This window comes from Miniopterus natalensis, chromosome 7 (assembly GCF_054644295.1).
Source record: "Miniopterus natalensis isolate mMinNat1 chromosome 7, mMinNat1.hap1, whole genome shotgun sequence".
Taxonomy (NCBI): Eukaryota; Metazoa; Chordata; class Mammalia; order Chiroptera; family Miniopteridae; genus Miniopterus; species Miniopterus natalensis.
Genome location: NC_142087.1, coordinates 5,760,583 through 5,880,110, shown reverse-complemented (window position 1 = coordinate 5,880,110; position 119,528 = coordinate 5,760,583). Strand labels below are relative to the sequence as shown.

At 45.4% G+C, this 119,528-nt stretch overlaps 4 protein-coding genes across 5 annotated transcripts; 2 read left to right on the top strand and 2 right to left on the bottom strand.

Annotated features, from left to right (window-relative positions):
- The first annotated feature begins 385 nt into the window (after nucleotides 1–385).
- Nucleotides 386–15,414, top strand: TTPAL (alpha tocopherol transfer protein like). Of its 2 annotated transcripts, none has more exons than XM_016219389.2 (5): nucleotides 386–645; nucleotides 4,324–4,783; nucleotides 7,686–7,879; nucleotides 9,241–9,351; nucleotides 11,225–15,414. In XM_016219389.2, the coding sequence occupies exons 2-5, from the start codon at nucleotides 4,339–4,341 to the stop codon at nucleotides 11,498–11,500; spliced, it is 1,026 nt and encodes a 341-aa protein (XP_016074875.1). In that variant the 5' UTR covers nucleotides 386–645; nucleotides 4,324–4,338; the 3' UTR covers nucleotides 11,501–15,414. The 2 variants fall into 2 exon arrangements, with proteins under 2 accessions (XP_016074875.1, XP_016074876.1); XM_016219390.2 differs by having other exon boundaries at nucleotides 389–468.
- Nucleotides 15,415–19,578: 4,164 nt separating this feature from the next.
- On the bottom strand, nucleotides 19,579–36,790 carry SERINC3 (serine incorporator 3). The gene is made up of 10 exons (XM_016219374.2): nucleotides 36,679–36,790; nucleotides 33,083–33,244; nucleotides 32,319–32,512; nucleotides 31,179–31,258; nucleotides 30,372–30,509; nucleotides 27,537–27,706; nucleotides 26,656–26,746; nucleotides 25,649–25,829; nucleotides 21,504–21,731; nucleotides 19,579–20,850 (listed from the first exon to the last, which is right to left on the bottom strand). Exons 1-10 carry the CDS (start codon nucleotides 36,715–36,717, stop codon nucleotides 20,712–20,714), a joined length of 1,422 nt encoding a protein of 473 aa, XP_016074860.2. The 5' UTR covers nucleotides 36,718–36,790; the 3' UTR covers nucleotides 19,579–20,711.
- A 29,268-nt stretch (nucleotides 36,791–66,058) lies between these two features.
- On the top strand, nucleotides 66,059–94,085 carry PKIG (cAMP-dependent protein kinase inhibitor gamma). Its single transcript, XM_016219377.2, has 4 exons — nucleotides 66,059–66,302; nucleotides 76,427–76,496; nucleotides 90,343–90,516; nucleotides 93,358–94,085. Exons 3-4 carry the CDS (start codon nucleotides 90,366–90,368, stop codon nucleotides 93,435–93,437), a joined length of 231 nt encoding a protein of 76 aa, XP_016074863.1. The 5' UTR covers nucleotides 66,059–66,302; nucleotides 76,427–76,496; nucleotides 90,343–90,365; the 3' UTR covers nucleotides 93,438–94,085.
- Nucleotides 94,086–94,634: 549 nt separating this feature from the next.
- On the bottom strand, nucleotides 94,635–118,759 carry ADA (adenosine deaminase). The gene is made up of 12 exons (XM_016219378.2): nucleotides 118,647–118,759; nucleotides 109,859–109,920; nucleotides 105,261–105,383; nucleotides 100,928–101,071; nucleotides 100,009–100,124; nucleotides 98,569–98,696; nucleotides 98,063–98,134; nucleotides 97,872–97,973; nucleotides 97,581–97,645; nucleotides 96,050–96,179; nucleotides 95,356–95,458; nucleotides 94,635–94,883 (listed from the first exon to the last, which is right to left on the bottom strand). Exons 1-12 carry the CDS (start codon nucleotides 118,677–118,679, stop codon nucleotides 94,870–94,872), a joined length of 1,092 nt encoding a protein of 363 aa, XP_016074864.2. The 5' UTR covers nucleotides 118,680–118,759; the 3' UTR covers nucleotides 94,635–94,869.
- Between the last annotated feature and the right edge of the window lie 769 nt (nucleotides 118,760–119,528).

Below are 119,528 nucleotides of genomic sequence, written 5' to 3'. Positions count from 1 at the left end.
GAGACAAAAGACAGAGACGGCGGCGAGGTACCGCACATGCGCACTCCGGGCGGTGCCTGTCCGTGCGCGCCCTGCCTACGTCACTTCCGGCGCGAGGGGCCGGACCGGGCCGGCCGGGCGGGGCGTGCGGGTCGTTCTGCGCGCGCTGCCGGACCAGGCGCCCGCCGCCCATTGACCCGCGCTCCGCCCCGTAGCCGGGCCGGTGAGTGCCCGCGAGCCCGTCCGTGCGTCCAGGGGGCCGGGGAAAGGGACCCCTGAGAGGGAGGGGTAACCGGAAGTGGGGGACTCGAGGAGAGAGACCCCAGGAAATGGGGGACACCTGGGGAAGGGGTGACAGCCGGAAGTGGGGGCCGCAAAGGGCTGCCGACGGGACGTCTAGTCTCGGGCTCCGGGGGCTCTGGCAGCCTGACCTCCCCTTGTTTGGGTGGCGTGGGGAGAAGGTGCCGCTCACAGAATGACGGACTCCAGGTGAGGAGGGTTCCCGGCTGCACCCTGACGAACGGTGCCTGCACCCCTCCCTCCCCCGACCCGTCGGTCGGTTCGCCCGGCGGTGACTGAGCCCGGCCCTGCTCGACCCCGCGAGCCCCTGGGGAGTCAACGGGAAGCTCCGGTGTGGGCCGCGCGCATCCTGCCCTGCCTCACGAGGTGTGTACCCCGGCACGTCGCTCAGCCTCACGTCACCCGCCCGTCGCTGCCGAGCACCGTCATGTGCCAGGCCCGGGGTAGCCGTGAACATGCCAGGCAAATTGTCTGCCCCCGTGGGATTTACATTCTAGTGGGCGCTTTCCTCCTTTGTAAATGGGAACAGTCATAGAGCTGTGACCAGAGATTGTGAGGATTAAATGAGAGAGAGATGTAAAGTGCTTATCACCGTGCTTGATACATGGTAAAATGCTCAAGTACATGTTATCTCTTCATTATTGCACTGTGAGTTAAACTTCCTAAGGCAGAGAATTATATTGTTCCCCGTTGTATGCTCAGTGCCTATGAGCGCAGTGCCTGACACCTATGGTAGGTGATCAGTAATTATTTGGTAATGAATGGATAGTGAAACTGACTCTGAGGAGTGTTCATGTAAATACCCATCACACTGGAATGCCATTTCTGAAAGAAATAGCTGCTGTGGAAAACGAGGGAGTCACCCCGGGGGAATCGGGGAGGTGACATTGAAGCTGGGTCTGTAAGGTGATGAGTTGTCTGGTTGGGAACAAACAAGGAGAGGAAATTCCAGGCAGAGGTGTCATAACTGCAAGAGGCGTTCTGAGAATGGTGGGTCAGTAGTTTGCTTCGACTGGCATTTAATGTGCATTGAGAGGTGGGAAACTAGGAGAGAGGCTGGAAAGGACTTTGAGGCTAGGAGAGGGATGTGGGACATAGAGTATTTCTCCTGGGTAAGTACTGAATTGGGATTACAGGCATCTGTTGGTAACGCCCTGGAAACAGAGCCCAGGGTGGGTCCTATCAATCTATGATTGTTCCATTCCTTGTTCAGCATACCTCTGCCACGCAGATTAAACTCATTCAACAAATATTTATGGAGCTCAGACTGTGTGCCTGGCACCCTGTTAGGTGCTGGGTTTAAGGTGATGAGAAAGACAGAAGACAGATGTGAACATTGCCCACAAATTGCCTACAGACAATTACTGTGGAATGGGAGAAGTGCTACGTCAAAGAGCTCCTGTGGGGAAGGCTTCTAACCTGACCTGGAGACGGGCAAGCTGCCTCCTGTTCAAGCACCATCATCTCGCTTGGATCATTGCAGCAGCCTCTGAATGATCTCTTCATTTATGTCTCCATCCCCGTTAGTTCATTCGTAAGACAGCCAGGTAATCCTTTTAAAATATAAATGGTCATGTTACTCTACTGAAAACCCTCCATGGCTCCCACCAAACTCAAAGTCTAACTTTTTATTGGCCTGCAAAGCTCTGTACCAATGGGTACCTCTCTAAATCCATCAGCTAATACTCCCTCCCTTGCTCATTTGGCTCTAGCCACACTGGCCTTCTCTTCCTTCCTCAAAAAAGCCAGGCATGTCCCTGCCTCTGGCTTTGCACTTGTCCCCCCAGATACCTACACAGCTTGCTCCGTCATCTCTTTTGTCTTTGCTTCATTGTTACTTGGGTGAGGCCTTCCCTGACCACCCTATTTACAGTTGCAACTCCTATCCCTAGATACATTCAACCTCTTTCCCTGCTTTATCTCTCTCCATAGTACTTATGTTCTAGCAGACTGTATAGTTTATTTTGTTTATAGTGCCCCCACCCCCACTAGTATCTAAGCTCAATGAAGGCTGGAGTTTTTTATTCACTGCTGTATCCCCAGTGCCTGGAAGTGGGCCTGGTACATAGTAAGTGCTCAATATTTGTTGAATGAATGAAGTGGCATCTAATTGGAACTTAAGGGTGAATCAGTCAGGTGATAAACTGGAGGAAGAGCATGTTAGTTGGAGGGAACAGGATGTGCACAAGACAAGAAAACACCTCTGGGAAGAAGTGAAAGAAGCTGGGTGGCACTGGAGGTTAGAATGCAAGGAATGGAGTGGGCAGACCTAAGACTTAGGGGAAGTGACCTAGTCACAGTGACTGCCGTGCAATTGCGGGTGACTGGCTATGTGCAGAGACCCCTAAGAGGTCCCTGCCTTCCTTGTTGAGCTCCGTGCAATTGCGGGTGACTGGCCATGTGCAGAGACCCCTAAGAGGTCCCTTCCTTCCTTGTTGAGCTCCAAGTGGGAGTTCAGTGACAGCCATGGGCAAGAGCTCGGGATTTGGAACTAGACAGCCCTGCTGCTAGCTTATTCCTGGAATATCTAAGGCTGCTGTTTTTGTTTTTCATTCGATAAGTGTGCTGGTTTCGGTCTTCTAGGAAGCAGACACCAGGATGAGATTAGACATGAGAGAAATCTATTGGTGGCAACGCCCATGAAGCATAAAGGGAGGGGAGCTGGCCCCTGTGAAGGAGATTTGGGCAGGAAGTCTTGGACTGCAATGCAGGTCCATGAAAGGTTTGTCTGGCCAGGCTGATAGGTAGTCCTCACGGCAGAGTTGCCTCTTAGAGGAGTCCCATGTCTCAGTCATTGGCTGCGGGCAGTCTGTGGAGAGTGACAACCACTGAATGGTGGATCTAGAGGGACATTAGCTAGGCCCATCCATCAATTATATTTCACCCCAGCAGGAGATCTGATGACTTCAGTATCATGGCCACCATGTTAAGTTATATTGTATATGGTAAACAAAATTCAAACAGTACAGTAAAGTCTCTCCCACATTAAATATCTGGTTCTTTAGTTCTGTTCCCTGAGAACCACTGGCAACAGTTTCTTATATCTCCTTTCAGAAATGTTAGGTGCATTCACAAATGTATATATGTATATATTTTTAAAACATAAACACAATTATTTTATGTATGCTGTTCTACAACCTGCTTCTTTTCCCTTATAAAAATTTTATAAAGTTCTACCTGATTTTCATGACTGAATAGTATTCCATTCATATGGTGATATTATTTAACCAGTCTCCAACTGATATGTAGTTAAAGTGTTTCCAGTCTTTTGCCATTATAATCAATTCTTGTGATGGTCATCCTTCTGTGCATACATTTTCCACACATATAAGTGTATGTACTGGAAATGGAATCCGGAGCAAAGGGTATGTGGTTTTAATGTTTTAACTTTTTATTTATTTTTACCTGAAAATATGTTTATTGATTAGAGAGAGAGAGAGAAACCTTACGTGAGAGAGAAATACTGATTGGTTGCCTCCTGTACACACCCCTGACCAGGGATCAAACCCACAACCTAGGTATGTGCCCTGACTGGAAATTGAACCCACAACCTTTTGGTGTACAGAATGATGCTCCAATCAATTGAGCCACCTGGCCAGGGTTAAATTTTGATAGATGTTGACAAACTGACATCTAAAGAGGCTATATAATTTATTCTCCCAACAGCAAGCATATCAGAGTACCCATTTTACATTTTTCCAATCTGAATTTCAGAGTTGTTTTAATTCACATTTCTTTAATTATGAGTAAGGTCAAGCACCCATTCATACATCTGCGAGCAAGGCCATGATGTTTGATGAGGAATGTGTTTCCTGCTGTAGGCCTGGGTGCCTCTGGAGCTTCTAGCTTCGTTATCTGGGGTTGGACTTGGGCACATGGTTCAGATCCAGTTTGCCCCTACCCACCCAGTTGAGACCACTGCTCTGAGGTTACTTGGCTTAACAAAAATGTTCCTGTCCCCCTACATCAGCTGCCCTGGGGTTTGAATGACCAGTTAATAATGCTGCACTTTATTAATTTTGCTTGGGGCTTCTGTTTTAACAGGGATTCTAGTACCTAATGTCAGAAGAAAGTGACTCTCTGAGAACCAGCCCTTCTGCGGCCTCACTTTCCGAAAATGAGCTGCCACCAGCACCGGAGCCTCCTGGCTATGTGTGCTCACTGACGGAAGAACTGGTCACCAAGGCCAGGGAAGAGCTGCAGGAGAAGCCAGAATGGAGACTGCGAGATGTCCAGGCCCTCCGTGACATGGTGCGGAAAGAGTACCCAAACCTGCGCACCTCTCTGGATGATGCCTTCCTGCTGCGCTTCCTCCGAGCCCGCAAGTTTGATTATGACCGGGCCCTGCAGCTCCTGATCAACTACCACAGCTGCAGGAGAAGCTGGCCCGAAGTCTTCAATAACCTGAAGCCTTCGGCCTTAAAAGATGTCCTCGCTTCAGGATTCCTCACCGTGCTGCCCCACACTGACCCCCGGGGATGTCATATCCTCTGCATCCGCCCAGGTATTGCCATAGGCTGTTGCTGGGTGTGTGTGTATATACAGCCTCTTTTGGGGATATGTCTGTCTAGCACCTTCTCTTCCTTTCCTTTTGCCTTTTGTCCCCTCCCTGTTTTAGTCAAGGCTCTTTTAATGGCAGATGACAAAGCCCTGCTCAACCTGGCTTAAGAAAAAAAGGAGGGCCCTAGCCAATTTGGCTCAGTGGTCCCAAGTTCAGTTCCAGCCAAGGGTACGTATCTTGGTTGCAGGCTTAATCCCGGCCCCTGTTGTGGTGCATGCGGGAGGCAACCAATTGATGTGTCGCTTTCACATCAATGTTTCTCTTTCTCTCTCTCCCTCTTCCACTCTCTCTCTTAAAAGCATTGGAAAAAATATCCTTGGGTGAGGAGACAGGAGCATCTTATAGAACCACTTTGCTGAAGGTGCAGCAGCTGTCACTAGGCCCTGGAACCCAGAACCAGAAACAGAATCCAGTTCATTCCTCCTTCAGAAACTAAGCAAGCCGTTCTCCCTGCCTCTGCCTTTCTGTCAGTCTGTGTCTCTCTCTGGGCCACACATTTCTGATGCCCTTTGCATACTTCACTCTTCTGTCTGTGGCCTGGCTTTTTGCTGCCTCTGTACACATGGCTAGATCTGGCATACCTAGTTGGTTTACCTGGCCACCCAACTAAGTTCCTTCAATGCAAATTCCAGATTTCCAGGGTTGGGTATCTGGTGGGCTGAGAAAGCTGCCCTGGTTATCAGGTACAAGCAGGGCTGCCAGGACCCCTGGCCCCATCCCTCCTTTGTGAGTAGGTGAGGTACAGATATCTGTGTGGGATGGGCAATGCCTGGGAAGGTGTCAATCTACCACATGCCTCCACCCCGCCCCCAGCTGTAACATTTACCATCAGACCAGTGCTGAGACAAAATTTGAAATTCAGATTACAGTGTTCTTCCCGACAAGCCAGGGAAGGGAGGACTTGCTGGCAGCTCTCTTTGCTCATGCATACAAATGCCTCCTGAAGGGACTTCTGATGGGGAGTGGAACCCTTCCTGCACTTTCCTCTGCCTTTAAGCCCCACGTCACCATTTCCGTTAGTCATTTACCAAACCCTCTTTGGAGACCAAACCATTTTCTTGAGCCTTTATTGTGTTCCAGGCACAGTGTTAACTGCTTTACCTGCTATTTTAGGCACTTTCCAAAATGAGGGGTGTTTATTTTTAAATAAGCAATACAGTGGCGATTTCTGGGCACCAGGATACCTAGAAACTCAGTCATGGGTTTTCCTGCTGCTCCTTTACTCAGCCCATAAGACTATTATGAAACAGTCAGATATTACCACACTGATTTCACCTCTTTGTGTGGCTTCAACCCCTTGCTTGTGAGATGAATTTTCCCCCCATATGTCTGAAGTGGATCTAGACCTCCTCCCCACTGACTCAGCCTTTTAGAAAGCGGCGTACACAGAAGGTTTTGTTCTCAACTGGGGATTGGCTTTGCCTTTTTTAGAAGCTCTTTTGAGACATCTGTGGTTGAAAAGGATGGTAGACAGTTATTTAGAAGCAGGTTTAATTGGCAGCAATATCAAACAGCAAGCTGGCACAATTTTTGGACAAAGATATCTTCATAGGAATTTTGTGCATTTTACACATTCTGTTGGTGGTGATCACATGGAGTTTTATCTTTCTAAGAAAGGGTCCCACAGGTTTTGGTGGGATTTTCTTTTTTTTATGCGTTCATTGGTTGTTTCTTGTATGTGCCCTGACCTGGGATCGAACCCAAAACCTTGGTATATCGGGATGATGCTCTAACCAACTGAGCTAGCCTGCCAGGGCCTTGGTGGGATTTTCTTGAGAATAGTGGTTAATAGTCAGAAGTTGTCACTTTCATCTTTATACCAAAGAAAGACTCCCTAAGTATGTGAGAAGTATTAAAGGAGCATCCAGCCTGGAAAGGGGAATTTGCTCAAACTACGGCATTAGAAAGTTGTCTCCATTGCCGCTGTCCTAGGCATGGGCTTCCTTCTCAGACCAGCTCTTGTCTCATGGGGCCCCTGAGTCTCAGCCTCCCATCCTCACCATTCCAAGAGGAAAGAGAGATCTTCTCTTTCCAAAGTCCCCTTGGCACACTTGACCTGGCTTGAATCACACACTGTGGCCAGGGGCAAATAAGACCCAGATTGGCCAAGCCCACACCTGGAGCCAGGAGTCAATTCAGTTGTCCCCAAACTGCATAGCTACCATGGGAAGAGATGGTTCCCCAAAGAAAATCAGGGTGATGTTCTGAAGATAAAGTAACCCATCTGATGGCAGAAGGCATACATGTCCATAAGGTAAGTACTATTGTCCTATTGGCCAGTACTATTGGCCAGTGTTCAGTGGTTAGAGCGTCGGTCTGAGTATCGAAGGGTTGCGAGTTTGATCCCTGGTCAAGGGCACGTACCTAGGTTGTGGGTTGATGCCCTGCCCTGGTCCAGGCATATGCGGGAGGCAACCAATTGATGTGTCTCTCTCATATCGATGTTTCTCTCTCTCTTTCTCTTTATTTCCCCCCTCTCCCACTCTCTCTAAAAATCAATAGAAAAAATATCCTCAGGTGAGGATTAACAAAAAAATTATTATTATTATCCCATTATACTTAGGAGGCAGTGTAGGCTCAGAATAAGGAAGTAACTTGCCCATGGTGTAACTTCAGAGTTCACACTTTGGACTTCAACACTTAACTGCATTTCCATTTCAGGAATTAAGAAATATCAGCTGCTGCTGAAGGTGTCTGATTTCCTAACCTAAATAGAGCCATGCTGGTAGAATATCATTTTGCTTTTCCATTTTTAAATGACAGTTTTAGCATGGAGATAAATCTTAGCCTGTCCAATTGTTTGTATTTATTTATGTAACGTACTGATCATCTCTTATAACATTAGACAGATGGATACCGAGCAACTATCCAATTACTGAAAACATCCGAGCCATATACTTGACATTAGAAAAACTCATTCAGTCTGAAGAAACCCAAGTGAATGGAATTGTAATTCTTGCAGACTACAAAGGAGTGAGCTTATCAAAAGCATCTCACTTTGGCCCTTTTATAGCCAAAAAAGTGATTGGCATCCTTCAGGTATGGCCCCCATTTGTCGTGTGCCTGTTCTGTGGTTGTTTTGGGCCCTGTCCATTTACCCATATGATACACACACCCCACTTCCCACTCCTACAATCAGAAAAATACAAAAGCATTATGGGAAATGTAAAAATTCTGTGTACCACTCATTCCCATGAGGGTCTCTAGTAGTTTCTGAGGTACCTTCAATCTAGACAAGACCAGCTTTTGAACAAGAGTCCAAAAGCCAGGAAAATTCTTTTTCCTTTTTTTTTTTTTTTTTGTCAAGAAAGTGAGGAGAAATTCTCCTAACAAATGAAACAGAGCTTGTGCTTCTGCCCAAGGTAATAGAGCCTGTCCTGCTGCCTGTGGGACCCGGGCACATGGAGCACTGTTGGACTGTTTTGGCCAGGTGCTTTCATCCCTCAAGGTCTGTGTCTCAGAACAAAAGTCACTGAGAACCATCAGGTTCTTATATATCTTCACAGTGTAATGGTTTACAAAGCACTTTTCAGTCATCATAGCCCATTAAGTGCTTCTAGGAATCCTCTTAGACGAGTCAAGAATTATTTTTCCTTTTTAGTAGATGGGGAAACTGAGACCTAGAGGATATAGTCTGGCCCATGTCTTTAACAGGCTTGACTCCTAGTTCATTCTGACCCAGCCTGCAGGGGTGCTGCCTCTTGTGAACTGTAGGGCACCAGATACAAAACAGTTCTCAATGTGTTTAAGGTCCTACTGTGCCCCAGGCTGATTATTTAAATATCAGTGTTACATTTGGTTGTTATCAGAAGTTTGAATTCTGGCTTCAAGGCAGTGCTCTGGCTTTCCTTAGCTTCCACTCTTCTTTTGATGCCTCCTGCTAAATTCCATGTAGATTCAAGGGTTGATATAATGAGTTTGGATCATTGTTTCCTGTAAGAGGATCTGGGAGACAAAATTCCAGGGTTAAATAAGTTTGGGAAATATGGTAAAGCAAGCCCCTTCCTTGTGAATGTCACTGTAAACATTTGCATTTAAAGCTCTGAACAGTCCTGCAGTTAAGAAAGTCTGTTTGACCATATTTAGTCTACTGCTTCTCAAACTTACCTACCGTGGAACCGTTTTTTGCATCACACCTTGTAACATCCTGAGAAATGTACTTTGGGCAGTACTGATTCAGAAGGTGTGTTACTTACTAGATCCATCCACATAGTCTCAGATAATTTTTTACCTTCCTGCTTAGCCCCTTCTTGGATTTCTTTGAGGAGAACATGAGAATCAGACCAGACTGATGTTGGGGACTAAAAATGAAGACGATTTCACTGGGGGAGGCAGGCTGTAGTAACAGACAATTTGCAAATACTCCATATGTTCTAACATCCCCTTCCCTTCCCCCACAGGATGGTTTCCCCATTCGGATAAAAGCAGTCCATGTAGTGAACGAACCTCGAATATTTAAAGGCATTTTTGCCATAATAAAACCATTTCTGAAGGAGAAAATAGCAAACAGAGTAAGTGATGATCCTATTGACTTACGATACTTTTTTTTTGCTTCCTTATTTGTAGCATCTATAAGTTTAATTGTGACATCAATAAACTTATCTTAGTTTATTATTTTTGCCTGGGGACTATTAATTTGGAAAGTACAATGAACAGGCCTTTCTGTGAAGGGAAGATGAAATTAATAAGAATATAATATTTGACAGTAGAAAGAGCAGAGCCAGGATTATTATCCTAAGAGCTTCCCTGCTCTGTAATCATTTAGACTTGTTAATATGCTGGGCTGGGCATTGTGAACCAACATCATATTTTACATGTAAAAGGACACGGAAAAGGGTAGTCCAGGCAAGTGGTTAAGAAGAGTTATGGAGATTTCTTACTATAGCTCCTTGGGTTTCAAAATGCCATCTAAGCCTTTCCATTTACCTAATTTGTTGCCTCGCTGTATTATAAAGTTTGTGGAATGATTCAAGGTTTATGAAATATGTGAGTTTTTAGCTTAATTCTTTTTAAAGAAAGGATAGATGACACTTTAAAAGGGGGAAGAGCCACTTCTCTTAGCCTTTCCCAGCACCATGATTGAAATGTGAAGGGTGGTAGTTTTCTCCTTCTCTAGGCCTAGGAACACTGTGATCACTCCAAAGACTGGGTCTTGAATTTTATTTTTCAGAGGAAGCACAGATAGAAAATCTCAGGATTACAAGGGAGGGAACTTAAAATCCAGATCCCCTGGCCTTTTCCCTGAAGGTTTTAATGAATCCATCACCTCAGGGGTGGAGCCCAAGAATCTGTGATTTTAAAATTTCTTAGGTGATTCTGATGCACAGTTAGGTTTGAGAACCACTAACTCAGTGGCTTTCATGCCTGGGTTTGAGCATATGTTGCTTTCTGGAGATCCTATTTGCAATCGGCTTTTCCCAAAGCAGCTTTTGGGCCAGGTTCTTTGGGGGTTTTTTACATCTGTGAAATGACTTTATTTGTCACCCACAATCTTGTTCCTTTGGTCCTTCATATGTTCATTCATTCACTCAAAAAATATTGATCAACTATTACATGCAAGTGTGTTCTAGAAGAATAAAATAGAGCAAAGTCTCTGCCCCTAGGAAGCTTACATTTTAGGGAGACACAGACAGTGTATTATGTATGTTATCTAGTATTAGAATGTGATAAGTGCAATAGAGAAAAATAAAGCAGCAAAAGGGGACAGTGAGTGTGGGAAGAGGGAGAGGGTTGTAATATTCAATAGGGTGCTTAGAGGTAGCATCATTGAGAAGTTGGCATTTGAGTAAAGACTTGAAAGAGGTGAGGGAGTGAACCTTACAGATATCTGGGACCAGTGTCAGCCCTACCCTGAGGTGGGAGCATATCCGGCATGCTGGAGAAGTAGCAGAGGTGAAGTGGGAGGAGAGGAAGGCAGAGAAGTAACAGGGGTCAGATTGTGACAGGCCCCGTGGGCCATCATATGGACTTTGGCATTTAGTCTGTGAGATGAGAGCACTGGAGAGTTGTACAGAGGAGTGACGTGATCTGACATCCACTGAAAAGAGCTTAGACTGTGGTGGCACAAGGGTGCGATCAGGGAGACCAGGAAGGAGGCTGTTGTGGGAATCCAGGTGAGAAACTATGGCGGCATGGTTCCATTAGGGTGGCAGCAAAGTGGTTGGATTCTGGGTATATTTTGAAGGACCAGCCAACAGGGCCTGGAGTATAAAGAAAAGAGAATTAAAGATCCTCAAGCTTTTCGAGGAACTGGAAGGGTAGAGTTGCCATCAACTGTTCCTTTATTCATTCAACAGATGCTTATTTGAGCACATACCATGAAGAAGGTTACTGAATTACTGATTAACCTAAGGCCATGTATGTTTTTATTTCCTTTCCCTCTAGTTTTTCCTCCACGGATCTGACCTGAACTCTCTCCACACAAACCTTCCAAAAAGCATTCTCCCCAAGGAATATGGGGGCATGGCTGGTGAGCTGGACATCACTGCCTGGAACACAGTGCTGCTGGCCTCGGAGGAGGACTTTGTGAGAGAGTTCTGCCAACCTGTGCCTGCCTGCGACAGCATCCTGGGCCGGGCCCTGCTGCCTGAGGGGCTGACCTCGGATGCGCAGTGTGATGACTCCATGCGGGCTGTGAAATCACAGCTGTACTGCTATTAGCCACTCCCTTGTGAGTGTCACCATCTTTAAATCCTTTCGTTTTTTTCCTCTGGGGAGGCACAAGGATTCATTCTTGCTCCTTGTACTTAAGCTGCAGCGTGGAGGAAAAGCCTGTTGTGCTCCGAGGGTGAGCCGAGGGGTTCGCCCTTGGTTACTTGAATTAGTCCGTAGAAGACACGGAAGATGTTCCCAATGAGTCCCAAATGTTTGGAGTCCCAGTTTGCAGCCATTAATCCGGAAGCTGTATCTGGTTCTTACGCATCTCAAAGCAGGAAAGATCAGGACCAAAGTCACTTTGCTCCCACGTTCCAGGAGGAAACAGCCCAATTGGCCAGTCAGCACACTCCTATGAAACACTTTGGTCAAGCCTGCAAGGTGTCCACATGTGAGACTTTGGGAGTTTGTGGCTTTCACGTGAACCCTAACTCCAGACTTCTGTTACTCATCAGGAATCTACAAGTTTGTGGGCCAGGCCCTTGTTGCCATTATGGGTTTGGAAAGCACTTTATCTGAATCAGGCATGCGTTGGGACATCAGCAGCACTTCCTGATCAAATTTGGGATCCAGAGACTTCAAGCACCTGTGGGATTCATTGATTGAATCTTGCAGTAGAAACTTGTTTTCCCAAATCCACAAAGCCTTAGCCCTGGTTCTCAATAGAATCATGCAAGGTCCTAGAAGTATGTAATTTTACCCAGCCTGAAATACTGGAGGCCAGACCTGTGTAGCTAAAAGAATTCTGGCCTAAGAATTAAGAGACCTGAGATCCAGTCTCAGATGTGTGGCCATGGAAAAGACCTGGGCCTTTGTGAGCTTCAGTCTCCTCATCTGTAAAATGAGGCTAAATGAAATGACACTGAGGGCCCTTTGGGCTGCTGAGGTTCTGGGGTTTGATTTAGTTACTGAACGTTAGACATCGCTTTTCTGGCTAGAAAGATGACTCTCTAGCTGCAAGTGGCTGGATCCTGTTTTTTTGTGGTACACCTGGCCCTTTCCAAGAGGGATGTGTCAGTCGCTAGTTGGCCCTGCCTTTAAAGAAACAAGTATGTATATTCCTGGGACTCAGCGATACCAACTGCCTTTTTGAAGTAAGGGTTGAACTTGAAAAGAATGGTTCTTGTGAGAGCAGGCAGGTGAGATGACTAGGATCTTGTATGACTTCCTCCCATCCCTGTGAATCTGGTGGTATATTGTAAAGCTGGCAGCAGGGAATGGTTCAATTACTTGGGATTCTGAAATGCTGGTCTCTGGAAATGAATACAAAGGCAGGTTATTGCTGGGTCACTTCTGGGGCCCCTGCCCTCCCAAACCCACTTGAGTATGTCTCTCTGGTGTGGGTGGGCACACTTAAATCTGTCCAGCCAGACTGAATGTTCTGCATTTCAACACGTTAGACCCTTCCTGTCAAGAATTCAGCCTTTGCCCAAGCATCAAACGAGGTGGTTCATCTCGTGGCTTTTGACCTATTTCCTTTCCTATTCATTCCATGTAAATTATGATGTTAAAAAGTGATAAGTACTATGTGTTGTGTGTGTACCTTCTCTGTGCACTTATTAGGCTACAAGGCAAGGTGGACAGCTCAGGAAGAGAACAGTACACTGGAATTCAAAGGCCAGTCTGTTGCAAATAAGCTGTTCATCTTTATAGCACTTCTGAAATTGTCTGGAGAAGTTGTTGGTGGGAATTACTTACCTCATTAGTGCCAATTCTAGGGAAAGCTCTTTTCACCATAGGTACTAACCCTATAGGGACCTGGCTGAGCTAGAAGTGCCAACAGGCACACCTCTGGCTGCCTCTAGTTCCGTCTAATGATGATGTGACTAGCATTGCTGAAGAGAGCTAAATAGAACAAGTGGAGTGGCTAATGTAGATAGAGGGTTTGGAATCCATCTGCCTGGAGCAGAAATTAGTTAGAGGCTTTCTTAGGTACCAAACAGGAAAAAGAGATTAAAAAATAGAAAAAAGCTAGACAGAGAAAAATAAATTGCTCAGCTCTACCAAGTTTCCAAGTTTGAAACTCTGCATTGCATTCCATTGCCTTTGTCTGTGTGACTTCACGTAGGGGTGGCCAAGCTCACCTAGAGAATTATCTGAGACCAGGAAGAATGTTGTTCAGGCCTTTGTAGTTGGACCAAGGAGCTATTTCTTTCAGCTTCTGAAAGGAGTTATAGCCAGAGTTTGTTTGCCTGCTTTCTGGAACTGCTGCTTTGTTTTGATTCCAAAGAGAGATCCAATAGTTCTGGCACCTCAGGAGTTTGAACCAAGCTGCAAAGCCAAGACCTCCCTGGGTGAAAATCAAGGCAGCCTGTGAGGCTTCACCAGGCATTTCCATTGTTTCCCCAGTAGGGGGGCTGGAATGACCAAGGGAGCACACTGGGAGCCTTACTCAGTGTTGGAGGCACACTGATAGCACAGCAGAGAACAGCGGGAGAATGGGGAGTGTTTTCCTACATTTAGGAAAAAAGCTCTGGCCCATTTCAGAGGCGCCTGAAAATGCACTTTTCCCAAAATTCAAGGTAGTGTAGTGTAGGGAAGGAGACTGGAGTCCCAGCTGTACCTTGCTGTGTGGCATTGGTTGAGCCACTGAATCATCACACCCTGACCCTGAGTCCTCCATTTCCAGCGTCAAGCATCCTGCCACTGGGACACTGTACTCCATCATACTGGAGGCTGCTGCCCTCACCCCCCAATCTGGGTTATTCAGGAAATTTAGGTCTGAATGAATTGGCACCTAAAGCTTCCAAATGAATCTGTAAATATAGGTAACACGGGGGTTTTCTTCCTCCTTCCTCCCCTATACTACCGCACAGAAAAGGGTTCCTCTTCCTGGAACCCTGTTCTGCCTTCACAGGGAGAGGCTGAAATCTACAGAAAGAAATATACAGAAACTGCCAGAAGTGCAACCCTGGCTTCCTCTTACTTGCTTGTGGCCAAGGTGGCTTTATCTCCCTCATACTTCATCCTGCTTTCACAGGGAGCAACCTGTAGTTAAGTTTACAAACACTTCAGCTTACAAGATACATTGTTTGCCAAAAAGCTGCGGGGCAATAAGAAGTATTTTCCCCAAATTCCTGTGAGACATTCAGCCTTTCAGAATTCTCCTGGTGGGCAATTTCTTAAATGCCATCTGATTCTCAGATCAGTCATGGGATTCCGTTTGTATTTGGGTAGGCAAAAACTAGTACTGTGCGGCATTAAAGTTTTCAACTTTTAAGGTTTTCCTTTGAAACCTCTTTCATTTAGGAAGAAAAATGTTAGCTAATGTGTAAGTGTGCTGTCCTGTGGCATGAAAGGTGTGGAGATGCCAAACAAACATTTTGACTGTTCAGAAATGTCAGTTCTCACGCCTCTGTATTGGGATGCTAATTTTGTAACTCTAAAGTCAATTCCTTTCTGCTCTCCTGACTCAGAAGTGGTTGCTTGAAATGCTAGGAGCAGCAGCATCAGTCAGATAGTCCTCAGTAGAAGCTGCTCCACGGGGAGGCCCAGTGTGATTTGTGGATGAAGATCCTGGTGATGAGTCTACTGTTTGCCAATTGGTTGCTTTTCCTTCCATCTTACTGGGCAGTGTGTTCAGTTGGGCAGCCAGCCAGCTGCCCTTGGGGCTTGTGGATGTGCCTCGCCTCTGCACATCAGGTGGGACCCTGTTACAAGTGAAATACTTGAACCTTCTCTGGAGCCAACAGCCTCTGACACCACTCTGATGGGTGGGAGGTGGGCTAACTTTCTGACCAGGTTGGGGCACCATTTCAGCCACTGGTCACATTCCTCACTTCAAACTGAAATTCAGTTTGGCTTTGAGTATAGGGACACATGGTGGTGGATTCATCTACTTCAGTGTTTGTTTTGACCAAAAGTTTATTTTTCTAGTGCATTTTCTAAGTCAAAGTGGTGAAAACATGTAATTTTAGCATGCATGACCAAGTCTTAAACAATAAAAATCTCTGTAAGGTTGAGTGTGTGTGGAGTCCCTTTGTGACAGTGGCAGTTTGGATTAAGGTTTTGAGGCTTTATTATTCATGGTATGCAGTGGCCTGGGCAGAGGCACCCTGCAGCGGAGGCAGGAGGGGCACTGACACCACAGTGCCTTCTGTAGATGTAGGGCTGGCTGGTTGGAGATCACATACAGTTAGAAGCCACCAGCGTGTAGAAAGGATGATGGGGCTGGATGCACATAGTGGTGGAGACAATGTGCACATTTTTCAGTTCTCAAGGCCTAGCTACACTTCCCAGACCGGCCCTGAGTCCGTCCAGTGATAGTGAACAATTCCTGAGAGCTCACGTGGGCTGGGCATCAACAGTGTTCTTCACATAATCTCATTTAACCATCACACCCCCTAATGAGGCAGTATTATTGCCCCTGTAGGGGGAGGCACAGAAAAGCTGAGCAGCTTGCCCAAGGACACACAGCTGGTCAAGTAGTAGGACTGGGATTCAAAGCCAGGCAGTCAGGCTGGAGCCCACTATTTTCCTCCTGATGGTGCTAGGCGGTGCATGTCTCTTACTGTTAGCCCAAAAGATGGAACACAGAGGGACAGAAGGAACTTTGAGGGTGAGGAAGCATCAGTCTAAAAATTGGCTTTATTTTTTTTAGGTTTCTTAAAAATAAAGCAGAGGTTCTTAACCTCTGACACTCAAGTTGTAATTGAACATTTTATTCCAGAAGCACCTTTAAGTAAACCCAGACTCCCTGGGAGGGTTACTAGGGTGTGGCTTGATCAGCTGGTCCTCTGCATGCTCAGCCATCTACCTGTCCAGTTTGTTTCTATAGAGGAGCATGCATCTTCACCAGGGGAGACAAAATACAGGTCCCCATGGTGGGTCTGGTGTGTTGGTGATGGCTCAGTTGAGAAATACATTCAGGATGTCTATACAACTCACTGTTGGCTTCTGATGATTCAACAGGTGAGTACTCACACTGCAACATCGCTCTTCAGGTCAGCCTTCCCTGAGGGAACCGTGGAGCTTAAGCTCCGTCTGTTTCTCATACCTGGAAAAATGGAGCTAATGGCTCCAATCCTTCTTACCTTATAGCGGTGTTACAAGGATACTTATGAGGCACTTATACGCCACTGGAGTTACCGTCCATGTTATGAGTCGGCACTTTCTTTTCTAAAATACCTTAGTTTTCCCCACTGCCCACTCTTCACATTGTACTCGTTTAGCATGCCTATGATAAATGGCAGCAGATGTTTCACATTATTGCATTTATAGTTGGTGAGTAATAAAATCATTTAAGGTGCCAGTTTACTGGAAAAATTTTTTTAACTAAATGTTCACCCTTGATAAGGTGCCAGCCATTAGGGATAGTGTCCTAGTAAGGTATTAGCTACTGCCTTTAGGAGATTACCAACTTTCTTTTGTTAATGATGAGTAGCTTGGCGGGCCAGTTGACTCCCTGACATGTCCCTAAGCAGTCTCTAGTTTATACTGTCTCCTACATCCCAGAAGGCCAAGAGACAATGGGGTCTAACTGAAGAAAGAACTAAGTCAGCCTGGGGTTGGTTTCTGTGTAATTGTGAGCAGATCACTAAGCTCTCTAAGCCTTGGTTTGATCTGCAAAAGGGAGAGAATCATCACCACCTTGCAGGTGTAGACATGTCTGTTCACTGCTTGGTACATGTAGCTATTTATGTGGTAGTCACTGTAGTTCTTCACCTGAGGTTATAGGCATCATGTGGCCTGGGTCACCCAGCAGTACTCAGGACATCACTGAGTAGGTAACACAGCGGATACAACAGATCAACACAAAGGAGTAAAGAGATCTGAAGTGTTGCCCTAGTTGGTTTGGCTCAGTGGTTAGAGTGCCGGCCCGTGGACTGAAGGGTCTCGGGTTCGACCCCAGTCAAGGGCACTACCTTGGTTGCAGGCTCAATCCCTGGCCCTGGTTGGGGCACATGCAGGAGGCAACCAGTCAATGTGTCTCACATCGATGTTTCTCTCTCTCTCCCTTCCACTCTCTCTGAAAAGCAATGGAAAAAGTATCCTCGGTTGAGGATTAACAAAGAGATGAAGTGCTGCTCCCATTAGTAAGTATAAGCCTGGTGTCTGCCGTCAATCTGCAGACATCAAACGCATGACTCGTATTACTGAATACTCACTTTACCTTAATGTGTAAAAAGAAAAATACAACCCAGCAAGGAGTTGTAATGGACAAAAAAGCTGTCCTGGTTAAAATTAAGTCTGAGTTAGGATTTGGTATAGAACATCAAAAGCACTGATAACCAGGTCCATGGTTATTCTTTGGTAGTACCTTTGGTTGTCAAGAGAAAGTTTTATTTCCCAATTAACTGAGCACCTTATAACAACAACCTAGAAAGTATAGCCAGCATGGGCCTATAAGCTTTCTCCCAGATGTAACTAGGTTAAGTGGCAGTCACTGCTATTGCCTTTGATACACTCCTACAGCACACTGCGGACCTCAAAGCCAGGGCCCCCAATCTGCACTCCTGGGAGACAGACAGGCCTATTTATGATAATGAAACACTGGGTGATCACCTGGAGTGAGATGACACATGAGGTCTGATGATTCAAAATACTCCCCTGCTTTACAGTCAAAATGCTGACATTTATGCTTGTCTATAGCTCCGCACTCATGTGTATAATTCACTTCAGTCTTGGGTAAACTACTGGGTTTCCAACTTAAAACCACTCACAGCAGGGACACTGCCCCTTAATGTTTAAAGAACATTTATTTCAAATTAATACCAAAGTTATATCATAAGAAAAAATTTAAAAACTTTATTGAACTTTATTACACTTATTTTACAGTTTAGTATTGCTTTTATTTTGAATTACATAAGGTAGGACCTTAATGGGTTTAATCTGGCTGGCCCTGCTATTAAGGAAAGCGGGGTGTCTGCTTTATACTGGAAAAGAGCTAAACCTCCCCTATCTTCCCTCCAAATCCCTTACAACCTTATTTCTGTACCCCAAAATAAACCACTGGTTTAGAAGACGGTGGTTGCAACAATTTCTATTATCAAGCCCTGCTTCCCTACCTGCACACCTCCACCCCAACTGAGATTGTGCCCTCTAGGTCCCTGTGTTTAACCCTGTAAGAACACCTCAGTTCTAGCCTGTGCTAGATTGTGACTGAAACTCTCTGACCTTTTAATATTGGGCAGTCTCTTTTTAGCCCATATTGAGATTACCAGCTACTACCAGAGTGCTTAAAATGAGTTAAGCACTTTGCAAGGTAGCTTTACTCTCCAAACAATCTTATGCACTAAATACTAAATACTATCTTTTGTTCAAAGAAAACAGTGAGGCTCAGACAGGTAGTCATTTGCCCAAGGTCATAAAGCTTAGTATATAGTCAACAACATTAGCTGTTTGACACAAAGAAAATGGCAAAACTAATGCAAACCCAGTCAGACTTTGAAGAATATGCTCTTTGGCATTCTTAAGGGACCATACCTCCATCCTTCTAGCACAGCTTGCTCCTCACCATATAAATTGAACCACCATCGACCCCAGTGGTTAAACCAGAATCACTTAGGAATCTGCTTCTCACCCATAGTTGGCCAATTTTTAAATTTTAATTACTAAGTAGCTCTGAGCTGTCAATTTCTCTCCATTCTCACTTTCACTTATCTGTTTCAGATCTTACATGGACTGCCTGGTCTTATCTAAATCCATTCTCTATATATACAGTGACTGAGGACACAATTTATTCATGCCACTATAAATACGCTCCCCACTGCCCTCAACATAAGGTCTAAACTCCTTAGCGTGGTTTACAAAGACTTTCATAACCTAGTCTCAGCCCATTTCTCCCCATTCCGGCTTTACTAAACAAGTTTTTTAAAAATCTCCCTGCCTTTAACATGCAGTTTTGTCTACCCTTCAGCAATGCCATCCCACGTCCCCATTTCTTAGCTAACTCCTAACAATTCTTGTCTTAGACATCACTCTTTCCAGGAAGCCTACCATGACACGCCCCTAACCCGGGCACCTCTTCTTTGAGTTCTCTGCAATCCCTAAGTCCCAGCACTAATTACACCACATTGTACCACTTGTTATCTCATTTTCATCATCCTTGAAACTCTAAGTCCAAGATAGCAGAGCTGATGCTTAAAGTTGTATCCCAAAACCTGATGGGCTGGGTTGGTAAAGAACAGACAGTAAATCTTTGTTGAAAGAACAAACTTCTATCTCCTTGTGTGCCACCTCTCCTGGAGGATTCCTGACAATTCCTTTCCCCTGCCTCTCATCTACCCAAGAGTCTCACCCAGAGAAGATATTAGTAAAATTGTTGAAGGAGTTCAAGATTTTACTCAGCAGCCCTTAAGTTTTAGCAGGAACAGACACATTCTGCTGAGGCCTGATAAATCTGACTGCCCACATAAATCTAAAAAATATAGAATGGCTACTAATTCATAAAAGCTGTTAAAGAAAGGGCCTTAAAAGCATAAGTCTATTGTAATCAAATACCTTATAGTGCAAATATAATAAATTCACATGCATTTTACTTTTACATACTCATAACAAAATAATTACATTGACTAAAATGGCAGTTTTTCCCCAAGAGAATCTTCATTTTAACCAAATCGACAAAGCATTTATTGAAGTTAATGTTCTGGCAAAACCATAGACTTGAATCAAGCAGCATCAATGCTGTAGTATAAAAAAAATTAAAAGTGTCAAGGTGCAGAAGCAGTAGCCCTATCAGCAATCCCTCTTCTGGGGAAGGACTCACACACATACTCCTTTGCTCAAGTACTATGATGCTACACCTCTTAAGAGTTTAAGGACTGAACAGGGTGCTTGCATCACCCAAGTAAAGACTTTCACAGAGGAAAACTGTCCTAGAAATACATTATTAATTTTTTTCTTTCTCTTTAAGGATACTGCAATAGAAATATATTAACGATGGCCTCAAATATCCAATAGTTTTCTCTTACATTTTAAATCAAAGCTGTAGGGACCTACAGGTCTTAATAAAGGACTCTCTTCACAGCACAGCTGTAGTTCACTTTACAAGGCAAAAATGTTCCCTTTGAGCTATATCCTTAAAATAAACAATGCAATGTAAATGAAAAGTTCAGATCCTGCATCAATCATAATTCAATCTTGCCCTCAGATATAAACCTGGATATAGTCAAATTCGCAAAGCATTCACTTAATATTTTAGTTGAAGCAAAAGTAAAAGGGCTTTCAGCAAAGGGAACGTTTATGAATTTCAGTGGTGTCCCTGGCACTCAGAGGTTCAGCTGAAGTCGCGATTGGTGAGGACAACTGGAGCCACAAGGGTCCAGACGTAGAGGAGGAGGCAGACCCAGCTGGAGCTGATCTTGACCCACACAGCTGGCCACTTGCTGGTCACATTCCGGAACTCCGCATCAGGGCTAAGAAAACAGAAGAGTGTCAGGAAAAGGAGTCTGATACCAGTATCAAGCAGCCTCCCCACCCAAAGACAGGAAGTTCTCCAGGGAAACTTGGCTAACACTACTCCCTAGCAAGGTTCTAGAAGGGAATTGAGGAAGCTGCTGTTTTTAGTTTTTATGAGTAGGGAACTCTACCTCTCAAATGGCTTTCATCTTCTTGCCAGCATGGAGAACCCTGACTAATCTTTGAGCAAAGTTCTTTAGGAACATTGGGCTGTTCTAGATACTAGTAAAAGTCTAGACTGAAATGGCCTCCCTGAAACTTTCCTTCCTTACCAATCATTACTTTGATCAGAATACTCCATATGGCCCTCTCCAGACACAGAGAAAAATTAGAGAACAAAGATGGGCCACATGGCTTAATGTCATGATTTTCTCTCTCAAGTACTCAAGTTTGAAAGAGCTCCCCATAATCTACACCGTAAGAATCACAACTGGATTGTAAATCCAAGAGGGAAAAAAGTCAAAAGTATTTCAGAAAAGTGTCAGCACTGAACACAACTTTATTATATAGGTAAGACAAGGGGACTTCAAAGCCAGGAAAATGGATGAAGACTTTACAGTCAGCCCAAGGGGCTAAGTGGTCTTCCATATGTGCTGTTTATGCCTCCTACCTGTACCAGCCTGTCACGGTCATCATGATGTACAAGGAAGCCAGGCAAAGCATCAGGTGGAACATAGCATAGCTGTACTGAACTCCCTCTTTCTCATTGTCCATGGCCCGCCGAGGCTGTCCATCTTCTTCATCACCGGACCCGTTGGTGGCAGTATCACGGAGAATCACACTTTCACTTCCTGACAGAGTCAGCTTACTTACCTGGCTATTGGTGGAAGTGCGGAAGCTAGAAAGTGATCCCAAGGAAAACAAGTCAGAAATGGGCCCTGAAGATGAACTGCTGCCATTGGCCTATATACATGAAGGTTATTTCTGAACTGCTCCTACTTCGGGGCTGATGGCCTTCTGAAGGGCCCTGCCTAAAGTTCTGAACTGTTCCTGCCATCACAAGACAGACAGTACTCTTATCAGTTACTACTTGATGGTTTAACTGCTTAGGAGTTTCCCAAAATATACTATGCTTTCAATGTCTACTCCCATGACTTCACACGCACCTCTTCTATTCTTAGAATGTACCAACCTTCAACCTTCTCCCAGCTAACTTACTTATCCTTCAATTCTCTGGCTTGTGCCACATTCTCTGGAAATCCTTCTCTGACATCACTCCATCACTAGGCTGGGTTAAATTCCCACAGCTCTTTATGCTTCCCTCTGCCATAGCATTTATCATTCCTGTCTCTCTTGCTATTCACAGATGACTAAGGTCATTAACAACAATGACCTTAGTCATCTGTGCTTTCTGGGACATAATAGATGCTCACTAAAGTTTGTTAAATAACTCAATTACAAAATACATACAAAAAAGGACAAAAACCACACGATCACCTCAAGAGACATAAAAAAGACACATTTGACAAAATCTAATACCGTTTCAAGATAACAAAAACACTCCAACTAGAAATACAGTAAAACTTTCTCAAATTAATCAAGGACACTTATGAAAAAACCTAGTGCTAAAGTCATATTTAACAGTGAAAAACTAAAAGCTTTCCCCCTAAGACCAGGAACAAGACAACTCCACTCTTCATTTCTATTCAACATTGTACTGGAGGTTCAAGCCAGAGCAATTAGGCAAGAAAAAGATAAAAGGCATCCAGATTGGAAAATAAGATGTAAAACGATCTCTATTTGCAGATGACTTGACTTTGTATATGGAAAAGTACTAAGGAATCAATCAATAACCTTGCAGGATACAAAATTAATATACAAAAATTAATTATATTTCTATACATTAGCAATGAACAACCTCAAAGATAAATTAAGAAAACAATCTCATTTACAATGCCAATAAAAAATAAAATACTTAGAAAGAAATTTAACAAAAGAAGTTTAAGACTTGTACACTAATAACTATAAACCACTGAAAGAAATCCCAATTACCTTTTTCATATTTTGGCAGAAATTGACAGGCTGAACCTAAAATTTACATGGAAATGCAAGGGATTCAGGATAGCCAAAACAATCTTGAAAAAGAACAAATTTGTATGGCTCACACTTCCCAATTTCAAAACTTACTACAAAGCAACAGTAATCAAAAAAGTGGTATTAGTATAAGAATAGACATACGTATCAACAAAACAGAATTATGAGTCAAGAAATAAACCATTACACTTATGATCAACTGATTTCTGACAAGGATGCCAGGACAAGTCAGTGGGGAAAAAATACTCTTTTCAACAAATGGTGCTGGGACAACTGGATATCCCCATACAACAGAATGAAGTTGGGCCCCGTACCTCAAACCATATACAAAAACAATAAAAAGACAAATAAGCTGATTTAAAGACTAGACAAAAGATTTAAATAGACATTTCTTCAAGAAAGACATAAAAATGGCTAATAAACACATGTAAAATGTTCAACATCATTAGACATTAGGGAAATGCAAATCAAAACCAAAATGAAATGCTGCTTCACATCCTCTAGAATGGCTACAATCAAAAAGACGTAAGTACAATGTAATGATTAGGAAGTAATGAAATTAAAACCCTCATAATATTGATGGTAGGATTGTAACATGATGTAGCCACTTTGGAAAGTGCTTTGGCAGTTCCTCAAAAAGGTAAACATAGCAGCCCAGCTGGTGTGGCTCAGCAGCTGAGCATCGACCTATGATCCAGGAGACTGAGGTTTGATTCCTGGTCAGGGCACATGCCCAGGGTTGTGGGCTTGATTCCCAGCAGGGGATGCAGGGGGCAGCCGATCAATAACTCTCTCTCTCATCATTGATGTTTCTCTCTCTCTCCCCCTCCCCCTTCCTCTCTCTCTGAAATCAATAAAAAGTTTTATTTTTTTAAAAAGCTAAACATAACAGTACCATATAATCCAGCAATCCTACTCACAGGTATATACCCAAGAGAACTGAAAACGTATATCTACACAAAAAATCTGTACACAGACATTCATAGCAGCATTATTCATGATAGCCCCACAGTGGAAATAGCCAAATATCCATTAACTGATGAATGGATAAATGAAATTTGGAATATTATTTCCAACAACAGAAGGGAATTAAATACTGACATGCTACAACATAGATGAACCTTGAAAACATTATGCTAAGTGAAAGAAGCCAGTCATAAAAGACCATATAGTGTATGATTCCATGCATATGAAACGTTTAAATAAGCAAATCTGGAGACAGAAAAGAGGTTACTGTCTGCAAGGAGCTCGAGGGTAGGCAGAATGGGGAATGACTGCTAATGAGCATGGGTTTTCTTTCTGGGTAAATAAAATGTTAAAATTGTGGTGATGGTTTGATGGTTGCACAATTCTGTGAACATACTAAAAAACTACTGAACTGTATACTTTTAAAGGGTGAATTTTGTGGTATGTGAATTATATCTTTTAAAAAAAAAGTAGGTCAAAGGCAAAACAAACAGAAATAGTCATAGACAATATGAAAACAAATGAGCATAGCTGTGTACCAAAAAAAAAAAACACACCCCAAAATAGGCAGACAGCCCAAGGCTATAGTTTGCCAAACCCTATTTTAAGCAATCATTAAAAATAAAATAAAAAAATAGGTTCTACACATAATGTTATGGAAAGCTATCCAGATTATAAAGACAAATTCATATTTCAGAATAGCATGTGTATTTATACATCATGTTCTCTATTTAGTTAGTTTTAAAGATTTTTTTATTGATTTTTACAGAGAGAGGAAAGGAAAGGGAGAGAGAGAAACATCAATGTGAGAGCAAAACATCAATCAGCTGCCTCCTGCATGCCATGCCCCCTTAACCAGGGACTGAGCCCGCAAATGGGGCATGTGCCCAGACCAGGAATTGAACCTGCAACCTTTTACTACACTGGACAACACCAAACAACTGAGCCACTGGCCAGAGCCCTAATTTATTTTTAAAAATTATTTATCAAGCGATATAAATAAAATGATGTATATTTACCCCAGCTGGGTGACTCATTTGGAGAATCGTCCCGTACACCAAAAAGGTCATGGGTTCAATTTCCAGTCAGGGCACATACCTAGGTTGTGGGTTTGATCCTGGGTCGGGGCGCGTGATCCCAGGTTGGGGTGAGTGTGGGAGGCAACAGATTGATGTTTCTCACTTTGATGTTTCTCTCTCTCTCCCTTCCTCTCTCTCTAAAATCAATAAACGTATCTTCAGGTGAGGATTAAAAAAAATTGTGTATTTAGCTTTATATAAAATTATGTGTAATTATATATGCATAGATAGGTTGATAGTAAGTATAAGCAAAGGAAAAAAGCCTGAAATAATGTGTACCAAATGTTAACCGTGGAAGAGGTAAATCTCGAGGGAGGATACTTACATTTCCTATTTTATACTTTTCTTACTTATATTATTTGTTCCTATAAATATATCCTTACCCATTATTATTACATATTTGGAAATAAAGTAATATATGCTATTATATAGAAAATGTCAATAAAAATGAGTGGGAAGGTAAGTGCAAACTGCTAACATAGGTTGTATCTGGGGTCTTGAATTTACTAGTCTTTAACATTAGATATGTATAATTCTGTAGTTGTTTAATTATTTACAATGATCAGGAAATAATTTTTTTTTAAGATAAGCCAACCTATTTTCAGAGCCACTATTCTAGCTGCTTCACTCAGTATTAACCTTCACGAGAATCTTGTTCTAAGTATTTTTAACTTACCTAGAATACAAAAGGCAGAGAGCAAAGAGTAACAGCCCAATAAAATTTCCATTATCCAGAATATGCCCACTCTGTGATGGGGGAGCAGAGGTAGGGACCAGAGCAGTTGAATTTGCAGGAGCCAAGGTTGGTGCAGTCAGGTGTGTAATGATGCTCCACAGGCCTGGGTTGCAGGAATGATCTGAAAATGGGAAATATTTTATCCTTAGTTATAACTCAACTTGTTCCAAGAAAGTATTTGAGGGGTGTGGTTACACATTCAGTCATAACATAAAACATGGGAATACTATATAAAAGAATCTGAAATTTAGCAGTAACATATTTGTGTTTCAATCAGTGACTTAGTTTTAGAAAAAAAGAAACAGTAATTTGTCAAATTTCACAATTACCAATCTTGATTTCACTGGTTTTGAAATTTAACTGATAAATCTCCTTGGTTCTACAATTATGCAAAGGCTTTAAGCACAAGGAGTTTATCCCTAATTTTGTTGTCACATATTTACATAGGAATATAATAAAAGCAAGTCATCATTACAGGGTCTGTGATAACTGTTTTCCTTTCAAAGGAATCCACAGAATAACCTATTGAGAAATAATCCTATAATAGCTACAAAAGGAGATTTCCTACAGCAGTTTCTTCTAGGGCTTGTAACACCAAAGGAAAATTCAATTAAAACAATCCTACAAAGGGCCAAAACAATGTTATCTTGTCTACCTCTTAACTAGTTTGACTTAGTCCAGAAAAAAGCCTAGAGCAGCAATTTTCAACTGGTGTACCACAGGAATTTTTAAAATACGCAAAACCTGACTATTTAGTCAGGGGCATTGACCTTTTTTTCCCTTAGACTGTCAAATAAAAAAATGACAACAGTGATAATCGTTGGTGTGAATCAATCAAAATTATATTTGTTCACTTGACATCTGCTCTAGCTGCAGCTTTTATTCCACCAAAGGAATAATTTCCACTTTCTTTTCCTCAAATGAGTGTGCTCTTGCTATTCCCTTACCAGGCTCATTGGTCAGGGCTGACCATGTCAGGTAGATGGTGTAGATGGTGATGATAGAGGACTGCAGGAGACCAGAACGAGGGTGGTGTTCCTATGGAATCAAAAAGAAAACATGCCACAGAATTGCACGGCTGACTTTCTGAAACCTGGGGTACTTCCCTGGGACCCACTTAATTGTTATTAACTAAGAGCCTTCTGATTCTGCTTGACAGTTGAAAGATGACAAGTAATCTCTGAGTTAGCTTCAGGAAGAACCCAGAAAGAGGAAGCATGTACTCTTGGTTCTCAAGGCATTTCATAATCCTGGAAATTCCTATTTATCACACAAAGCTTCGATTTACCAGTTTCTTGGTGTTGTGGAATCTAAAATCAGCTTTGTCACTAACTGGCTGGGTGATTCATCTCTCTCGAACTTCACTTTCCTCATTTTTAAAATGAGATGTCTAGATGTTCTTTTCAGATTTCATATATAAAACTCCATGAATTTTTCAAAGTATAGTATTTAAGTGATGAAACTCAGGAGCATGACTTTTGTTTTTAAGTATTAAAAATCAATTCTTTTTTGGGGGGTTAACTCCCCTAAAATATCGTGGCTAATGATTCAAAAGAATCATTCCCAAGATGTAAATCTTATAAAAATTATAAATTCCCAAGTTACCTAGGTTTTTTTTACATTATAGGGAAATTAGTCATTTAATTATAATATAGGCAACTCAATGGCACATTTTATAGTTACTAAGTTATAATTACAAAGATTTCATCATAACATGGAGAAATGTTTAAGCAGGGTAAAACGTGGACATAAGTTCATATAAAAGGTTACCTAGGTTTCAAGTTTAGCATTAATTAAAAACCCTACAGGAAGCAGAAAACCACCATACCTGAATTTTTGGGTGGATGGATAGAATTGAAACCACAACACAAAGGATGAGGTTAATACTGATAAAGAACTTGTTTTCTGTGCAGCCATCTGGTTTGGTGTAGTATACATAGAGCAAACTGACAAAGATGATTGACAGGGTATACAGGATGCTCGTGACGGATAGTAAAACTGAAGGGAAAAAAGGGAAACCAATATGAATACCCACACTCCTAACAAACTTTTATAATGAAGACCAACTTTCTTCTCCATTTAAAAATAGACATTATTTCACTTTGACGGTGGTTACTAATTTACAGTGAAGTGACAGAGGCCCCAAGGTTGAAGTTTCAGATTGTGTTAGAGTTGGCTCAATAGTAAATTACAAAATCCACCAAACAACTGAATTCACTTCCTGGATTACCTAACTTGATTTCATGGGTTGAAAAACCAGACATCTGATCATTCTAAACAGAATAAATTCTAACTACATGCAAAATATTGTTCATTATAAGCTTCTCTTAGGAACTTAAAAGACTTCATAGCCCTCAAAATGAAGCAGTTCACAGCAAGCTGAGCGCCAGGGACGGTGTTAGAAGAAAACAGAATAGACAGGCATCTTTAATGGCAGTTTTTCCTCCATAGCTACTGGTTACATAAACCCATTTCCTGTCACAAGACCACATCATTGTGGGAAAGTGGCTTATTTGCTACTTTCAAATATCTAAAGTAATGTTCCTTTCTATTCACGTGGATAATAAAATTAGCTGTGTAACTCTGAAAAACATGAAAACAGTATACAGTATATCACACCAACTGTATTTAATTCAAAGCACAAACTTATTTGAAAAAACTAGTTTCTACTTATCTCAGTCTCAATGGATTTTGCATGGCTTAAATGCTATATATGATGTTACTGATGCTATACTTAAGTTACTCTTAATGTTTTCCCATCTGAACATACAAGATTTCTCTACTTTTAGTTACTCCAAAGTACGGCAAAGTTCATTATTAAGTTCTTCTAGAGTTGGAGTGACTGAGAATGAATTATACAAAACAGAAGTAAACAGGTTAAAAAAAATGAAACAAATTTTATTAGTCAGAAAGAAGGAAGTGGTTCAGGATTCCCAACCCATAACGATAATTTACAAATCTTTTTCTGCAATAAACAGACATTACAAACAGTTTAAGTGACCAACAGCAGGGCAATGGGTAAATAAATTGTGGTACACCATGCCCTGGAACATCAAGGAATTGTACAGATGGGAATACCATGCGACTGTTAAATGAGCAAGACATATCTGCGCTCCCTGGCAGGGGACACCATTCATCATACAGTAAGTGGAAAGAGCAAGTCATGGAATGAAACACAGTATAAATTTATTTACATTTAAACATAAAAACAGCCCTAGCGGGTTTGGCTCAGTGATTAGAGCGTTGGCCCAAGGGCTGAAGGGTCTTGGGCTCAATTCTGGTCAAGGGCACATACCTGGGTTGTAGGCTCTCTCCCCAGCCCCAGTAGGGAGGCAACCAAGGGATGTTTCTCTCTCTTTCTCTCTCTCCTTTCCACTCTCTCTGAAAAGCAATGGAAAAAATATCCTCAGGTGAAGATAAACAAAACAAAACATGTGGATGCGCACAAATACATAAAGGTCCAATAATAGTGGTGACATCTGGAGAGGAAAGGGGGTTGTTGAAGGTTGGTAGAGTTGCATGTTTTATTTTTTATAAAATTCTATCATTTGTGTTTATGGTAAAAATGGCACTTATTTTTTTCTTTTTCAATTTAAAAAGCAGCACCCTAAATAAATAAGATGAAAAGGAAGCTGGACAATGTGATAACATGTACTAAAAGCATTTAAAATATCCATACCCTTTGTCCCTTCTACTTCTGGAAATTTATTCTAAGGAAATAATCAGAAGTGTACTCAAAGATATGTTATTGGGTATTTATTGCTGTACTATGGCCAAACATATTCACAATCTATTTCTAAGCTTTAAAAAAGGTCAAACTATAAACTACTGAATATATAATACATTTTAAAAATAAATAAGACACAAACATATTACCCATTTTTCAATAACTTGTTTCCTATACACGGAAGATACACATGTACATGTAGAAAAAAGACTAGAAGGCTATAGACTAATGTGTTAACAGTGAGTAATAATTACTGGGGAGTTAGATTATGGGGGAATTTTTTTCTTTTGTGATTTTTTGGTTTTCAAGTTCTTGACACAGAGCATCTATTATTTTACAACTGGGGAGCCAGGAGGAGGAAGTCAGGGCCAGGACTCTCAACCATTATTTTTAAAACTAAAGCACGGCTGGGTATTGCTCCTAATAACTAGAGGGCTCCAAAGTCCCTCCCCATTATTACAGGCTATAAATTGTGTTCCCAACCTAAAAATTATAAGTACCCTTTTCCCACCAGAAGGATTTTACAAGGGTGTAGAGTCACATTCTGAATAAAACAGTAAGTACCATTCACCTTCTGGTGAGAAGGACCTGCTGGCAGATGTCCCATGTGTAGAATGCATGTGAGTCCTTGTCCAGGGAAACAAGGAAATCAAAAGCAGAACTATGTCACTAAATAAAGCTTTTCCCCTTATCTAAATACATGTAGTTACATTACAAATCTCAAAATAAGTGAAGTGGGGGAATCCAATGATTTATATGGTCTGTGTTACTTCCTTCCAGTAATGCATGTAATTCACGACTCAATGGGAAATTATAGTTTTTCAAAAGTCAGCTCGACCTTGCAAGTTCACACACTGAATCCACGGAGGTTTTCCCTGCACACCCTGTTTAACGCAGCATATGCAGCACGGCCTCACAGGTGGGTCAGGTACCTACCAGCATACCAGCACCTCGGGTTTCCTTCCTCCATTCGATTCACACACGACTCGTTCAGAGAGTGAGCCAGGTCCACCAACAGCACCAGCTGGATCAGGATGAAGAAGAAGGCCCCGAACATGCCAACAACGAACCAGACTACAAGCCAAAAGGAAAAGGTTATTCTGGGCCACACGAGTGGCATTTCAGATGCTGCCAACATTCTAAAGATTTCAGTTCAAGTAAGAGAGAGATGGTAGAGACATACTCTGTCTCCAGCAGTACAGTAAGACCACTCCAATTCCAAGCTCAAAGGCATTCTCTGAGAAGTGTTCTGTTGGGTTTCAAACCTTGTAAAACTTATTCTAGCTTGTGCCAAGGGGAGCCTAGAATCTGATATTCCAAATGCTACGATAAGCCTTTTTCCTTTACCTTAGAGGAAGGAAAAATCATAGTGGAAATCCACATATGTCACTTGATGCCACAGTAAGGAAGGAGGCGAAGACGGGGGTGGGGTGAGGGGGTGAGGGGGGGGCAGAGCACATAAGTTACAAGTCCTTATGTTGATAAGCTCTCCGATGAACTTAGTATTGCCAAGTAAGAAGACAGACTGCTAAAATATCGGCAAACAATTAACATATTGTTCCAGAACACCTAAGAAGCGACCTGAATGCCTTAATACCTTAATATTAGTACCAAGTCAGATAACTGGACACCACTTCCTTTAACTGTCAGTTCTGCAAAATCAGTAATGAAAATATAGCTTTAACTCAATCATTTGTAGAGTCTGTATGTACTATAATTAACCCCCTTAATAGTGAACCATACCTGTGGTGAAATGGCCCCCAGGGATGTAGAAAGATCCAACCATGATACCAACAATGGCAGCAATTTTGAAGAACCAAAACCTATTAAAATATTTAAAAAATGCATTTATGACGTGCTAATTTTCACCCTTACAGTGAGAAAATGAATTTCTAAAATGCAAAAATAAGCCTTAGTAGCATTTTCAACATGACTCAACTTAGATCTTCATCTGAATGAAGCTACTTCATTCAATATTTCACACAATTTAAGATCAAATAGCACAGAGAACAGATCATTCACACTAAGAGGAACATGTATCCTTAGAGTGTCCCTACTTTTAGCACTTAAAGATAGGAACTTTTCTAGAATTCCGAAGTGTAGAACACTAGCAATGTGACGTAAATATAGGGCAATTAACTATTAGATCTAGGGAAAAGTAATCACCCAATCCTTCTTTTACAACATAGGATGTAAGTGCCTTGCTCACAATTACACAGTTCGTCACTGGCAAAGCCAAGACCAAGTCTTTAAAGACTCCCTGTATGACAGAGTGAAAAGAATCAGGCTTTGGAGCTGGACAGACCTGAATTTTAATCTCAGCTCCAACCCTCACTGGCCGAGATCTCAAGCAATTTATATAACCTCTCTGAAATTTAGTTATTGCATCTGTAAAAAGGAGATTATAAAGTTTACAAAACTCCCTTCAGTCTTTAAATGAGAATTAGGGGAACTGGGGGCCAGGAATGGAAAGCAATAGAATGTGTAAATCAGTGGCCCAAATATATTCACTGTTTATCTTTCTGTATATTGTTTAAATATATCATGCACAAGGTTATCTTTTAACAACAGAAAGGAAAAAAAGTGTGTGTGGAGCCTAGCACCGTGATTAACTATTACATAGGTGTTCAATAAAAATCTAGAAACTTGAAACAAAAGGCATTTTTTAAAAAAGATAAGACTCTCCTCATCCCCTCTACCTCCTCCAATGTTATGGGTCTCCAACTGAAAATGACGCTGAAACAATTTCACATGTTAATGGGTCAGACATACATCTGGACCACTGATCTACATACTCTACCGCTCCCATCAGAATGGCAACATTAACTGCTGAATGGGAGGGTCCACACCATAATATAACAATAATAAATAAATTTTACATACCCATTGTGTATTGCTGCTCTGGGATCTTTACTGGTTTTTACTTTCAACATGAGCAGATAAAAGGCAAAGAAAAAGATGGCCAAGGCAAAGCTGATCCGATATACAGCTTTATAACCGACCTGCACATTACAATCTTTATCTGCCTTTATATCGGCCACGTTGATTTTAAATCCCCCTTCACAGAATCCAGGAATCTGGAAAAAAATAATTTCAATGTTATAGGAACACCCACATTTAAACAGAGATTCTATCCCCACAGGAAAGCCTGGATTTATAAAACTGATTACTTCAACAATTTCAAGACTATCCTGTGGGATTGTTCTCTTTGCCTTCCAATTAATTTACCATCCTGTCACCAAATAGTATAAACAACTTGCATTTTGGAAATAAAAGTGAAGTGCTCTCTTTGCATTTTTCTACTGATGAGGTTATCTCCCATTTCCCCATGAATTTCATGTTACAACTCACTCCTTCCAAAGGCCTAGTTCAGTTTAAATGTTTAAATCTAGACATACATGGACAGCAAATGTTTTAGGGGCACCCTTTTAATATCTGTTTTCTGGTTGTTAAGACTAGAACCTAAAGATGTTCACTTTGACCTCCTGTATTTCCAGAAAAGGACTAATACCTTCATATTCTGTGTCTTGACTATACCCCAAATGACAATGAACTTGACTGACTTTCCTAACAGTGAAGAGATAAATAAGAACATTAATGTCAACTAAAATGATCAGTACATTAAGGGTTCTGTTCCTTCTACTAACCTTCTTCAGGGGACCTTGCATCTCTTCCCTCAGCATGATGCAGGATGTGATCGTGCCCAGGATGAGAATAAAAGCATAAATGAGGCGAGTCACAGTGGAGTTCTTACTGTTGGGACAGCAGCTACACAGCAAACATGATGCACCACCGCAAAGGCATGGAACCTGTAATAAGTACATATGACCATCTGAGACCTTTCAGTGGACTCCTTTATGACACAAGTATCGCAGAACAGAAAACGAAGCACACCAGGCACTGACGGTTTTAATAGAGAATTACAACCAAGGGGTCGAGGGTTCGATTCCAGGCCAAGGGCACCTATGATTGTGGGTTTGCTCCCCGCTCCGTCCCTGGTCCAGGCGCTTGAGGGAGGCAACCAGTCAATGTGCCTCTCTCACATCTATGTTTCTCTCTCTCTCTTTCTTTCTCTCCCCTTCCCTCCTTCCCTTCTATTCTCTCCAAAGGGCAATGGAGAAAATATCTTCAGGTGAGGATTAACAACAACAACAAAAGCATGGGCTCTGGATTCAATGTTATTTCTGCCACTTTATCTCAGCAAACCCTTTTTCTCCATCTGTAAAATAGACTCAGTAACAAAATCTTCCTCCTTCACACATGACTGTATTAAATAAGCATTCAACACAGTACCTAAAACATGTTAAAAGCCCAATAAATTTTACTTATATTCACACAGGGATCATATTGAATTTAAAAACAACATATCTTAATATTGAGAAAAATACAAACCTAACTGCACTTGCTATTTACCGAGAATCCTAGTTACTAAATCTGCTATTACAGCATAAAGCAACATTACCTGGAAACCCTTATAAATTATGATAGCAAGGGCTATTTAACTCCATTCAAGAGTAACCTGGAGCCCTGGCCAATATGGCTGTTGGTTTGAGCGTGATCCTGACCACCAAAAGGTGGCGGGTTTGATTCCCAGTAAGGGCACATACCCAGGTTGTGGGTTCAATCTCTGGTCAGGGCACATATGGGAGGCAACTAATCGATGTTTCTCTCTCACATCAATGTTTCTCTCTCTCCCTCCCTTCCTCTCTCTAAAATTGATAAAAATAAATCAATAAATATATAGTAACCTGGAAATTCCTCAAAAAATTAAACACAGAATTACCACATGACCCAGTAATTCCACTCCTAAATATACACCCAAAGAACTGAAACAGGTATTCAAATAAAAGTTTGTACATGAATGTTCACAGCAGTACTATTCACAACTGCCAAAAGGCAGAAACAACCCAAATGCCTATCAGTTGATGAATGGATAGGTAAAATGTGGTATATCCACACAATGCAATATTTTTCAGCCATAAAAATGAATCAAGTACCTCCTGTGTAAAGATACTTGATGTGTGGCCCGGGCGGGTGAGGCTCAGCGGTTGAGCAGCGACCTGGGATCCAGGGGATTGCGGTTTGATTCCCAGTCAGGGCACATGCCCGGGTTGCGGGCTCGATCCCCAGTTGGGGGGCATGCAGGAGGCAGCTGATCAATGACAACTCTCTCATCATTGATGTTTCTATCTCTCTCTCTCCCTCTCTGAAATCAATAAAGATATATTTTTAAAAAACACCTTTAATTAAAAAAAAAAAAAGATACTTTATGTGTGGAAGAAACCTGTTCTACTATATGTTATGTTACTTCCTTATCTCTAAATGACAACTCTATTCTTCTGGTTGCTCACTCCAGAAACCTTGGAGTCATCCTTGATGCCTTCTCTTTTTCCAAAACCCTCATCCAATCTGTCAGTACATCAGCTCTATCCTCAGAATATACCCAGAATCTGACCACTTTCATAGCATCCTTAGCTATCCTTTGGTCTAAGCCACTAATATCATCTCTCATCTGGATTAAATGCAATAGCTCCTATTTCACTGCTGTAGCAACCCACTCATAACCTAGAGTTAGTATAAAGATTATGTTAAGATGAAAACATTTGAGATTCAGAACAGATGCAGAAAAAAAGCCTTCTCAGAGCTTTCCTCATCTGACTAAAAGCAGCAACTTCTCTCTCCAAGGGAGTTTTATGCCCATGAAGAAGACAAAAAGACCTCTGCATCCACACAAACAAGTATTATCACAAACTTTCTTATCTCCTGTTTGTTCTCCTACAAATCCACTTGTCTTTCCAAAGAAAGAGAAAACACATTTGTTCTTCCCATAGAAGCCCTTTTCTCCCACCTCCTTTTCCCCTATTAGGATAGGAAGATAAGCCCTACATTCTAACCACCCCTCTGAGTTGTTTATCACCGAGCACTCGTGTGTGGGTTGCACACATAAACAAACTCTTTTTTCTCCTGCTTATCTGTCTTTTGCCAGTTTAATCCACAGGCCCATAACTACTAAGGGTGGAAAGTTTTTCCTCCCCTACACTGCTTTACCCATTCTTTTCTACCATCTGTTCTCCACACAGCAAGCTTGTTAAAACATGGTCAGATCAGATCATTCCTCTTTTCTGTAATGGATCCCCATAGCACTTAAGAGTAAAAGCCAAAGTCCTTAAACTGGCCTACAAGACAGGAGAATGGAGATCTACAAGATTTGGCTCCCTGCTGCTTTCTGACTTCATTTCCTATTATTCTTCCCCCCACTCAATCCATTCTCTGGTACCTTAACTCCTTGCTGTACCTAGTGAACAAAAGGGATTCTTAAAATATGAAAGTGATTTCTAGGTAGAAGTGCTTTGATGGCATCAGTTCAAATCTTCGTTTTACATCAAAGCCAAAATGCGTTTCAGGTTATTAGGATAGGAAAGACTTCTTTCTTTCAAATTACTAATTCACTCTTTAATTAATGATCTTAACTATATTTTTTCCTACTTCTATTTTGTAAATAGTGAGTTTGACCCACTAGGTGGATTGTTAAAATCAACTGTCCAGGATTTTTTTTTAATGTGGTAGAAAAATTGTACAGCAGATGGTAAAGGTAAGAATTATTTCATGAAACATTTATTCACTTTATCCCACAATAGCTCTCCAGGCGAGGGATGCTGGAGTGATTATCCTCGTCTTATGGCAAGAGATAAATGACTTGTACAAGGTCCCAAAGTTTAGGGACCTTGGCTTCCAATTCTGAATAATAATCTACAAGGACTTCTTCCCCTTGTACCAGAACTGCACATAGGCCTCGGTTAAAATGACAGCTCTGCCACATACTCTGTAGCTTTGGCAAATCCCGTGCTACGGGATAAAAAATATTATTCAAGCCACGCAACTTAAATGGCGCCGAAATGAACCAGAGAGCTCCTGCCTTGGGAACTCAGTCCTTGGTCCTGTTCCAGCCGCGGGTGAACCCAGAGGCCCGAAGGCTCGCGGGGGCGGGGCAACAGAAATTGTAAACAATGGCGGCCTGGCCTCCGACGTTCTTCAGCAGGCCCGGAGAGGGAGCCCCTGATCCCGGTAGCCCGGCATCGCGGATCTTGGCCCGGGCCCCTGGAGACGCTCTGCAGCTCAGGACTGGTCCCTCCAACCCGCGGGCCTCCGCAGCCGAGACCACTTCGGGTCTGATCTTGGGGCTCACTATCGCCCCCCCTCGTCCAACTCACAGCTCCGAAGGAGGCACCAGACCCGAACTCACCCAGCTGGCCAGGGAGAAGGCGCCCAGCACAGCTCCCATGGTGACGCTGGAGATGGAAGTCGCGGACCGAGGCTTCTAGCGCGGTGTTAACTGCCAGTTGAGATTCTCCTCAGAAACGCGACGGTTTCCCAGGCCGGAAACACGCGGCTCGCGTCCTTCCGTGGCCCCGCCCCCCGCCCTAGGCCACTGCCTTTGGTAGAGGGAGAAGGCGGGGCTAGGGGAGGCGGGGCTAGGGGAGGCGGGGCTAAGGGGAGGCGGGGCTAAGGGAGGCGGGGCTAACCCTGTCCCCTGTTGGGGGAGGAGGCAGGGCTGAACCTGCTGGCGCCGCAGGAGTTGTGGAGGCTTCATCTCCTCACCTCATTTGTATTACTTCAAGCCCATTATGTGTCAGTATCTGGGGTACTGAAGTGTACAAGAATTTTTGGCCTGGTTAAGAAGCGACTGACAACATAAATGCACCATGATATATTGTGATGAGTACTATGAAGACGTAGCATAAGGGAATATTCTTTCAATAAAAGTTTAATGCCCACTGTGTAAGGGGGAAAGCAATTTAGTTGGGGGGAAGGGTAGGACTGAAAGGCTTTTCTGAGGAGTTTATATTTAATCTGAGAACTTAAAGAGTCAAGGGAAAATGGGCAGTGTTTCCTAAAAAGTGGGCACTGTATATCATTTGGGGTAAATGAAATGAACATGACATTAAGTAACATTGAAAGGCACAGTGAAAAAGTCCTACTTCAAACCAAAGAAAAGGTTTGCTTGGGACTAGTATGTATTTAATATTTTTCTAACATTTGCTTATCTCAAGAATAAAGGCTTCATTTTCCACATCTTTCCAAAGGTAGCCACATCCACAGTTAAATAACAGGTTTTAGGGGGTGTGTGTGTGTTTGCAAAAAACTCTTCCATTTCTACCAACCAATGCTGGTTTTCCATTTAAGCAATGAGGTAAATTTTCCTTTTGTAGATGTCAGTAAAAATTGAGATTCTATTTAAAAAGAAATACTTGAAAATGACTTACTTAAATACGTACCAGTATAGGTGGTATGTGTTAGGGTTTGGCTGGTGACGCGGACTGTGAAAGAATTCACAACTGAGAGAAGAGATAGATGCAGGGTGGAAATTTATGTTACTTTCCAAGGGAGGAAAGGGCCAGGTGCCCTTAGGTGGCACAAGGCTACAAAGATAGAGCGGGTTGCTTTTTTATTGGGGTATTAGGGACTAAGTGGCAGCTGTGGCAAGACGATAAAGAAGGGAGTGGGATAACATTGAAGTTTGCCAGATCCCGAGGGCTGTCTTGAGAAGTTACAGTTTGTTTGCTTTCTAAGAGACTGTCCAGCAGATGTCCTAAGGAGATGTTTTTATCAGCATCTTCGCAAGCCTGTAAAACATGCATCGAGCAAAAGTTACAGAGTTCCTAAAGGGGAGGCTTGGGTTTGAAGGGGAGGGGAGAGGGCACTTCCTACTAACTAGAGACTGATGAGAATTATCCTGGAGTCGTTAAAACCACAGGGAGGAGGGGGGGTGGGGCAAGTGGGGCCCTTACAGCCCTCATCTGTCGGGCTCTTTGAACAGAGATGCAGCTTGAATCTGGGAAGCGTGCAACCGCTCCTTTAATTACCAGGTGCTTCTCATAACTTGTGGAAGGCCACAACAAAGAAAAAGAGCGGCCTTTTTCTGTGCTTACAGTAGGTAGATGTGACAACAATGAGGATAATGTTGGACAAATGACTAATGTAGGGGAACATTTACCTGAGAATATAAGAACCTGTAGAGTTTAGAATCCTATAATATTTAGATTGGAAAAAGCCTTAGAAATATACTCAGATTTCTTCTTTTACTGAAATGGAAAAAGGCTCGAAGTGAAGTGGTTTGCTGAAGGCCACAGAAAGGGTTGATGGCAGAGGAAGGAGAATTACTCAAACTTTCCTAATTCCTGCCTCAGCCTCTCTCCTCCCCTTACCCCAAATGCCTGCCCAAGTCAGATTGCTTCAGGACCACTGAACCTTCCAGGTAACTCTTACAACCCTATAACAGAAAAGATTTATTTAGCTTGTTCTTTAAGGGAGAGCACACACCAGGAAAACCGTGAGGAATTTTGGTAACTTGGGAAGAGTTTATATTAGGATTTGAGTTTGTGCTTGGTATCTCTAAGGATGGCTTAAGGAAGTGGGTAGTTGTTTTGAATTGGACACAGTCAAGTAGCAGGGACAATTTGATGATTAGGTATCTTAATTTTTACCCTGGAGGTAGGAAGATTAAAGAAGGGCCAGAATTGTCATTGAAAAGGCAGGGGGGGAAAAAGGGGAAAAAAGCAGGATCCACTCATGTTAGAAGAGAAAGATGTTGAATCATTTGTCTCAGCCTTGTTCCAACTATGGAGCCCTGTCTGATATTTGTTTACATTCTGTGAGCACTGCTTATGTTCAGTGAGGAACACTGGGTCAAGACAGCAGTGAAGAGTTTTTCATTTTCTGACCTGCAAGCATTAGTCCTCCCAAATGTGGGATCCTGCCCATCTCTCAATGTTTTTAACCCGAAGTGATTAAGTGTGCCTCATCTAGGCGGCAAAGTTGGGGGAAGGCACATCTTTGAGATCCTCTACTTCAGTTTTCCACCTGTTGCAAGAATCCCTCAGCAACATCTCTTCTAGGGTGGGGGGCTCACTGCCATCCAAACAGCCCCTCCCATTTTTGCATGTTGATTGTCAAAACTAGGTGTGTGTTTTTTCACCTGTGGGAGAGGGAAATTTGTCTTTTACTCTCTTGGGTTCAGTGACTTGCTAGGCATGGAGGCTTTTATACCAATTGATCAAGGCTGGTAAACTTTAAATTTGTAGAGAAGTGCTAAGACAATAGAAAGGGGTTTAGGTTTTTAGAGGGACATGCTGTGGGAAGGCAGATTCAAGGCAAAAATTAATGGAAGATAAGGACTGTGTTTCACAAGATTTGTTATGTAGATTCCTCTCACTGATGAGTCTAGAGTTGTCTCCTGTGATTAATTGCTGCTCTCCCAGGTGGAGGGGAGTGGAACCTAAGCAAAGGGAAATTTATTGGGTTAGGGCAGAGTCTTTCTTTGCGTATTTCTCAAATGCCTTCAGCTCAAAATAATCCTTATAAATGGCATATTTTGGGGTGGCATATTCCTGATCTCCTACATTCTTATATATTGTTTGAAAATACATGTACTTGGTTTCTGAAAATACTACATAAAAGTACAGTGAAAATGCATTATTTTATACCACACCCCCATCTCCCAGATCTCTTTCCAGAGTTCATATGTGCATGTGCCAGCATTATGTGTATTATCTATCACCCCCTTTTCACAAGTCTACAGCTAAATTGTATCTACATCTTTATTTTCCTGGGTCTCTTAATTCTTGCTATAGTAATCCGTTTTATGGATGCACCATAATTTACATACATACGCAATCCCCTACCGATGGACATTTAGACTGGTCTCAATCCTTTTACAAACAACGTAGCAATGAAAATCCTGTTGGATTCCTGTTCCAGTGTATCTGCATGCTTATTCCAAGTACAATTGCTGGTCACAAACTAAATTATTCTCCAATACTGAAATTAAATGTGGTGATCTACTTCTCATCTTGAGTCCAAAGGAACAAGTTTATTTATTCTTCGCCACACCACCGCTTTGGGTATTAAAGAAAGAGGCATCTGCCACCCCGCCCAAATCAGTTTTCCCGTCTTCAAATAGTCCCAGTGCTGCAAGCGTCCGCCTGCGGCCCGTCCTCTCCCCGAATGGTCTCCATCGTACAGGGAGAGAAACTGAGGCACTGGACGGATCCGAGGCGCAAGGGTCCCCCGGGCCTTGCCGTCCCCCTTTGCCCAGCATTCCCTTCCTCTCCCTTTCCTCTGGGCCAAGTTCCAGCCTGCCAAACCCGAGCCCCGCACCGCTCCGGCGCGCGATCCCAACCGCTTTCCCTCCTCCCCCGCGCCGGCCGCGAAGGACCCGCGAGCCCTCCGCGTCCCTTCCGAGCCGCCGTAGCGCGAGCCGCGGGAGTTCAGCAACTCCGGTCGCCACGGCAACGGGCTCCGCCGTGAGCTGCGTGCGCCTGGCAGCCCGGGGGAGGCGCCGGGGGCCCGGGGCCCGGGCGAGGCGAGGCGAGGCGGCGGGAGCGCAGGTGAGCAGGGGCGGAAAGGCAGTGGCGGCCGAAGCCGCCGCCCGGTGCGGGCTCTCTGCCGTTGGCGACGGGCTGGGCGGCGGGGACCCCGGGAAGGAGGCTGGGACCAGCCGCGCTGCGGCGGCGTCCCCGCGTGCCTTTAGCCCTGCCCGGTGCGGGCTTGGAGTGCTTTTTTCCGCTTTCATTGTATTTTGGGAGCCATTGCTTGGCCTGACCTGAAAGTTTGTTTAAAAACAGAAATGTCCTTTTTATTTGAGGGCCGGGGAATAACTAAAAACTGCAGAAAATGTCTGTCTGTCTATGTGACTCTTGGTGAGCCAGAGAGGACTGACTTGTGTATCAGTTTTCCCATCTGCAAAGTGGGGATAAAGATAGCGCACCAGTCTTATGAGGCTATTACGAAGTACATTTATATTTAAAATCCTTGCAGGTAAGTCCTCAATACTTGGGAGGTTTTATTATTACTACAGGTAAGTGAGCTTGGCTTTATTGAGCTCCACAGGTGCTGCGCTTTTTTTACAAATTAAAAGCAAGGCCCTCCACCAGCAAAAAGGGTACGCCAGGCTTTGTTTCAATACTTGCTTTGTTGCTGTGGTCTCCAACCCAATCCTCAATACCTCCAAGGCATACCACTACTACAAGGAGTCCATCATTGAGCATGTTTTATGTTCCGAGGCCTGGACTGATTGCCGTGGGTAGAAAAGTTAATGAGACATGTTATCCTCCGGGAACGGCACAGGTTTACGCAGTAAATAGGCATTTGTTGTGATTCGCATTGTGATTTTGGACATACAGGGTACTATGAATGCACAGAGAAGGCAGTTAACCCAGATTTCCAGAGAGGACGTGGGGGTGGATGGTCAGAGAGAGATTCCAAAAGGGAATGACTCCCAAAATGAGACGTGAATCTGCCTTTGTATTGGTCAGAAGATGAGGCTGAGTGCACAGTGTTCTAGGCAGAGAAAGCAGTGTGTGCAAAGCCCTGGGGGAGAGTGCAGGCTTCTTGGGAATTTGCAAGAATTTCACAGGCTGGCTAGAGTCAGATTCCAAGAAGTAGAAGTGGTCTGGCTAGATGATGTTGCAGCGATAAGAGGTGCCCCTTCTGGAAGACTTTTCTTGTATCTCCTTGCAGGTTTTGAGGAGTTTGGACTTTATCTTTGGGCCATTGGGGAACCATCAAAGGATTTTGAGCAGTCAGTTGTGTGTGTCAGTGAGTGTGTGGTGTGTGTATTTGATAGAGGTATGGTTTTAGATCAGGGTTGTTCTCTTTTGGTGTCATCACTCTTCCAATCTTTCACATTGCGGCCATTCCTTTATTGTGATTCAAAAAATATTTATTGAGCATCTCCTACGTGCCAGGCATTGTGTAGGTGGTAAGGAATTAGGTCCCTGCCCTCATGGCATGTATTCCAAACACGTTCAAAGGTACATTCATGGAGACAAATGCAGTCTAGCACAACTGGACCTTAAATCAATATTTAAAAGACTAAAGACACCCAGTACAACTGGAACTGTAGTCAATATTGGAAGAGAACCCATTCAGAGAGATTAAACAAAAGGCCCAAATCATTCAGGGCCACTGCATTGCACCCTCTTGGAAGAACCATGCACTTAGACATCGCCTAGAAGAAATGGCCAGAGCAGTAGGAGGAAACCTAGGATTGTGTAGTAATGAAAGCAGAAGGAAGAAAGAGCTCAACTTTGCTGGATGCTGCTGAGATTTCAAATTAAATAAGTTAAACATTAAAGTGTCCTTTGGATAAAGAAATAGAAAGATCGCCGGGGACCTAATTGAGCAGATTTAGTGAAATGGTGGGGGCAGAATCTATAATACCGGCAGTTTCCAAGGGTTCAGTGTAATGTATCAGTGGGTGAGGAGAGAGTGGGATGTGAGAAGGTTAAGATGAAAGTGTAGGCGGCTGAGAGAAGCTTGTGAAGGGGAGGGAAGGCTGGAGAGTGATCGGGGAATCAGGTGAAGCCTTTTTTTTTTAATCCTCACCCCACGATACTTTCTTCAGAGAGAGTGGAAGGGAGAGAGAGAGAGAAAAAACATCCATGTGAGAGACACACCAATCAGTTGCCTCCCTTCACAGGGCTGGGAATCCAGTCTGCAGCCGAGGTACATGCCTTGACCTGAATCGAACCCAGGACCCTTCAGTCTGAGGGCCAGCGCTCTAACCACTGAACAGCCAGGTGATGCTTTTTTAAGCACAGGTGAGAACTGAGCAGATTTAAATGCTGATGGCAAAGACAGGTGAGGGAAAGGCTGAAGAAATATAGAAGATGAAGGGGAAAATCAGTAGCACAACTTTCCTGAGAAGGTGGGAGTGATTGAGATCCACAGCACAGATACTTTTAGAGTCTAATGGCTTCTGCTTTTTTTTGAGAAGTGGTAAGCAAGGTAAATGCTGAAAAGATTGCCATCAGTATCATGCAACAAGAAAAAAAAGTGTAAATGTGGAGAGAAAGTTATATTTTCATTATTGGCAGCAGACATTTATTGAACTAATATTGTGTTAAGCACTTTTCATGCACTAGTCTCAATTAATATGACCTATATGACAACGCTGCTAGATAGCCTCCTTATAATTCCCAGCTTATGGGTGAAGAAACTGAGGGAAAATGCTTACACAAGGTCACAAAGGATTTGAATCCAGATCTGCCTGAGCCCAGAGCTTTTAATGACTATCTAGGTGACATGATTGTCTGCCTATGATGTGATTATCTGCTGAGAAAATTCAACAGAATTAAGTTAAAAGTAATTAGAAATAGGTTTAAGTGAACCAGCAGCTACAGGATAGACAAAAAGCATTCGCTTTATGCAAGCAATAATGGTCAGAAAATGTAATTGTAGAAGAAATGACAGTAGCAGTATGAAAAATAAATACCAGGCCCTAGCCAATTTTGCTCAGTGGTTGGAGTGTCCACCTGTGGACTGAAGGGTCTGGGGTTCGATTCCAGTCAAGGGCACGTGCCTCTGTTGCAGGCTCCATCTCCAGCGCCAGTCAGGACCGGTGTGGGAGGCAACCAGTGTGTCTCACATCACTCACCTCGATGTTTCTCTCTTTCCCCCTCTTCCACTCTCTCTGAAAAGCAGTGGAAAAAATATCCTCAGGTGAGGATTTAAAAAAATAAAATACCAGGAATTAACTTTAAAAAATGTGCCCAGGCTAGCCAAATAGAACAAGAGTTGACTGGAGGGGAGGAGGCAGGGTGAAGGACAGGTGCCTGAGTGAAGAGATATTTTTCCCTTGGGAAAATCAGGATATTGATACCCAAAAAGGGGCATGTAAAAAACCAGATGTCTATCATAAGACAATGAGAAAATATGCAAAGATATTGACTATGATATTTTTGTAATATTGAAAAACTGCAAACAGACTGGTTAAATTATGATGCAGTCATGTAATGGGTACTACTAGCCATTTAAAAAGAATGAAATGAGAAATATATATATATATGAGAAAGATGTTCAACATCACATGGTAAGGTATGAAAAGCAGATTACGTTATGTTCCTATTTTTTACTTTTTAAATGTATGTATACATATTTCCAGGAAAAAAGCCTATAAAGATTAGTTCTTTAGATTATTTTTTAATTTTTATTTTAAAAAATATATCTTTTTTTTTAAAGTCTCACCTTTGCTAAGACTTTTTTTTTTTTAATATATCTTTATTGATTTCAGAGAGAGGAAAGGAGAGGGAGAAAGAGAAATAGAAACATCAATGATGAGAGAGTCATTGATCGAGCCCACAACACGGGCATGTGCCCTGACCGGGAATCGAACCCCGATTGCCTGGATCCTAGGTCGACGCTCAACCGCTGAGCCACGCCCGGCCGGGCTAAAAAATATATCTTTATTGATTTCAGAGAGAGGAAGGGAGAAGGAGCGAGAGAGACAGAAACATCAATGATGAGAGAGTCATTGATCAGCTGCCTCCTGCACGCCCCCCACTGGGGATTGAGCCCGCAACCCGGGGATGTGCCCTGACCGGGAATCGAACCCCAATCGCCTGGATCCTAGGTCGATGCTCAACTGCTGAGCCACACCCAGCCAGGCTAAATTTTTTCTTAAATTGTGGTAAAATACCTATAAGGTAAAATTTATCATCTTAACCATTTTTAAGTATACAGTTCAGACTATTCATATTGTAGTACAATCAATCTCCAGAACTTTTTCATCTTGCAAAACAAACTTTATACCCATTAAACAACAACTTCCCATTTCCCCCTCCCCCTAGCCCCTGGCAACCACCATTCGGCTTTCTGTTTGTATAAACTTCACTGCTCTAGATACTTCATGGAAGTGGAATCATACAATGGTTGTCTTTTTGTGATTGGATTATTTAATTTAGCCTAATGTTTTCAAGGTTCATCTGTGCTGTAGCATGTGCCAGAATTTCTTTCCTTTTTAAGAATGAATAATATTTTGTGTATACAGTGTATGTATGTGCACATTTTGTTTATTCATCCCCCAGATGGACGTGTTGCTTCCCGATTTGGGCTTTGTGAATAATGCTGCCATGAGCACGAATGTACTAGAAAGATAAGTTCTCTATGTCTGTGTCACGAGATCATGGGGAGACTTTTATTCTTTTTCTTACCGCACTATTTTTCTTTTTTTATGGGCATGAATTCTTTCATAATCAGAAAAAGCAGTGTGGATATGTTTATCCTCATTGGGGAGATGGAGGAGGAAAGGTTAAAAAAAAAAGGCCTGATCTAGGGCAGCGGCAGCAGAAATGGGATGAAGAGGGCAGATTTGAGAGACATTTCAGGAGAATCAAGAGGACTTGACAACTAAGAGTAGGGGAGAGAAGAGGAAGCCTTCCCTCCTGTGCTGAGAAGGGGGCATCAGTCCTGGAGGAGAGTGGAAGTAAGGCTGGAGAGGCACCTGAGCTGAGCCTCTTTGTTCAGGAGCTTGAATGGAAGAGAAATGACTTAATCAGGTTTGTATTATAGAAAGATCACTCTGGCTCTCCCTCCAACCCATTCTGCAAGTTGAAGCCAGATTATGCCAAATTTCCCTGTGTGCTCCTTAGACTTCAACCTCTGTTAATTTTCTTTCATTTTGAGATGAAACATTAGTGCTGAAAGATGCATATCTATTCTTCTAAAAGCACCTGGACTATTTTAAACAAAATCCTATTTGGATTATATTGATTTCTAATTGTGTTCAGTTTTATCTCAACAACACAGTCTCCTGTAAATTTACTTCCTACCTGTAATAAGGGAAATATGAATAATTGGGAAAGTAAACAAGAAATATAAGCAACTTAAGTTAGAGAACTTCAATTTATTGCAAATATCTTTGACACTCTCCTTTTGGGAGAAAAGGGCCAATATGAAGTAAACAATGTCATATTAAGAAGTTACTACAAAACAGAAACTCTTAAGAGTCAGAATGGATTCATCTTGTTACCATTTCTACTCCCACAAACCTACAATCTTTCTGTTTCCAGAGTGTTGCAGAGAGAGAAAGAACTAACTGTTGTGCTAACGTTTGTAGGAGTTTGGCAGTTTATAAAAGCTGGATCCCCAAAAGATGTCAGTCCGTTATCTCATTTATTCCTCAAAACAGTTAAATGAGGTAGGGATTATCATTCTTATTTTCAGATGAAAAAATTGAAGATCAGAGGATTCCAGAGATCTCCGAGGTCCTACATCCAATAAACCTTGGAGTTTGAATCCTGGTTTTTTTATTTTCTTTTTGTATAGCTGCTTATTATGGAAAATTTTAAACATGTACAAGAGTACAATTTTAAAATTTGATATTATAATAAATACCTTATACCCAATCCCAGCTTCCACAGTTATCAACATATGGTCAATTTTATTTCATATATGTACCCCCATACACACTCTCCCTGCCTTGGTTATTTTAAAGTAAATCCTAGACATGCTATTTCACTCATAAATTCTTTAATACGCGTATCTAAGAGATAAGGACTTTTTCTATTTAATCACAATATCATTATCACACCTAAGAAAGATAGACAATAGTAATTCCAAAATGTTACCTAATATCCATTTGGTATTCAGTTCCTTAAACTATTTCATAACTGTGTCCGTCCCCCCCATTGCTTTGTTTGAGTTGGGATCCAAACTAGGTCCACCTGTAGCATCTGATTGATTGTCTTATGTCTCTTGACCTATAGCAGTTTCTCTCCTTTTTTTTCTTTTCCTCCTTGCCTTTTATTTGTTGAAAAAATAAGGTTGCCCTGTACAACTTCTCATGTTGTGGATTTGGCTAATTGCATCTTTTTAATGTTTAGTCCCTCCAGTCCCTTTTTTTTTTGCCATTGTACTTAATAGGTGGTGGTGTGTACCACATTAGTAATCAGTAAAAGTCTAGTTCTCTTTGTGTGATAATTAAGATCGATCATTGGATTCAGGTATTGTTTGCATGATCTACCCATTATAAGTTTATCATCAGTCTTTTACAGAATAATTCTAGCAGTTCTTAATGATCATTGCCTAGATCTATTATTTCATTAGGGGTTGCAAAATGAATCCAGGTTCTCTGATGCCAAGTCACGTGCTGCTGTTAAATCCCACTGTCTCGATTCATGGAAGCCTTTGCACACTGTCATATATTCTCTACCCTGGTAGGTGGAGAAAACAAACAAACAGAACCTACATGCTCTGTCCAGCTCTGGTTGCTCACCATGGACATTGCTTGTCTGGGTTGGGCTTATGTATCGGCAAAACCGCATGGTGAAGGGACTGCCTGTATAAGTGCTTTCCAAACGGTAGATTGGTCACATTAGTATGTCGAATTATTTGGGGGAGGGGGCCCAACATTTTGTTTAAATCAAAAGACAGAATAGAGCAGGAAAAAAAAAGAGTGCATCTCATATAGTAAGAATAAGCTTTGTTTTGTAAGTAAGACTTTTGTTTCAGCTCTCTTTATGTATGTCTTTTGAGCCATGATATAAAATAAATTTCTTATTGGGGTCATGGTCAAAACCATATTGTTCCAGGGTTCAGTTGACCACCCTGAGATATACTAAGTTTCTCAGCCAAGGATTCAATTATGTTCAAGCCTACTTCTTTTAAAATAGTACAATATATTGATCCATTTTAGAATTTCCTTTAAAGGCTTTTTGGGGTGACTGCCAGTTAACCAAAATTATATTACCCCCCCTATGACCTAATCTTATATTCAAGTTGAATTGAATACATGAAGAAATTTGAACTTGAAGGATTTTCACATATACTGATATTTTTGATTCTCTGTTACTCTTGAGGTAATGTATATGATTCCAACCAGTACTGGCGTCATTAAAAAGCATGCTGGAGCTTCCTTAGTATAAGTTGGTTGGGAAGAGGGGGAAAAGTCAGGACTGGGCAGGTGGAGAAACTGACTCAGCCCTTAGGCTGGCTTCTGGGGCGTGAGAGTGCGGTGGGGGCAGCCAGGCCTCCCAGGTACCCAGTGCTAACAAAGGTAGCCCTAGTATTCCTGCCCTGGTCAGGACTGGCTTAGTACATGAGTAGGTGGGATATTTAGTGACACCGGAGATGAGGGACTAGGAAATGCAGATGTTGGACTACAGCGTACAGTTAACATTTTCACAGTTAACTGTGAAAACTGGGTTTCAGAAAGTGTAAGTTGCTCAGAATCAGCCAGTAAGTAGGAGAGCCAAATTTCAAAGCTTTATTATATCCCAGAAATATTTTGAATAAATGTCTGATGTTAAGTAAGTTCCTTAAAAATAGCACCTATTGCATAGAATTGTAAGGATTTAATATGTAGTTAAAGCACTTAATACAGTGCCTGGCTGTGAGAACCACTCAGTAAATATTAGCTGCTATTATTATTTCTGAAATACGTTTTCCAGTGTTGAATAGTTAAGCCTCCTGCTTCCCCAAGCCCGGCTCAGTTTCATTTTTTAGCTGCTGCCTTTGTTTCTGTATGAAATGGTGGCCTGCTCTTTTATTGAAAAAATGATTAGCAGTCTCCTTTGGTTTGGGACAACTAATAGCTACAAGGTATTAAGGCGAAATTAGCACCTAGTTGGGGTGGCTCTGAACATGGTAGGATTTGGGGGAGATATACAGGCAGATTGTCCCAGAGAGTTACGGAATTTGTCCTGATGTGACTTCTTTTTCCAATTCACATAGCACTTTGTTTAAACTTTTCTTTTTATAGCATTTCTCATAAATAGTCCTCCTCTATAATTACTTTGCATTTGTTTTAGTCTGCTACTAAACTCACAGCTATTTGAAGACAGAAACCTACACTGGACCTTTATTTATCCTAGCATAATGGACGCTCACTTTATGTTCGTGGAATAATGTGACTTTCTTATTTCATAACTATCTCCCATAACACTTCCTTTGAGTTCATTGTTAGTGGAGGCTAGTCTTCTAGGATCTTCAATAGGTCAGATTCCACATTGGAGCAAAACATGTTAAAGGTATATAAGGTAATTTGCAAACATAAAATTAGAGAGAATAGTATAAAATCCCCATTACCCATCATTCAGCTTCAGTAATTATCAACATTTTAAAGCCAATTTTGAATTGGGTTGAGGGTAGAAAAAACAAGGACTTTGGGGTGCTCATTTTAATTTGTGGGGAAAGAAGCAGGGATGTATGGTGGGCAGAGTGGAGAAAGGGAAGGTTGGTGGCCCAAAGACAACATGAGCTCACGTGTGAAAAGGGAAAGAACAATGCTCGGCACGTAGTAAATGTGACATGAGTGCTGTCACTGATACCACCGTTAATGTCACTGCCGTTACTATCACTACTGCATAGCTTGAGGGAGCTGAATTTGGTCGCCATGGCACTTACTAACTTGGTGGCTTTGGACACCAATATTTCTGACATGCAGTTTCTTCATCTGAAGAAATGGGAGTGATAATAGCATCTTGTGTACCACACCGGGCACTGAAATAACTCACGTACACGTGTTCTGAGTTAATTAGGATTAACCACAGTTTTCCAGAGTGGTGGCCTGGTCTAGAGGGCCCTTGCTTCTGGAGTTTTGGGAAATCAGGCTTATTCCTTGTATGGACTCTCATTCTGAGGCTTCATATTAGTGGTCCCCAAAGTTATTTTTCAGCCTACCAAATAAACATCGCAGTATGCTTCATTTCCATTTACAAAATGTTTGTTTCTAAAGCTTGGAAATAATTTTGCTTTATATAGCTTGTCCATGTATGCACAAGAAATGAAATACTTATCAACCAAGTTGATAAAGGGATTAAAATAGCTTTTCTAAGGAACTGTTTGCTGAGGATTAGTGTTGGAAAATTTTTGCAGCAGAATCTGTTTCACCATCTTTGAAATATAAATATTATCTTCATTTGTCTATATTTTTCTTACAACACTTTGTTCAACTCCTAATTAAAATAGCTTTCCCAAAGCCAGAATTCCTCCAAAAAAAAAAAGTTTTCTTTTTTTTTTTAAATGAAGACTAAGTTTTAAACACTTTCTTTTCTCCTCAGTACTGCAAAGAATTCTAATTATGCAGAGCATTCATCCAAACCACACACACACATATCTGTCTGAGATAAGAATTAGTAGATACTGTGGGAAGAGAAGTAGAATATCCCTGAAGGTTATAATAAATCTCTGCAGTGTTTGTTTGGACAGGACAATCAGCTGTCACGTCTCCTGGGTATGAGAGTTATATAAATCCAGGTCAGAAAGTCAGTGCCCTAAACTTAAATTCTCAGGAAGATTTTCTCTTTTCAAATAACCACTTGCCATTAGGTTTGACTTTTTAAAAAAGTTTCATTTTTGTTTCAGTTAGTAAAAGTTTGGCCTTCTTTCCATTTGTGATTTATAGTATCTTGTACTTTTATAAACTTCTTCAGTCAAAATAAAGCCCCATTCTCTACCCTCAAATACAAAAACAAATAAATACAAAGTGCAGTTTTATCTCAAAAAGAGCAATATCCTAATGCCACTCTTTGGCCCCCATGACATATAAACTGTCAACATTATTTTCCATAGACTGTTCTATTTAAATGTTTTATTACATAGTCTCTTTTCTTGATTTCCCCACCCCCCACCCCAGGGATTTCAGTATATTTTGTTAATATTTCTTTTCAAAGGATCTAGCACAAATCATTTCTAGTAGTCATCTAGCCAATGTTGTATTGGAAGATATGCTACTTCTAATTTAAACTTCTAAATTGAGAGTGTTGACAGGAAAACTTTGGATTTTTATAATTATGAGAATGTTTTACTTTGATACATATTTGTCTCTCTCAGTGAAAGGACGTTAGAAAGGGGTCTAAATGTTCTTCTTGTCCTCCTTGTTAATCATTGAAAAGTGAAATTTGGAACTAGTTGTAAGTTCTGAAGGAATTGGGGGATTTTATCCAGATCTGAGGTGTACCTTATTTTTTTATGTGCTGGAACTTGAGGATCAATTGTTTTCTTTAATTTCAACATATATTGAGCCTTTAGTATGTGCTTAGCATTGTGTTGGGTGTTTTACACATATTGGTTTATTTAATTCTCACAGAAGCACTGGTAGGTGGATATGATTCAAATACCTAGTTGCTTAAGCTGCAAGCCTTCCTCGCTCTCTCACTGCCCCATTCATACCCGTCCTTTGGTTACGTTGCTATAGCAACAGGATGCAGCCTGTGAGCCAGCAGCCTCCTCGCTCGTCCCCCTGATTCCCTTCTCACCCCACTGTAAGATTTATGGCTGTACATCTGAAACGAATACAGTGTTATATGTCAATTATATCTCAGTAAAACTGGGGTGGGGGGAATGAGTACCAAGAGAAATGAAGGTCAGAGTTAAATGTCCGTGATGAAAGGCCTTAGATGGAACTCTATAGTTGTACTGTCCAGTATGGCAGCCATTAGCCACATGTGGCTTTTGAGCACCTAAAATGTGGCTAGTCAGAATTGAGATGTGTTGTACACACTGGATTTCAAAGACTTAGTGCAAAGATAAAGAATATGTCATTAATCATGTTTATATTGATTGCATGTTAAAATGAATGTTTTAGAAACACTAGGTTAAAAAACAGATTAAAGTTAAAAAAGGTCTTATGTATGTATGTCTGTTATATATTATGCGTGTATGTATGCATATAAATGTCCACATAGCAGGCAGGGTGATGATTATTATTATTTTTGGCTTTTTGAGATAATTTCAGATTCATATGCAGTTGTAGAAAATAATACAGAGAGACCCCATGTACCATTTACCCAGTTTCCCTTAATAATAGATCTGAGCTCAAATGTTACCTCCTCAGGGCGGCCTTCCCGGAACACTGTAATGTAGCCTGCTCTCCCTACTTTCACTCACCTGTCCCATTACTTTGTTTCATTTTCTTCTTAGAATTTGGTACTGCCTGAAATTATCTTTTTGTTTAATTGCCCTTTGTCCAGTAGAAGGTGCGCTAAAGAGAGCGGGAGTCTTGTCTATTCTATTTATCTCCACAACCCAGAATAGGATATGCATGCAGTAGGCACTTGATAAATATTTCCCAAATGACTGAACTTCGTGGACGAGGAAATTGAGTTTCAAAGTGATTGAGATGCTTATCTGTGGTCGCACAACTGGTAAGTAGTAGAACCGTGACTGAAGGCACAGGCATAAAGGCTTTCCAGTAGTGAGCTTGTCCTGCTCAGAGATCACATGGAACCATGGTGCTGGCGGATAGGCAAGAAGAGGGAGAGCGGGACAGTTTCAGACTGAGAAATAGGCTGGGCCTGGGCCACCTCCGGCTTTGGAGACTGTGATGAGGAGTATGGATCTCATTCTAAGTACAGTGGTAGGTACTAGAAGGTTCTAAGCAAGGGAACACTATGAACAACATGGTCCAGCTTTCCTCGCTGGAATTCTACTCTGGTACCCAGGTCGAAGTCCCAGTCTGGAATGATGCTTTCCATTTTCTTGCTTTGCTCCCATGTGTATACATTTCTCTCGGCAACCACCTCGGAAAAGGATGCTGGCCCGTCACCTTCAGCACATCACCCATCAGTTACAGTGGTCCTTCCAGTAAATTCAGGCAGAGTGATGGGTTTGCTGGGTGGGATGTTCGGGAAGAGGTACCAGGTGACACCCGGATCAGTGCTTCAGTGTGTCCTAGCCTCTGAATGTGCCGCACATGTATGTTGGGATTCTTTGGGACCACCCTGGCCTTTCTGTTGGCACAGAGCTATTGTCAAGTGAAGTGTTCTGTTTGGGGCAAAGCCTTTGGATCAAGTTTTTATCTGAGGCATCATTAAAAACAAGGGCAAGTTTCAGATAGCAAGTGCAACAGCCTAAATCAAAGGAAAATTTCATAATAAGTCTTCAAGGGGCTGCAGGAAGCCTAAGAAAATCTATCACTAAGAAAGTCCTTTGTCTTCAAGGAGTTTAAAGTCTGTTTAGAGAGAGATCTACAAATTGAAAGGTGATTGCCACTCTAAGGCAGTCTTATGCTAAGTTTCTGGGAGGACTCCTGAGGACAGCCCAGTGATGGCTGAGTCTGGCAAGGCTCACAAAAGAGCTGGTGCTTGGCCCGCATCCTTAGGGTTAAGTAAGAATGAGGAGAGAGGAAGGAGAAAAGGTGTTCAGGTGGGATCTTATTCTTAAGATTGGGAGGGTCTGAGAAAAAAGAAGTGTACTGAGTGTTAGGGGCTAAATAGGATCTATCCGGCTGGAGCAGATTCAGGAAGGGGGAGAGAGGGAAAGGGTCTGATTGGAAGGAAATAGTGTGAAAATGACTCTTGGTCCAGAATTTCCATCCTTTCTGCTTGCACAGATAGCTCAGGTGGAAAGATGGGCAGGTGTGTGGATGGGTACTGTTTACTGAGGTGTGATCATAGCTGTGATGCAAGAGGGCATATCGGTGCCAAGCTCTGTTCTAAGCAGCTTCCATTTGTCAACTAGTTTAAATCTTATAACAGCTCTATGAGGTAAGCACTATTATCTTCATGTTACAGATGGGGAAACCGAGGCACAGGGAGGGGAGAGTAACCTGCCTAAGGTCACAGAGCTCTAGAATCTATGTTCTTAGCATCTATTATTACTTCTTACTTAATGAGGGACAGGTGAAATTTCCCCCAGCTTTTTGTTATGAAAAATTTCAAACATTCAGGAAAAAAATCAAAAGTACAATGAGTATCTACAGATCAAAAGCACATTTTGCTGAATATGCTTTATCCACATATGTGTATGTGCTTTTCAGTTTTTCAGAACTATTTGAAAGTACGTTGCAGACATGGTGATTTACCCCTAAATACAAAACAGCATCATGTTCCTGTTACATGGTATTTACATCTTTCCTTTTCCATGCAATGTATATTGCCTCTAAAACCAAACAGAAGTACTTTGTAACATGTAGAAAGGAGTTAAGTTCTAGGCTCAGATAATTATTAACAGGTTTTTCACTTACATGAGTATCTTGGCATTTGAAAGTCAGGTAGGGTAAGGGCAATTTTTGTTTCTATAAGACTGCCTCACAATTTGGTGGACGTTTAACCTCTTGGTCCATCTATTAAATGCCAAGGAGGCAATCAAATATTGTGACAGCCAAAAGTGCCCTCCCCTTCAACAGACTAGAGTCCTTGACCTAACTAGTCCCCTAATGAAGGAGCTATATAGGTTAAATTCAAAGAAGATGTACACTCAGGGCCCACACAATTTCCTTTTCCAGCTTTATTTTTCCATCTTTTGCTTTAGGTACTAAAGGGTTTATCCCACTCTATTGCTCCCTGTACTCCACTGATCTCTTTGTTTTTCACTGTCACCTGTGAAAGTCCATTTGTCAAGCTTATCTCAAATGCCATGTTGTTTATGGATCTTCCTCGCAGCCCTGCATCGTGATATCTAAACTCCCCATAGCGCGTTCTCTCTTATGACACTAACCACAGACTGCCTTCTGTTACATTTGATTTGTGTTTTCTTTATCTTCCACATATATTTCAGTAATAATTTCCTGGGGAACTCCTATGTGCCAGGCCTCGTTCAGAAATGGACATGGAGGAATGAATCTCTCCTAGTAATCCTATTTTCCTTTTATTGTGTTTCTTGATAATGGGAGAGGCCTCATTGCCTTGTATCCCCGGTGGTACCTTTTACATCGCCTTGTGTGGGGTGATTCATAGGTATTTCTGGATTGAGTTTGAGATATAGGGAGACGAGCACTTAAAAGTCAGATCTAAGTTCAAATCATGGCACTACCACTATGCAGCCTTGGGAGCTCCAGATTCCTTATCTATAAAACATTGATAATAATACCCATCTTACAGGATTATTGTAAGTTTAAAGATGTATATATGAAGTGCCAGGCACAGTTTTTGGCACATAGTAAGTGCTCATTCAGTGGTAGTTATAATAAGGGAAGCTCAGTCATTTCTTTAGATCACTTGAAGGAGCAGTAGGAGTATTTAGGCTCTTAATTGTCTTAAAGGAAATGCTCATTTAGTCTTGGGACTTCTCTGAGAAGAAATAGGCCCTGGGGAAGGTCTGGTCCATCTCTGATGAACTGTTCCCTTTGCAGAGTCAGTGATCTGAATCTCTGTTTTGGAATTACTTATATAATGTATACCACCTGTCATTTGTGTATTTTTAGCTGTCGGAATCGGGTAATCCTAATCCTGTCTGTAAAAGAGCAAACTGTTTACCAGAAGCAGAGCTTTTTTCTTAATGCTGACTCATACTGACTCATCCTTCTCATTTTCCTCCCCGCCCCTCATAACAGCCTTGCATGGGAGAGAATTTTTAGGGAATTTAGTCAGGTTACTTTTTTTGCCTTACAGAATTGAAAGCTCGAAGGTTGTGGTGTCATTAATTCCATCTCAGGAAAGGCTAAAGTCTGTGCTGCCCTGGTGTGGCCAGAATGACCGGTGTAGCTGAACATCTCATATAAAACCTTATTGAGACAAACCAATTCTTTTGGTTGAGAGATTAGATGAGTGCCTGAAATGTACATGTTAATCAACTAAACACATATTTGTCACCTTAACTTAATTCTGTTGAACCTAGAATACTTCTTATGAGATAAGAAACCTGAACAGGCCTAACCAGGCATGGCTCAGCGGTTGAGCATCAACCTAGGATCCAGGAGATAGCAGTTCAATTCCCGGACAGGGCACCTGCCCGGGGTTGAGGGCTCGATCCCTGGTCGGGGGCGTGCAGGAGGCAGCCGATCAATGTCTCTCTCATCATTGATGTTTCTCTCTCTCTCTCATTCTCCCTTCCTCTTTCTGAAATCAGTAAAGACATATTTAAAATAAACAAAAGGTGGGGTTATTGAAAGCTTATCTAAGAGGACTTTCAGTTTGTCTTCTAATGAGCTTCCTTAGCAGAGAGAAAAGAAAACAAATTAGTCCCTTTGTTCCCTCTTCCTAAATTAATGGTCCAGCACTACCCTTCACACAATAAACCTTTCTTCTCACTTACTGTTCTTTTTCTCTATGCTGGTTCCTGTCTGCCTTGTGTGACAGGACTGGAAGCCGCCAACATTTTAGCCAATGTAGTACATGATGATTAACAGTCACTTTTCCTCTTTGGAATTAGACAGTGCCTGGCTCCCGGGAGATGGCTGATGAGCATTGCTTTTGCTATAAAAACAAGGCAGCTTTTAGAGGTGGGCTGGTTTTTCCAAACAAATTTGTTGGCAAGGGTGTATTTAACACCTTCTGTGAGTTAAAACTGTGCAGAAGGCTCTGCACATCTTTTCCTTACAGTCAAGTCTCTCCTGTTTGGAATGCAGTGGGGGAGGGGAGATTGCTGATCAGGGGACACTACAGCTGCTCCTGCCCCAGAATTGGTGGGTAATAAGATGTCTTTTGTTTGTTTGGTATGTGTATTTGGTTACATATTGTTTGTGGATCTCCTATGTAAACTATGCCATAAGAAACATTCTCTTTGTACATCTTGAGCAGGGCTCAGTGTCATTACAACAATGTAGTACATGTTAAAATAGAGACCTCATTCAGGTGCTGTTTTCACTTCAGTTGTAATTTCTTATAGCATACACATGTATTAGAGTTTAATCTCTTGATTCAAGCCTTAAAGAAAATGATACTATGTAGTTTAAATTCATAGACAAATGGATTAAAAGTGAGTTGTTCTTGCCCTGGCCAGATGGCTAGGTTGGAAAGGTTGCAGGTTCCATTCCTGGTCAGGGCACATACCTAGGTTAAGGGGTCGATCCCCTCTTGGGGCACATATGGGAGGCAACCAATAGATGTTTCTCTCTCACATTGCAGTTTTCTGCTTTCTCTCTCTCTCTCTCTCCCTTCCTCTCTCTCTAAAATTAATTAAAACATATCTTGAGTGACGATTAAAAAAAATAAGTCAGTTCTTAAAACATTGTGTCTTTTTATATTCTTTTAAAACCCATCAATTTAAATAAAACATCCTGAGGGCAACTTGTGTTAGGGAGCTGGTCTGGGGGAGGCAATGTGTTTGGTGAAATTGTCCAGGAGCAAAGCACTGCTCACTTGAAGCTCAGAGATTTGTCATCCAAATATGTCATCCAGATTGCTGGTGCTAGAAATAGTTTGAACTCAAGTAAACAGCTTCTTCCCCCTAGCTGCTGCTTGGCCATTGTTCAGATTCCAGAACAGCCTGGGGAGCAGCATCACACACCAGGCTCATGGCACTTGTGCCCAACTCTTGGGCTGCTCCTCTGCCAGGCAGAGCCGTCAGCTTGAGAGGACCAAATATTCAGGTGCTTCAGTTCCCCACTTTTGGCTTCACCCCTACCCAGCCTGTTTTCAAACTCGTCTCTGCTCTAGAGTCGCACTGCTCTGAGATTCCTGGCAACTATAAAAAGCCTGGGCCCACATGGCCTTGACTGAAGTAGATTTAGGAGATAGACATTCTCTTTTCAGGCAGAAGCATGCACACTCATTCCTGTCTTTTGGCACCAAGAAAAGTGGCACTGGTTTTCAGAACTGCTGCGAGCTGCCTGTGCCAGCAGCTGATCTGCTGTATGCCAGGCGGGCAGGCAGCTGACATTTTGAGAGCCCCTTTCAGGACTCAAGCAAAATGCTGACATTAGAGCAATTGAGGACATTCTGTGGTTTATTACTGTATTTCCTTGGGAGAAAATAGTGTCTTTTTTGTTTAAATTCCTGCTTTGGCGGCATTCATTTACAGTGGCTCTTATGCCAAATATCTGTGAGGATGATGGATGACGATACTTTATTCTTGAGGGGATAGATGACAAGGGATTGAAAGGAAGTACGACTGGATTCTTAGGTATGTTACCTAACTTTTTTTTTTTTTTAAATATATCTTTACTGATCTCAGAGAGACGAAAGGAGAGGGAGAGAGAGAGAAACATCAATGATGAGAGAGTCATTGATCGGCTGCCTCCTGCATGCCCCTGACTGGGGATCGAGCCCCCAACCCAGGCATGTGCCCTGACTGGGAATCAAACACTGATCGCCTGGATCCTAGGTCGATGCTCAACTGCTGAGCCATGCCCGGCCAGGCAAGAGCATATACTTTTGATTCTTTTAGCCGTTTGTTCTAGGATTTTTTTATGTTTTAATGTATCTTTATTATTGAAACTATTACAGATGTCCTCTAGTATTTTTAAAATATATCTTAAATAATATGCTTATATAGCTGTCTCTTCTTTAAACCTTTTTTTCATTGTGGAAATTTTCAAACACATACAAAACTAAAGAGAATAGTATAATGAGCCCTGATGTACCACTCATTACCCAGCTCTAACAATGAAGACCTGTTTTATTTCATCTATGCCTATAGCCATTCTCTCCCTGCTACTAGATATCATGTCATTTCATCAATAACTACGTTAGCCCGGCCGGCGTGGCTCAGCGGCCAAGCATCGACCTAGGATCCAGGAGGTCGTGGTTCGATTCCTGGTCAGGGCACATGCTGGGGTTTCAGGTGCGATCGCCGGTTGGGGGCGTGCAGGAGGCAGCCGATCAATGACTCTGATCATTGATGTTTCTATCTCTCTCCCCCCCTTCCTCTCTCTTTGAAATCAATAAAGATGTATTTTTAAAAAAACAAACTACTTTAGCATATATGTCTGAGAGAATGAGGGCGCACACACACACACACTACCATAATCACACATAAAATAATAATCCCCTATTATTGGCAAAGTTCTCCGATTAACTCCTAAGTTTTTTTTGTACAAGTCAGATCCAAACCAGGACCACACACTGCCATACCTCTGTTTCTTATCATCAGTTTTAGATGTTACCTGTTGACCGGCACATGAGGCTTTAGCTTTTCTATGAGCACCACAGCCCACTCATACTTCTTACCTTTTCTCAAAGGGCATGGCAGATGTTGTTTACCACTGAGTCAGTAATATGCTAATTATTTTTCCTCTCTGTATAACTGTTTCCTGGATTTCATAATAGCTACTTCTTTAATATGCTTAGTCTTTTTTGTTCCTTATTGCTATGTCTTTCCACACTTTCCTGTAGACTTCCAATACAGTTTTCAGCAAACCTATTAAGGAATCCATCAGTTCTGTCTTCCTAGAGCCTTCTGCCCTCCTCCTGCGGTCAGACTGGTGCCCTGGGGGCCTGAGCCAGCTGAGGCCCGGAGCTCCGCTCATCATCCTTGGCATTCCTTTCACCTCGATTGTTAGATCCCTGTTGTTCAAAGCTCACTTCTTAGTGTGAACCCTCGTTTAGGTGAAATATGTTCTCCAGGAGTTTGCTGAGATGCATGAGAGAGAAATTGTTCTAAGTCCTTAGGTGTCTGAAAATGTCTTTATTGCCTAGATGAGTATAAATTCTAGGTTCCACGTGGTTTTCCTTTAGAACTTTTCCCTCCGAAAACATTGCTCCAATGTCTTCAGGCACCCAGTGTTGCTGGTAAAAAGTCCAATAGCAGCCTGATTCTTTTCTTTTGAAACAGTCTGTTTCTCTCTAGAAACTTTTAGGATTTTTTCCATTTTGAATTCTGGAAGATTAGGAGACTATATCTAGCTGTGGTCTCTTGTCATCTTTCTCAACACTTGTTAAACTTTTCAGTTGGAAGACGCAGTCTTCCTTCAGCTTTGAGAATTTTTGCTAATGATTTCTTAGATAATTTTCTAGAGTACTTCCCCCCTTTCTCTTCTTTTTCTGGAATTCCTATTTAGTCTGATGGTGAACTTCCTGGATTGTTCTATGTTGAGATCCTTTGTTATCCTGTGAACATTTTCCCCTGTATTTTCAAAGATTTCATTTTCTTATTTTCCAGTCCTTCTACTGAATTGTTTATTTCATTATGCATATTGTTAATTTCCAAGAGCCCAGTATTATCAGTTTATTTCATGTTTTATGGGCACAGTATCTTCAGAATCTCTCTGAAGACATAAGAATTTTTTTTAAGCTTCTCATTTGTCCAAATTTCCTTTTTCATTATAGGGTCCATTTTCTCATTATTGGTTTTCCTCAGATGCCTTGTGATTTTTTATTTTTTTGCCATTTGTAATTAATAATAAAAGACTCCTGTTAAGAGACTGGCCTTGCTTTCCTTTGGAATTGGTTGTCTGTCTGCCCCTGTAGGCCTCACCTCTGCCTGGAAAGCTACCGGTACCATGTTGAGTGGGTGCACTTTGCTTGAGGCCACTTGAGTAGCCATTAGACTCCGGGCTCCTCAGAGGTTAGAGTAAGGATGCCTTGCTCTTCCTAGACGCCCTGAGTGGCCCCAGACAGATCTTTTAATTTACTTAAAGAGCCCTCTTATCTTTGCCTGGAGTTCTGCAGAGCTTCCTGACCCCCTGTGTGCTGCAGGAGTGGGTGGGGAGCTGACTGTGCAAGGGTCATAGCCTGTTGTGCAGTGTCAAAGGTGTGATACTTTTTTTCTTTTTTAATCCTCACTCAAGGATATGTTTTTATTGATTTTAGAGAGAGAGGGAAGGAGAGCAGGAGGGAGGGAGAGAAACATCGATCAGTTTCCTCCCGTTTGCGCCCCACCAGAAATCAAACCCGCGTCCTTTCGCTGCACAGGAGGATGCTCCAGCCAGCTGAGCCGCCCGGCCAGGGCACGTGGTCCTTTTATTTAAAGCATGCTGTTACTTTCTTTACCTCAGGCCTGGACCAAGATATGTGTGGATGTGGATGTGTGTTTAGGAAATATTTACTGGGTTTCCTGTTCTGTACCAGTGAACAAGGGAGACGTGTTGTTGATCTCATGGAGTTTACAGTCTGGCAAGGAAAAACTTATAACGTACTTAAATAACACGCGTTAAGGGTTATGAGAGGAGAGAGAGTGCCATCGGATCCATACAGGAGGGACAGCTAACTCGGCTCAGAGGGAAGTGACATTTAATCTGACATCTGATGGCTGAGTAGGATTTCAAAGCGCAGTGGCAAGGAAGCCTGGAGTGTATCGAAGAACTGCCTGCTGTCAGAGCACCAGGCTGTGCGGGGCCGGGAAGCCTGCCTTCTCTGAGCTTGGCACTCCTCATCTTGGACATGAGGTGATCACATGCCCTTCTCGGCTGTAAACGTAACAAGGCTAAGATTGTTTAAAATTTACTCAAGAGGGAAGATTCACTGGTCCTGTAACTGCCCCGATCTGAAACCTACCTGTAGCTGGGGGAAAGCAGGTCTTAAGAAAGCTGAAGCCCTGGCCCATTTGGCTCAGTAGTTAGAGCATAAGCCTGCGGACTGAAGGGTCATAGGTTCGATTCTAGCCAAGGGCACGCACCTCGATTGCAGGCTGGATCCTCAGCCCCTGTCGTGGTGCTTGTGGGAGGCAACCAATCGATGTTTCTCTCTCTCTCTCTCTCTCCCTCTCCCTTCCATGCTCTCTGAGAAGCAATGGGAAAAATATCCTTGGGTGAAGATTTTTCTAAAAAGCTGAAAAAGGCAGGGTGGTGTCCTGCAAACCCCTGCCCGTTCCCGAGATGCATGCCCAGGCTCCCCTCCTCCTGCCAGCTCTCCATGGACACAGCAGTATCCGGTGGGGGGCCAGGAAGCGGAGCCTCAGAACATCAGACCCTGTAGACATGCAGCCAGGTGTACTCCCAAACAAACAGACAAAATCGAACATTTCTCTGTCATCTTTTGTGGGGTTGACTTCTCCCCCCAAATGACTTAAGTGTCTGATTTGAAAACATTGTTTTGGGGGTAGGTGTGCCTTTTTCTGTGGCTGTACCCCTGGAGGAGAACTGTTTTTTTCTAGGTGGTAGGATGATGGATGATTTTCCTCCCTTTTTTTCTTTCCTTCTGTATTTTACTATATTTTCATAATAAGCAATTATGATTATGTGAGAGTATTATCTGGCAGATGGTAAACATTCGATAAAATTTTCTGTTTATGGATTTTTTTATTTTAATAAATGTCTCATAATATGTACAAAATGCTCATAAATTAGATACGGGTCTTAAGCTCGAATTATAGCAGAGGAGTAAGATTTTCCCAGAAATAAATATGCTTCAAAAGAGAAAAGGAAAAGTTTCTTAAGAAACAGATAAAGTGCTAAGGAAATCCAGAGGAGGGAGGGAGCCCTTCCAGACTTGGGGTGACGAAGGGGCCACCTGAGCCCTCCGGGCCAGCTCTGCACTGTGAAGCAGCCAGTTTCCTTTATCTTCAAACAGAGCCGACAGTGCTGGCTGTGAAGAACGGCCAAGTTTCCTGCAGGGAAACCCTTTAAGGGGCATTAGAGTCAGAGACTTAAAAAGACAGGCCTGGCCCTGGCTGATTTGGCTCATTGTTAGAGCATCAGCCAGCAGACCAAAGGGTCTCTGGTTCGATGACCGGTCAAGGGCACGAACCTCGGCTGCAGGTACAGTCCCCTGCCCCAGTCAGGGCTCATGCGGGAGACAACCAATCAATGGGTGTTTTTTGTGTCGATGTTTCTCTCTTTGTCTCTCCCTCCCTTCCACTCTCTCTAAAAATCAATGGAAAAAATATCCTTGGGTGAGGGTAACAAAAATACAGGCCTGGCCCCGACAGCCTGACTTGGAGCATGGGCTCTGGCACTTACTCCAGTGAACCTTTGCAGATTGTTCAGTGTCCACATTTGTAAGATGAGAATATTAATAATACCTCCTGCACCTGATTATTGTAAGGATGACTTAAAGGAGTATTTATAGAGTGTTCAGCACCAAGCATGGCCCCAGCCATGGTCAGAAGACAAAATGAGTGTGCTGGTGCGGTCCTGGTCCTCTCTTCATGGATTCAGTCTGTGAGGAAAGTGTTACAAACTACATGCTATAGAAGGAAACTGGATCTTTATTTTTATGAATGGGCTCCTTACTATTATTTTTTTCAAGGGCACTAACCTCGTAACAAAACATGATTCAAAGCACTGAGGGTGATGTCAGTAAACTGACCTGTCAAGAGCCCAGCCTCGTTTCCTGGCTGCACTCGGGCTTCTGGAATAAAGGCACAGCCAGACAATGGCCCTGCCTCCAGTTCCTCCAAGCTGAGTGTTGCTGCTGAGAGCATTGCAACAGCTCTCGGCAGGTTTTTTGTTCCTTACTCATCCTGATGTTCTAGAGAAACACTAGGCCCTTTTTCTGGCTTCCCCACATTCTTGACCTTATTCACCGTCACATCATCCTCAGGGCAGAGGATGGTGAAACTGACTCAGAATTAGAAAATCATGTCTTTACTATTAAGATGCTGTAGCTTATTTTTGCAAGTATTTTTCAGCTTGTAGTATGTGCCAGGCACTTACCCACATAAGAACCTTACAGGATAAATGCCATTTTAATTCTTGTTTTACATTGGGAAACCAAGATACGTACACAGCTATGTCAAGGTCATACACAGCTGGGAACAGGAAACCCAGGTCTCTGAGCCATTAACTGCTGCTCTCCACGGGTTACCAGGCTGGTGTTCTTTTTTTTTTAATGTTTTTATTGGTTTCAGAGAGAGAGAGATGAAAACATTGATCAGCTGCCTCCTGCACGCCCCCTACTGGAGGTCAGATGGGGAATCGAATTGGTGACCTCTTGGTGCATGGACTGACACTCAGCCCCTGAACCACACTGGCCGGGCCAGGCTTCTGTTCTTTTTATTCCACTGCAGTCCCACAGCAACTTGTGGGAAAGCCTTCAGATTGGCAAACTCCCTCCTAATATGGGGTAGGGCAAAGTAGGGTTACAGTTGTGAGTACAGGAAACAGTTTATTCCTGTATTATTATTCATTAATTATTGTATTATTTTCCATATGAACAACTGTTAACCTACTTTTGCCCCACTCTATACATAGTCTCTTCGCTTGGCCCTTTCTTGATGAGCATCAACATTTTCTAAGAACTAATTAAAATTCTGGTTAACTTACAAACTACCACAGCCTTACCCATGCCTATAAATAGCTTCTTCTTCCCCAATAGTACTCCAACCCCAACTTCCCATCCAAGTAGCTTTAAGACAAATCAGATCTGCTTCTTTGTGGGAAAGGCGAGTGAAGCCCAGATTTACTTCTAAGCCACACAGTATTTTGGTAATAAAACAAGTAAGCGATACCTCTTACCTAGTGGCCTCAAATGTTTTCTTTAAGCAACAGATTGACTAGCTCTCCTCACCCCTGGCCTGGCTGAACCCGGGAAAACTCTCCCTCCAATCCCTTCCCCATTTGTTTTAATATGCTTAGCTCATTTTTCTAAGAGGAGATTATCCCATTTAGAAAGAAGGGCCAGGCTCAGTGAAATAACTATTTTGAGAAGTAGCATTGGCATGTGTGTGACATGTGTGTTGGCCTAATTAAGACTCATTTTCCAGCCCAGCTGGGCGTGGCTCAGCGGTTGAGCGTCGGCCTAGGATCCAGGAGATCTCAGTTCGATTCCCAGTCAGGGCACATCCCCGGGTTGCGGGCTCGATCCCCAGTCGGGGGCTTGCAGGAGGCAGCCGATCAATGACTCTCTCATCATTGATGTTTCTCTCTCTCTCCCTCTCCCTTCCTTTCTCTGAAATCAATAAAGATATATTTAAAACAAAAACAAAAACTCATTTTCCAGTTCTGGCCCTTTCATCTTAAGTTGTGTGACCTTAGGCATGTCACTTAACTTCTCTGTGTTTCATTTCCCTGTTCAGGAAAAGGAGATTAATAATGTAGCCCCTGGGTATCTAATTCTCATAAAATGAGAACCAAATGAGATTGTGTACAAAATGAGGCTACCATTCATCAACACTTAGTATGTGTCAAATACTTCCAATTCCCTTACAGGTTATTTAATTCTCACAGTCCTAAAATGGAGGCCCTAGCGTACCATTTTACAGTTTAAAAAAAACCCCTGAAGTTCAGATAAGTCACACAGGACTCAGATCCACATCTCTGGCTCCTAAATTGATGCTCATAATCACTATGCTTGTCACATTGCTTTCCACTGGACACACAAGAGCGGTTTCTATGTCTTCCCCATCGAGCACTCTACAAATGCAAGTGATTATTACCGTCTCCTGTAACCACTGCTGTTCCCTGTCAGTCCCTGAGAACAGTTACATTCTCTTGCTGCTTTATCTTATCTAGCAGTTTATGCTGCCTCTTTCAATGTCCCCAAGGACTTATTTAGTGAATTCTTTTGGGTTTTCTCCCAGAGAAACAGTTCAGCTCCAAAATAATGGGGGTTGAAGGGCCCAAGGCTGAGCCTGACCTCTTGAGCAGTGTCCTGTGACCCCTCCTGGGTTCTTCCCTCCCTCAAGCGTGTAGTCGGTTAGCTTGTAGTAAAATTCCTTATGTTGCATTTGTTAAGCTCTTCAGTCACTGAGTTGTAGAAGGAGAAAACATCAAGGCATTATTTTATTGATGGGGAAACTGAGGCCCAGAGAGAGGGATGACTTGCTTAAGGCCATTCATTCAGTTAGGTGGGTGAGCAAGATCAGAATCCAGTTCCTCAGGTTACAGACCAGCGCTCTTAAGCCTTTCATGTGGACACGTGTCATTTCCCCTAAATGAAGGATGAGCTCACACTCACACTGTGCCCGGCACGCACCTGGAAAACTTTATGGAGAAGTTCAACAGCCTGGAAAAATGAGCAGGAAGGAGATGGGGGCGGGGTGGGGAAGCAGATCTCCACCGTAACCTAGTATTATACACCAGAGAAGTGAATTAAAACTGCAAAGCGAACTAGATAACCCGCAGTTGGCAGTGACTCAGAGGCAAAGGGATTTATGCCGGGAGCCCTGGCCCAATGAGTGGATAGGAAGCCTTTTGTCAGTAAGGCTACAATGTTGAAAATTGAAGGAAGGATGTTAGGCAGATGTGACAGTGCCCGGGATGCAGTTACAGCCCCCTGGCTCATTGTCCGAAGGAAATGGATCTCTCTTGTGGACTGAGAGGTGGAAACTGAGCTGGGGAGCTGAGTGGTTGACATCATCAGGCTGAGCATTGGATTACAACAAATGGGGACTGACTTGGCCCGAGACGTGGGAAACACCCACTAAAACCTCGAAGTGCATTTTATTTAGGAGACACACGGAGAGGGAGAGAGAAAGGGTAAGAGAATCCTGCCCAGTCTGCTAATCTGGTTTACCCTCAAAAGGGAGGCATTTTGAATCCTGGTTTCTTAAATTCTATCTTCACTTCTGACTGAGGACCCCTGGACTTTGAAGAAACTCTTTGCTCTTGTAAGTAGAACTTCATTCTCCCATCCACAGGGAGAAGCAGAGCTTGCAGGCAGAGCTCCCCGAGAGCTTGATTTTGTTGGTCACAAAGTGTCTATTTTTATATTATGATATATTATTGCTTTGAAAATTATGGCTTTGTCTGAAACTGCTTAGGGCTAGAGTCTGAGCCTCAGGTCTCACAGATGGGCTCCATTCAAACGCTGTTCTACTTTTTTTACCCAAGAATTTTGACAGAGTAGCTAGCTAGAGCTTTAAAAGCAGCTCCTTGCATCAATATAGGTGAAGAAATCCTCCCTTAGAAATTGGTGTTTGTAAAATCTTTATATATTTTTTTCTGATTACAAAGGTAGTACAAACAATTTTAAACAGTCTAGAGAGAAATGTCTCTCAAAGTAAAAATTCCCTACAATATTTCCCTCATATAGTGGAAACTTACCCTCAGTCAGATATAAGATAGATATTTTAAATCTAAGGTACAGATAGGATTAGATTTCATGAAGCTGTCCCACCACATACATGCCAGTGCTTCTGTGGCGGCGTGGAGAACTATTAGGATGGAAAGAAGCATTGAAAATCTTTTAACTTTGGCTTTATGATCTTTTTATTGCTTCCTTTTAGAAATTTGCTGTTTATGCCTAGAAAATAAAAGCCCATGGGCATTTTATTTGTCTGGTCTGTTTTCAGGATGTTAAAACTACTGAGCCACCGTGAACCCGGTGGGTACCTGAAGTGGCTTGAGGGTTCTCAAGTGGTTTGAGATGCATGGCTTGCAGCTGCCGTGTGTCACCCACTCCCCTGCTCGCAGGTAAAAGTAGTTGAAGAGTCACAGTTAAAGGGAATACAAAAAACCAAGAGCCACCATATATTAGGACCACCTGAGGAAACTATGTGACCCTGGGCAAGTGTGTTTCACATTCTCCGGGCCTCAGTTTCCTCATTTGTACGTAAATGGGGGGGCAAATCTGGATGATCACTAGAGTTCCAAATTCAGCTTGAAATGAACCATAGGTATTTCCTTCCCTTAGGGCCTGAGAAGCAAAGTGCTCTCGGCGCTCAGTGTCAGGATGCCTGGAGGCCGGTACCTCCGGGAGAGTTAAAAGTGCATGAAATGGGCAGCGTTAAGTGACTTCTGAGTCCTTCCGGCCTTGTCAGGGCTGGCCACCCTAGGAAGAGGAGGTTTCGGTGTGATGCCGTGCGTGTGCGTGTGTGTGCACGCTCACAGTGGAGGGGGAAAATGAAAGAACATCACCGAGCAGCGCCGGCCCCGTTCTGTCCCCCCCTTTCCGTTCCGCGGGGTCGTGCCGAGGCGCAGTCTCCGGGCCTGTCCCCATCCCCCTGAACCCTCCCAGTGTTTGCCTGAGCTGTGCCTGCGGGGCTTCCAGCATGGTCCAGGCCCTGTCTCCGCGGATCACACGCACCCTCTGGGACTGTCTCAGCCGCCTGTGTGCCCACTACCTGGAGGGGAGCCTGAGAGGGGTGCAGAGGAGACAGCATCCTGAATTTTAACCTAAAGCCCGCCGCCGCAGTTCCTAGCTTGGCGAAAGAGAGGGAGAAAAGGAAGGGAAATCCCTTTCTTTGCCCCCTTCTCCCTTCATTTCACCTAGACGCAGCCTCCACTGCTGCTGGGAAAGGATGGCCAGAGCCAAAGCCCAAAGAAAAGTGAAAGAAGTTGTCAAATCTTGGATTTTGAGTCTCCCAGATTCCAAGTCTTGGTAATTTAAGGGATTTTTATCTTTAAGGCCATCAGACACCCTAACCCTCAGGAAGATGGGGCATTTAAAAACTATCTGCTTGAATTGAGATCTGGGTTACCAGGAGGGTTCTCAGAGGCCCTTGGCATATGTGGAACTGTGGTCTTCCCCATGGGCATGGGCAGTGGGAAGGCCAGGGCCTCCCCTCTGCCTCCCTTCAGCCCCCCAGGATCTGGAGACTTTGGACAATTTGAAAAGTCATCTGTCTTCCTAAGGTGATGGTGAGGAGGTAATACTCTGGAAGTAAGTACTTCCCTGGTCCTTGTGGCTCCTGCCTGGGGCGGGGGAGTGGAAATGTGGTGGAATGCCTCACACCCCTCACTCCAGGCCTTCAGGAACCAGATGACGGTGGCTTTAGTTTCTTGTTCTGTGTTGTCAGAGTCAGCACGGTTTTCAGTGTGCTCTTCCTCATATTTTCCACCTGCCCCCACAGTAAGTTTAGGGCATCTTAGGATAGAAGGTAGGTTATAGAAGAAACTATTATGTCCCAAGTTCTTGCTTGGCTTTCATATCTCTCTGAAATACATGTCACACACAGGGCTGGCCACCTTGCAAACGTGGTGAGGCAAATGTAGGTTTACAGTTCATATGGAAAATAATACTTTTTTTTTTTATTAGAGGAAAGGGGGGAGAAACAGATTTGTTGTTCCACTTACGCATTCATTGGTTGATTCTTGTATGTGCCCTGCCTGGGGATCAAACCCCAACCTTGGGGTATCCGGAGGATCCTCTAACAGAGCTACCCTGCCAGGGCTGCAATAATTAATAAATAATAATACAAGAAAAAACACTGTGTTTAGCGTACTTCCAACTGTAAACCTACTTTTGCCCACCCTATATGTCGATTGCCTTTAATATTCACAGCATTGATATGAAGCAGAGATTATTTTCATTTTACGTGTAAAAGAGGCACCGAGGTGAAGTAACTTGCCCAAGGCCCCTCTGCTAACAGGTAATAGAGCTGCATTTCCTCATGAGAACTGGCTCTCCCTGAAGCCCTTGAACTTTCCACCACACTGTGCTGACTTTTCCATATCACCTTCCCAAATCTCAGTTTCTTCATCTATGAAATGAGGAAGCATGGACTAGAGTCAGAAGTGAAAGTGGTTTGGGTTTTTATTTTTATTTGAGTTTGAATGCCTGTAGGTGGGTGTGTTCTCCCATCTGTTACTATCTGTGCTGTTCCCTAGCCCAGTCCTATTACTCTCTCTGGTCTCTTGCCTGTCCCTTGGCCCCCGTGGGCATTTGCCTTTTCCACCCCTGGACTGGTTGTTGTCCACAGCTCCTGTCACTTTAGACACTTTATGGTTCGGTGAGAAGCCGGGAGGGTAGCAGTAAGAGCCCTGCCCTCACCTCGTCGTCGCTGAGACATCTTGGACAGATCGCCTCCCCTCGCAGAGCCTCTTCTCTTCTGGAAAGTGGGGTCACAATTATATGCCTCAAGGGGTACCAGGAGGATGCAGTAGGGTAGAGCTCATGATGAATTTCGTTGGTACACAAATACGTGCCCGCGATTAGCTGCTTTATGGTTTCGAGAGAGAATGTTAGCCAGTGTATACAGGCACCTGCCCCTCTGCCACGGCGGCATTTATGAGGAGCTTGAAGCCATCTCGACCTCAGCACTGCGGAAGCCCCTGTGATGGGCCCTTGAGCTGCCACTTTGGCTTTTCAGACCGAGCCTCGGTGCTACTTCCTGTCACCCTGTCAGGTGCTGAGGCCAAAAGCAGAAGTGGGTGCTGGTCTCCTAGGATCAGGCGACTCTGGCCCAGCCTCTTAAGAAAGAAGCTGGTGGCAGGTGTTACTTTCTGAGTGTGACAAGAAGCCAAGCTGCCCGATTAATTCTGTTTTGACAAGGGACCAGAAGTGATTCCTAAGTGGAGACAGACTTGGAAAATCTAAAGTTCTTGGAAGCAAGTCATTAATCATGACTCAAAGCTGAGCTCACTACCTCCTGGAAGTCACACATGCCTTATGAAAACTGAGTGTGTACTGCTCTTTCAAAGAGCAGTTTCTTTGGAAGTTGCAGTTAGTTGTGATGCTGAATGATTCCAAATTGCAGATTTAAATGCATCCGCTCTTACTGGAGGAAGCCAGCATTCCTCACTTTATTTAAAAGGAATCTCTTTAATCTTCCAAGAAATTACTGATCTTTAACTTGGCTTTTCGAAACTGAATAATGGACCTTCAGGGCACTTAAGAAATGAAGTATTTGGTAGCTAATGCATACTTACTATGTCCCAGGGACCTAGGCCAGTCATTATGTTTAGAACTTTATAGGAGTGGTTTCTGACATTCAATACACTGTACTGAGGGTCAGCTAGGACTAAGCACAAGGCTAGAACAGCAGGCTGATTAAGAGACAGCCCCTGCTCTTGTGAGTTCTTAGTGCTTCAGGGAAGACGGGCAGGTGCATGAGTGAGTCCAGGATGGAGGTCCTGACCCAGAGCCCGGTTGATTACTGCCAAGCTTTCCCTCCATTTCCTTACTCTCCAAGCTTTGCCAGCATTTGTATTAAGGAGAAATGAGAGCTGCCCCCTGCTGAAGCTTTCACTCCTGGCACCTTCCTATCCTGCATGGTTTCAAAGAAAGGAAGTGTTCACAAAGTGCAGGGGCCCCACCATAGAGGACCCTAAATCTGCAGTCCCAAGTTTAGTAAGGAAACAGAGGGGTGGGTGATTTTGTAGTCTAAATCATCACTGGATTTTCTGTTGGTTCCTTTTTATACCATTTATTGTGTCAGTTTGTTTTTTTGGATTACAAAATTAGAACATGTTCATGGAAGGAAAGCTAGACAGTTCAGAAAAACATACTTAAATCATCACCCACTGATTTTACTTCTCTGATTTTTTTAATAAGGCGTGGTTAGGTCAAAGGCATGAACCTTTTAAGATTTCTAATATTTCCAGTTTGGCACCAGAAAGCTTCTCCCTATTAAGGTTCCATTAGCATGCGTTCCCCCCTCATCCTCTCACCCACACACTATAGCTGCATGAAAAGTTTAATTCTAATTTTAATTTCTCCCTGGGCAGAGTCTGTTTGCATATCTGAGGTGCTCAGCCGGTCAGGCCTCTGGGTAGGGGGAGCCCCTGTTTGGCTGGCTAGAGGCTGCAGCCTGCATTTGTACTTCCCGTGTGTATTCCTGAGCTCATTCACCTTTGGGTTCGGCATTACGCAGGGTGCTCTGGGGAATACCTAGGTAAGTAAGACTTACAAGTAGCTCAGAGGCCGATAGGTAAAGAAGACTCGCCTAACTCTAACACATGTGATTATGTGTCCCAAGAGAGAGGGACAGTGCTGTGCCTGAGAAAGTGGAGGCACAGTAGTTTTGAGATGAACCTTCAGCTCACTTTAATAAATTTTCATGTGTTCACCCAATACTCATTGAGCATCTGATATCTTCCAGGCACTGGACAAGCTGATGGGTGGACAGTGTTACATAAACCAGGCCCTGTCCTCCCTCACACGAAGCTCGCAAGGACAAGTAGTGCTGTTGTGAAATAAGCAGCGTGCGTGTGGATGGGGAGCACAGTGTGGCCAGGGCAGGCTGGCCCGAAGAGGTGGTGGTTAAGCCAAGATGAGGCATCCGCTATGCCAAGGGCTAAGGCGGGAGGCTGGGGGAAGAGGGGAGCTATAGAGTGGGAAGGAATAATCCAGGCCGAGAGGTACACATGTGAAAGGACCCAAGGCAGGAAAGTATGTGGAATGCTGGAGAAACTGAAAGGAGGCCAGTGTGGCTAAAGCATAGAGGGAAAGGGGTGAAGGTTAAGGTTAGGGGAAGGTTAAGGGAAGTGGGGGAGGGGGCCTAGTGGTGCTGGGGATTTCCCTTCCCTTTTTCAGTAGTTATTATATTCCACTATGGAAGCAAGGGTTCTCTCTAATGGCATAGAATATTACTCCTAGTTTAGATTTTTTTCATAAGGGGCAGGAAGAATCTGTTCCTCCCAAGAGCCTGTTTTTATTTGTTGGCCTGCCTGTGGTTCCTTTCTGTCTGTAATGTCAAACTTGAGCTCCCTGCTGGACTTGGGGTTTGGAGACCTGAATTTGTATTGCAGCTCTGTTACTAACTTCCATGTGACCAAAAAGATTCTAAATTTTTCTGGGCCCCATTTTCATGTGTAAATGGGAGTGATACTGATCTGATCCCAGGGTCATTGTAAAGATCAAGTAAGATATCTTAAAGTGCTTTGTAAGATGTGAAGTGCTATAGAAGTGTGAGGTATCCTTATTATTTTAGTGAAATATTTACTGTCAATGAAATCAAATAACAGAAGTTAAAAGCAGAGTTCTACCAGGGGAGGGCAGAGTATACCTTCCAGATAACTGAAATGGCAGATTCATCGTAGGTAGCTCTCCTTCAAGAGCTTGTTATAAATGCTGTTCCTCCTCTTTTTTCTTTATTTCACCCACTGGGCTAAACCATTTCCTCTCCTTCCTCCTTCCTTAAGAAATGGTTTGCAAAACAATCCATTTCACTTCTCTAAGTTCCAGGCCCATTTGATGTAGGAGCCAAAGCATCTGCTTGGAGACCAAGAGAGCCTTGAGAGCAGAGATGCTGTGGTTTTCAGGGCTTTGGTTCCCAGCAGACAGTACACTCTCTCCCAGGAGTGTATTTAATTGGGTTTGGGGGAGAAGGCAATCAAGGGCACCAAGCCACTGAAAACAGTCACCAGCATAGAACCAGCCCACATGCCACCTACACAGGGCAGTTTCAAGCCAAAGCTTTAGGCTTTCTTTTTTTGTTTTGTTTTTAAAAACAGGTTTTATACAAGCACAGAACTTTTTAAATTTTTAAAAATTTATTGATTGATTTTAGAGAGAGAGAGAGGAAGTGGGGTAGAGAGGAAAACAACATCAATTTTTTGTTGTTCCACTTATTTATGCATCATTGGTTGATTCTCGTATGTGCCCTGACTGGGGATCGAACCCGCAACCTTGGCTTATGGGGAGGATACTCTAACCAACTGAGCCACCCGGCTACCCAGCCAGGGCTTTCTTTTGGGTTTTAAAGGGAGAAATTATTCTTTCTTTTTCTCAAAAAAATGTTTTTCCTTTTAAAATAAGAGGCATAAATGCTTAGGAAACAAAGTGCACTTTTTCCCCTCCGTGGATTTAATGTTCTGTTTTGACCAAAACAGGAAGTGACCGTGAGTGCGGTTAACTACCGCATGTAAAGATCAATGGGTGGTTGTATCAGCGGGCTTTCTCTGCTCTCATCTGTTTCTTTGTTATTGTCTGTTTTTCTTTCCTTCATTATTTTTCCCTAAAGTAATACATGTGCTCATTGTAACTAATCAAGCAATTGGAAGATATGTAAAGAAAAAGTTATAATCTCTCTCCTCCAGTCCCCATGTCCACCCTCTGAGATAACCAGTGTTACCAGTTTGGTGTGGATCTGTTCATGCCTTCTTCAAGTCCTTTATAAATGTATACAGGGTTTGTGAGCGTGTATGATTGTTTGTCAGAATGAGATCACACTTTAGTATTTTGCAATTTATTTTCCCAGCAAATGATACATTATAGTTAGTATAACTCCACTCTTTTAATCAGCTTCAGAACTATAAATCTAGAGGTACCACAATATATTCAGCCATTTCATCTTTGACAAATATTCAAGTTGCTACCCATTGTGTGTTTTTCCTACTGGAAATATTGTTGCATTAAGTATCTTTACATACAAATCCCCTACTAGTGCTTTTATTTTTATAAGTTACATTTTCAAAAATAATATTTCTGGATCAAAGGGTATATGTGTTTATTTTAATAAATAATACCATCCTACTTTACAAAGAGGTCTTAACTTACGTTCTCCCCGGAAATATATGAATAGTACTTCCATTTTCCTAAATCCCTAAATGTTTACCAGTATTAGATATTCTTTCCCTTCTTCCCTCCTTCCTCCTACTCCCCAACCCTCCCCCCTTCCCTCCATCTATCTCTATTGTTTTATTTTGTGACCAAGCTGATGGGGGCGGGTATGGGGTGTCATAGTTATTTACTTTGTATATCTCTTACTACTAGTGACATTGAACCTTGCTTCATATTAACTGGCCATTTCATTTTCTTCTGTGAGTTTCCTTCACCCATTTTTCTTTGGGTGCCTTTTTCTCAAGTTGTAGGAGCTGTTTATATATTTATATATCAAGGATTCCATATGTGTTGCAGCTATTTTTCCTAATGTATTATCTGTTTATTAAATTTTTCTACTAAATTTATAGACAAATTTTAATTTTCTATTGTAAAATGTCAATTTTTTTATTTTTCTCTTCATAGTGTCTGGATTTCTCACCTTGTTTAAGAATAATATCTCCACCTCAAAGTTATATAAATATTTTCCTAAATGTTCTTCTAATACTTCTATGGTTTTAATTTAATTCTGAAACTTCAGCCCCTTTGGAATTTATGTTTATACATAGTGAGAGGTAGTAGTCAAGCTTTGCCCCAGATATGCCAGTATCATTTATTAAATAAACCATCTTTTCTATTTTGCTTTGAAATCCCATCCTTGTCATAAATAAGGTCCTTTGTTGTGTCTATTTCTGGACTGTTATTCTGGTTCACAGACCTTTTGTCTGTTTATGTTAATACCTTTTCATTATAATGTTTTTATAGTAAATTTTTATTTTCTCATAAGTCCCATAAATAGTTATTTTTTATAATTTGGATATTTATTATTCCATATGAACTTCAAAGTAACTTTATCCATTTCCCCCCTTCCAAAAAAGTATTAGTATTCTTATTGAAATTTAATTAAAATTACCTAGAAACTACGGAAGGATTGACATTTTGGGATAATTAGCCTTTTTACCCAGAAGCATGCTAGCTGGTTTGAAATATATGTATCCTATTTGTATATGTTGTTATTTTACCTTTAAAATTTCAGTAAGCATCATGAATATTTTGTCTAAAGTAAGACAATATTTCTGTGTTTGTCCCGAATAATCAAGATCCTTAAAAAGTTTTAATTCTGCTGTCTCTTCCATCCTCACTGTTATTACTGTAAAATATGTAATACTGTCACATATTGTTGAATTTATTTTTATCTCTTCATTAGCAGCATTTTACTTAGTACTTCTTTAAATTTACCAATACCCTTAATAATTTTTTTGTTCACTGTTGATTCTAAAATCTCACTTATTTTGCTTATTTTTTGTTTGTTTTGTTCTGTTTTTTATCCTGTCCCAAGGATGTTTTTCCCATTGCTTTTCAGAGAGAGTGGAAGGGAGAGAGAGAGAAACATCGATGAGAGAGACACATCGATTGGTTGCCTCCCGCACACGCCCCGACCCGGGGATCAAGCCTGCGACCGAGGTACATGCCCTTGGTGGAATCGAACCCGGGACCCTTCAGTCTGCAGGCCAGCACTCTAACCACTGAGCCAAACCGGCCAGGGCTAAAGTCTCACTTATTTTGTGTTCAGTTTCCATTCTCTTGAAGAATGCTCTTGAGTCTCTGAATGGTGCACTTGCTCAGTCTTTGTCTGGAAATGTCTTTTGCCCTCACTCTTGCTACTTTAGAATTTTAGAGAGACCGCATGTATAATGATTGTGAAAGTTATGCATGCCTCTTTAAAAGTTTTCAGCCAGAACAGAAATTGTTAATGTAAGAAGTGAAAGTCTTTCATTCCTTTCCCCCTAGTTTCTGAGTCTCAGAGAGAGCCACCATTTATGGTTTGCTGTTCGGCTTTTTCTATGTAAATACAGAAAAAAAAAGTATATGTATACAAATGCTGTACTTTTTTCTAAGCATAAACAATCATGTTCATACTTTTATTAAAAAGCGATAATATATATCACCTTATGCTACTTTTTAAAAAAATATATCTTTACTGATTTTAGAGAGAGGAAGGGAGAAGGAGAGAGAGAGAGAAACATCAATGATGAGTCATTGATCGGCTGCCCCCTGCACGCCCCTGACTGGGGATCGAGCCTGCAACCCCGGCATGTGCCCTGAGCGGGAATCGAACCGCGATCTCCTGGATCTTAGGTTGATGCTCAACCGCTGAGCCACGCCAGCCGGGCACCTTATACTACATTTTAACAGCCCAGCATCTGCATCTTTTCATATCAGTACAATGAAATCTCCCTCACTCTTTGTAACAGCTTTATAGTTTTTCATTGTATTGATACGCCATAATTTAACTCTTTTCCTATTAACATGTTTCTTTTTGTTTGTTTTTAGACAATATGTTCTACTGAACGTCTTTTTATTCACGTCACCCTATCTATAGTATAAATTCCTAGATGTCTGACTGGCCCAAAGGTTGTGTCCCTTTAACATGTTCGTAGATACTGTTCACTTGTCTTCCCACAAGATTGTTTCAGTTTACAGCCCTGGAGTATGACTGGCTCTGTTTTTTATCTTCTGGTTCCTTAGAATTTCCACACGGATTAGTCAACAGTGGAAAATCTGAAGAGATGCGAGCAGGAAGAAGAAACTGAACCAGGTGGGTAGTCACATTGCTCACACCACTCTACTGTGGCATCACGAGTGTTTGCCTAACCTTCATTTCTGTTTGAAGAAAGAAAAGATGGAGGTTCCAAATGAAATTAGACAGGAACTTTGGTCCCACAAAGAAAAGCCCGGATGGCCCTTTTCAGAAGTTATATGGTATCACACTGCAATTTCACAGTCATGATTCCATTTACAGACAGTTTCTTTATAGCATCAGGAAGATACTTTACCTCTGGTGCCTTAAAAGAGAGTGGTTTCTTTAGCCGTCTGCTTAAGCAGATGGCATCTTACACAGGAGTTTTTAGCAAATTGGGTATGATGTCAACTCTCCTGTCTACCAGTTGTTTGCTGTAAAGCTGTTTTCACAAAGACTGGGGCACACTGTGGTAATTTTAATACTGTGATAGAGGAGCAAAAGAAAGCAAAACCCAGCCCAAAGAAATGAGCACTGCCCAGTGGGCTGAGGAGAGATGGCTCAGGTGCCCCCCAGTTGGAAGAAAAATGCAGTTCATAGAACATGAGTGGCCTGGAAGTGTGGCCACCTTGGGTCAGTGTTCAGATTGTTATGGTATCTAAATGTTTCTGGCATAAGTCAATAGTCTTCAACAGCCTGTGACCCATGCTTCAGCCACCTCGCCTACACCCCAACCTGCCCACTCCCTTTCAGCACCGTCTCCGTGCAGTTAGGGTAGAATCTCCGGCCTTTGTTTCTCTGTTCAAGTCCTAGTAGTCCTGGGAGTTTGGGGGATTTCCAGCTCCTTTGAATTCCCCCTCATGGCCAGGCCTTCCTCCCATAGCTCTTCTAAGAGCCCTCTTCTCTGTTGGCAGAGCAGGAATCTCGTCTGGCGGGCAGCCGCCCTGGGTTTGGAACTGCCCGGCTGCTCATCAGCAAGGCTTCTGGGCCCTGCCCTGTAGTAGCTTCCCACACCGCCAGGCTTGTGTCCTGTTCTGACTCAGCACCCTGGGGAATCCCTTGGATGCAGATATTTGCAGCAATTAGGATGCAGCAGCAGTCTGCTCCCAGGACTGTTTATCTGGCCAAGGCCGGTTTAGGAGGGCAGGCCTCCAAAGGGCCTCTGTTCCAGCTGCTGTGGGAACATCGGAGGCTAGAGCCACTGAACCCTCAGAGTGCTGGGGTTGTATGAAGTCTAGAGCTGGGCTTTGTAACCAGGGCTTTATGGTTGGCTTCTGGGAATAGCAACCCCCTGTAACCATGGGTACAATTTTGTATGTACACACATGCTCTTTCACACACGCACACACACAATTTTCTGGGCAAAATATCCATAGCTTTCCTCAGATTCTCAGATGTGTTTGTGACCTCTGAATTTTAAGCACCAGTGATCTAGAGAGAACATAAAATGTTGTGGACCAGTGTGTACCCTTGGGCACCAGCCTATCAGATACCAGGATCATGGGAGACCTAACCAGCCTTTAGGTCTTTCTGTTTAGGGGTGAACTGGGACAAATTTCCTAATATTACTGAAGCTCAGAGCCATCCCACAGATGTCCCAAAGTCCAATTATGAAATTGTACCCCCAGCCCCTATTACATCTCACTGAACACACCGGTGTACTGAATATACTATGTGGGTTTTCAGGTTTGGGGTCCATAGCTCAGAAGGGTTGCTCCAGGCATTTACACTGACAACATCAAGAACTATTTTGATAAAATTCTGTCTGAGTTACCACTGCCAAGAACAGCATTAAACGCCGTATACACATTATCTTATGTAATCTTCACATCCCTCCAGTGAGGTTGGTTCTGATACTTTACATATGGAGAAACCAAGGCACAGAGAGATCTAGTAATTCTCCAGCGATCACACAGCCAATAAGAGATCACACTGACTTCAGTATGTGATAGATGACCTGAGCTTAACCACCAAGCTTTAAACTAAAAGGGCATTGTTAGAAGAAAATAAAGTAAGCAGAAAAAATATGGGGCTTAATGTAGGGCAAAGAGCCCTGTATATTATAATACTGAGAACATTGCTGTATTGTACCATATTTTTATGATCACGGCAGTGATCTTAACTCATTAAGAAAAGGTTGAAGGGGTCAAGGGGGGATAACTTGACTTTGGGTGGTGAATGCACGACGCAGTATACAGATGATGTATTATAGAGTTGTACACTTAAAACCTGTATAATTTTATTAACCAATGATACCCCAATTTATTCAATAGAAAAAAAAGGAAAGGTTGGTGGTTACTGCATTAATGTATTAGTGCAATACATGAGGAGAATTTCTATCCATTATAATTCAAATGAGGCTTTTTTTACAGCTTTATTGAGATATAATTTGCATACCATACAGTTCACCCACTTAAAGTGTACAATTCAGTGGTCTTCAATATATTCACAGGGTTGTGCATCCATCACTGTAATCAATGTCAGAACATTACCCCCAAAAGAAGCCCATACCCTTTACTCCTCACCCTCCCACCCTCCCCAGTCCTAGGCAACCACTAATCTATTTCTCCAGATAAAGTTTTGATACTTAAAGGAGTAACTAACTGTGCGGGAATCTTGGTGATCTGGAGTGAGTCATTCCCTAAGGGTTAATTAGACAAATGAAATTTGACTCAATGTATTTTATAAATGGTTTTATTAGCTAAGAAGCTACCAGCTTGAATTTGGGATTGATGTAGGCAAGAGACAAGTTTTTTCTGAATAATTCCACTTGTCAGCCTTGTGTCTCAGATAGGCTTTTCTCAGTGACCGTCTGTAAAATGATGATGGCTTCGTGGCCACATATTTCGCCACTGGCATCAGAACCAGTGGTGGCTCAGCACAGGATCTTTTTTGTCATCTGAATTGGTGGCATGGTTTCTCTCTCTCCATCTTGCCATAGTTGGTGTGAAGGGCACTCACGTAGATTCCTGTCACTCTGAAATTCAGGAGGCAGCACACATAGGATCCTGCCAGGCACTCGAAGGATGCATAACTGCACACTCTCTTGAGCTATTTCATGTTGGCAGATTCAGTATATCTCTTTCCCGACTCATTTGTTTATTCATTCTTTTAGAAAGTATTTATTAGGTCTATGCAGCAGGCACTGTGGTAGGTGCTCAGGAAGTCACTCAGAAAGCCCATCACCCAAGTTTTTATAGTATGTGACCTTCTTTGACCCAGGTGGGGACAGCCATTTGAGCTGAGAAAAGCCAGAGGCAGGCAGTTTGGTAACAACAGTTCTCTGATGGGGACGAGGCAAATGCTGCACCATTCTCACCAGGGCAGAGCCATGACCAGAGCACCCCATCCTGAAGAACATGCACTGCCCCGGCCATGGGAAGCCAGGGCCGTGGGCTCTGTGCGGGTTAAATGACACAGTGCCTCTAAAAGCACCTGGAGTGTCATCTCTGGACAGAGTCCGTACTTAGTAAGTACTGCATGAAGGCATGAAGGAACGTGCTGGAAACCTCAGCGCTAGAGTACAGCTCTGGCAGGCCGGGTGACTAGGGGGAGACAGGTGTGAGTGACAACAGAGGGGAGCCCCCTTCTTCGCCCAGTCAGTCTCCTCCTGCCACTGCAGCCCCTTTTCGCTCACCTTTCTTAGGGCTCCCATATCCTCTGCTTCCCTGAGCCTTGGACCTCGGAGCCGGCCAGCTCTGGGTGTGAAGCCAGGCGCCTCGCTGTGTGTAAAGGGATTTAATTACGCTGCGCTCCTGGGAGGGTGAAGAAGGGGATACATGGGAAGCACCTGTTACCGTGCCTGACGCATAGTATATACAACCCACAAACGGTAGCCCTTTCTATTTTGTTATTATCATTGTCATCTATTGGGTCAGGGGCCAGGACTCAGATGGGTTTTTTTAATCCTCGCCTGAGGATATTTTTTCCATTGCTTTTCAGAGAGAGTGGAAGAGAGAGAGAGAGAGAGAGAGAGAGAGAGAGACAGAGACATGGATCAGTTGCCCCCTGCACGCACCTCAACCAGGGCCAGGGATCAAGCCTGCAACCAAGGTATGTGCCCTTGGTTGGAATCGAACCCGGGACCCTTCTGTCCGCAGGCTGATGCTCTAACCACTGAGCCAAACTGGCCAGGGCCAGATGGTTATTTTAATCACTGGATTGAGAGGGTGCATGTTTTTAAGTTCTTATTTTGTCTGTTTGTTTGTTCATTAATTCATTCATATGAGTTTGTTTATTCTGCATCTTTTGTGTGTCAGTAACTATGTTGGGGATACAGGGACAAACAAAAAAGCCAGGGTACCTATCCTCTTGGAACCAGTCGGGAAGGTAGACATTGAACCAATGTATCAATGCCTGCATCATGCCTGGCTCACGGGAGACTTCAATTCATAGTTGCTCACTCTTGAATGAATTACAAATGCAGTGATTATTAGGAAGGAGAAGTCAAGGTGCTGCAAGTAGCAAAACAAGGAGATCTTATCTCTTCTGCCAAGTCAGAGAAGAGGGAGTTCAGGCTGAGGGACCTGTGTTGTGGGCCACTGGGAGTTACACAGAACACTTGGGCTGAGGGCTGGCAGTCCCACAAAGACTCAGTGCCTGGAGGGGGGGGGGGGGAGGAGGGCTGGAATACTGTACCAAGGGGTTGGGAATCTTGTGTACAGTGTGTTAATGTGGGCTCCCTCAAGTTACACCATGAGCTTCCCTCAAGTGCACAGTGTGCTTTACTGTTTTCGTATCCATGGCATCTAGTCCCAAGCCTGGTACACATTGAGTGATCAAATTTTGTTGCCTGAATGAATGGATGGATTCATTAATATTATAGAGATAAAATCTTTTCATTCTCCACAGTGCATTTTGGGCATGCTTTTATAGAATTCTGGAGGAACTGGAGAGGGACCCCAGACCTGGATGTACCATTAGAGATCACTCTGGTTCTCCATTCCTGTATAGCATATCACCTTCAATACTTAGTGGCTTAAACTACAGCAGTCATTTATTATCTTTCATGGTTTCTGTGGGCAGGAATTTGGCAACAGCTTGGATAGACAATTCTGGCTTGGATCTCTCATGCAATTGCAGTTAGACAGTGGCTGGTACTGGAGCAGCCAGGGGGCCAGCGCAGCTGGGGGCTGCTAACCTCATCTCTCTCTGGGCTATCTCAGGACTCTAGATGTGGTTACTTCATGGGTTGGTTTGGGCTTCCTCACAAAATGGCAGCCTCAGATTTCCTAGATGCAGCTCCAAGCTCAAAGACAAGCATCCCGAGAGACAGCCAGGTGGAAGCTGTGTCACCATTTCTAACCTTATCATAGAAGTCACACAGCGTCTGACTTCTGTTGCATTATCTTAGAAGCATGTCACGAAGGCCAGCTCTTTCAAAGTCACCTTGTGACAGAAGGAATGTCAGATAATTTGAGACATGTTTCAGAGCAACCACAGAGATGCCCGGTTTAGCCCTTCATTCCGCACTCCAAACCCCTGCGGTTTGAGGGAAGAACCTCACCAGAGGTGCCCAGCCTGGCATCAGCAGAGCTGGAGCTCAGTCCAGTCCCTGGACTTTGGCTGGTCTGCTTGGAAATGACCTCACTTTCCCTTCCTGCCCCTCCTTCCAGTCTGTGATGAGGACTGCCAGTCTCTGGGAACCTTGCTTCCTAGCTGAGCCCTCACCAAGTTTAGATAATATGTAAACAGCAGGAAACCAGGGAGACCCAGCATGGTCTCCAAGCAGTAATTCAGCTGGACTGTTCTGCCTCTGTCCAGAGACCTCCATAGAAGCACAGACTCAGGGACTGAAGAGTTTGTATCACTGTCCCAACACCCACCCCACCCTACGTGAAGTACTAGCACTGCCCTGCCACAGGATGAAATGTAGCTGCTGAGGTGGTAAGAGTTGTACAGTTTGCACCCCAAAATAAGTATTTTTACCATTGCTGTGAAGTTAGATCTAACAAAAAATAAAATGGTGGCTGAATTCAGAGAATCAACCCGACATCACTAAAAAGATTCTGAAGATTTCTACCTCTGGCTGAACATTCTAAACAGCATTTTGCTTAAGAGTAAAATACATCTGGGTATATGTTTCCACCAGCATTATGGAATTTTTTCTTGGGATTTTCACTGCTTTTCTGCTCTTCCTTCAGAAATGCCTTTTTAGAAGGTTGGGGATAGAGGAGAAAGAAGGAGAGAAAAAGGAATGGACACTTTTTAAAAGACCCTTACTCGCCCGGCTGGCATAGCTCAGTGGTTGAGCATTGACCTATGATCCAGGAGATCACAGTTTGATTCTGGGAGGTCAGAGCACATGCCTGGGTTATGGGCTCAGTCCCCAGCAAGGGCATGCAGGAGGCAGCCGATCGATGACTCTCTCATCATTAATGTTTCTCTCTCTTTCTCCCCCCCCCGTTCCTCTCTCTGAAATCAATAAAAATAGATATTTTTAAAAAGAATAATAAAAAAAGACCCTTACTATATACCAGGCATGATGCTAATTCATTCCCATGCTTCCAAGCCTAATAGTAAAGGCTCGATCCTGTCCACACTCACTGGGTGTGACCTTGGGCAAGCTACTTAACCTCTCTGTACCTCACCTTCCTCTTCTGTAGAACAGGAACAATGCTTCCTACTGCATAGAGTTGCTGTAAAATTAAATGAGATAATGCCTATGAGATTAGCACAGTCTGGCACGCATTAAGGACTCCGTAAATGCTGGCTCTGCTTAATCCCCACAGCCACCTTTCAAGGCAGTTGTAACACCCCCATTTTATAGAAGAGGAATCGGCAGCTGTGGGGACAGAAACTGAGGTGACCCCACAGTCCTTACTGTGTCCACTGCACCACGCAAGACTCCAGCCAGGCCTTTTCGACATGCGGTAGTGGTGGGCAGAGGGATTCTAGGACCCATGTCAGGGTCCAAGAGCAGGAAAATTTGAAAAGTCAGGGCCTGGAATCCACTTATGAGGCTCTGTAAAGAGCAGAGTGACAGAAAATGTTCCAGGCAAAGAAAACAGTCTTGTAGAGACCCTGAGGTCAGGACTAGCTCAGCTGGTTTGAGGAATTAAAGAGGGGCCAGTGTGGTCAGAGCAGAATGGGCCAAGAGGAGAGTGGAAATGAGACAGAAGGTCACAGAGGAAGGCAGGGCCAGATCCATGCAGGATTTCAGGGGCTGGTGTAGAGTCTGGATTTTGCCAGATGTGGAATGAAAGAACATCAAAGGTTGCATGAAGCAGGGGAATCACATGACCTGCTGCCTTATCTGAGGACATCACCCTGGCTGCTTGTGTAGAGAATAGACCTTGGGCGAAGGCCAAGGGGGAAACAGGGGTGCTGGTTGGAAACAATAGAGACTAGGAAGTGCACATGAAGGGGAGAGAGGGGCAAATCAGGCTCTGTTTTGCAAGTTGAAATGACAGGACCTTGTTTTGCAAGTGGAAGTGACAGGACCTGGTGACAGGGTGTACTTGAGCCACCCTCGAGAAATCCAGGGTGTCTCCAGGTTTCCAGCGTGAGCAGTGGAACAGATGGGCCCTGACAGAGCTGGAGAAGGCTGGAGGCTGTGACTTGACCTGTGAAGTTTGAGATGCTGGTGAGATAGCAGAGGGACATGCTAACTATATTCAGAATTTTGACCTCTTAAGACAGGCGGGGGCTATTTGGGAATCGTCAACACATACTATTTAGGGAAAGGTTAAGAACCTCCGGGGAGTAAATAAACAGAGAAGAGGACCAGGCCTGGTCATGGGGGCCTCTAACACAAAGGTCCCTAATAGAGGAGGCACTTGCATGGAGGCGCAGAAGGTGTGGTGTCTGGAAGCCCTTGGTCCCCACCAAGGAGACTGGCAATCTGGAAGTAACTGAGGACCCCCCAACACCCTGCCCTTACCTCCTCGCTGAGAGGACTCCCACAGCCCGTCTCTCCACTGCCTGCCCTGGGGCGGCATGGTCTGGCCCTCCAGGAGCCAAGGCCCAGCCTGACTGCCTCCAAATGAAGCCTCACCAACGGACCACTCTCTGAATGGGCAGTATGCACTGCCTGGCAGGAGATGGTCTCCTCTCTGGTGACTCCAAGCTGGATGTACCCCTAAAGTACTAGGTAGAGTGTGGTGCCAGTCCCTGGCAGGCCGCAGGCCGCTAGAGCCAGCCGCCCTTTCCCAGGTTCTCAGAATGCGCTTGGTTTGGGGCCCTGACTCCTCCCGCCTCAGTGCCTCTGGTTCTGGCTGCCTATCACAGAGAGAGGCCGCTTCCCTTTGAATCGAGGAATGCCAGCTCAGTGGGCCTGGGTGTTTCCATTAGCTTTGCACAGCCCTTTCTTCCCTCAGAGAAACTTCAGAGAGCATCTGCCCCACCCCCAGGAGGCCTGTCCCACAGGACCAAGTCCCACTCTGTGCTCTGCATCCTCTGCAAAACAGTCTGCTTTCTTTTTGTATGTTCTCTGCAAATATTTAATTTTAAAAAAGAAAATGAAAACAGGAAATGACCTTTCTGGTATATTTGGAAAACAATTTGGAGCTGTAATGGAATCTGCCTGAGCACTGACGACTAATATCTGCAGACTTGGAACAGACTGTGTAGCTGTTGGCAGAGCCTGGGGCCTCCTCAGTTTATGAAGCTGGGGGGAGAATGAAAAACCAAGGAAGAAGGTGGCTTCCTTTGGGGGGAAACCTGACAGTACCCAGAGCAAGCACCGTAGGAACCACACCTCTGACCCCGGGCCACTAAGGGAGAGTCTGGGAAGCTGAGTAGAAGGCTCCTCTCTTTTGACCTGGGCATTCAGGGTCAGTCAAATGTCTTACCAGCATCCCGACCCCAGGAGGGCACCGAAATCTCCTGAGGGTGGGGAGAAGGGAAAGAGTATCCCTCTTGAGCACCCTGTAGGGCTCGAGCTGAGAGAGATGTTGAACACCGTGGACCAGGTTGTCTGTTAGCTCTGCCCGGACCACCTGCCATCCAACACTATTACAGATCTCAGCCGAGGGTCACCTCCCCAAGGACGCCTCCCCCAACTGTATGACCTTTAACTGAACCATCCACACACACAACCCTGTTCTCTTCTTCCTAGAACTTATCACAATCTGTGACCATAGATTTACTTACCCGGTCAGTGCCTTTTTTTCTTTTCAAATTGTAGGTGTCTTTTTAGGCTTCAGTGTGTACTCCATTACCTGACATGGTGCCTGGCATATAGAAGGTGCTCAGAAAATACTGAATTAATGGATGAAAGGTTGGGACTAGAAGAGCCTTAGAGATTATATTTAAACTTTCATTATTCACATGGGGGAAAGGAAGTTGGGAGAGAGGAAGGAATTCATCAGGGGTCACCTTCCTGCATGGAGATTGAGCCAGACCTTTGGAAACTGTTATGCTGCAGGGCTGCACACCCCTTGGCCCTTTCTACCCTGGAATCTAGAGCATCGTTCATTCATCAAATATTCATGGAGCTTCACCTATGTGCTAGGCCTCTCAGATATAGCCGTGCACGTGCCAGCCAAGTCGCCACTTTTGTGGAACTTACATTCCACTCAGCACTATAAAGCACAAAAGAACAAAGTATAAGTTTTGGCCTTCTATGAACCATTAAACAGTTAAAACAAAGGAGTTGAGCAAAAATGCCAAAAAGACAGCTTTACTGATACCACCCAACAAAAATTGACCATATTAATGCTTTATTAATGGATATGATCAGTGCCACAGTAGCTTCGGGGTGATCTGGAATTGTTTCCAGGATATATGTGTAAATGAAAAAAGCAGAACGGAAAACAACTTTCTGTTTTAAATGAGAAGGAAGGCAGGAAGGCAGGGAGGGAGCGAGGGAATGTGTATACTGCATAGTGTCTCTGGAAAGACTGAGAAAGCGCTTGCCTTGGGGCGGGTGTCTGTGAGAAGGCCACCGTGCTTACTCTTTTTCCTTTTGTACCTTTTAAGTTTTATGCCACATGCATACCTATTCAGAAACGAAATAATTTTAAAATAAAGTGAATGCTTTTACTGTAAAAATTTAGAAAATACTAAAAGTATTTAAATCATTCATAGTTGAACTAAATAGTATTAATATATGTGATCATATTGAGATTTCATAATATATGTGAACATTTCCCCATGTCTTTAAAATATTCACAGATATTTTAATGCCTGTATCATGTTTCATTTGCACTAGTTAAATATGTATATGCATTTCTGTTGTCTTTTTAGGACATCTGACATGTCCATTTTGGTGTCTTTAGGTTTTGACTACTATAAATAATACTATGATGATCACCTTTGTACAATGATCTTCATGCACAACTTGGATTATTTTCTTAGAATAAATTATTATAAGCTGACTTAACAGACCTACTGACTTAGTGGCTCAAGGATGTGAAGAAAAGTCAAGGTTTCTTGATGCATCTTGTCAGCTCACTCCCCAGAGAGGTCCTGACAGTTTACACGCTCATGGTGTGAGAATCACCATTATCTGGTGAGATTTCCAGCTTTGAGGATTCTTTATTTCCACATTTGGTGTTGACTTGAAAGAGCAGAGTGAGGGAAGAAGACAAATGTTGAAGAAAAATGAAACTATGTGCTTGTGCTGCGGGTCAGAGAGCTCCCTAGATTACCCCCGCCTCCCCCCCCATCTTTGGAACCGCTGTTCCCTGAGGGGAGGGGAGGGGGCAGCTGGAGCTAGTTGGCTTAGTTCGGGTTTTCCAGGATTGGGCTTTGAGCTTGGCATACTTCCCTCTCTGGGCCAGGAGGGTCAGCTTCTTGCACTGGGCATCTTGTAGGGTCAGCTGAGCAGAGGTGGAGCCAAAGCCCAGGGTGTCTGTTCCTTTTAGATGGAGCCCGTAACTCCATCCCACGGTGTCAGATCCTAGCGATACCAGACAAGAACATCAGCACAGCAGGCTACAGTGGGCAGAGCCTTTTGCAGTAGTTCTGAGGAGTCGCCCTGTCATCCCCCCAGATAAGAAAAGAGGGATAGTAGGAAGGCAGACAGGTAGACTGACAGACAGATTCGTGTTTAATTTGAGGAGTACTGTTGAGCATCTACTCTTTGTGCTGGTCGAGAATCTGAGGGTGGAGCAGCCAGAGCATGTGGCTTAGCTGCCAGGATTAGCCCTTTCCGTCTGGTGTGGTGAAAATCCAAATAAAAGTCATTATTCTCATGGAGCCAACATTCTAGTTGGAGGAAAAGAGCTGGGGGAGATGGTGTGGTCTGTACAGGGTCTGTTCCTTCCTGTAGGCAACGGGCATAACTTGGAGGATGAGCCTAGGCCCAAGAGGCAGAGGGGTCCACCTGAGACCTTGCTGAGTCATGGTTAGAAATTTACCTCACTGACCTCAGAGAGCTGTTGTGACAATTGAGTGAGGGATGGAAAACATATAATGACTTGGTAAAAGTTACCTTTACTTATTGTTAGAATTATCTTAATTTTTATTGTTATTACTGCTATTGCAACAGGCCATTCCCCAGTTCAGAAGCTTTGAGCAGTTTACCCAGAGGGAGAGTGCAGGACTGAAACTTATGTGACCTGCAGAAGGAACCACCTCTGGGACTTCAGAGAGGTTTTTGTTATTTGTTTCTTGCTGAGGAGGAACCAAAGCTCAGCAACTAGGGCAGCCAAGAAAAAGACATGCTGGGCGCACCCTCTGCTGGAGCTTGGGGGGATTACCGTAGACAGGATTCAGCCCGCCTTTATTTAACGGGGGTAATGGAAGCCGAGTGGGGAAGAGTCTTGCTAAGGTCCCGTGGCAGAACACAGGGCCACTCTTTCTTTTCTGTATTGTGGGTACCTCCCTGTCTCCCGTGCCTGATCTGTGAGTGCTCCTAATTTATTCTTCAGGTGTCTCTTCTGAGCTAGGCGTCGTGAGATGTGATTCTAGCCCTCCATACTGTCCTCTCACCCCCTTTTTCTCTCTCCCCATCCTATGCCTACCGCCCTTTGACCCTCTCGCCCCCCCCCCCCCCCGCCCGCTTTCTCCTTCTCTCACACGTACACAAACACATTCCCCAAAGCACTTACTGAGCCCCACCCTGGGCACTTTGGGGCATGTACTGCCAACCTCACTTACCTTCTGAAAGCATTACACAATAACTTGAGTGGATAAAAACTTTATCTTTACAAAAATATAGTCTTAGAAGTGAAAGTTCCCCTTAGTCACAAAGAATCACACTTGACAGGTTTTTTCCTGCTTGTATTGCTATCTTTCCCCACAGAAACAGTTTTCTTTTAGGTGTCGTTTTGCAGCCTACATTTTGCAATTTGCAGTTTATCTCAGAACCCTTGTTATGGCAGTACAGGCCTGTCTGGCACATTTCTTTTTTATGAACACTTTATAATTCCTGTAGTGCGTAGCCTTCTGCTGGACACTCTGGTGGCTCCCTATGGTTCACCATTACCGACCACATGCGGTAAACATCCTCACACTGCAGAAAACATTGGCATTTTGCCTGCGTGTGTCTAGAACTGGGATTTGCCAGGCCCACCCCTCCTAGGAGGACTCCCTTCCCACTACCCAAAGTAGGCTCTGCCAAGTATCCAGAGTCAGGCGGTGACTGTGTGCTTTGAGTGCCTTCAGAAAAACCATAGGTGTTCAATGAGAGATACTCGTAGCCCCCTGAGCAGATTGACATTTTTCACATAATAGCAGTAATTGTTGCTGGCAAGTCTGCAGGTGAATGGACGATCTTATGTGCTGCTAGTGGGAATATAAGCAGCAACAGTAATGAATTTAGTTTTAGTTTTTTTCCTTTTTAAAATATTTTTATTGATTTCAGAGAGAGGAAGGGAGAGGGAGAGGGAGATAGAACCATCAATGATGAGAGAGAATCACTGATCAGTTGCCTCCTGCACACCCCCTGCTGGGGACCGAGCCTGCAACACAGGCATGTGCTGTGACCAGGAATCGAACCGAGATCTCCTGGATCCTAGGTGGACGGTCAACCACTGAGCCACGCTGGCCGGGCTCCTTTTTTTTTTTTTTTATCATTTCAGTTGACTTGTGAACAATGTGGTTTGAACTGCTTGGGTCCATTTGACCAACACATTTCAAACCTGCAGTGTTTGGGATCAACTGGCAGTTGGGAGTCTGAGTATGCGGAGGGCCGACTGAGTTATACACAGGTTATTGACTGCACGGGTAGTCAGCGCCCCTAACTGTACCCCTGTGCCATTCGGGAAGGCAACTTGGCAAAACAGCATGTTTTAAAATGATTCATCCTTCCCTTTAGCCCAGCAATTCTACTTCTGGGAATATGCTCTGAGGACTTACATAAAGACCTAGTAGTGTCTGTAATGGTGTAAAATTGAAAAGTACCTTCATGTTCATTTCTAGGGGGCAGATCAGGTCATGGTACATGCAAGTAGGCATGTGCAAAAGTCACCTACGGAGAACTTTAATGAAGTGTTCTAGAGCTTTCCAAAGAGTCAGCTATAAAGTGCAATGTATGGTATGATGCCCAAATGACTTTTAAAATGTATATGGCTCTTTGTATGTGTGATTCTTTTCTCTCTCTAGGCTGTATAGTCAAGCACCAGGGTTGTTAACCACAATCTGTGTAGCATTAACTTCTAATTTCCTATTTTTCCTACCCATGCCATACCCCATCTCTCTTCTAAGCTCCAGCCTCCTCTCTCTCGTACCTATTCTGCCTTTCCCCTTGGAGGGCTCACAAGCATCTCAAAGTTAACATGGTCCAATAGAATTCTTAACTTTGACCTGCAGTCACTCCCCAAAGCATTCCTCCGCTGCTGCTCCCCAGCTCAGGAAGCCACACTTCTGTTCACCTGCTGATTCGTATCAGAGAGCTCATGTCCCCATCACTCAAATACCAAGTCCCGTTGAGTCACCCTCCAAATTACATTTTGTCAAAAAACGTCAGTGCTGGCGACCGGAGCTGTGCCTTCCCTGTAGGATGCAGCTGGACTCACTCCTGCCCTTGTCCCCACAGGCCTGAAGAAGGATGAGACAGGCATGATGGAGGTGGAGTCCTCCTACTCGGACTTCATCTCCTGTGACAGGACAGGCCGTCGGAATGCAGTGCCCGACATCCAGGGAGACTCCGAGGCTGTGAGCGTGAGGAAGCTGGCTGGAGACATGGGCGAGCTGGCACTGGAGGGGGCAGGTCAGAACCCCTTCAGCACTTTTCCGTGTCTCCGTTTCCTCTGCTAGAACAGCCGTCACCCACCCCTGTGGTTGCAGCCTCATGCCCCAGCTCGGATACCAGATGCTCACCAGAGCTTTCCGTGCAGCTATAATTGGCCTTCCCTAGTCACACGACTCTTCACTCTCTGACAAGGTCTCCTGGGTTTAAATGAGCTCCAGCAGAGCAGGGGCCTCCTGTTCTGCAGGCGGTAGCAGGTGTTTAGAAACCACAGGGTGATTGAGTGCGTAGAGGAAACAGCATCTGCTATCCCCTCTGTAATGCCCCTTCCCCTCCCTCCCTTTCCCCACTTCTTCCCCTATAAGTACAACAGAGGAGACTTTGTGGGGGCATGGACCCAACACTGTCATGTTTTTTAATCTGGACAAATAGGCCCAGAGAAGTTGGATAGCTTGCTCAGGGTCACCAGCAAGTTAACATAGAATGAGAACCTGACTGCCCCCAGCACCCTGCCCAAGGAACCACAACTACACCCCTTCTCTGGTCTATCAGCCTTCCCTTATTATGTGGCCCATACTCCCTACCCAGGCACATGAGCCTCCATGGGTCCCACTCTGCTCACCTCAACAGCCTCAGCTCATCTTTCTCCCTCAGTGCCTCTGATCCAGCCAGAGGAAAGTACTTTTATTTCTTAAAAGCCCCTTGTGGGCCTGAACACACCACTCCCGCTGTCCGGTTCTCCCTGCCCTCCCCTTGCCTGGCTCATGTTCCTCATTCTTAGAAGCCCAGGCTGCTCTGCTGAGAGGCCTTCCCTGGCCATATCCCCCTCTCAGACAGAGGGAGGCATATCTTCTCCCTGCCTCTCTAATTGCACTCAGCACAATGCCCCTGCTGCAGGCCGTGAGCTCCTGCACAAGATCTGTGTCTTGTGCCCTTGGTGCCTGGTAGCATTTGGAACATGGTAGCGGTACCTAGTCAATGGCTGTTGATTGTCCAACTGAATGACCAGCATGCCCAGCTGCCACCTGGGCATGCTGCCAGGGGGCTTGTACTCAGGGCTTCTGTATCCTCAGCTCTGGTGAGCTGTTTCAGTCTCCCTCTACCTCAGCAGTTGCAGCCATTTGTCTGTGGATCCAGTACGTTCTAATACCCATTTCCCAAGGGTGCATGACATTTTCCTTCCAGGGTGCAAAACATTAAAAAGGGGACCTAAGAAAGGAATAGTGCTTGCTGCAAGGAAGTGAAGCATTCATGGTAGAGTGCAGGGCAGACTGGCAGAGGAGCCCTCCTCTGGTAGGCCTTGCACTGAGCAGTTTCCACAGCTGGTCTGCCAGCTGTGCTCAGTCCAGCAGACCTGTTGAGGGAATGGGAATCCAGAGTCTCATCCTGCCAGCCGGGCTGAGAATCTGTTTGCTTAAAGCTTCCCAGGGGACTGATGCACAGCATGTTGTGTGCAAACCTGTCCCTGATATTTCCTTATGTGGGGAGCACGAACCTTTCCTTACTTGGCCCCCATAATGAGAGAGAAACAGACAAGGCCTGAAAAAATGAATCCACTGCCAAGCAGTGTGTGACTAGGACACATTTTCAAATGGTGCTCTGAAACTGGCCCCAGAAGTTCCAAGGGTGCTGGTTGGCAAGGAAAGTGCTAAAGGACCTTCTCAAGCCAGAAGAGCTGGGACTGGCACAGAGGAAGCGTTACCATTACCATTGGCTAAGACAATCCCACGTGTCAAACGGCCACATACAGGCCCAACCCGCCCCCCCCCCCCCCCCATGAACAGGCAGAGGTGTCACCAATCCTTACTTTATGGATCAGGAAGCAGAGGCTCAGAGAGATTAAATGTCCAAATTCCCACAGCAAGGAAATGGCACAGCAGAGATTACTGGGGAATCTAACAAGATTCTTTCTGCTGCCAGGGTAGGAGGCTCAGGGTCAAATAGGGCATCACAAGCTGGGAAATTTGTGCCATCTAGCTTGTCCAGCTTCTGGAGGGGCCAAAAGGACTTTCTGGGACCAAGCCTTTGCTACAGGCACCACCCAGGATAGGAAGGAGGTAGCCTGGCAGGGAGCCTGATGTCCAAATTCTGCCTGTGCCACTTTCTACTACTAATACTGCTTCCCAAGACTGCTGCAAGGGCAAAACGAGGGAATGTCGATGATGATGGGCCTTTATAAACCCCAGAGAATGCTGCTTGGTGGAAATTGAATTTCCTGGAAGGACACTGGCTTCCTCCATCACTTGATCTCAGACAAATCAGTTCACCTCTCTGAGCCTCGGTTTTCTTATCCGTATCATGCTCTTAATGACACCTCCAGGCTGCTCTGTGGATTGCATGGCGCTTGGTACAGGGTGGTGGTTCTCGGTCATGGGAAAGGCTTAGACTAAGGATACAAAGACAGAGGCCAGAGAGGAAGGTGTGGCCGGTCTGGTGAGGACACAGCACATGAAACAGTCATAGGTTCCACCCCTAACCCTGATGCAGGCCATGCCGTGGTACTCCCCTGAGCTGGCCTAGTCAGATGCCCTTTTCTGTCTTCTAAGAACTGCCATTGGCTGAGCACCTCCTATTTACCCTCTCCTTCTGGAGAACCCGCACAAGTGTCTTGACCCTCAACAGCCCTTCACCTGTTGCTTTTAGCATGCATCCATGATTCTGGCCTTTAATTGACTTTAATTACACTAGTAATACCACATCATTTTCTTTGTAAGCGTTGAAATGTCAGAGACCAAGTTAAAGTTCCCTTTGGCTACCTCCAGCCCCTATCCTGCACCCCAGGGCTCATCCACTGTTAGTTCAGCTGGGCCCTGCCAGACCCCCTCCTGTGCTTCACGTTTGTGTACATGCTCTTCTCTCCAGAAGGACAGGTGGAGGCAGGCACCCCAGACAAGGCGGCTAGCAACCAGCCGGAGAGCAGCGACGGGACCACCTCATCTTGAGTCTGACCTTGCCCAAGGAGGCTGGAAGAGAGACCTGCTGTCTACATCTGGGCAGGGAGCCCTGGCACTGGCCTGGCAGCCTCTTCTCTGAGCCCCCTGTTCCAGGCAAGTGAGGCCAGACTGAAAGGCACCCCCAGGGGCCACCATGGCCCTTACCCTGGGAAGGCCCTCTGCCCATACCCACAGGCTCCACGCTACCACCACCTCATCATGCCAAGATACACTTTTAAGACACTATAACCACAGGATGTTATTTATTCACTGGGCTCTGGGACTCAGGGGCTCCTCTCCTGGGCAACCTGGGTAGGGACCATGTCCCAGCTCTGCCCCCTCTTCTCCAAACCCATCCGTTTAGGTCAAGACCTTCTGATCCCTTTTTTAAAAAACTCTTGAACTTTTAAAAAATTTTAAACCTTTTTCAGCAGAGAGGAAAGGAGCTGACAGTCAATTCACTTTTTTTTTTTTTAAGCCATTTTAATCTAAACTCTGAGCAGCTATGCAGCTCTGAGGTTCCCTCATGGAACTTCACAGATCCAGTTTTAGGGAAGGGATTTTTGTGCTCAAAACTACTGATCAACTCTGCCCTTTCTTTGTACCAAGATAAATAACACCTGGAACCCAGGAAATAAATGCTGGTGATTTGTGTGACTGGGTTAAGATTATTATTTCTCCTTTAAACAGCAAAAGCAGGGCCTGGGCCTTGTTTTCCCAAGTCTGCAGTTAGCTGGGACCCATTGCTGCCCAGGCTTCCGCAGGAAAAAATACCTGAGAAAGATGCTGCTGCTCTGCAGAGGCTCTAGCCCTGCTCTTTGTCCTGGTGTCCAAGGGATCTTCTATCCTTCTACCCCCAGCAGTCCACAGCTTCAGGAACCCCAAAAGGAAGGTTTTTCTCCCCCTTAAAACCTAGAACAGGAGGGGCTAAGAGTTCAGGGGTCATGTAAACAGACAGTGCCTCAAGAGAAGCCTGGTTTCTTCTGGAGGGAGGGAAGGCTGTGGGCCCCCCTCAGCCACAGCATGGGGAGCTCTGGCTTCCCATTCACAGCTTCTGCTGGGATCTTGAGCACTGCCACTGGGCAACTGCCCGAGTCTGTGAGTCCCAGAGGCTCCTTCTCTCACCCCACCCAAGCTGTCGTGCCCAAGACCACACATCACATGCTACATGACACCAGCCATTGACTTTATTGAGCACCAGCTTTTCATTATAAATCACCAGAGGAGGAAGGTTTCAGATTTGCCCTGGCCCATAACCAGAAGAGAGGTGACCATGCCAAGGTGTGTATGTACAGCAATGGTACACAGGCTTCAAGAGCATCAGGAGCTGACTATGGAATCAGCATAGTCTTCCCAGAAGTAAAGGTAAGTATTGCTCAACCCCCAGGCTGTGAAGTCTCCATCCACAAGGTGAGGGCTCGGAGAGGCATCTACAATGTCTTCACAGTTGCTGCCCTGCTGGCCATGTCAGAGAAGCAGAAAAATTAGGCAACTCATAGTACCCAGGGCATAAAAAAAAAAATCACTGAATGTTAGAGCCAGAGAAGAGGCCCCTGGGGAGACTGAGACTTAGAGCAAGGGAATGCCTTGCCAAGGCCACACAGGAAGGAGCAGAACAGAGCTAAGACCTCTGGGCCCAACTCTCTGCCCTTGGCTTTGGGAAGCCATGCAGATGCCATGCAGATGCCCCAAGATGCCAAGACCTTTAGAAAGTCTCCCCCAAGACCAGCCTCAAGACAGCATTATACAGAAAATAGGCCAGTTGAGTGAAAGGCTACCACCAGCCAGGGCTCTGTAACTAGGGAGTCATCACCTGTCCTTGGTGCTACCTGAGAGAGGGAGGGAGGACATCTCGCTGGAGGTCCCACAGAAAGCTAAGCTGGAGCCAGGGCAGGTCAGCAGCCCAGAAGCTCAGATGGGAACAAACCTGCAGAGGCTGAAGGTGTCATCCCATAGGCTTTATAGAGCAGATCCAGTAGCTCCTTCTTCTCATCTTCTGGGAGGAAACTGGATTTTGCCGCATTAATGTTCTGGAAGGGCCAGGGTGGCAGACAACATGGAACCAGAGAAGATGGAAGGGAGGCCTTGGCAATCTAGTGACATGCCACTCTCTTCATTGAACATGAGCAGTTATTTAAGCTCAGAGGGGAAGGGACTTGTCCGCGGTCAACCTCCAGAGCAGAGCACTGAGGTTCTGTGTTCTCAAAGTGGCATTCCGTGATACAGCAATATGAGTGGTGCTGGAGAAACTGAGAGGCAGGGTAGGATGTAGGAGGCCAAAGAGAGAGTCCTGCAGAGACAGGCTTGGGGAATTGTAATACCTAAAAATCAAGGGCTCAGCCTAGGATCTATGAACAGCCTGAAAGTCTGTGCAGAACTTTATAGCTGACCACACATTTTTGGGGAAAGTGGATAGTTATCAGATTCTCTGAGGGCAAGCAAAGGATGAAACACCTGGTCCTAGGTCAGTATGTCTCTCTGTGGAATGCGTTGAACTCTAGCTCTGGCTTGGCTTGGCCTATTGAGGTAAACTCACTCATCCCCAGAGGTTCTAGGCCCTGCAGGCCTCACATACTCCCAAGGGCCCAGAGTCAAGGCCGACAGGGTCCACAGGCACTCACCAGTCTCTTAAACTCCTCTTCAGTAAATCCCATGTCCCGTTTAGTCATCTGGTAATCAGTGTCTATGGTAGACTTGAAAATGAGTGGGTCATCCGTGTTTAGCGAGTAGTTAGCCCGGTCGTTTTTGAATCTGGATATGGGCGAGAAGGGGAGAAGGGCCTCCCTTTACTCTTTTGTGAACAGTCACTGCATACTGACCTCTGTACCCTCCTTGAGCCTTGCATCACCCTTAAACACACCCAGAAGATTTCCTCAGAGGAAGAAACAGATTCAGAGAACTCAGGTGACTTGTCCAAGGCCACATAATTAGGAACTCAAGACTCAAACCATCTGATCAGGCCAAAGCCAGGCAGTGGCAGAAGAGAGGGCCAAGTAGAGTGGTCGCTTGGGGAGGCCACACAAGCAACGCCCTCCTCCAGCTACCACCTTCTCTAGCCAGTCCCTTTCACAGCCAACAGTCTGGGGGAGTTGTCCTCACACTACGCCAACCGCCATCAATCCCACCGGGCTCTGCTCTTCAAGGACACCATGGAAACTGTACGTGGCACAGTCCCTGCCCACTGTCTTCTTAAATCCAGTGGACCTTTCCCAGCTCTTACTGCATTCAGCTTGTGTAGAATTTTACACTGTTGGCTGTTCATGGAGCCCTTTCTGTTGATTTCTCAGACACCACACTTTGACTTTCCTCCTACTTGTCTCTTCTGTCTGTCCCATAAATGTCACTTCCTTCTGGGTTCTCTCCTAGGCCCTCTTACTCCCTGTCTCCTGAGGCCATCACTTCTCCCTTCAACCACTATGTCTGGGTAGATAGCTCTTGCATTTTTTCCAGCCCACAGGCTGTATGGCCATGAGCCTCCAAGAACCTCACCTAGACAAGCCACAGGACCTGGACACTACCCTTTCCTAAGGCAGATCTCAGGACCCCCTTGTAATCAATTTCGGAGCCCAAGCTCCTTCCCTTCACATAAGCTTGGCTGACAGACCAGTGCTGGCCTGGCCATGGCCACCCCGAGTTCTTGCCATCATCCTGTGTCAGGGAAAGGCAGCTTTGCCCTCCCAACGCCTGATGCCACTCCCAGGGTTCAGTCACAGAACAGCCTGAAGACAGGCCAAGGCCTCTGCGTTAGACTGCAGGGTAGGATGGGCAGACCCTCCAGGGGAAAGCTTCAAGAAGGTGCTTGGGGGGAATGCCCAGAGGTGCCAGGAGCACAGGCTGTGTAAGCAGGAGGGACTCATCTTCCTGACCCCTAGGAGGCAGAATTCAGAGTGTCCAAGTTTCTCTTGGGGCAGCAGGACGTTCTGGTGCAGCTCAGCGAGCTACAGGCCCCAGCTGCGCTATTTAGTCAAGTGACAGCACACCCAAGCTTTGGAGTTCTCATTTGTAAGACAAGGATGGTAACGCCTGCTTCCCAAGGAGTCTGGTGGATTTTGAATCAAGAGTCACAGCATGGCCAGTGCCTAGTCCCTGCATCTTCTCTTCCCTGGGCTCTCCTGGTACAAGACTGAATGGGCCCCAGAGGAGTAGCCTCACCGAACGACTGCATGCTCCGTGTCGGGGTTCCAGGAGCCTGTGAGGTAGCTGGACCAGGGGCAGACCTGGAAGAGCAGGAGTGTGGCTGACACGGACACCCCCAGGCCACACGGACTCCTTCCCCTCACACCCTGGAGCTGGAACCATCTATTCTGGCCACTGCCACACTGGCCTCCCTGCCACCGACTCCCATGAGCCTTCAGTCCCAGCCTTCCTCCGCGCCCACACCTGCCACAGGTGCCGCGCTCCGCCCCCGGGCCCTCCCCCTTTCCACCTCTGTCCTCCCAGCACCTCAAAGTGCATGTTCCTCTCTCGCAGCCTGCTGTAAAGGGCCTCATCCTCCACCGTGTGGTAGCCGTGTCCTATCCGCTCTGCCTTGAGCATGTCCACAGCCTGCAGAGAAGCAGATGGGAGCCAGTAAGGGGGGGGGGGGGGGGCGGCGGGAGAGGGAGAGGGGTCCCGTAGCCCGCTGGCCTCCTCACCTCCTTCACCATCTCTGCCGAGCCAGCCTCCCCGGCGTGGACTGTGCGGTGAATGCCGCTCCTCACAGCCTCCTGAGAAGACAAGAGCCAGGTCACGGGTGGCCCCAGGCAGGCCCAGGAAAGTTAAACGTGACCAAGGTCAGACAGCTCTGAAGTGGGAAGCCAAGCTCTGAACCCAGGCAGCGATTCTCCGGAGCCCCCACTCAACCCTGTGCTTCACCCCTTCCACAGAAGGCTGAGATGTCTGCTCCATACAGAGGCCCAGAGAAGAGACAGCCTTGCCCAAGGTCACAGCAAATCACTGGCAGAAACAGGCTCAAGCACAGTCTCCCAACAGTAGGAAATTCACAATTCCTAGAGCCCCCAGACCCAACCAAGACACGTGGGAACCCAGGAGGCCTCACACTCACCAGTCTGTGTGACTTCTCCCTACTGTGGACGGAGACAAGCTTCTCCCACAGCCCTCCAATGCCAGCCTCTCCCCACCTGCTTCCCTTGGGACCCACCTCGTAAGCCTTCAGGTGTCCGGGGAAGTGGCTGCTTCCTTGGATGGTCTCATCTCCAGCCAGATCAATGCCCACCACAGTCTGCTGCTGGTACTTCTTACACAGCTCCACCACCTCAGGGGACCAGTCTGTGGGTGAGATGCCCACCAGGCCTCTGTCAGCAGCAGCCTGGAGAGATCCTTCCAGAATGCCTGCTTGCTGCCCAAGCCACTTACCCCCCACCCTAGGCTAGTGCAACAGAGGGCCCAGTGTCCAATCTTCAAATCCTGACTGCCAAAGCCTAACCACATGACCTTCAGCAAACTCCACTCAGTGCCTCAGTTTCCTCTGTCGGAGGGGACATGACCAGCTACTGCACAGGGTCACAGTGAGGCTTTGCCCAGATTCTGTAACACTGAGGGCAGGGTCTAGGCCCAGTACACGACAGATGGCCATTCTCATTTGTCCCCACAATAGTCCTTACAGTGGGCTCCTCCTCATTTAGATGAGGAGAGGGAGACGCACACAATTTAACATTTAAATTTAAAACACAACTCATACTGGCATTACTAACCATATTGCTAACGTACTGTGGACTCTTAACCAACAAAGTCATCATTAAGTGTTTTAAAAAGAATGAAAAATCACAGGCTTTGGAACCAGATGGCCCTGGGTTCAAGTTTGAGCTTTTTGCCTTTCTGACTGAGGAGCAAGAGGATTCCCCTCTCTGCCCCAGTTTCCTCATCTGTCGAGTAGGATAAACCATGGAAGCCCTCATAGGCTGCTGCAAGGATTGGAGAAAATACGTGTAAGTCACCCCGTGCGGTGGGCCCGCCAGGTCAGCATTAACCTTTGCTGTCCTCTCTCCACAGTAAAGAATGACTGTGTATCTGAGGTCCAGAGAGGTGATGTGACTTGCTCAAGGTCACACAGTGGGGCTGTTCACCTTGGAAGTTCCATCCATGGAGATCTGATCAGTTTGAGTCACAAGGGAGACCCCTCAGGTCCCAGAGATCAGACCTAACTCACAGGTCCTATGGCCTGGACGAGAAGAGGCCTGACGCACAGGGTCTCAAGGGAGAACCATGGGCTGGTCAGAGCCTGGCTTAGATTGTTTTCTATTATTCAGGCTCCTGTTTTTTATTTTGTAGAGTAATATTCTTTTTTTTCTGTGGTTTTAAAAAAATCTTTATTGTTAGAAGTATTACAGATGTCCCTCTTTTTTTCCCCCCTTTGAAAGGCTCCTTTGGCTTTGAACCTCCCGCAGGTCTCCCTAGGGAGAGAAGTCTCTATTGTCAGGAAGTTCTGAGCCTGCCCAAGAGAACTCTGGTGACTTCAGGAAGCCCTAAGGTCCAGGTGGCAGCGGCCACAGGGGAGACCAGGTGCAGCACCAGCACTGTGCCGGGAGGTTGGGGCTGGTGTTAAATGTGTAGCCCAGGGCAGAGCTGAGGTCATACTCACTGGGCTCGTGGCGCATGCAGCAAAGGATGGACCGCATCTTCACCCCGAAGTCTCTCTCTCCCTCTTGCAGGCCCTGGTTCACTAGCTGCACTACCTCATCTGGGGTGAGGTCCCCTCTGTGTGGAGAGAGGAGTAGGGATGGGCCTGGGACAAAGGAAGTTCTAAAGGACAGCCCTGGGACTGTGAGAGAGGAGGAAGGAGAGTGAGGGGGAAGGGGGAGAGGGGAGGGGGGAAAAGGGAGACTGAGGGGGGGAGGGGAGGGGGGAAAAGGGGGAGAGGGAGGGGAGGAAGAGGAATCTTCCCGGAGAAGCCCCTTCTCACCACCAACCCACTGCCTCTGAGAAAAGACTGAGGGAGACTCCCAAGCCCTAGCACACCCCCTTCCAGCTTCTTGGAACTGCCTGGGCACTTCCAGACCTGGAGGATGTCCCAGTGTTGGGGGGGGGGGGGATCAGACACAGCTCTGTCGTCAGATGGAGAGCACTGCTAGGCTCACCTGGTTCGATTCCCACCTGTTCACATGGATCAAGGTCATGGCTAGAAAGGGGCAGAGTGGTTGGGTGATGGCACTTGGAGATCCCTGGAGGCCTAGGTGGGGGCAGGAATGGGCTAGACTCATTTGAGTTACAGGGTCAGAGCAGGACCGCTGGAAGTCACTGGGTAAGCAGTGTTCCTAGACTGCAAGCCTGTGTCTAGGACTAGGGGTGACAAGACAGGCAAATGCATTCTCCCAAGGTGAAAACAAGCCCAGGTGAGGGATGAGAACCATGTCTCTCGTGACAGAGTTAAGCCCATCTTTCTGAGGCCACAGACCAGACTGGGGCAAGATCAAAGTCTTGCTTGGGTCGAGGCCTCCCAACAATCTGTCCGTTGGGCCACTCTGCCAGACTTGGTGCAGCCCCTCCAAGCCCTCACTTACTCGGTCTGGTTCCAGGGGATCGGCTTCACTTTAAAATTGGCCAGCAGGTGTGGACTGTAACGCACCTCCACGTACACCATGCCCTCCTTGGCCTTCATCTCAACAAACTCATAGGCAATCCTTTTGATAGCCTCCCGGCAGCCCCTGGGAAGGGAAGAGAGCACTTGGGACAACCTTCTCCAATGTCCCTTCAGAGCTCCAGGAACAAGACTGATCTAACCCTTGGCAGATCAAACCCACTTTTGGTCTCTAATCCCTTACCCTCCAGTGCCAAGTTCTGGGCATCTGCCGGAGAAGATCCTGGAAGCACGGCCAGTCCTGTCAGCTCTGCCTCCAAACTGTATGCCAATTGTCCCCTTCACCCTGGTTCTTACCACCTCATCTAACTGGCCTCCCTGTCTCCCTGTCTCCATGCTTCCCTGTGACTGTTCTCCCCACAGCATCCAGAGAGATCTTTTACAAATCGAAACATATTGCTCCTCTGCTCTGAACCCTAATGGCTTCTTTGCGTGGAATGAAATCCAGGAGACCTGTATAATCCGCCCCCTGCCCGCCTCCCCAGCACCTTCCCTCTCACACGTTCCGCGAGCCCACCAGAGGCTCTTTCTGTCTAAGGGACAGTGGAGCTTGTTCCTACATCTGAGCTTTTGTTTTTGCAGCTCCCCGGCCTACGTGCTCTTTCCCCAGATTGTCCTGTGCTTCCAGCTCCAGCCTCACTTCCTCAGAGGACTTCCCAGACCACCTTGTCGTAAAACAGCCCCTCTGTCATTCTCCACCCCTTCCCCTGGACTTTAGTTTTCTCCATGGCCCTTATTACCACCTGACATTACATGTCACATGCTCTATTAGCCGTTTTCATCCCCCCTACTAGAATGTAGTCACCATGGGACAAGGACTTCTCCATTTATCTTATCACTGCTATGATCCTCAGCTGAGGAGAGAACCTGGGACATAGTGGCCACTCAGATGTTTGTTGAGTGATGGATATAGGCCAGAAGGGAAGAGAAATGGACACACACAGGCCACAAGGGCAAAAATAGACAAGTGGGATTGCATCAGACTGAGAAGCTTCTGCACAGCAAAGGAAATCATCAAAAGTGAAAAAGGTACCTATGGAATGGAAGAAAATATTTGCCAACCATACATCTGCTAAGGGGCTAATATACAAAATATATAAAGAAATCCTATAACTCAACAGCAAAAAAAACCCCAAGTAACCCAATTTAAAAATAGGCAACGGACCTGAATCGACATTTCTCAGAAAACATACAGGTGGCCAGCATCACTAATTGTCAGGGGAACACATATCAAAACTACAATGAGATGCTACCTCACACCTGTTAGGATGGCCACCATCAAAAAGAGAAGCCAAGACATAGCAGGTTTGGTCAAGAAAAGGGAGCCCTTGTGCACTGTTGATAGGAATGTAAATTGGTGTAGCCATTATGGAAAACAACATGAAGGTTCTTCAAAAAATTAAAAATAGAACTACCATATGATCCAGCAATACTACTACTGGGTGTTTACCCAAAGGAAATGAAGTCAGTATCTCTAAGAGATATCTGCACACCCATGCTCATTCATAATAGCCAAGACACGGAAACAATCCACATTATCCATCGACAGGTGAATGGGTAAAGAAAACATCTCACACACACAGAGGAATATTATTCAGCCTTAAAGAAGGAAACCCTGCCATTCGCAACATGAACTAATCTGGAGATTATTATGCTAAGTGAAATTAGCCAGACACAAAGACAAATAATGCATGATCTCAAATGTGGAATCTAAAATAGAACTCATAAAAACAGAAAGTAGGATGGTCATTGCCAGGGGCAGAAGGGCAGGGGGTGGAGAGATGTTGGTCAAAGGTATAAAGTTTCAGTTACACAAGATGAATAGTTCTGGAGATCTGTTGTACCACACAGTGACTCTGTAATACTATACTGGATACTTGAAGTTTGCTAAGAAGGTAGGTCTTAAGAGTTCTTACCACACACAAGAAAGGTAACTATCTGAGGTGATGGATATGTTAACTAGCTTGATTTAGTAATTATTTCACAGTTGTGTGTATATATCAAAACATCAAGTTGTATACCTTAAACATATATAATTTCTATTTGTAAATTAGTCTCCCATAAAACTAAAAAGAGAGAAAAGGGCACAGATGGACAAATCCAGAAGGAACTCTGGGATGGGGGAGATACCTGGGACTCAGACTTGAATCCTGGTTCCCACACTTATCTGCTGCATGACCCGTTAGTCACCTTCCTTGACATCTACATCAAAGGGTTATTGTGAGGACAAATGAGTTAAACCTCATAAAACTCACCTGGGCCAGTGCCTGGAGCAGAACAGACAAATTCTCAGTGTTTTAGTTGTTATTTCTGAGTATGGGCTCCAGAAGCAAGGCACAAATTAACCTGCAAGGGCTACTGTGAGTGTTGAGCAGATGACAGTGACCTGCCTTAGCTGGAAGTTTCCACCATGAAGCGTGAAAAAGGAGTAGCCACTAGAAAGCAGATTGTGTGAGAAGAGGTCCCCTGGGGAAATGAGCCACTCCCAGGAGAAGGGTCGTGGAAGGACCTGTGCCTTTGAGAACCAGGATGAGGGTGGGCAGCTGCTATGGGAAACCCCCGGGGGTGGGGTCAGCAAACAAGGTAGACAAAATCCCTACCCTGAGTCTGCAGGCTGGCAAGAAAGGAAAGTAAGTAAATATAAAATATATCCTAGCTCAGCTAGTGAAAAGTTTTATGGGTACACATAAAGCAGGGGACAGAATGTCCAGAGAGAGGGGACTGCAGTTTTTAGTAGTACGATCAGGGAAGACCTCACTGAGAAAGTGACATCTGGGCAGACACATGAAGGAGGCGAGGAAATGAGCGACGGGGCATCTATGGGAACAGCATTCCAGGCAGAAGGAACAGCAATCAGAAGACCTGAGGTCAGGGTGTGAGTGGTGCCCAAGGTGCCACAGGAGGCCAGTGTGGCTGGAGAGGGGAAGCCAAAGGGCAAGTGGCAAGTGATGAGGGCTCTCATTTGACCCGTGTGTGTGCTGGCAAGGGGGTGGAAAGCGAGAGTCTCTCAGGCCATGGCCCCAAATGGCCAGGCTGCTCTGCAGGAGGTGATGTCTAACAGCCTGAGTGGGTTGGCCTTCAGGGAGCTGGGCCTCTTCTGTCATGTGGCCAGACGGCAGGAGCTGCCTCAGGGGTGGCACGGGAGAGGTGCCTAGGCCTACTCATATGTTCTGATGTGGCAGTAGCTTGGGAAATGCAGCAGGTGCTTCCAGGGAAGTAGCATGTGTCTGCTTACCAGAGGCAGGGATTGGGACAGTCAGTGCCTTCCAGGCTGAGCCCAAGAGCTTCTAGCAAGAAGTCAGCCACCTTGCTACTCGTCTTTCTTTCCTAGGACTCCTCGTACCTGTTTTGCCACTTATCCAGCCAATGCCTCCATTCTGCCTCACACACCTTCTTCACTGATCCTCCAACAACGGGAGCTTGGTCCATCCTCCAAGGCTTCCTTGGCCCTAGCCCTTGGACAATATCACACCCTCTCTATCCCAAGGCCAGGTCCATACTTCCTCCTCCAGGCAGCCCTTCCTGACCGCCCCAGGCGCTTTGTCTCTCCCCCTCCTGAGCTCCTGCAACACCGACTGCCAAGGCTGATTCTCACCTGCCTTAGGAAGCTCTGCCCGGGAGCTCAAGGTGGCACCAAGGCAAGAATCTGGGCTTTATCCCCTGCCAGCTGTGGGGTCCTGGGCAAGCCCCTTCACCTCCCTGAGCCTTCATTCCCTCCTCTGGAACTGTGTAAGTCTACCTAGCGGACGACCACAGAAAGCCTAGTTCTGAGCTGGGCAAGCATTATATTCATCTGAGTCTGCTATGAAAAAACAGAAGGGATGCAAAGAGACATGAAAGCACCAGTGCCTGGCTGTCAGTCAAGGTGGCGACTGTCTCCACAGTGAGAGCGGCAGTGCTGAGGACAATACTGTGTCAGTCTGAACTCCAGCCCTAGGAGATGGATGGGATCACAAGGTTCACCGTCTAAGTGAGGGGACTGAGGCCCAGAGAGGGAATGTGCCCAATGTTATGCCATGAAAGAGTCCGAGACTAGGGTCTGTGTTCCTAACCCCCACATTCTGTCACGTCTCTATAGAAGTTGAATTTCAGCCCATCACACCCACTTTCCAGAAGGGAAAGCCAAGTGAGTATACACAACGGTGAAAAGCAGAGCTGCGGTTTCCTCCCCACAGGCTGAGTGCAGGTGTGGGGCTGGCAGCCCTTCCAGGGCACAGCGATGGGTGCTGCCCGGCGCCCGAGGGTGGGGGACTCACACGATGGCAGGCATGTAGTAATTGAACTTGGTCAGGAAGCCTGGGAGGCTGAGTGGCTCGTCCATGCCGATGATTTTCTGCAGCTCCTCAACTGTGTCAGCAGGGAGGGTGACTCCCCTCTTCCTGAGGACAAAACATGAGAGTGATGGACTGCCCCTGGGGGGGGGGAAATGACTGACTCCCCAGGAGGCCACAGCAGGACATCCAACGCCACCCACTGGACAGATGGGAAAACAGATTCAGGGCATACAGAACCAGGACCTGAGTCCTTCCAGCACCTCCTGTCCCCAAGGCCATGACCAGCCAGTGGATTTCAGGGTTGGGGTGCAACTGGGGTCAAAATCTGTGTGCATGGACACACACACACACACAAACACACCTGAGGACAGAGAATGTGCCAGAGCAGCAAGCCTACAACTTCCACCTCAGCTCCAAGAGTGGGTACAGCCAACTGGACCTATGCCAGCTCAGGGGTTATCAGGGGTAATAACTACAGGGCAGGGGCCAGGGCAAGTACCAGCGCTCCCTCCTCTGCTCTCTGGCCAACATATCAGAGAGGCTTGCCCGGCCCAGTGTGCTGGGAGAGGGCTGGGCGGGCGAGCTGGCCGTCGAACTCCTCCCGGCCCAGTCACCACTCAGTAAGGCCTTGCTGAGAACAACCCTCCTGGCCTGGAGCCTCCTGTCTGGTCAGCATCTCCGCCTCCCCAGCCAGGGCAGCAGGGTTCAGGGCTGGGCTGGCTCCCGCCTTCTGCACACCCAGCCCCCTCTGCTCATCCTGGCTCCGCTGTGACTCATGGGTCACCCTGGGCCACAGTTGTCCCACTTTTAAGATAAAAGAGATGACACCACACACTCAAGAAACTCTTCAATAACAAGGGACAAATCAAGAGACCGAAGGAGCTCTGAGGAAACTAAAAATGCAGGAAACAGAAGAAAACTTGAACCTTAAAATGGGCATGATCAAGGAGATGAAAGGATGGTACATCCTTAAAACAAGAACACTGATTTTTAAAAAGGGGACATTGTGCGAGTAAGAAAGAGCTGCTGGAAATTTAAAAGAATATGGCAGCAGCCATCAGGATGTAACAAAAGGGCTGGAAAACAAAGGACAGAATTCTCCAGCAAGTGGAACAAAAGACAAGATGATTTAAAAAGGGGGGGCATCGAGAAGTGTTCAGTTACCCACAAAGCAAGATGATAGGGGGAGGAAATTGTCAAAGAAATGGAAGTTTGACTAAATAGTGTTTCAGTCCTTTAATGCCTTCTGTTATTCAAGTATTAAAATGTTTCCCTACCTAAATACCTGCTCCCTAAGCCCCCTGAATATGCCTTCCTCCCCTTCGGGTAGCCCCAATCCGTATGAGTGCCCAGTGGGTATCCCCAGGGTCATCATGGCTCCTCATGGGTCCGCATCCCTGCAAGATGCTAGGGGCAGATGGCACCTTTGGCGCTGTCCTGAACCGAGGGCAGGTGCTCAGGGCCCACTGAGCCTTCTCCCACTGCTGGCCAGCCTGCCCCAAAGGCACCCCCGTGAGGCCATCCTCAGTAACCAGGGCTGCTGCAGAGCCTGCACTAGTTGGTAAATACTGTATTTTGGATATCTTTCTGGGAGCCAGTGGGCTGTGAGCAGAGGAGGTGGCACTCAGGCTCTGGCTCCCATATTGGCGGATGCAGGGGCCACATTTGCCCTGGACCCCCCTGTTTCCTGTTGGGGCATTGCCTCCTGGCCATTCTCTTCCAGATCTCCTTTCATGGATTTCAACCCAGGAAGGACCCAGAAGTCCACAGTTTCCAACTAGCTCTACACGCCATCTGAGCGCCCGTGATGTGCTGGGCAATGAGTGGACAGCAGCGACCAAGACAGACCAGCCCTGGAAGGCAGGCAGCTCATGCCTCCTTCCCCTCCCCGTCCTGGGCTCCACATTTCCAAGTATAGCTGCTCCACCGAACCGCCAAACCGGAGGCGGGAGCCTTCCGCAGACTCCACCTCCCTTGCCCTCTTCCCGCCATGGTGGGCAACGCGCCTCCAAGGAGCCTGGCCACGAGCCCAGTGTGGAAGACGAGCTCAGGCTTCGGAGCTCGAAGTCCATGCCCCTCCTCAGAGGACCTCCACATCCTTGTCAGTAAAACTCAGAGAATATTTTATTTTCTTTGCAGGTACAGAGAAGAACACATGAGACAGACCCAGAAGCCAGATGGCCTGGGTTTAATCCCAGCTCTGTTATAAAGGCTGTGTGGCCCACCCTCTCCGTTTACTAGGTCTGGCATGTTTGAGAAACACCCTGTGTGGACTAAGCAAGAAGTAGAAGAGGTCAGAGATCTCCCTTGGGCTTTGTAGAACATTAAGGGCCATATGCAGACTTTGGCTTTGACCCTGAGCAAGGTGGGAGGGAGTGGGAGAGGGTTTGAGCAGGGGAGTGAGCTGATCAGATGTTTTAAGACGATTGTTCTGACTACAGTGTGGTGGAGACGGTAGATGAGGGAGGCCAGAGTGGACTCCTGGAGACCAGTCAAGAGGCCACTGCAGTAGTCTAAGTGAGGGACTAGTGGTGGCTCAGACCACGGCGGTGACAGGAAAGAGAGACCAGCCAGATTCAGAATGGGCCTCTGAGAAAGAGCTGATGGGGTCGTGAAGGAGCCAGAGTCAGAAAGCCCTGGAGGGGATGGACTCACAGGGAAAAGAAACAGGTGAAAACAGAATCAGTGGTGGCCTCAGTCAGAGCCAGGAAAGGGGCACTGGATTTGGCCTGGAGGGTAGGTCACAGGCCAGACCCCCCCCCCCCTCCTCCTCCTCCCCCTCTGCCTCTCAGTCCTAGCCCACCGCTACCACGGAGTCCTCCAGGGCTGCCCATATCGGAATCTGACCTACTCCCTGCACCTCCTGCCTGCTGATCTCGAGATCAAACTCCACCTGGCACCCGCATCTCCTCTCCTGGGCCAAGACTGTTCCCGAGACCCACAGGCGACATAGGAAATGGAAAATCCATCCAGCCATCCAACACTGGTGGCTCCTTTCCCTCCACCCCGCCCTTGGCACTCACCTCCTTGCTATGATATTGAGTGTTCTATGACCTCTTAACAAGCACCCTGATTAGATCCCAGCTTGGCCCCCATTAACCCGCCCTAACAGCCTCATCAGGGCCCTGTGGCAACAGCTGGCACTCAACACAAGCAAAGGACGGGCAGAGATAAGCCAAATGCTTTACCCCATTAGCAGAGCCACTGGTTATGATTAATAACACCATCCTCATTAAGTGCCTTTGCTGGAGCCCTGAGCTAAGCATTTTCCCTGCTGTACTTGACCTAAACCTCTAGTGGCAGGGGTACAGGTCGGGGGGAGGGGGGCCTGGTCACAGCTGTGCTTACTAGACAAGTCACTTCAGCTATCGTGACTCAGTTTCCTCTATCTGTGCAATATAGGGGAAATACCAGTACCTATTTCACCAGTTGTCGTAAGGAGTAAGTTGACCCCGGTGTGTTGGCATGCAGTGAATGCGAACACACTTACAGTTAAATAACAATGAAATCACTAGCCCCTTCCCAGGGCGGGATTGCTGGACGTGCGGCAAGATGGAGGAAAGTGTTCTTGCCAGAGCTCGCTCAGGGAGTTAGAAGAGATGCTCCTGAGAGTTGGGCAAACTCCAAGGAGCAGCAACTGTCCTCCATGGAGCACTGAACGGTAGGTGGAGTCCTCCAGCTCCAACAAAATGAGTGTTGGGCGAACTGTGAGGAACGCGGTCTGCCAAGGGAGGGGCGGGTGGCAGGAGTGCCCCCTCTCCCGGGTCAGCTCTGGAGGAGGCCCTGTTCTTACCCTCAACCACAGAGGCCTAGATCACAGCGAGGAAACTGTGTTTGGATTCAAATCCAGATCCACTGGCCTTCAAAGTCCTGTGCTTTTCTGTGCTGGACACAGCAGAGGGGCCACCATGGGCCCTTGAGGCGCAGGAAAGGAGGGGGAGCCTCCCTCACTGGGGGAGGGGCGCAGGGACCCTTCAGCCCACCAGCATCCACGAGAGCTGAGGTAAGGGATGTGTTCTCACTTGGAAGATGCCGAGAGTTGGGACCAGAAAGGGAGCCACGTCACGTCTCCCAGTAGGTTATTTCCATGGTGATGCAGGAGAAGCTTGGGTGTCAGCTGGCCCTGTCAGCTCTTGACTATCCATTTACTTGTTGCGTGGCCTTGGGCAACTAACTGCCTTTACTTCTCTGAACCTGCTCTCTCCTCAGTAAAATGGGGATACAATACCCTCCTCCCGGTGGGTGCATCACCTACCCGGTTCTCTGCCTAAAAACAGTGACTGGTTCAGCCCTGGGAACTGCTTCCACTCATTGTGTGTGTGGTGTGTGTGTGTGTCCATGTGTAAGGTGAGGCATGCTCCCCCTGGCTCACCTGGAAGCAGGAAGACAAGAGTCAAAGGCATCAAAGGCAGAAGACATGGGCTGTGGATCTCCAGCTCAGAGACCCCTTTTTCTGGCTCGGGGCTGGCTTGGTTTCACAGGGATATGGGAAGGAGCAGCAACCCTGGATTCGCTAGAGTCATCAAACTGGTGACCCTGCCCAAGTCCCAGGGAGGAAGACCTCTTATTTGTGGACTTACTTGCCATAGTATAAGATCGTTTCAGGTTTGATGGCTCCATCTAGGTGGACATGCAATTCTACCTGCAAGGGGAAAAGGGGGGAGAGAGAGAGAACACACACCCATGAATGCCTGAAGGACTTTTCAGAGAGTATTAACATTAACCATGAAGACCATTAGTTACTACTTACCAGATACACACACACATCGCTAAACTCTACACACACCTCTACACACTCCGTCTTGTTCAGTCCTCATCTGTGGGGCTGGGTTGTTTCTCTACCTCTTTCACAGCTGAGAATACTGAGGTTCAGAGAGGTTAAATAACTTGCCCAAAGCCACACAGCAAGCCAGTGATGGAAGCAGGAACCCAACCCAGTGCCTTTGTGCTTACCCACAACCAATTAAGTGTTAGAACCAGAATTCTAGCCTGAGCCCAATTCTGAAGCTGGTGCTCCTAAACATGAGGTCAGTCGTGGTCCTGTAGGAGCGACTGAGCCCCAGCTGCCACAGGTGATGGGGCTCTCAGACAACTCACTAAGCAAGCTCTAACTTTCACAAAAGGGTGACCACAGACTCCCTGGACCAATGAATCACATGACACATTTCAAAAATCAGGCTCCGTGTTCAAAAGCTGGTGTTACTTGTTATTGTTGTTTATGTCCTTATTGGTTTCAGAGAGAGGAAGGGAGAAAGAGAGAGGGAGAGATAGAAGCATCAATGATGAGAGAGTCACTGATCGGCTGCCTCCTGCGCGCCCCCTACTGGGGATCGAGCCCACAACCTGGGCATGTGCCCTGACCAGGAATCGAACCGAGATCTCTTGGATTGTAAGTTGATGCTCAACCACTGAGCCATGCCAGCTGGACTGTTGTTGTTTTAACATAAGGCCAAGATCAAGAGGCACTGCCCTAAGGGAACCATTCCAGAGGCCTGAGTGGGCAGAATCCACCCTGGAATAGGGTAAGAAATAGAGGTAAGAAAATGGAGAAAATTTAGGTGGATGTGGGTCAAGATAATTGTGTTTCTTTTCCTGGTGAGAATGACGTGGGCATGTTTAAACAATAACGGAGACTGAAGTTGAGAGATAAGAGCTGCCTGCGTTCGAGGAGGTAGGAGAAGTTAGAAGGCAAAAACCAGAGTGACTCTAAACGTCAGCAGCAAATCTGGGAGGCTGCCCCTGGTGCTGTTGGCCCCCTTGTGGGTGGGTGGGCCTGCGAGGCTACTTCTGGTCCAAGCACTTAAATGCCAATGCAAGACTCCCCAGAACCTTCTTGTCACTCCAGCACAGCCACTGGAAATACCCAGGATGGTAACCGCCCATCTGCCTGTGCCCCTGCAGGACTGCAAGGAGCAGACTGTGCGGGGCATATAATGTGAGCAAGAATGACAGCCACCTCTGGCAACTTGGACCCCTTAGCCCTGGGGATGTGGGTGACTGCAGCAGACTGCAGTCTATCCTGCCTGGACAGACACCATTCAGAACTCACTGTTAACAACTGTGATGGAAAAATGAACCAAGTGCACAAGAAAAGAAAGAAACACGCACCGGAAGGTGGGGGAGGGACAGCTCAAAAGTGTCCAGAAAAGATCACTGTGGGGGGGGTGGGGCAAACAGGGGAGTTAATGGGGGGAGCGGGGAGAAAGAAGTACAAAGAACTGTTACAGAAAGAGGGAACTGCATATGCTAAGTGTCTGAATCAGCACGAGTCAGGGAATTGGTTCAAGTGCAGAGAATGAGGTTCGTGGTGAGAGAGGAAGCCAGAGGAAGTAGGAGGGAGGAGGGAGGTCCCACAAATAACACTTAAAGGATCCACTGAAGAGTTTTAAACAGGGGAGTGATCTTTTAAAAGCTTTTTCTGCTGCTGTGTGGCGAGCAGGTTGGAGGGAGGCAGAATAGAAGACAGAGCTGGCGCAGGAGCCCAGATGGGAGGTGAGCAGTAACCAGAGCTGCAGCATTGGACACAGTAGGTGCTCAGTAAGCACAAGCTACCGGCGCAGCGGTGCATGGCAGGAAGGCCTCAGAGACGGCCAGTAGGCAATGTGCTCCTGGGGAGAAAGAAGGCAGAGCCCACCTGCCCACCATGCCCCACAGGTCCCACCCTCCTTGGGGTTCCTGGGAAGCTGCCTAGACACAGTTCAGGGGAGAAACTGAGGCAGGAGCCACCTCCACAAGCAGCCCAAACTCAGGCAGGCCTATTGAACTTATTGGAAAACTGTGACTACTCATGGAGAAGTGTCAGCCCACCCCAGATGACAGTGGGGTACAAGCTCAGAGACTTTGATTGGGACCTTGCTCTGCTGGGCCAATTCAGGGAAAAGGAACAGCAATAGCTTCTGACTTATCTACCAGGGGCTAACCCATCTACATGCCTGATCTTATTTCATCCTTACAACCAGGAATGTTGGGACTTCCCTCCCATTTTACAGATGGGGAAACTGAGGCTCAAAGAAGTCTCTAAGAACACAGAGTCAGTCAGTGATGGAGTCAGGATTTGAACCCAGGTCTGAGTCTCTGAGCTCCCACAGGCCTAGCCTCAGATACAGATAATGCAGCAATAATAGCAGCTGCCTGTTATCAGACCCTTTGTATTATTTCATCTTAACCTCTTGACAAACATACGCATTAGTCCCATCTGGGCTTGTCAAGCTAAAATTGGAGAAATTCAGTGACCTGCCCAGGGTCACACAGATTTATAGTGGCAGAGCTATGTTGGAACCTAAGTCTTTCCAACTCTAAGCCCAAGTCCTGCCAGGGCCACACCACCTCCCTGGCACTGCACCAGGCCTCCTGGAGAGGAATCTCATGCCCCTTCTTCTGCACTTGCTCCCCCGGGTGAGGCTGACTCACAATCAAAACTGCAGGAAATACTCCCAGATCTGAGCAGGAAGCATCCCCAGTTACCAACAGATATTTACTAACGGCCCCTGGGGGCGTGGGGAAATACTCTGTCCTTGCTCTCAGGAGATGCCAGCCAGAGGAGTGAGGCCCAGGGAGGTACATTCACTTGCCCAGGGTCACCCAAGGTGGCAGTAGCAGAGCCAGGACGCGGACCCAGGTCTTGGATTCCTGGACTGGGGGACTGTCCTCCTCTAGGGCCAACCCCAATCAGACTACTTCTCCTCAGGTCTCCTCACACCCCCAAACATCTCACTGCTTTGTTTCCATCCCACTGATTTTTCAATTCTCTTACCATGTCTGTCTCTCCCACTATTAGTTCCCTGAAAGCAGGGACTTTGTGTCCTCATGCTGTACCCTTAGTGCCCAGGACAGTGCCCCACACAGCAAAGAGTGCTCAGTAGGTGCTGAATGACCAAGTGAAGGTTTTATCTTCTCCCTGCCCTAGGTCAGCAGAGCTGTGTCCTCTCCCTGCCTCGAGAAAGGGCTGACATATCCACTTTGGCCTGGTGGAGAATCTACACAGGGCAGAGTAGCCAGGATTGCCTGACCAGCCCCCCGAACCTGGGCACTAATCAGAAGCTGGATGAGCCCGGTGCCCACTGCAGGGCAGACATCCCCTCCCTTCCTAGCCCTGCTCTTGGCAATGAGCTGGGCAGTGCCAGGTTTGGGGGTAAGATGAGGAGACAGAGCAGCCCTGGGGCTAAAAAATTGTTTCAGTGACACCTCCTCCAGGAAGTCCTCTATACTCAGCACCATCTGGGCTCCTGAAGCTCTGAGGTGCAGAGGGGGAGGAGCTGAGCAGCCCCTTGGTGCCTCCTACTGACTTAGAGCCTCAGTGAGCTCTGTTGCTGCTCTGCGCTTCCTCAGAGGTTTCACCGAAGGCAAGGTGTGTTTTCGGCCAGGAGGACATCCCGTGGGGCAAGAGCCTCGAACTCAGCAGAGTCATCCCCATTTTACAAGTGAGAAAACTGAGGCTCAGAGAGATCAAGGAACTTGCCTTAGGCCACAGATTAATGAGTGCCACATCTAGGGAGCCGTTTGACTCTAAAACGGAAGTCACAACCACCACCCTTCACCCTGCATATCAGCGCTGAGTCAGAGCTGGTATGATCTCAACTGAATGATTAATAATCGTGACAAGGATGATTGATGATCATTTAGCAGTTAGCATCAGCGTGTCCCTTAGTCCCTCCACCCCACTTCCCCAGCAGCCACGTCTACACTTAGTGTTTTATGCAGGGTGGATAAAAGTATGATTCCCATTTTAACATGGGCAAACTGAGGCACACAGAAGCAACTCACTCAAACTCCCACAACTGTTAAGGGGTGAAATCATCACTCAGGCCCAGAAAGCCTGGCCCCAGCTGCTGCCCATGTTTAAACTCCTCACTGGTCTCCCTCTGTGGGTCAAAAGGACCCCAGAGGCTATTTCTTCTCAACCTTACTGCTCTGGGGCCTCAGAACCCTAAAGGGGAGGGGTAAGCCTGCCCCACACTGTGTAAACAAACATTCAAACCTCACTTTGGCCCCCTGGCCTACTCTTCTCCCCTGTTCAAAGCCAGGCCATGGTCCTACCCTTCCCTGCTGTGGTGACGCTCCCCAGGACAACTGGGCAGCTGGACAGGTTTCTCCCAGGTCACATCCACCTGAGGTCAGATATGGACTCATGAGGCTGCCCGGCGTCCCCTGCCTTGCTGTGTGACTAGACACTGAGCTTCCCCTCTCTCATCCTCACTTCCTTGTCTGTCGAACAGCAGCTTCCCCAAAACCCAATCTCTGTTCCACTCCCAACTGCCAAGTGGTGAGTTCTAATAAGTAAGGTGGGCTCTTCCCAGGGGCACTTTATTTTTAACAGATGTCACTGGTAACCAAAAAGGCGCTGGAAGCCCAGAGCGGTGGGCTCTGTGATAGGAAGACAGAGAGATGGCAGATGGAGAGGTTCCCAGAGTCCGGCAGCCCCAGCAGGAAATGCAGACCTCACACCTGCTGCTTGTCAGCTGGGCACTTCACAAGCACCAATCAGCAGATCAGTTTCCCCTGAGAGCCCCATGATCTTGGTGTTATCTACCCATTTCAGAGAAGGAACATGGGGTTCAGGAAACTGTCCATCTGAGCTCTTGTAGCTGCTAATATCAAGATAGGGATCCCACCCCAGTTGATCTGAAGTCCAAGGTCACCCTAATTCTAACTCCTCCCCCACAAAGAAGGGATGGCCGATTAGCAAAGCAGATAACAGCACATCAGTTTCAGGTAGAGCTGGTTTCAAGTCTAGCTCATCTGCTTTCTGCCAGTGTGACTTTGGCAAGTTCCTTCCCCTCTCTGAGGCTCAGTTTCCTCATATGCAAATGAGGAGAATAGGAGGGCTGTTGTGAGCATTAAATGAGTTAATACATGCAAATATGCAAATCAGAACAGTGCCTGATTCAGAGTAAACATTCAAATACAAAGAAAAAGTACTTTGGATATTTAGCCCCAATTCTCCTTTGCCTTGAAAAGGCACAATTTAGAAGCTACTGTTCTAATTTGACCTGCTCACTCAGCTCTCAGATTCTGAGCAGCCTTGGGCAAGTCACTTCACCTCTCTAGGCCTCAGCCTCCTCATCTATAAATGGGGATGAAAACCTCTGCCTCGGTGGACAGAAGCACAACAGGCTGCAGCAGGGCCCACTGCCTGGAATAGACAAGCTGCGAAGGTGCGGGACACAGAGGGCGGGGCGCCTGCCTGGCCGAGGTGGTTGGGACACCTTCCTTACGCTGGGATACCAGAAGAGAAGGTTTCTTGTGTTTCTCATTACAGGAATTCTCTGCTCACTGCTGGGTACTCTCCTGCTCTGGATGCCAAGGAGGGGACTAGACCTCTTCGCAGGGTTTCACACCTTGGGTAACATATCGGTTGGGAGCATGCCTTCCTCCTGGGACCAATGAAACAGCTGAAGAGAATGTTGGAGCCCACGTGTTTGATAGTGAGTGTGCTTCCCCTGTGTTCTGCCTTTTCGTGGCATAACAAGGGGCTGCAGTCATCTTCTGCATTTTGCAGTCTTTGGTCCTGAAGGCATAGCCTTTCCTTCAAACCATTTGCAAGGGATGCTGTGAAGAAGTGTTTTCCTGCATGTCTCAGAGCACATGGCCAGTTTCGCTAAGCTTTGGACGAATCCCTCCTAACCCTCTTGCTCACAGACGTGTTCCTTTCCTCTCACCTCAGGAGGTTCGTGGGACCCAAACATTAGCACAATAGGGGGATGGGTTCTGTATCTTCAGAGAGGAATCTTCCTCATCACCCCTGTCCTCTTTGGGTGTTGTTCCCCTGAATTCTCATAAATAAAAATTGAATTAAGAAAAAGAAAAAGAAAGAAAGAGAGAGAGAGAGAGAGAGAGAGAGAGAGAGAGAGAGAGAGAGAGAGAGAGAGAGAGAGAGAGAGAGAAAGAAAGAAAGAAAGAAAGAAAGAAAGAAAGAAAGAAAGAAAGAAAGAAAGAAAGAAAGAAAGAAAGAAAGAAATCTGTCTCATCAAGTTGTCCCAAGGATCCTGTGAGATAAATCACAGAAGGTACCAGATACCCACATTCAAATGACAACCGTTATTATTATTAAAACACAGGCATGTGATCAGCATTGCCCTCCCTGACAAAGTACTCCCATAGCCAGGGCATTTTCTAGCCTTGACCCCTGTAGAAATAGATAAGGGCTACCCCACTTAGTACCTCCTCCAGGGTTCAATGGCACTCAGAAAGCATATGTTGGAATGACATAAACATAAACAAGGCAGGCAGCTGCCTAGGATCTTGCTACCTAAAGTGTGGTCCGTGGACCAGCCGAATTAGCATCACCTGGGAGCTTGTCAGAAGTGTAGCATCTCAGACCTGCCCTAGACCCGATTCAGAGTCTGAATGTAAACAGTCAGGAGACTTGAGTACACATTCAAGTTGGGTACTCAAGTTGTGTACACTGCTCTGCTCTGGTTCCTTAAAGCTAGCCAGGCCCTGGACCTCACCTGCAGGTAGGTATAGGTCAGAGGCCTGCACCTATGGCACTGGCACCTCCACCCCCAAAGGCTTCTGCAGAGGCAGTTCAAGAAAGCTAGTTAAGGACACAGGATTGTGAAGCCAGCTCGCTGGGCTCCAACCCTAGCTTGGCTACTGTGATTTTCCAAACCCAGTTAGTCTCTGTGCCTCTATTTCTTCATCTATAAAACAGGATGACACTAGCTACCTCTCAGAGTCACTGTTAGAGTAAAATGAATTAATGCAGGTAACATGTTCAGAAGGGTGCCTGGCACAGAGCAATAACTCAACTTAATAAGCTGCTAATACTAGTAGTTAATTATCTGCCACCTATGGGAAGGCAGGGAGCTGGCTCCGGTCGCAGTGGCTGAGATTCATGCTCTTTCTGGCTTCCCCTGCCAGCTCAGGCACGTTCCCCCCTCCCGAGGATATAAAACTTATCACCCTCACGTACATAGTGGGTAACCTCTGGATGCCACTATAAGTAGGTGTGGCCCGTTTCCTACATGTGGAAACTGAGGTCTAGAGGTAGGAAATGACCTGCCAGCTTGAATCAGAGGAGAGGATTGGGTGAGGCCAAACATTAGAGGTAATAGTGATAGTCACTACCCCATGGGGCTGTTAAAAAAGTGTTGCAAGGATCAAATTGGTGCATATAGCAAAAAATCTATAGAAGTGTTACCTTTATCTCCACAACTCCCATTTCACTCCCAATCAAGGGGTTTGTCTACTGCCTTGGGATTCATATCAGGTAAGGTGGTTCCCCAGCCCAAGGACAGAGGAAATCCAAGAACAGTTAAAACAAAACAAAAAACAGCCTTCAAAGGAAAGAACCACTAATGTGGGGCAGGGGCATCCATACAAGGTGTGAAGGAGGCATCTGGGATGTGGGGCGGGGGTTGGGGGGCAGAAGTGCTTCCCTAGCACTCAGAACACCTGGCAGGGTGTGGCTGAGCATTTGCCCTGTGGTGAGGGCATCAGCATTGGGGGTGGGGGTGGGGGAGCTAGGCCTTACCTCCTCAGAGCCCCTCTATCTTCCCGTCTCTTCTAAGCACACACACACACACACACACAGGATTCTCACCAACATTTTTGTGACATATGCTATCATCATTTACACCTGTTTCTCAGATGGCTAAATCGAGGCAGACTGAAACTCGCACCTTCCCCTGACTCCCCGGCAGTCTCAAATCCCACTGGCTGCTGATTTCCTCTGCTGGGCAGACTTTTGGGTGGCTCCCCTCCCTGGATGAATCTCAGTGCCCTGAAGCCCACCAAGTGGGCCTGCACTCTCCCTGACCCACCATTCCCAAGACACCACAGCTGGTGGGAGGGGGGACAAGAGAGTTATCCTTTGGGGCCAGTGACCCCCGAATCTTATCAGAGCCCAAGGCCTAAGTCCCACCCAAACCCTCTGCCCCTATCTCTGGCATGGCTCATGGTTCTTCCCACCGCACATCCACAAATGGACTCCTCGGTGTGGACAAAACCAGCACAGCGTTAGAGTATAAAGCTCAGTATGCACCATACCAACACTAGATGCATATGCTTGTAGACACCTTGCCCCAGGTCCCACTTTGTGGCTGAGGCTCAGAGAGGTGGAGCCCCCTGCCTAGGCTCACACGGCTGCTCAGCGCCTGCGGTGCTAGGATGCCCATTTGACAGACAGCGAAACTGAGACTCAGAGGGGGCGAGTCAGCGGCAGGAGCAGAGCTCGGAGGCCAGCCAGGGGTACCTTCCGATTCAGGACTCTCACTCCCTCAGTGTCTCTCACTGAGCAACCTAGAAGCGGACAGGCGCCTGAGCTGAGGGCAGAAAGCGCCCGCAGGGGCCCCGTTCGCTCCCGCGGTGTAGGAGCCCCTGACCCTTCAAGACAGAACCCGGACCCCGAACCCGGCGCGCGCTCACTTTGGGCTTGTCGAAGGCGGGCGTCTGGGTCATGGTGCCAAGCGTGCGCCCAGGCGCTGCTGCTTCCTCCGCGGAATCCCCCTGGCCTACGGTTGGGCAGGAGGCCTACGGACTTCCCCGGAACCCCGCGGCGACCGCTGCCCGCCTACCCCCTCTTAACAGGGCCCGGCTCCGCCCCCCCGGCGCCAGGGCCCGCCCCCGGCCCGCCCCCCGCCCGCGCCGGGCCCGCCCCGCACGCCTCAGCTCCGCTTTTCCTGGAATTCCGGTCCAGCAGAGGGAACAAACTCAAGTTCCCTCAGCGCCTTGGCCCTCGGGCTTTGGGTGGCAGCCACCTGTGGGCTCAGGTTCCAGCTGCCCGACCGGCTCGGCCGCCTGGCAGCTCACAGCGTGCCAGGCCCGAGCTGGACCCTGGGGACCCGTGAGCATCACACACCGTGTGGGGATTGCTCCCTACCCCACGCTCATCACGTAATTACACAACATACGTGTGTAATTGGGGAGCTTAATGGGGACCAGCCGTGGCCTGCAGGTCAGGGAAGGCTTGTCTGAGGACCCGAGGGAGTGTGCCCGGGGAAGGGAGTTGGAGTGGAAGAGGGCAAGCCAGAGAATGTTCACACCCGAGCTGCTGGTAATAACAAAAACATTGGAAACACCCCAGATGACCCTCCGCAGGCGAGTGGGCAAATGAGCTCTGGAATATTCATGCCATGGACTATTAGGCAGCAGTGAAACTGAAGGAGCTTCAGCTGCAAACAGCAACACATCTATCTCAGAAACAATGTGGAGTGAAAAGTGGCAGAAAACTACATACACTATGATGCAACTCGTAGAATGTACAATAAAAGCAAACCCTAAAATATGCATGTTTAGACATGCATTTGG

What these genes read in the sequence shown, in the direction of transcription:
- PKIG (XM_016219377.2), top strand. Translation starts at nt 90,366, where the DNA reads ATGATGGAGGTGGAGTCCTCCTACTCGGACTTCATCTCCTGTGACAGG. An exon ending in GCTGGCACTGGAGGGGGCAG is followed by an intron (nt 90,517 to 93,357) that starts GTCAGAACCCCT and finishes TCTTCTCTCCAG; the next exon opens with AAGGACAGGTGGAGGCAGGC.
- SERINC3 (XM_016219374.2), bottom strand. Translation starts at nt 36,717, where the DNA reads ATGGGAGCTGTGCTGGGCGCCTTCTCCCTGGCCAGCTGG. An exon ending in TGCAAGGTCCCCTGAAGAAG is followed by an intron (nt 32,513 to 33,082) that starts GTTAGTAGAAGG and finishes ATTTTTTTCCAG; the next exon opens with ATTCCTGGATTCTGTGAAGG. An exon ending in ACCGTGACAGGCTGGTACAG is followed by an intron (nt 20,851 to 21,503) that starts GTAGGAGGCATA and finishes CTGTTTTCTTAG; the next exon opens with CCCTGATGCGGAGTTCCGGA.
- TTPAL (XM_016219389.2), top strand. Translation starts at nt 4,339, where the DNA reads ATGTCAGAAGAAAGTGACTCTCTGAGAACCAGCCCTTCTGCGGCCTCA. An exon ending in TATCCTCTGCATCCGCCCAG is followed by an intron (nt 4,784 to 7,685) that starts GTATTGCCATAG and finishes TTATAACATTAG; the next exon opens with ACAGATGGATACCGAGCAAC. An exon ending in AGGAGAAAATAGCAAACAGA is followed by an intron (nt 9,352 to 11,224) that starts GTAAGTGATGAT and finishes CTTTCCCTCTAG; the next exon opens with TTTTTCCTCCACGGATCTGA.
- ADA (XM_016219378.2), bottom strand. Translation starts at nt 118,679, where the DNA reads ATGACCCAGACGCCCGCCTTCGACAAGCCCAAA. An exon ending in CCGCCTTCGACAAGCCCAAA is followed by an intron (nt 109,921 to 118,646) that starts GTGAGCGCGCGC and finishes TTCCCCTTGCAG; the next exon opens with GTAGAATTGCATGTCCACCT. An exon ending in GACACCTGAAGGCTTACGAG is followed by an intron (nt 98,135 to 98,568) that starts GTGGGTCCCAAG and finishes TTGTCTTCTCAG; the next exon opens with GAGGCTGTGAGGAGCGGCAT.